The sequence below is a fragment of the Onychomys torridus genome, chromosome 8 (genome assembly GCF_903995425.1).
Source record: "Onychomys torridus chromosome 8, mOncTor1.1, whole genome shotgun sequence".
NCBI classification, from domain to species: domain Eukaryota; kingdom Metazoa; phylum Chordata; class Mammalia; order Rodentia; family Cricetidae; genus Onychomys; species Onychomys torridus.
Genome location: NC_050450.1, coordinates 62,824,441 through 62,954,220, shown reverse-complemented (window position 1 = coordinate 62,954,220; position 129,780 = coordinate 62,824,441). Strand labels below are relative to the sequence as shown.

Genomic DNA, 129,780 nt, shown 5'->3' with positions numbered 1-129,780 from the left:
ATCCAGGACAGGTACCAAAGCTACACAAAGAAACCCTGTCTTGAAAAATCAAACCAAACCAAACCAAACCAAAAAAACCACATACATACAAAATTATGTATATGAATGTTGCCTGAGTGTAGGCATGTATGTACAGCTGCCATTGGAGGGCAGAGGAGGGCTTCGGTTCTCCTGGACCTGGAGTTACAGTTTGTGGGTCACTGTGTGGGTGCTGGGAACCAGACCTCATGTAGAGGACCCATGTTCAACACATTATTGATCTTCAATAAATACTGAACAACCTTCTCAAAGATCCAAGGATCCAAGTTGTCTCTTTTCCTCCTCTTCCTTCTTTTCTTCTTAAGAAAGGGTCTCACTAGGTAGCCCTGGCTGGCCTCAGACATAGAGATCTGCCTGCCCTCTGCCTCCCCAGTGCTAGGATTAAAGGCATGTACCACTATGCCCAGGATAAAAATAAATCTTTTTTTTTTTTTTTTGGTTTTATGAGACAGGGTTTCTCTGTATCATTTTGGCACCTGTCTTGGATCTCACTCTGTAGACCAGGCTGGCCTCGAACTCACAGAGATCCACCAGACTCTTCCTCCAAAGTTCTGGGATTAAAGGCGTATGCCACCACTGTCCAGCAAATTTTTTTTTTTTTTTAATGTCAAGAAGAGTGGGAAAAACAATTGCCAATATCCAGTACATATTGTTGGTTTATTGTACTTTGAAAAGTGAAAAAACAAACAAACAAAGATTTGGGATCTAACAGCATGGATGTTTGGACCTCCCTCAGAAGTGGTCACCTCTTCCCACTTTGCTCCGTGAGCTAGTCATAGTTTATTCGATAAAAATATAATTTGAAACCTTTCCTTTAGTATATTTCCCAACTTCAATGAGAAAAAAATCATATTAAATATTCCAGATGTGTATCCCAGGCTGGCATTAAACTTGTGTTAGTCCTTCGGTCTCAGCTTCTTGAGTATTCGGATTACAGGTATATACCACGACATCCAAACCCTTTCCCGCACTTAGTGAGTGTATGTCTATTGGTGCACTACCTGCACACCTGGCTGTGCACTACACATCTTGTTTGTGCTCGGTACCTATGGAGGCCAGAAGAGGTTGTCTGGAACATGGTTGTAAGCCTCGATGTGGGTGCTGGGAATCAAACTTGGATCCTCTGCAAGAGCAGCCAGTGCTTTTAACCACTGAGCCCTTTCCAGACCTGCTTTTTTTTTTTTTTTTAAATACAATAAAACATAAGGAGTTGGTGAGATGGCTCAGCAGATAAAGGTTCTTGCCACCAAGTCTAATAAATGACCTGAATTCAGTCCCTCAGGACCCCACATGATAGAATGTTGATAACATTCACATTTCAGACTGTTTTACCTTCTAATGAAAAAAAAAAATCCCTATCTGCTGCCAAGTGCTATTTTATCAATTACACGTTGTCCATAAAATTAGCTTGCTGATAGGTTTCCAAGGACTTTTCTCAAGCTGTCCATGAGAAAGCCTGACCACGCTGCTGAAAGCAGAACCAGAGCTGTAGCTTGGTGCTCCTCCCTTTCCCCAGAGTCTCTGTGTCTCTGCCATGTTCCTGCCTCTGCCATTAGCTGGTGAGCAGAATAAATGATGTGCGGCACTGGGTGGGACAATGGGGCTGATTCATGGCTTGAGAAAACAGGGAATTGTCGCTAAGCAAACACTGGCCTTACTTTTTGCTGGGGACACTGCAACGTTTAGCTGAAAGCATCTTGTTTGGATTCTTCCAAACACTGGGTAAGCATCTCAATGAGAAAGGCAATATGGGCCTCCGGAGTCCCCTGGGGAGCTTAAAACAGTCCTGAGATACCCTGACAAAGCTTATGATCTTTGTAAGTAAGCAGAGAGAGGTTGTTCAAACAGCTGTTAATTTCATTAAGGAGCCTCATTTTAAGGTCCCAGAACAGGCATTTCGTTTTACACCGGGATTATCTCCAGCTCTGATGTTTGCATCCACTCTGGCTGGCTTAGTTTGTGAGTATGGGTTAAGCTTTGGTGCTTTGGTAGGCTTCCACAAGAATGCACCTTTCGAAAAGACCAGTCTCCCCACCCCCACATTTCACCTTCTGCCTATGGATAGCTAATTGTTCTCTCCCTGTTGGGTGAAGCCAACCTATACTTAACTTCCTTGCCGTGTTATGTTGTAGATGACATGTACAGAACGCTCCTGTGCATAAACAGAAAAGAGGAGGTATGATTTTTTCCCTGTGCATAAACAGAAAAGAGGAGGTATGATTTTTTTCCCTGTGCATAAACAGAAAAGAGGTATGATTTTTTTCCCTGTGCATAAACAGAAAAGAGGTATGATTTTTTCCTTGTGCATAAACAGAGAAGAGGTATGATTTTTCCCTGTGTATAAACAGAGAAGAGGTATGATTTTTCCCTGTGTATAAACAGAGAAGAGGTATGATGTTTCCCTGTGTGGGAGAGTGGTTTGAGGCCTGAACTCTTACACCCTCCGTAGCCCTCCAGGGGAAGGAAATGTGTTATTGTCTCTTCCATATTCCTGGTACCTGACAGTATTTACAGTCTACGGTAGTATACCTCTTCCCTCATCCTCCGTTTCCTCTCTTCTCTCCTTCCTCTCTTCCCCTGCCCCCTTTTTTTGTGGTACTGTGGATTGAATTCAGGCCCTCACACACACTAGGCAAGTTAAGTAGCTCCTAACATCGAGCTACATCCCAAGCCAGCCTATTCTATTCTAACTTAAGATATTTTTCTTTTCTTTATTAAATTTTTTATTCATTTTACATACCAATAACAGATCCCTATCTTCTCTCCTCCCACCCCTCCAGCCTCCTTCCCCAACTCCCCCCATTCCCTCCTACAAGAAGGTAAAGCCTGGTACATTGGGTAGAGGCAGGTCCAAGCCCCTCCCCCTGCCTCAAGGCTGTACCAGGTGTCCCATCATAAGTAGTGGGCTCCAAAAAGCCCACTCATGCACCAGGGATGAATCCTGATCCTACTGCCAGCAGGCCCCTTAAGCAGATCAAGCTACACAACTGTCTAGCTTATGCAGAGGGCCTAGCCCAGTCCCAAGGAGGCTCCACAGCTGTTGGTCTAAATTTCATGAGTTCCCACTAGTTTGGTTTGGTTTTCTCTGTAGGTTTTCCCATCATAATCTTTTTTTTTTTTTTTTTTTTTTTGGTTTTTCGAGACAGGGTTTCTCTGTAGCTTTGGGGCCTGTCCTGGGCTAGCTCTGTAGACCAGACTGGCCTCGAACTCACAGAGATCTGCCTGCCTCTGCCTCCTGAATGCTGGGATTACAGGTGGGCGCCACCACTGCCCGGCTTCCCATCATAGAATGATGACCCCAGCTCATAGAATCCCTCTTCTCTCTCTTTGACTGGACTCCTGGATCTCTGCCTGGTGTTTGGCTATGGATCTCTGCATCTGCTTCCATCACTAACTTAGGATATTTTTCTTTATTGAATTCTATTAAAGCCTTTTTTTTTTTGTTACTGAGGATAGCCATATAATAGTTTTGTTGTTTATTTTTAGTTCAGTTAATATGATGAAATTATATCAATACATTTTTACATGTTGAGCAATCCCAACATTCCTACTTCATTATAATCATTCTTCATTATAACATTATTGGACTATATTTATTAGATTTAGTATACTAATATGTTACTTAGCACATTTGTATTAATAAAAACATATAACTTCAGGTCAAGAGTGTAGCCCCTTCGTAGAGGGCTTGACTAGCATGTAGAATCAGCACCACCCCTCCCTCTCTCTCTATAAATATATATATATTTACTTTCCTTATCATTTTAAATTGTACAGCTCAATAATGTCTTCTTTTATTGTATCCCTGCAGGCCAGAAGAGGGCACCAGATCTCATTACAGATGGTTGTGAGTCACCATGTGGTTGCTGGGAATTGAACTCAGGACCTCTGGAAGAACAGCCAGTGCTCTTAACCTCTGAGCCATCTCTCCAGGCCCTTTTATTATGTTTTTATATTTATTTTATTTTTAGGTGTATGTGTGTGTGTGTGTGTGTGTGTGTGTGTGTGCATGCACATGAGTACAGGTACCTACAGAGGCCAGAAGAGAGCATCAGATCCTTTGGAACTGGGATTACAGGGGGCTATCAGCTGCTTGATATGGATGCTGGGAACTGAACTCTGGTCTTCCACAAAAGTAGTAAGTGCTCTTAACCTTTGAGCTATCTTTAAAAGTATTCTACATTTTTATTAGATTTATTTGTTTGCATGTGTACACAATTTTTATTACATTGTTATTGATTTATTTTGTGTACCTCTGTGTGTGTTGTGTGTGTGCCCCCATATGCCATGACTCCAGGGAGGCGGTCAGATGACAGCTCTCCAAAGTTGGTTCCCCTCTTCTGCTATATGGGTTTCAAGTCATCTATGTCCATTGTTAACAAGAGTCTTCACCACTGAGCCATGTCACCAGCCCCAGTTTGTTAGCTGTTTAACGTTCTCATTGCTGTGTGCTAGGTCTCCAGAACTTTTTCATCTTTCAAAACCTAAACTCCATACTCACTAAAACAGCCTCCCCTACCATCCCTCATATGATTATTTGACTTTCTGATTCTGTGAGTTAATTAAATTATTTAATTACTGCAAATATTATCTTTGATATGTTATCATTATCTCACTATCATATCTCATTATATTATCTGACCTGCAGCTCACTGTGTAGACCAGGCTGGCTTCAGACTCCCAGAGATCTATCTGCCTTTGCCTCCCGAGTGCTGGGTTCAAAGGTGTGTGCCACTACATCTGGCCTTACCCTACTTTCTCCCCCTCAATAAGGTCTCCTGTAGCCCAGGCTGGCCTCACATTCACAGGTAACTGAGGATGACTTTGAACCTCTGATCCTCCTGTCTCCACTTCCCAAGTGTTGGGATTACAAAAGTGCGTCACCACATTTGGCTTATTTAGTGCCAGAGAACAAACTCAGGGCTTCCTGCATGTTAAGCAAGGACTTCACTGACAGAATACATCTCCCCTACCTTTTGTTTATTTAAATGGTTTTATATTTTATTGTTGCTTGTATACATGTATGTGCTTCCTGGAACTGGTGTTAGAGGTGGTTGTGAGTCACTATGTGGATACTGGAATCAAATGTGGGTCTTCTTCAAGAGCAGCCATGCTCTTAACCACTGAGTCCTCTCTCTAGCCCCCACCATTTGTTTTTCTCCTTGGGGGCCAGGCCCAGTGGCACATACCTGTAATTCCAGCACTCAGGAGGCAGAGGCAGAAGATGATTGCAAGTTCAAGACCAGCCTGGTCAAGGCTACAAAGGAGGCTCTTTCTCAAAACAAAATCTTTTCCTTAAAAAATAAATATTGGGCCAGGCGGTGGTGGCATACACCTATAATCCCAGCACTCAGGAGACAGAGGTAGGCGGATCTCTGTGAGTTTAAGGCCAGCCTGGTCTACAAATCGAGTTCCAGGACAGGCTACAAAGCTACAGAGAAACCCTGTCTCGAAAAACAAGAACTAAAACTAAAACTAAAACTAAATAAATATTGGGCCGGGTGGTGGTGGTGCATATCTGGAATCTGTCCTGGAACTCACTCTGTTGACCAGGCTGACCTTGAACTCACTGAGATCCACCTGCCTCTGCCTACCGAGTAATGGGATTAAAGGCATGTGCCATGATCCCCCCACCTCACCCTCCCACCCCCCCACCCCCGCTCATATCCACATTTTATTTGTGCTTAAATATAACCACAAAGTCTTCCCCCAAAAGTTAGACACTGGTTGAGGAAGACACCTGGCATTGACCTCTGGCCTTCACACACACATGCACATACACATGAATACATGCTTATATATGCACATACACAAACATAAAAACAGAAACTAAACCAAAAAAAAAAAACAAACTCAATTGAAGAGGAAAAAAAAATGAGAGCCTGGAGCAGAGATGCCTGTAAACCCAGCACCCTGAACATGCAAACAAGAGGATCAGGAGCTCAGGCTCATTTTCAGCTACAAAGTGAGTTAGGGGCCTGCTTGTATGGCATAAGACTCTGCTTCCCATACCCCCAAAATAAGATCCTAGTGAGATAGTTCAGTTGGTTAAGTATTTACTGTGCACTTAACTCAGTTCACGGGGAACTGATTTTGATTCTTGATAGATAATTACATGTAATCTACGCGCATGCGTGGAGTACACACAGGAGTCCCTGTACGCATGCGCGGCCCAACCTTTAAAAAGCCGGCGCCACCTTGCATGACTCTCTCAGGCTCTCAGTCTCTCTCTCTCCTCCTCCCCCCCCTCCCCCTTCTTCTCTCCTCACCCACGTGTGTGTTTCACCCAGGCCTGTCACCTCTATCCTTTTTAATAAAACTCTCCCGTGGTCTTGTCGTGTTCGGGACATGTTCCTAGCGCCAAATAACTAACAATTCTATTAGTATCATGTTGGGGGCACAGACTTTTAATCCCAGGACTGGGAAGGTAGAGCCTGGCATAACCATGTAGTTCACCAGTCATCAATCTAGCCTAGTCCGTGAGCCACATACACAGACACACCTAACACACATAAATAAACAAGGAATGAATTAGAAGAAGAAGAAATTGAGCCAGAAGAAGAAGAGGAAGAGGAAGAGAAGAAGAAGAAGGAGAGGAGGGGGAGAAGGAGGAAGAGAAGATGAAGAAGAAGAAGAAGAAGAAGAAGAAGAAGAAGAAGAGAAGAAGAAGAGAAGAAGAAGAAGAAGAAGAAGAAGAAGAGGAGGAGGAGGAGGAGGAGGAGGAGGAGGAGGAGGAGAAGAAGAAGAAGAAGAAGAAGAAGAAGAAGAAGAAGAAAGAAGAAGAAGGAGAAAGTAAATCTCTGAGTCTGAGGCCAGTCTACTCTACATTTCAAAATAGTGAGACCCTACCACAAAAAACAACAAAACACAACCACAAAAACTAACAACCACCCAATTTAAAAAGAAAAGGAAGAGGAAGAAGCGGAAGTTGTCGAGAAAGTTTTCAAATAACTGTTTTCCAAAAGCACCTGTCATCTCCAGACAGCTTCTTGGAAAATATTGGCTCTAGGGGTGTTGGTCAGTGGTCTTGTATTTGCACAGTAACGACTTCCATTCCTGGTAGAGAGCAAAGAAGTGGGCTGGGGATGTAGTTCAATGGCCGAGCATTTGACCAGGAAGTGCAAGGCCCTAGGATTCAATTCCTGGAATCTCAAAGGAAGAGGAGGGGCTGGGGAAGGCAGGAGAAAGAAAGAAGTGAACCTAGTGTGAGTTGTAATTACTGTCGAATGTGGTGTAGTCAGGTGATGAACTTCCCTCTGCTGGTAAAATGTGGTGGAGTAGATGGCAGTCTGGGCTCCAAACCACTACTTCACACTCTAGAACTCCGCTCTCTCTACCCTTCTGTTTTAGACATATGAGCATTTTGTACAAATTTTGTGAAAAAAAAAAGTATTGGAGAAAAAGAAAGATATGGGGTATTTCTTTTTCCATAACAGGGTTTCTCTGTGTGGCCCTGACTGTCTTGGAACTCATTTTGTAGAGCAGGCTAGCCTTGAATTCACAAAGATCTGCCTACTTCTGCCTTCCAAGTGCTGGAATTAAAGGCGTGTGCCATCATGACTGACTTATAATTGGAGTATATCTTTAATATAACAGTATTTTTAATGTATTTTATTTTTTAGCTGGGCAGTGATGGTACACATCTTTAACTACATGCCTTTAATGCCAGTACTCAGGATACAAAGGCAGGCAGATCTTTATGAGTTTGAGGCCAGTCTGGACTACAGAGTGAGTTTCAGGACAAACTTCACCCTGTCTTGAAAAACTAAAAATAAATAGATAGATAGATAGATTAATTTTTGCAAGTATATATATGGAGAGTCCCTGAAGGCTTTACAGCAGGCAGGGAAACAATCTGGGAAGAGACGAGAACAAAATTCGGTTTAGCCTGATTTTTCGGTACTAGTGCTGAGCCAAGACTTCTACAGTCTGGTCTCAGCTTACTTACTTTTGCCCTATTTAAGCATAACACAGCTATGGAAAACAGTTTTCAGATAATAATGAACTCAGTCCTGTGAGTACAACAAAGCTGAAGCCATATTTACAAAGTACATGTCTGCACTCCAGGTTCTTGTTGACTTCGAAACAATGTTCAAGATAAAGTTGTAGGGCCATGGTTCTTAACCTTACAAATCTTGGTGTAAATATCTGCTATGCAGGATGTCTGATATTCCACCTTGAGACTCACAGGTTGACCCTAAGATAATGTAGAAGTCACTTAGGCTGTTGTGAAGTACAAATGACATCACTCACAAGGATGAGTATTATGGCCTAGAAGTAATGCTCAAGTTTTAGGGGAAAAGGGTCTGAGAGAAATAAAACACAAATTCTGGAAGATAAGGGCAGAGCCTGGCTCACCAGACAGCAAAGGATCACTAGGTTGTAGACCTCATCCATACCTAGTATTCCAGGAGGACAGGTTAAATAGCTGTTTCCTTTGAAAGATAGCTGCAAGTATAACTTTCCTGGCTTCTCTGGTGCTTATTTGTGTGCACATGTGCCTGGTGCAGGTGGAGGCCAGAAGAGGGTAGCATATCCTGTGGAACTGGAGTTACAGATGCTTGCTTGTGAGCTGTCATAGGGGTGCTAGGAATAGAACCCAGGTCCTCTGGAAGAGTAGCCTGTGTTCTTAACCGCTGAGCCATCTTTCTAGCTCCTGACTTGGTGGGTTTTGAGAGCATCCTTTTGGAGATCTGGAATCTAGGCCTTCCTTCCTCTGTATGGTCAGTGCAGGGAGGGCTACCAGAAGAGAGTGCCCGGAGTGGGAGAGAGCAGAGTAGTGAAGGGAGCCAGGTAGTGCTCTCCTAAAGATGAAGTCATTGGCTTATACCTCCATGCAAAGACCACTAACAGCAGCCTTGTAGTTTATGGGGCAGACTCAACTGTCAAGTTGTTCAAAACCTTATAGACTATCTTTTTAATTTTATGGCTCATGCATTTTCTTCCTGCTTCCCTCTATCAACCTTCAACTATCTTCTTCCTTTCTTCCTTTTAGCTACACTGGTAATATTCCTTCTTCCCCTGATTGGATTTCCACAGTTATAGTGTATACATATATGCTCTCTACCTGGATAGATTTCCTCTCTTCCAAACCTGTATTGTTTGCTAGAGTAGCAACTAGCCATATGTGGCTGTTAGGAGTTTAAAAGGTGCTTAGTGCAGACTGAGATGCACAATAAGGTAAAATACATGCCAGCTTTCCAAAAATGGATACCAAAGAAACATAAAAATTAACCTCAAGCCAAATGCAGTGGTTGGGAGGCTAAGTAAGCCAGGGGAAACTGGGATTTAAATTAGGGCCTTGAACATGGTAGGCAAGCACTGTATCATTGAGCTATATAGCCACAGCCATTGAGACTCAAAACAAAACAATACAGAAGACAACAGAGGAACTCTAGGGGTGTTTGTTTGTTTAGATGTAGACTAAACTGGCCCTGACTTTATGACCGTCCTAGCTCAGCCTCCCAAGGGCTGAGATTATAGGCGTACAACAACTATTCTTTGGTTTTGCTGGGATTGCAGGCTTGTCCAACCATTCCTGGTTTGATTTTTTTCCTTTTTTTCAATCTGGCTGTCACAGAATATACAAATAATATGGTCCATATTATTTTACTGTTGGGAAGTAATATGTATTTGGTAGAAAGTTTTGACTCTTGCTATTAAAAAGGGTACAGTGTGGGGTTGGGGATTTAGCTCAGTGGTAGAGCGCTTGCCTAGCAAGCACAAGGCCCTGGGTTCGGTCCTCAGCTCTGGCAAAAAAACAAAACCAAAACCAAACCAAAACAAAACAAAATCTGAACCAAACAAGCAAAAGGGTACAGTGTTTCTATATTTGTGCACATGTGTGTGTGCACACAAGCGGTGAGGATTGAATCCTTGGCCTCATAATCCTAGGCTAGTACTGAAGTACATTTCCAACTTTGCATTTAGATGTTTAAAATAATTTATTATTATTGTGTGTATGTATGTATGTATGGGGAGTTCCTGGGGCAACTTTATAGACTTGTTTCTCTTCTTCCATCTTTATATGTGTTCTGGGGCTTGAACTCAGCAAATGCCTTTACCCATTGCACAATCTTAAGCCCTAGTGCTGCATGTTAAGATACAAGCATTAGCTGGGTGGTGGTGGCACACGCCTTTAATCCCAGCACTTGGGAGACAGAGGCAGGTGGTTCTCTTCCTTTGGTACCAGCACTTGGGAGGCAGGGACGGGATGATCACTGAGTTCAAGGCCAGCCTGGTCTACAAAGTGAGTTCCAGGACAGCCAGGATTGTTATACAAAGAAACCCTGTTTGAGCTCCCCCTCCAAAAATTAATTAATTTAAGACAGGGATTGGGGATACAGTTGGGTCTATAGACACATGGCATTAATCATGTCCAACTATACTAATTTTTTGTTTTGGTTTGTTTCTTTCCCTTTTTTTTTGATTTTTTTGAAGCACAGTTTCTCTGTATAGCCCTGGCTGTTCCGGAACTCACTCTGTAGTCCAGGTTGGCCTTGAACTCACCTAGATCTACCTGCCTCTGCCTCCTGTGTGCTGGGATTGTAGGCATGTGCCACCATGCCCAGCTAAAACTGTATTAATTTTTAAAAATTTTTATTTATTTTTTATTTTATGTGCATTGGTGTATGCATGCATGTTTGTGTGAGGGTGTCAGATCTTGGAGTTACAGATAGTTGTGAGCTGCCATGTGGGTGCTGAGAATTGAACCCAGGTCTTCTGGAAGAGCAGCATGTACTTCTAACTGCTGAGCCATTTCTCCAGCCCCATTAATTTTTAAATATATCCATGAAAGAAGATAGTCAGCAGTTCTCGGATATTCCAGGGCAGTTCTATTATTCAGGACTGTTTAACTGTGCTGCTCGTCCCATTTCTCCAGGACTCCTAATCACTCCATGCCTTTAGAGGAGCAAAGAACAAAGTGCAATTCAGATTTTCCTTAAGGAATTACTGTTAACCTTTTAGGCACTATAATGGTATATAATGGTTTTCTTTTTACTTTTTTTTTTTCTTTAAGAGCTAACAGGTGTGATGACAAATATCTTTAATCCCAGCACTAAGGAGTCTAAGGTAGGAGGCTCATGTGTGTTCTGGGTCAGCTTTGGGTTACATAGTGAGATCTTACTTTAAAAATGTAAGTGTGCTGCTTTTGACGTAAAATAACATACTAAACCATTGGTATGTGAACTAATAGGATATATAACTGTGTAAAATAATGTGGAGAATAAATGTGTGGAAGTACAGATGACACAAAATCTGCTATGACTTTGTAATTGTCAAGCCTGGTATGTGAAGTTTCACAACTTAACTGTCTAGTATATATGTTAGGAATTTGTCACAAATAACAGGCGAAATAACGGTATTATAAACAGGATTTTGTTTATTTTATTTTTAATTTTGGATCGAACTCAGGGCCTTGTGCTTGCTAGGCAAGCGCTCTACCACTGAGCTAAATCTCCAAACCCCATAAACAGGATTTTTTAAAAAAGGTGTTTTTTTTTTTGTTTTGTTCTTTTTTTGTTTTTTTTTTGTTTTTGTTTTGTTTTTTGTTTTTGTTTTTTTTTTTGGCTTTTAGAGCAGGGTTTCTCTTTATAGCCTGGCTGCCCTGGAACTAGTTCTGTAAACCAGGCTGGCTTTGAATTCACAGAAACCTACCTGCCTCTGCCTCCCGAGTGCTGGGATTAAAGTCATGGGCCCCCACTGCCTGACTGGTTACTCTATTTTATATGTATGAGTTTTCTGCCTGCATCTATGTCTGTGCACCGTGTGGGTGTGCTTGTCGCTCAAGGAGGCCGGAAGAAGATGGCACCAGATCTTCCAGAACTGGAATTACGGAAGTTTGTGAGTTACCATGTGGGTGCTGGGAATTAAATCTGGGGCCTCTGCAAGAGCAAGTACTTTTGACTTCTGAGCCGACTCTCCAGTCCTCAACATGATTTTTTAAAAAAAATTCTTAAAATCAAAAGACAGAGTCAAAAGTGCATGTTCTTCGTTTTGTTTGTCTGGTGTTTTGGAGACAGGGTCTCAGGAAACCCAGGCTGCCCTTTAACTCACTAGCTAGCTGAGGCTTGCCTTCATTTTTCTGCCTCCACCTCTTGAGAGCTTTGATTAGAGGTAAGTGCTACCAGGTGCTGGGGATTGACCCTAGGGCTTCCCACATTCTAGATAAGCATTTTACTAATTGAAATATATCCCCAGCTCCTCCTTAGCCATTTTCAAATATCTATTTTAATATTTTAAAATTTATTTTTATTTTATTTGCATCGGTCATGTCTGTGTGAGGGTATCAGATCTTGGAGTTACAGACAGTTGTGAGCTGCCATGTGGGTGCTGAGAATTGAACCTGGGTCCTCTGGAAGAGAGTCAGTGCTCTTAACCTCTCTGAGCCATCTCTCCAGCCCCCTATTTTAAAATCTGGAATGTTTTATGAACTATGTCTCATGATTGCACAGGGGCCATGTTAATTTTCTCTATATTGTTTCAACTTTAGTATATATGCTGCCAAAATGAGTACTAAAATTCCTGTCACAAAGACTTTTTTTTAAAGTTTTCCAAGTAAGAGTTAATCCTTTATCCACCAGGTACATACTAACAGACATAAAGGGAAAGGAAAGATATGTTACACTTGCTTGGCCTATGCAGTGTCATCCTAATGAATGCCATACATCCTTTGGTATTGTTTATATTAGTACTTAAGTTTCATTTTTTAGTTATTATTGTGCATAGGTCATTGTGAGGATGAGCGTGCCACAGAGTATGTGTGTAGGTCATAGGACAACTTGTGGAGTTCAGTTTTCTCCTTTCACCAATAGATCTGGGGACGGAACTCAGGTTATCTCCTCAAATGCTTTTACCTACTGACCCATCTCCCCTGGCCCAAATGCATTTTGTTCTATGTATATTTTAAAGGTTTTTAGATTATGAATGTTTCTTCTCCATACTCTTCATACAACTAAGCTGTGAGTCTGACTCTGTTAACTCCCTTTAATTTGTTTTTATGTCCTCCCAACGTTCATGACACATGAGGATGTCATGACGCTGAGAAGAATGACTGGTCTAGTTGGATCCACCCACGGCGACGTGTCTCTGCCTTGTGGAAGTGTAAGTACACAAGTTAATGAGGGAGAATCTCCTAGCGTGGGTCCCTTGTCAGGTGGGTTACAGTGCTCTTCTAGATGGACTTTAACTTATGTAACCCGCACGCCCCAAACTTCTTTCCAGCTGCTGATTTCTTTCTCTACGATTTTCCCTACAACATTGGATACTTCTTATAAATTATGGAGGTCTCAAAATAAAGGATTTGTTTTTGTTATTGTTGTTGTTGTTTTACATGAGTGATTTTTCTTTTGTGTGTTCCATGTTTATGTTCGCATGTGGGAGTTTGCTTGCACATGTGTTTGGAGGATGACATGCACCTGATTATTTAGTAGAGTGCTGGGCATCCAACTTGGGTCCTCATGTTTGAGCAGCAAGCACCTTGCCTACTGAGCAATCTCTCCCTAGTTCCTCAGAACAAAATTTTAACACATTTACCTTTGTAAACAGATTTTTGCTCTGGCCATAATTTAGCAGACATTTTGTTCTCTCCCCAGGAGCAATATTTTTGGAGTGCTTCTTTCAGTAAGCTTATTTGCAGAATTGTTTAAAGTAACACTAATTTTCCTGCAGCAATTGAAACAAATGTTCCCATTTTGAAAATATCTGCTGGAAAAATAAAGATTTGTATCAGATGAATGGTGTTTGTTATTTTTTTCCCCAAGAAACCCTATTCAAAATACCCATTAGTAAATGTTTCCTGGGTAGACATAGGCTCTATATAAATCCTTATGAATTATGATTGATATCACAGATGTCCTAATTCTCCATTTTCAGTATACAAGTGTTTATTAAAATGGACATATAGTGTTAGCAACTAAGTGAAAAACGCACAGAACTGTAACACAATTGCTTTCACATCAAGTTAAGCACATAACAGTTTTCTTTTCAGAAAAATTATAAACCAGGGAGAAACATTTTATTTCTTCCCCAAAGGAGATCTATTGTTTCTTAAAGGATTGCTATAAAATAAAATTTTATTTTAATTTAGTACATAATTATACAAGTTTTATATCTTTCTAACTATAAAAACCTGTGCTCTCAAGGCCTATAGGAGTTAGGGCTACCTATTTGTATTAAATTGATGTTTATCAATGTGTTTCCAAGCAATTTTGTTAAATTTTAGAGTATTCATTTTAAAAGGCAAAGAACTGATTCATTCAGCTAATTAAATATTAAGCACAATATCAGGCAATATTAAATATTTTAAAAGATTAAAAATGAAGCTGGGTAGATTCTTAGAATAAGGGATGGTCTAATTTATTGAATGTTTATTGGCTCGGCTTTTTTTGGATGTAAGTAATAGCATCAATCCTTTGTGCATCCTCTCTGACTAGAGAATCCTAAAACTGAAACCTTGGACATGGCCTTCTAAAGATTAGTCGATTTAGTTTCTTGTGTTGATGAAGGAAAAAAAAACAATCTCTTCGGGCCATTGGCTTCATTGTTTTTTCAAGCACTTCCAGAGGTAAAGACAGCCCATCCCAATACAAAGAGTCTGGCTTTGGCACTAGACAACAATGGTTCCATGAGTTAGTACCTAGGAGACCTCACCATGGAATGACGCATTAACACGTGCAGCATCTAATTCTCCCAAACCTTACAGGTCCGTCTATGCCATCCTTCTTTCTTTCCTTTCTCTTCCAGCAAGTGCCCTGCTACTGAACTGTCTTCGCCCTTTTAAAAATGATAAATTAACTTTTGAGTTGCCCAAATGTTGTTCACTTGCTTATTTTTTGAGATAGGGTAGCTCTCTATATAGCTCTGTCCAGCTCAGAATTCACTTTATAGATCAGGCTGGTCTTGAACTCGAAGAGACCCACCTTTGTCTGCCTCCAGAGTGCTGAGGGTAAAGGTGGGTGTCACCATGTGGGGCTAATTATTTTAAGACAGGGTCTTACTATGTGCACCATACTGGCCTCGAACTTGTGGCAATCTGACTGCCTCTGTCTCCCCACTGTTAGGATTACAGATGTGAGCCACCATAGACCATTTATTACTATTATCATTATCTTAAAGAAGGATGCTTCTGAGGCTGGCTGAGAACTTTTGAGCCTCTACAATTCTCCTGCCTCCCAAGTAGCTTGGGCAATGTGCCACTTTGTTTGGCTACTAGGTTTATTTTATACTGATACTGAGGTCCAAAAGAGATAAGGTAATTTAGTCAAGGTCACACTCTTAGCCAGCGGTGACACCAGGATTCATATGGGCGATGTTAACTCTTCAGCTTCCCAATCACAATGTACAATTATTTATCTTCATAAAATCAGTTAAGCCTGAGTCTGTATTTCGGGAGAAAACACAAGTGACTAATGAAGTAATCTCATTCAATACTTCTTATAAAGATAATATTCTATATTGAATTATTTAGAGCCCCAAACCTACCCTTTCAAGTGTCTCTTTGTGGAATAAATTGACAACAAATTCCCCAGACTTATCATCAATATTTCAGTTCATAATTTAATAAAACGCAGACATGCCTTGTAGGGATAAAGTTCCAGGTCTTTCTGTGGACGTCAGTTTCCAGAATCTCTGATGTCTGCGTGTGACTAAGGAAAAGAATAGCTGAATCACATCTACAGGCGATTCCTTCCAGTTAAAAATCTGTAACAGAAAGGGAGACAAGGCAGTCCATCTGCCTCTTAACCTCAATAGCTCTTTGGCCCAAGCCCACCAACCTACTCCCATCTTTTCCGGGATGGGTGGAGGGGGGGAGGGATGGGGAAATAATCCCACAGGCTACAGGCAGAAAAAGGAGCAGCCTGGCCGGGCTCGAGGCAGCCAGGGACCCGCGGTCCGCAAGGACAGAGAAGTGAGGGCCAAAGCAGAGCCAGAGTTTGTGATGAGCCCCAACAGACGGGCAAGGGGCTCTTCCCAAGGGCACAGCGGGCCAGAACACCAGCGCCCGCGGCGCAAGCTCGGCCAAGCGGCCGGGGTACAGCATCCATCCCACCCCGCAGAAAGGAGCGCGGCCCAGGCTCGGCCCAGCCCGCGCATGCGCCTCGGCACCTCCGCCCCCCCCCCCCGCCCTCTTCCTGGCGGGTCTGGGGCGGCGGCAGCGCGGTGACGTCAGGGCGTTGGGGCAGCTCCTGTGACAGACGGAGCTGGAGCGGCGGGGCGGCGGCGGAGTCCGGCGGCCGAGATAGCGAGTGAGGGCGCGGACGAGCAGCGGCCCGAGGGTCCAGGGAACGAGGAGGAGCCGGAGGGGAGCGCTCGGGCGCGAGCGAGAGGACGCGCGAGCGCCGGGCTAGGGCTCGAGCCCCGGAACGGCTGAGGAGCCCGCCCGCGGCCCTCCCCTCCCCCTCCCCGGGACCGGGCCCAGCGCGCCATCCTCCCCCTCCCTCCCTCCCTCCCTCCTTCCTCCCTTCCCTCTCCCTCCCCCTCCCCCGCCGGTGGATGGGAGTGAAGGACGGAAGAGGCCCTGCGGAGGCGGCGGTGCAGCGCTCCGGTAAGGTGGCGACGCTCTGCGTCCTCCCCTCTCTCTCCTCCACCGCGCTCGGGCGGCCGCGGGCCGGGCTGGCGGCCTGACGATGTGGCTGCGCCGGTCCCCTCCCTCCCATTCTCCCCTCCCCCTGCCGCCGCTGCCTCCTCCTTCTTCTTCTCCTCTGCTCGCTCTCAAAATGGCGGCCGCGACGGCCGTTGAGTGAGAGGCACCGAGGAGGGGGGCCTGGCCGGGGAGGGCGCTGCCCTGGCTCTGGTCCTCGGGCCCGGGCTGCAGGCTCACCCGGGCCGCCGTGGCTTCATCCCAGGCCTCTCGGGCTGCATCGCCCTCCTGCCGCCGTGACTTAGCAAGAAAAGTATTCTTGGGTGGGAAGGGCGTGGGGAGCAGGTCGCTCTCTGATCTTCGGGGAAGGGCCCGGCCCTCCTGGGCCGCGGAAGCGAGCCCCGCAGTCCCCACCCCTCCCCGGTCGGCCTGCCGCCGGGGCTCCGGCAGCCACCAGGCCTTCCAGGCGTCTGGTTCCCCACCTGTCCTCAGGTTGGGGGTCGACCCGAGGAGGATGGCCCGCCGCCTAGGCCCTCGGCCCCCTGGTGCGGTGTTGGGTCAGCCTCTGCACTCAGTGACGATCTGCAGCATCCACCCTCCAGATCGGGCAGGGCTTTCCTTTTTGCCACTGGCTCCTTGCTCGGGAGCTGCCTTTTGACGTTGCTAACACTGAGCTCCGAGGCCCTCTGCTATTCCCTTCATCCCCTGTCTCCATTCCATTAGGAAACGCTGTGACTATTTACCCTCTCTAGCCGCCCGGGTGAGAAAATGTTTTTGAGATGGTGAGCTTATTTTTACTACCTCTACAAACACAGCCAAGAGGAGAGATTTTCGCTGTCTTGAAATGAGCGAAATCAAAGTGCTTGGCTTTGTTAGTCTGCTTTTTTTTTTTTTTTTTTTTTTTTTTCCCAGTGACTTAGCAAGAAACTCCTTGGGAGGAGGGCAGGAAATTTTCCATTGAGGTTGAGTTTGGATCTAATTCCTATCAGTCCTCTGGTTAAGAAATTGTGTTTGAAGAAGAGTACCGGATTTGTGGTCTCCTTCTCAATGGGCGATGTCATGCCAAGGATCCTCCCTCCCCCTTTCCTTAAGAGGCAATTGCGAGAAAATAAAGATATTACTGTTTTTCCGACCTTTAGTTTCAAGCACACACTCCTTAAGGTTCACAACCTTTAAAAGATCCAACAACAACAGAAAGGTCATTTTAGCAATTCTCTTTTTGTTGAGGGTGGGTTGTTTTGTGTGAATTTTTCTGGGGGTGGGATGGAGGAGAGACCTTGTTTGGGCCTTCCATACCGGTAATTTTGTCTTTCCTGTTCATTTCGCCACAGCAGTGTTTGCTTAGTACCCCCCCCCCCCTTGCAGTAGAGCTTGATTGCTGCAAGATTCAGTCCCTTAATCAGGAATATTTTTAGTTGAGTACGCCAGTAATAATATATTGAAAATACATTAAAAAGCTCTAACTTTAAAAATAGGTTTGGTTTTAAGGCTCCAACCAGCTTGTCTTTTAGGACATAGTTCTGCAAAATAATTGGCAGTTACAAATTCGGTTTTTATTAAAGCAGAATATGTATTTAGGGTAATTTATTCTTTCATGTCTATTTAAAAGATCATTGTTTGGTTTCAGAGGGAAGGATTTCCTACAATAAATTTAAAGCTGGTATATATAATTTAAAAGTCAGAGAAAGGAACCCAGCTTTTCACAGAATATTTCTGCATATGCTGGTTTTGCTGGAGCACACCCTGTTTTGGTACATCCTCCCACCTCCTTAAAAAATGGGTTAATATTTGTGGATGCTATGAACAGCCATTGAGCCGGGAGGATTGGGTGGAGTAAGGGAACGACAGCAGAGGCTGTGAAATGCTCCATTGCTCTTTCATCGCATTTTCTTCATCCTCTACTCTGTAAGGTTATTCCATACTAATTGTAGCTGCAACAAAGGGATTTCTCTGTTGTAAATCTTACAAATCTCAGGTTTTCCACCTTTCTTCCTTCAAGAAGGGCATTGAATAATGGAATAAAAGCAGCATCCATGCTTTAAAACAAGTACTTATTGTCCACCTGTGTGTATATGTGTGTGTGTATAGAACATCTACATATGTGCTCTAGTTAATGTTTTTTTAAATTATTCTAGCCAGAAGAGTATTAAATTAACTAATGCCACAAATATTTGGCAACAAAAAGCATGGTATACTGCAAAAAAAAAAGTCTAGTTTAAAATGCTTGTTTTTAGTTTTTTTTCTTGATGAACATCAAAGATGAGAAAATAAAGAGTAGTTGTTTTGTGTCAAGAGCTCTTTAAATAGACCTTTTTTCTTGTATTGCTTCTTGTATAGGACTTCGTGATAAAAGATCATAGCTTACTTTAGTGTCATGTTTCTTAAAGAATTTTAAAATTGACAAATACAACCTTATGAACCTTAATGAACCAAATGAACCTTAGGTTTGTAACTTTGGATATATTTTTACAATTTTTTTTTTTTTTATTTTTAATGTAGCTAGAAAGTCAAAAGGCTATTATGGTGATAGATGAGTACATTGGGATTAGTGTTTCACTGTATTGTGTCTGACATATCCCTGACCCTACTATTTCTAGTTAATGGTGAATCCTCACCCCACCCCTGCCTAGGAGCTTATTGATAATTTGTTTCAGAGTACAATGTATGTGTGTTTGTTTCTGGCATGTTCAGAATCTTGCTTAGTTCAAAGAAATTAGTTTTAGAAATTATTCACAATCCTATATTTATAAAAACTTTAATGAAGTTGGTATGAATTTCTTTTTTCACTCACTCATTCATGTATGTTTATGTGCACCAACTTAACATGGATCATGTCTTTTCTACCATCATGTAGGTCCTGTGGATTGAACTCAAGTTAGATTTGGTGGCAAACGTCTTTATCTACTCAGCCATCTTGCCATCTTTTAAGATGGGGTCTTACTGTAGCCCAGGCTGGCCGAATTTGTTGTGCAGCTGGTCCTGACCTTGAACTTCCAATAGTTATCTTCCACCTCTGCAAGTGCTGGGGTTACAGGACACTATGTAGCCTTAATTTGCTTAATACTCACTCCTTTTGTATCCTAATGGGACCTCTAACTGCCTCTTTCTGCCTTAGAAGCCTTCTGAGTGCTGTCAAACAGGTATGTGTGCCACCGTACTGCTTTCAGTAGTATTTGGTATTTTTTTTTCTGAGACAGGGTTTCTCTGTGTAGTTTTGGAGCCTGTCTTGGATCTTGCTCTGTACACTCACAGAGATCCTCCTGGCTCTGCCTCCCTAGTGCTGGGATCAAAGGTGTGCACCACCATCCCTTGGCTGGTGTCTAGTTTTAGTTATGTTATATACATAACTTTCTGGATAAAATATCTCTAGCATGAAAAGTATTTGTTTCTGGGAATGAAAAGTCAGTATCTCATAATTGTTGGTTTTCTGGTTCAGAAGGTCCATATTGTTGTATTTAAGAAAAGGAAAGTAGCCAGGTGATGGTGAGTCGACTGCCCGCCTTTAATTCCAGCACTTGGGAGGCAGAGGCAGGCTAATCTCTGTGAGTTTGAGGCCAGCCTAGTTTACAGAGCAAGTTTCAGGACAGCAAGGCTGCACAGAGAAACCCTGTCTTGGAAAAACTGGGGTTGGGGTGGTTAAGAGCTGGTGAGATGGTTTAGTACTTGCTGCTAAGTTTGACAACGTGAGTTTGCTTCCCAGTACCTACATGGTAGACAGAACCATCTCCCACAATTTGTCCTCTGATTGGCACATGTACATAATAATAAGAAAGGAAAATAAATGTTGCTGGCTTGGTTTATATACAAAGCTATCTAGATACCTGGATGTTCATGTGTGTAAATGACTTTATGCTTGTATTTTAAGGATCCAGAAGAAAGATCTTTTTGGTTACATCTGGTTCATATTATCTACAATTGACATTTCAATGAGCTATAGATATTATAGATCATGTCATTATTATGGTAGAACTGTCTTTTTTCAGTTTTATTTTTGTTTATGTGTATGTGTGTGTGTGTGACTAGTTATAAGTATGTGCAAGTGAGTACAAGTACTAGAGATGTTGGATCCCTGAAGCTGGAGTTAAAGGTGGTTGTGATCTGTCCTTGTCTTCTGTGTGAGTAGTTAGTGTGTAAGTGTGTGTGTGTGTGTGTGTCAGAGAGAGGGGGGGGGTCTGTGGAAGTCAGAGTACAGCTTTCAGGAGTTGGTTCTCCTTCCACTGTGAGTCCTAAGGATCAAACTCATGTTGACAGGCTTGGTGGCAAGCACCTTCACCTTCTGAGCCATATTGCCAGTCCTGTATGATAGAGCTATCTTAAGTTCGTTCCAGCACCCAGGAGGCAGAGAGGCAGGTGGCTCTGAGGTCAAGGCCAGCCTGGTCTTCATAGTGACCATCAGGATACATAGTGAGACCTCCTGACTCAAACAAATACCCCCCCCCCAAAATAAAAACAAACCCAAAGCAAAATATTATACTAAGTGAATGTTCATTTCTGAACTTGTGATACAGGTCTGTCCCTCTCTCAACCACGCCCCCCCCCCCCTTTAAGAATGAGGTTAGCTGGCTTTAAATGAAGCTGGTTATGGCTGTATCTGTTTTGTGCCTGAGGGTTAGGGTATTGGAATTGGAACGCAAGACTTTCCTGTTGGATGTTCTCCACCACAAAGAAGCTACACCTGGACAGAATTTTTACTTCAAATAGAAGTCTCTGTTGCTGGGTGTGGTGGTGCACGCCTTTAATCCCAGCTTTGTGGATCTCTTGAGTTCAAGGCCAGCCTGGTTTACACAGTGATTTGTAACACCTAGGGCTGTTACACAGAGAAACTCTGTCTTGAAAAACAAACAAACAAAAATAATAAAATAAAATTAAAAAGCACATGAAGTCTCTGTCATGAAAATATTTTATGACAGATAACCTGTTTTTTTTTTTTGTTTTTTTTGTTTGTTTGTTTGTTTTTTGAGACAGAGTTTCTTTGTGTAGTTTTGGTGCCTGTCCTGGATCTCGCTCTACAGACCAGGCTGTCCTCGAACTCACAGAGATCTGCCTGGCTCTGCCTTCTGAGTGATAGGATCAAAGGCATGCACCACCACTGCCTTTAAAAAAAGAATCATTTTACTAGATATAAAGCAAAGAACAATCAGACTGCAACCCACAGAACCAGGGAGGCTACATAGCAGGAGGGACCTTAGGATGATTGTGGTTTATAATAAGTTTTGGTTTTTACTCAATCATTGGGCAAGCCTCAGTGAAACATTTCACTATTAGTATAAGAATTTGTACTGTATCAAGCTGATAATAGAAAAAAAATAATTTAAAAAAAAGGAATCATTTGAAGTGGAAAATCTTTGCCACTGGTTTGTCTTGTGTAATACAGCTATTGCTTTTTTTATTTGACAGGTTTCTCTATTTAAAATAAACTAGATTTTCACAATGAGAAACTGAAGAGAAAAAACAAATTTCCTTACATTCTGAAGATGCTTAGCTGTAAGTTAAGTTGAGTCCTAGTTGTGAAAAGCCATCTTGGGAAATGTATATTTCTTTTCTTTGCTTGGAGGTGGGGTCTCCAATAGCCCAGACCTTAAACTCAAAATATAACTGAGCCTGGCCTTTAACTTCTCATCCTCTTGCAGTCTCCCAAGAGAAATGGGTATTTCATGAAGAAAGATGCTATAACACATTTTGTAAACATAACAAGTCACTTCACTGAAGTCTTTTTGGGTTCTAACAATGTTACTGGTTTGGTATGACAATTTACATAGTTAAATAGGACTTTAATTTCTATTAATTTTTGTCATTGGCACAGGAGTTACAAATTTTAGTTGGTATTTGTGCTTTATGGCACAGTCATAGTACTTATTTTGGTTGCTTTTTCTCTTTAAAAATGGGTGGCTTTTGGTTAAAACAGGATTTATCTGTCAGGGATCTTCTAAATAGTCTCTCAACTATTACCATTTAGCTGTATCAAACATTTGCCTAGTTTGTCACTATTGAATTTGATACCTGGTTCCACTTATTTTCTCATCTTTTAGGTAGATGGTATTTCCATATATGAGAGAACTAAAATTCCACAAATTTTCCCCCTGAAGTCACTTAGGTAGTAGCTAGAGTGCCGCTTGGGTGCTGGCTTACGTGTCACATGGTTCCTTTTCATAGTGATTGACTTCTTTTGAAAAAGTTTACAAGGTTGGGGATTTAGCTCAGTGGTAGAGGGCTCGCCTAGCAAGCACAAGACCCTGGATTCAATCCTCAGCTCAGAAAAAAAAAAGAAAAAGTTTACAAAATAATTAGTTTTTGAGCGTTTATACCATGAAGCACAAATATTAAGGGCACACAGTTAAGCAACTACACAGCAGATGTCACCCATTTAAGAAGTAAACATTTTTACATTCTAAAATTCTCACAGACTCTCATAATTTAAAAATATACATTTTATTTATTTAATTGTGGGTGTAGGAGCACGCTCCACATTATGAGTTGCAGAAGTCAGAGGACAACTTTTAAGATTCTATTTACTACTATTTCAGTCCCAGAGGTTAAACTCAGGCATTGTAAGTAAGCAGCTGCATATATACTCCGAGCTGTCCTGCCAGCCCTCAAAATCTCTTTTTATTTTATTTAAATACATTCACATTTCAGGGGTATAATTTAAAATGTTTTCATTTTGGCTGATGTAGTTCACTAGCTTTTTTCTTTTTCTTTCTTTTTTTTTTTTTTTTTTCCTTGAGACAGGGTTTATTTGTGTAGCTTTGTGCTTTCCTGGATCTCTCTCTGTAGACCAGGCTGGCCTCGAACTCATAGATATCTGCCTGGCTCTGCCTCCCGAGTGCTGGGATTAAAGGCGTGTGGTGTGCCACCACAGCCCAGCCCTCTTTTTTTTCTTTAACCCATCCTCTATCCTTTTTAATCTTAATTTTGAAAATGGTGACTGGGGCATTTGTTAACTTTGTTCCTGCATTTTGCATGAATAGGCTTGCAATGCCTAACATTGCTTTAAAAATATTATTTTAGCTAGGTGGTAGTGGCGGCACACGCCTTTAATCCCAGCACTTGGGAGGCAGAGGCAGGTGGATCTCATTTGAATTAGAGGCCAACCTAGTCCACAGAGTGAGTTCTAGGATAGGCAGGGCTTGACAGAGAAACTGTCTGGAAAAACCAAAAAACAAAAACCCAGGGCCTTGTGAAATATTGAGCATATGCTTTTATCGCTGAGGTGTACTCCCCAGGCCAAATAATTTTAACTTTTGAAAACATTATAGAAAGTTTTATGTTTTGGGGCAGCAAGGTGGTTCAGGCACTTACTATGCAAGCCTTATGACCTGAGTTGGATCCTCAGAACCTACATGCAATTATAGAGTCATTCCACACAGTTGTTTTCTGACCTTTGCAGCTGCATCAAGGCATTTGGGTCCACATGGATACATTGTTCTTGCAGACAGGCACACGGTAATAAAACAGTTTTATGATTTGTACATTGTGGATAGTTGAAATTTGTGACACAGATGGCTATGTGTTTTTCTTTCTTTTATTTTCTTTTTTGACACTGGGTATAGCCTTGGGCATAGCATTCTAGGCAAAGTATTCTATTACTGAGTAGTATATTTAGCTAGTTATTTTTCAAAAAAATTCTCTTTATTTTTTGGAAGTAGGGCCTTACTATGTGTTCTTAGCTGGTCTTGAACTCATGGAAATTGTCTGTCCTTTGTCTCCTGAGTATCAGGACTAAATGTTATGTCACCATGTACATAAGGTCAGTCTTTCTCAGCCCTTTTTCTCTTTTCTTTCTTTCCTTTTTTTTTTTTTTTTTTTTTCCGAGACAGGGTTTCCCTGTGTAGCTTTGCGCCTTTCCTGGAACTTGCTTGGTAGACCAGGCTGGCCTCGAACTCACAGAGATCCGCCTGGCTCTGCCTCCCAAGTGATGGGATTACAGGCGTGCGCCACCACTGCCCGGTTTCTTTCCTTTTTTTTTTTTTTTTTTTTTTTTTTTTTGGAGACAGGACTCAATGTGTAGTCCTGGCTGGAACTCACTATGTAGGACGGAGTGGGCCTTGAACTCATAGATATCAACTTGCCTTTGCCTTCTAAGCGCTGATACTCAAGGTGCATGTCACCATGCCTGGCCCACATCTAGTATTTGAAGCCCTGGTTGCTGGGGTTATGGGCTCAAGTACCACCCTGTCTGGTAGCAGTTGCTAATTTTTAAGTTAAATTAAAAAATTAAGGGTTGGAGAGATGGCTCAGAGGTTAAGAGCACTGACTGCCATTCCAGAAGTCCTGAGTTCAATTCCCAGCAACCACGTGGTGGCTCACAACCATCTGTAATGAGATCTGGTGCCCTCTTCTGGCCTGCAGGAATACATGCTGTATACATAATAAATAAATAAAATCTTTAAAAATAATTAAAATACAAGGTCTCATGTAGCCCAGACTGATGTGAAATTAATGAAGGATGACAACCTTGAACTTCTGACTCTTCTGCCTTGTCTCTTGAATGGAAAACACCACCACCACCCCCCACCACCACCCCCCCCCCCCCGCCTTCTTCTCAGTGTTGATCATTCAACTTAGTGCCTCTCACAGAGTAGGCAAGCTGCCTATTGGGCCACCCACCCATCTTCTGCCAAATCCTTAAATGACATCTTCTATTTATGCATTGTTTCATTATTTCTGGGCTACACGCTGCTTTGATAAAAGCATAGACCCACTGTTGATTGGGTTGAGTTGATGGCTTCCAGAGCTGGCAGCACCACCGCCATGTTTGGAAGCTGAGGTGGGTGGAGCCAGCAGCCACAGCACTGTTTCAGTCTTAGACTGCTGCAGTTTAAAGCAATAGGTTCACAATAAGACAGATTTAGATGGAATAGTTTACAATATGTGTAAAAATGTACGTAGGCTTGAGAGAGAAAAAAATATATACAGTTGTATAAACAAATATTTTTTAAAAATAAAGTCTTTAAAGAGACAGTAAAGGTAGTACAAAAAATAAACTATGTAAAGATGGATATTACACAGAGAATCTGGATTGTGTTGTCTTTGAGATTCTTAGCTGCAGAAAAACATTTGATTGTAAAAGAAAGCTGTTGAGTTAAGCAAATATGTATATTTTAAAGGTACCTTGACTTCAAAATTTGGATCTAAGGATATGTTGCTTTGGAAAGGAGGCTCTGCTTTTGTTTCCACAGAAAGCCAGAGGCTATGGATTTGTTCCAGATTAAGATACATCAGGTTTGACCAACCAAGACCCCTTGAAAGGTCTCTGATGACACCATGGCCCAGATGATTCAACATCCAGAACAGTTTGAAGGCAACTGGCTCAGATGATACATCCTTACGGACTACTCCATACACCTAAAATTTTCATTGTGTCCCCATAAGATACAGCATCCCCCTCCAGCAGGAAGTAGTAAGACAAGCTACGCCCAAATTCCCAAATACACCAAGCTAGCTTTGGAGATTGAATTGGCTCACTCCTTCTCTAAACCCAAACAAAAAAAAGGGTGAAAGATTCTTTTGTCTCATATCAGAAGAGCACTCTGGTGTGGGACAGAAAAAAAAAACCCAATATTTTTATTTAAAACATGTTGATTATAAATGTAATCTCTTTCTAAAGAAAAAAAGGGGATATATAGATATGATAGGATAAAAGGGTAGATTGTTGAACCTACTTTTAAAGAGCAATGACTTGTCTAAAAAAATTTTTTTTCCTTTTTCTGGAAGCTGAGGATTGAACCCAGGGCCTTGCACTTGCTAGGCAAGTGCTTTACCACTGAGCTAAATCCCCAACCCTTAAAATGTTTTACATTGCTATGGATTTTAGTTTATTGATACAAGTTTACACTTAATTTTGTTATACTGTATATATATTTCTATTCTTGTTTGAGGTATTATGTTCATGTAACTCATTTAGATTGTAATGGGTAATTAAGAAATTCAGACTTATAATTAGTTTTCTATGATAGTCAAAGTTATAGTCATGTCAGTTTAGTTTTCTAGGTATACATAGATATATTTTAGATAGATAATCTTCAAACACTTCAAAGACCTACAGAATATGGCATTTAAAATTTTTTTAAAAATTAGACTTTCTAGATAGTGAGACATGTCTGCTCCTGGCAGCACCGGATTTACTTCAGAGAGGTGGATGGTCATCGAAGACACTCTATATAGAGTTTACGTTCATCTTGGCAAAAATAGTCATTTGGGCAAGAAACTGTTCTTGCCTGGACTGCTTGATCAACTGGACATGCAGGACCCATAGGCAGACATTCTACAGGACACAGAGAAAAGTGACTGAGAGACTCTAGGCCTGTAGGCTAAAGACAGATGCCCCAACTTTACAAAAGAACTTTGGATGACTGTCCAGGCTGCCAGCTGTCTCTGTCTACTCTTGCAAGACTCTCGAAAGTTGCTTGCGTCTTTCTCCCACTTCTTAGGTAATATTATATCCTTCTGAGGTTTTTGATGTAGTTGAAGACTAGATAGTTATAATTTTCCTTAGTTTTTTTTTTTTTTGTCTTTTTTGTTATTTTGTCTTTAATTTTCATTAGTTATGATAAAAGATAAGTTAGATATGAAACCTTAGACTCACAAATATAGGATAGATAGGATATCTTCTTTAATTTTGCCAAATACTGTAATTCTTGCTTGATAATTGTTTTGTTACATGTAATTTTACTATGTGAAAGTTAAAACCTTCCTTTTGAAAAAAAAAGAAAAGGGGAAGTGCTCTGGATATTGCCCTGTATAAATAAAATGCTGATTGGCCAGTAGCCAGACAGGAAGTATAGGCGGGACAAGGAGAGAAGAGAATTCTGGGAACAGGAAGGCTGAGTCAGAGAGACGCTGCCAGCTGTTGCCATGACAAGCGAGATGTAAGGTACTGGTAAGCCATAAGCCACGAGGCAATTTATAGACTAAAAGAAATGGGTTAATTTATGATGTAAGAAAAGCTAGCAAGAAGCCTGAGCCATTTGGCCCAACAGTTTAAATAATATAAACGTCTGTGTGTGTATTTTGTAAGTGGGCTGTTGGACTGACAGGGCTTGGTGGGGGCTGGAGAGAAGCTTTTTTTCTTCTTTTCTCTTTTTTTTTTTTTTTTTTTTTTTTTTAGTTTTTGGAGACAGGGTTTTTCTGTATAGCCCTAGCTATTCTAGAACTTGCTCTGTAGCCCAGGCTTGCCTCACAAATGATTCATCCACCTGTTTCTGCCTCCTGAAGCTGGGATTAAAGGCATGTGCCACCACCATCCAGCCTTATCCATCCTTTCTTACTTTTACTTTATCAAGAATAAGCTAGTACCAGTCATAGGTATGCTAGCACTAAACTGGTAATACCCCACTCAAAAAACAAACCAAGGATGAAAATGAGACTGATATTATTTGGTATTTCTTGACTCCCCCACCCCCAATGCTAAGGGAATTGAACCTAAGATCTTACATATTAGGCATATGAGCCACTGATGAGCTACACATATCCCTAGTCCTCTTTTTACATTTATTCACCTACTTGTTTTTTATTTATTTTGTGTGTATGCATGAGTGTTGAGGTGTTCATGTGAAGATCAGGAAACTGCTTGTAGGATTCTGTTCTCTCTTAACCCTGTGGGTTATAGGGATCAGACTCAAGTTCTCAGGCTTGGTGGCAAGTGTGTTAGCAGAAAATTAAGCTGTTGAGTAAAGCATGTACTTGGTGCCAGGTATCAATCTGAGGGGTCTTCCCTGTTAGGCAACTGTTTTACCACAGGCCTGTGTGCATTAGGGTGGGTTTTTACCCCCTCCTCTACTCCTCTGATAAGATTGGTTAGATTCTTTTGTTTGTTTGTTTTCGAGACAGGTTTTCTCTATGTAGCCCTGTCTGTCTGTCGTAGAACTCATTCTGTAGACCAGGCGGGCCTTGAACTCAGAGATTACTTGCCTCTGGAGTGCTGGGATTAAAGGCATGGGCCATCACTTCTTGGCTCCCTGGTAGGATTTGTTATTTTTTTCCTTTTTTTTTTTTTTTTTTTTAGATTGATTTTAAGTGTATGAATGTTTTGCCTGCATGTGTATATGCCTGCCAGGTGCCCACAGAAGACAGAAGAGGGTGTTGGACCCCCTGGAATTGTAGTTATAGGTGGTTGTGAGCCACCATGGGGTGCTAGTAATCAAATTCAGGTCCTCTGTAAGAAGGAATGCTCTTTTTTAATTTTTTGATACAGGGTTCCTCTGTAACAGTCTTGGTTGTCCTAGAACTTTCTTTGTAGACCAGGCTGGCCTGGAACTCACTGAGTTCCACTTGCCTCTGCCTCCCAAGTGCTGAGATTAGAGGATTGTGCCACCACCGCCTGGCAGAAGGAGTGCTCTTAACTGTTAAACCATCCTCTTCATCTCAAGATTTTTTTTTTAAATAAAAGAATTACCTTACTATGCAGTTTAATCATATACAGTCATTTTTATAGGTTTTTTATAGGTTTGTTTGCTTTATTTTTTTAAATACAAGATAATTATTTGATGATTTCATTTAAATATATAGTATCATTGTCATTTCCACACCCTCTCAAGTTCCATCCTTTTTTTTTTTTTGTTTTTGTTTTTTTGAGACAGGGTTTCTCTGTGTAGTTTTGGTGCCTGTCCTCACTCTAGACCAGGCTGGCCTCAAATTCACAGAGATCCTCCTGGCAAGCTCTGTCCTTTTTATTATTGCTGGCCATGTCTCTATAGTTTAGCCTTAGTAAGCTATGGTATGTTCAATGCTACTTCCCAGACCTCTTCATGGTACTTTTACGCTGTATAGTCCTTCCTCATAACCTTTTCAGCCTAAATAACAGATTGTCCTTTTCTAGGCAACCTTTCCAATTTTTTTTTTAATCTGAAAGAAACTTTTTCTTTGAATTCATAATGTGGTGCCTTTTTTTTTTTTTTTAAATAGCTTGTAAAAAATGTTTCATCTCATGTATCAGATGAGTCAGTGCATTTAAATAGTATGGGGGTAACATCTAGCACATAGTAAGTTCTTGGTAACTTGATTGTTAGAGTGACAATAATGAAATCATTTTTAAGATGCAGTGATGAATAATTTATCTGTACTTTCTACCATCTTGTGATGTTAAAACTGATTTTTCTCTGTGCTCGGGCAGTGTCTCTTTCTTTGCTTTTATTCCTATTGTATCATTTCGCTATTTCTAAGCCATATGAGGGAAACCTGAGGTTAGGTACCCTTTACATTATTCTTTTCATTAAACCTTATTGTGAGGACGGCCGGTGGTGGTGCACTCCTGTAATCCCAGCACTTGGGAGACAGAGGCAGGTGGATCTCTGAGTTCAAGGCCAGCCTGGTCTATAGAGCCAGTCCAGGACAGGCTCCAAAGCTACAGAGAAACCTTGTCTCGGGGAAAAAAAAAAAACAAAAAAAACAAAAAAAAAACCAAACCCTTATTGTGAGTGTTTGAGTCATTTAGGTAGTACTAACCTTAAAGAAATGGGCAAAATAACCTTTAGGAAGTTTGACAATTGCTCAGGGTCAGTTTGTGAATGAACAGGATGATTTCTTTTTTCTTCTAGTGATGAGGAATTAGGGCCTCACATGAGGCACACATTCTACCACTGAACTATACCTCTAGGGCCCCAAAATGATATTTAAACCATGACTGCTTGACTCAAATTCTATGCAGCAAGACATCAGAACTGGTCAGAAATGGTGGTGCCTGCTGGGCAGAGGTGGCACCAATAGGACTAACTTAATCTGCCTGTAACAAGTCCTATACACAGCCAAAAATATTCTTAAAATTTTCACTTCTTTGGAATTTATTAATTAATTGATTGCTTTTTTTTCCCCTTGAGGCAGGGTTTCTACATAATCCTGGAACTCACTATGTAGCCCAGTAGACTAGTCTGGTGTCGAATTTAGACATCTGCCTGCCTCTGCCTCCTGAGTGCTGGGATTAAACTAAGTTTTATTTTTAAATTATGTGTCTGTGTTTGGGTTGGTGTATGTGAATGCAGGTGCCACAGAGGCCAATTCTCTGGAGCTGAAGACAGGTGGCTGTGAGCCATTCTATGTGTGTGCTGGGAACCAACTTTGGGTCCTCTAGAAGTGTCCTTAACCTCTGCACCATCTCTCTAGCACCTTTTATGTTTTATTATATGGTAAATATACAGGGAAAAGTATTTATAGTAATATAATGAAATTCCCATGTAACTACTCTCAAAGCTTTTTTAAAAAATAAAGCAGATTGGGGATGTGTGTGCACAGTTTAATCTCAGCACTCAGGAGGCAGAAGCAGGTGGATCTCAGTGAGGGGCATTCCTCTTTTGTTTGTATATATTCCTTTTTTGTTTGTTTGAGACAGGACCTCACTATGTAGCCCTGGCTGGCCTGGAACTCTGTATGTAGACCAGGCTGGCCTCTGCCTCCTGAGTGCTGGGATTAAAGGTATGTGCTACCACACCTGGCTGTATATGCCTTTAAAAAACCAAACAATCTGTGCTTTCATGCATTGGGAGTTGTTTCTTCCTTCCATCCTGTGGGTCCTAGGTTGTCAAAATTATTGATAAATGCCATTTTTTTTACGTGCTTGCTGAGCCATCTCACTGACTCTGGTTTTTTTTATACTTGGAGTATACACATGCATATCATTAAACAATGTAGATTTTTAGACTTTATGTGAATGTTATACCATCTATTTTCCAACTTAGTATTTTCATCTAGTAAAGTATGTTCTAGGTAGGTTTCTAACATTGCACTGTTTACAGTACTGCTGTGAGTATGGGTAAAATATTTTCAGATGAGAGTTTGTTTTACACATAATTCTTAAATTAATCAATGATTTTTCCTTCATAATTTTTATGATTTATATTTAATAAAGAGAATAATTAGCTGGAGAGATGGCTCAGCGGTTAAGAGCACTGACTATTCTTCCAGAGGTCCTGAGTTCAATTCCCAGCAACCACATGGTGGCTCACAACCATCTGTAATGAGATCTGATGCCCTCTACTGGCCTGAAGGCATACTTACAGACAGAACACTGTATACATAATAAATCTTTTTTTTAAAAAAAAGAGAATAATTAATATTGTTGGCATCAATTTTAGATCACAAATCCTTGAATTTCCTCCTCCCCCTCAATTTCCTTTACCATGGAAATAACCTGAGTTTATCCAGTTACTTAACGGGAGGTTTCATGCTTGTCACCTTCATGTCAGAATAAGTTTGTAAACATATTTCTCTTGGCCTTGTATAGCTAAAAAGTTTCTAAGCTATATTTAAAATTACATACTTTGCATTATCTCTTTTCAGATTATCCTGGAAAACTAGACAAAACTTAGGCAACTTTACATTATTACCACGTAAACAAACTGGGCTTGGAGGTGCATGTCTTTAATCTCAGTAGTAACAATAAGAAAGGATAGGCTATCTAGGTGCAGGGCCTGTACAATAAGACTGTCTCAATAATAATAATAAAATCAAAGAAAGTTTGCCACTTTACCTGCTTCATTTTACCATTTGTATTGTTTTCCATAGACACTTAATTTGTGATTCATGCCTTTTTTGTGTCCAGATTATTAAGGACTACCCTACAGTGTAGCTGAATGTTTAAAAGCACACAAAACTGTTTGTAAATTGTGGAGTTCTGTGCAGATGCCAGGTATTTATTGTTCTATACACTTAGGTTCTGAAAAGGTGTTTTGTTTTTGTTTATAGTTTTTTTGGTTTTTGGAGACAGGTTTTTTTTGTTTTGTTTTGTTTTTTTTTAAGACAGGGTTTCTCTGTGTAGCTTTGGAGCCTATCCTGCAAATCACTCTGTAGACCTTGATGGTCTCAAACTTACAGAGATCCACCCGGCTCTGCTTCCCGAGTGCTGGGATTAAAGGCGCCATCACTGCCTGGTTTGAGACAATTTTTAAAAAATATAGCTCTGGCTGTTCTGGACCTAGCTTTGTAGACCAGGCTGGCCTCAAGAGATCCAACTGCCTCTGCCTTCCAAGTACTGGGATCAAAGGCATTCAGCACCACTGCCTAACTCTAGAAAGGTTTTTAAGCAGAAGAACTTAAAGTTGATATAAATATCTTCACCTTGTAGCCCTGACTGGCCTGGAACTTGATGCTACAGTAGGCTGGCCTTGAACTTGCAGAGTGCAGAGATCTACCTGCTTCTGCCTCCCTAGTGCTAGGATTGATTAAATATGTGGGCCATCCTGCCTAATGCCAAACATATGCTTCCAGAGTATTCAGTATAGTTATTAGCAGAAAGACTCAGAACTGTATACTAGTGAAAAGAGATTGCTTCAACAGAATTATCTCAGCCTCCAAATGCTGGAGATTGAGGTGTGTTCCACTGTGCCTAGCTTAGTGCTAAGGGTTTTATTTGTAAGTACAGTATTGCCTCTTCCTAAAGCCCAATTCACCTTTGTTAGAAGGAAGTTTTGTTTTCTTTGACACTATGGAGAACTACATGTCTTTATTTTTTCACTGTCACTGCTGAACCTCTGGAATTTAGAGTACAGGTCACTCTTATTGGTGACTGCTTTTTGTAGCTGTTTTCTATCTTTAGCCATTCTAGTAATACTGTATTTCCTAACTACTCAAAAATTTGCACTTGAATTTTTCATATTATTTTCTTTTCTTTTCCAAAACCTGCCTCAAAGAATTGTCTACCAGTTCCATCTCCTTTTTATAGTGTGGGTGATAATAAATTAGCAACTTCTGAGCAGTTGCTCCCTAATAGAAATGGGATCTGCCTTTATGACTAAGATCATACCCTAGAGAAAACTATCTTTGGGGCAGGGGACATTGCTCAGTGGGTAAAATATGTAGTTTTCCTGCCTGGCCCAGTCAGGACAAATCTCTCTTACCCTCCAGTCCCACAGTCGCTCAGACCCAACCAAGAAAGCACACAGAAACTTACACTGTTTAGAAACTGTATGGCTGTGGCAGGCTGCTTGTTATCTACTTTTCTCTTAAATTAACCCATTTCTGTTAGTCTATACTTTGCCACATGGCTTGTGGCTTACCGGTGTCTTTACATGTTGCTTTTCATGGCGGCGGCTGGCGGTGTCTCTCTCCAACCTTCTACTTCCCAGAATTCTCTTCTCTCTTGTCCCGCCTATACTTCCTGCCTGGCCACTGGCCAATCAGAACTTTATTTACACAGAGCAATATCCACAGCAAAAATATTTGTGGCAGAAGCATAATAACCTGAGTTTGGATCCCTAGCACCCACATAAAAATGTGTGTGGTAGCATCAAAACCCAATTCTTGTGTTACAGCAGAGACATGACCATTCTGGAGCCCATTGGCTAGCCAGTGTAGCTAATTGGTAAGCCCTGGGGTCCATGAGAGACCTTTCGTAAAAATATGAAGTGGAAAGCTGAGGAAAGACACCAATGTCAGCCTCAGTCCCCCTCCTGTACAAAGTGCATGCATGCTTGTGAACACAACACACACACAAAGAGAATACCATCTTCAAGACCAGGAGCAAATAGTATACTGCTCAAAGAAAAAAAAGACCCGTCTTCGGGGTGGAGAGATGGCTCAGAGGTTAAGAGCAGTGGCTGTTCTTCCAGAGGTCCTGAGTTCTATTCCCAGCACCCACATGATGGCTCACAACCACCTATAATGAGATCTGGTGCCCTCTTCTGGCCTGCAGGGACACATGCAAACAGAACACTGTATACATAATAAATAAATAAATTAAAAACAAAAACAAAAATGGTCTTCCTCTAGTTGTATTTTGGCCTCAAGGCTCTTTCAAATCATTCCCACTGCTTCCATTCTAGTCCAAAGCCTGTCACCACTGACTACCAGGCCCTTCTCTCTCTCTCTCTCTCTCTCTCTCCCCCTCTCTTTTAAAAAGATTTATTTGTTTATTATGTATACAATATTCTGCCTGCACACCAGAAGAGGGCACCAGATTTCATTATAGATGGTTGTGAGCCATCATGTGGTTGCTGGGAATTGAACTCAGGACCTCTGGAAGAATAGTCAGTGCTCTTAACCTCTGAGCCATCTCTCCAGCCTCCAGACCCTTCTTTTGCTTTAATGTGGTTTATTACTTCCAAAACAATCAGCATAAGGCATCACTTTGAGAATATTCTTCTCTAGCTAGAGAATTGCTGTGATTTGTGTGTATATGTGTGTTTGTGTAAATATATGTTAGTTGTGTGTGGGTCCTCATCTGTGGAGGTCAAAAGAGGGCTTCAGATCCCTGAGCTAGAATTACAGGCTGTTGTAAGCTGTTGGCATGGGTGATAGGAACTAACTTGAGTCCCCTGGAAGAGCAGGATGCATTCCTTAACCTTTGAGCCATCTCTCCAGCCCCTTCCACGAATGTTTTTATTATTATTACTATTATTATTTTTATTTATTTATTTATTTCAAAACAGGAGATCTCTGTGTAGCCCTGGCTGTTCTGGAACTTGCTCTGTAGATGAGGCTGGCCTGAAACTCAAAGAGATCTATCTGCCCCTGCCTCCTGACTGCTGGGATTAAAGGTATACACTATCACTGCTCTGCACATGAATGTTTTATTAAGTATTACTAAGTTTTTTTTTCTCTTCTGTTTTAAAGCAGCGGAGTTTGTTACTTACTTTGACTTTTTTAAAAAAGATTTATTTATTTTTATTATATATACAGTGGTCTGCCTACATATATGCCTGCACACCAGAAGAGGGCACCAGAAGCCACCATGTGGTTGCTGGAAACTGAACTCAGGACCTCTGGAAGAGCAGCCAGTGCTCACTAACTGTTGAGCCATCTCTCCAACCCCTCTAATTAGGACTTTTTAGAAAGTAAAACCTAAATTGGGTATAGTTGTGAATGTCTGTACTCCCAGTACTCAGGAGGCCAGAGGACAGGATGTCAAATCAAGGTCATCCTTGGCTACAAAACAAGTTGAGGCCCTCCTGGTATATATGAGACCCTGCCTGTAAAAAAAATAATAATAATAATAATTAGAGCCCGGTAGTGGTAGCACACACCTTGAATCCCAGCACTTGGGAGGCAGAGGCAGGTGGATCTTTGTGAGTTCAAGGCCAGCTTGGTCTGCAAAGTGAGTTCCAGGATAGCCAGGGTTACACAGAGAAAACCTGCCTTCAAAAACCAACAAGAAGAAAAAAGGAAGTTTTAGTTTTGAGGCAGATTGTTTTTTTCTTTCTTTCTTTCTTTTTTTAACCTCTGTAGGATTTTTACAATCTTCTCTGATACATACTAATGGCAGTCTTTTAAAAGAAAAAAGGTTGCCAGGCGGTGGTGGCCTACGCCTGTAATCCCAGCACTCAGGAGGCAGAGGCAGGTGGATCTCTGTGAGTTCGAGGCCAGCCTGGTTTACAGAGCTAGTCCAGGACAGGCTCCAAAAAAAAAAAAAAAAGAAAAAAGGTTATATCTAACTTAGCCCAAAGTAGCTGAACTTTGGTGAATCTTACTTCCTGGGTTTATAGATTTGTTTGTTTGGATTTTTAAAAGAGAAGAGAGATAAAGTAATTTAGTGTATCTTTGCTTTCTGAGAGCACATTAAAATTTGGCCTTAAGATGGGTGGTGGTGGTGCAAGCCTATAATTCCAGCACTTGGGACTCAGAGGCAGATGGATCTCTTGAGTTTGAGGACAACCAGGGCTGCACAGAGGTCTGTCTCAAAACAGAACAAATTTGGTCTGAGTTTACTATGATATTGAAGATAATCATTTAGGGAGCACCTGTTGCATATTGTGTGCTAATTACTGTGAATTTATTTTAGAGATAACAATGAAAAACACATAGGTTGCTGCTTAAGGGTATTGTTGAGGAAACATTGATGCATATAATTGTAGTGCAGTGTGAAAAGTCTTAAATGTGTGTATGTATATACAAAGTATTAGGAAATCACAGGAGTTACTCTGCATAATTTTGTATAAAAAATGTAAAAGTGAATAAAATTCAGGGTCTGTTGTTTATGTTAACTGCTGAAAGTTTTGCTAACACTATTTAAATATTCCTAATTAGTAATTTGAACCTGGTTTGTCTTTATTTGCAGCTTTACAGGGCATGACCCTAATAGTATTCATTTAAAAAAAACTTTATCACATTTTTGTTTATTTATTATGTGTGTGGGGGATGTGTGTGTGTGTGTTTGCACACCACCGCACATATATGAAGGCCGTTTACTGAGTCTGCTTTCTTCCATCATGTAGGTCAAAACAAAGAACTAGAAGCTAGGAGAGTATTAACCAATTTGATCAAACTCAGGGCTTTGTATATATGAGACAAGCACTCCACCCCAGTCACACATAATATTTTCTGACATTGATATTTTTCAATTTCCTCTTTTTTATACTTTTGATTTTGATCTTTTAATACTAGCTCTCATTTATGCTGTTTTCTGTAGGGGTGGGGGTTTCTGTAGGGGTGTGGTTGGGTTTCACATTGTATAACTCACTATAGTCCAGGCTGGCCTCAAACCTGATTCTGCCTTGGCCTCCGGAATCCTAGGATTATAGGCATGAGCCACCCTCCTTGTTTACTTTGTGGTTCTTTATTGAGGTGTGCATCAAAGTCATATGGATTAAATTTTACCCTTTAAATTAAAATTTATATGCCTTCTGCTGAATTTTTGAGAATGAGGCTTAGCTGTTATTTTTAGAGCTCTTTGGGTGATTCTGATGAACAGTTCTAGTTTGAACTTAAATAGTTTAGCAAAATTAATTTGAGAAAACAGCATAAATGACATTTTGTTTCTCTGTAGTGATTTCTAACCTAAAGAATTATTACTTGAATTTTACATAAACTGGTAGAGGTGTTTGAGTGTTCTCCCTTGACAGCTTTCCGTTCATAGAGTAATAGACTCCCAAGTTGGAAGTTATGGTACAATGCAATAGTGTAATTGAGTATAGTAGTTCCCATTTTATATGGTAGTTTTTGCCATCATAGAATTCCACTAAGTTAAGAATAGTGAGTGGATTTAGAGTTGGAGAATTGGCTCAGCTGTTACAAGTGTTTGTTATTTCTGGACAGGACCCAGGTTTGATTCTCAGCACCCACATGGCAGCTCACAGCTGTCTAACTCAAATCCCAGAGGATCTGACACCTCTGACCTCCTCTGGCACCAGACACATACATGACATGTATAAAAACATGTAGGGAAAACATTCATATACATAAAATAATAAAGACTTTAAAAACTTGAATAACAGTGGATTTAATAGATTAGAGTATACTTACTAGAAAACTAGTAGAAAACTTACTAGAAAGTAGGACTTCTTCATATTCCAGAGTATTTAAAGCAATGTGTTGAGCAGGCGCTACACCTGTACATGAATTCTGCAATGCAGATCCTTTCTTTGTATTTGCAATTAAGTAAGCATAAATTAATGCTAAAGGAAGTTTAAAAAGAAAAAATGTGACTCACAATCTCAAAAATAATACTTAAAAACAAGTATTTGGGGCTGTTTTTCTAGAGGGCCTGGGTTCAATTCCTAGCACCCATGTGGCAGTTTACAAAAAAACTGCTTATAACTCTACCTCCAGGGGATCTGACACCCTCACACAGATATACATGCATGCAAAACACCAATGCACATGAAGTAAAAATAAATAAATCATTAAAAAAAACCCAAATATTTCCTTTTTTTTTCTTTTGTAGTTTTTTCCTAGACGGGGTTTCTCTGTTTTCCCTGGCTGTCCTGGAAGTCACTGTAGACCAGGCTGGCCTCAAACTCACAGAGATCTGCCTGCCTCTGCCTCCCAAGTGCTGGGATTAAAGGTGTGCCAGGCTAGTAGCCAGTGTTTTAACCATTGAGCCATACTTCAGCCCTACTTTTGGGGGGCAGGTATGTGGGATGGAGATAGGGTCTTACCATGTAGCCTTGGCTGCCTTGGAACTTGGTATGTAGACCAGGCTGGCTTTGAACTCACAGCTATCTACCTGCCTCTGCCTCCAAGTACTGGTATATACCATGATACTTGGTATTCAATGTTTTACTTTTGCTGTCCATCAAAAGGAGTACCAAGGGATAGAAATTCCCTCCAGTATAATTTTAGTAGCTTTTTAGAGAAATCCAGTATACTTCTTTTATTTAAGAATACAGTTCATAGCTGGCCATGGTAGTGCTCGCCTTTAATCCCAGCACTCAGAAGCAGAGGCAGGCAAATCTCTTGAGTTTGAGGCCAGCCAGGGCTATGCAGAGCAACCTTGTCTTGAAAAACCCAAACAACAACAACAACAACAACCAAAAAAACTTCTTCAAATCAGGCCTCTCTGATACTTAGGTTTTCTTTAAGCCCAAAGTTTTTGCTTCTGTATGTGTTCTATTTCAAATGTTAAACTTGCAATAATTCCTTTGAACAATCCAAGTATTCTTTGAATATTCCAGTATTCTTTGTTGTTGTTTTTGAGACAGGGTCTTGCTATAGCTCTTGCTGCCCTGAAAATCACTACATAACTCAGGCTGCCCTCCAACTCACAGGTATCATGCCTGCCTCTGCCTTCCTAAAGGCATGAACTACCATGCCCAGCTACTCCTGTACACTTTAGTGATAGTCTAAGCCCATATACATAAAGGATTATATTTTACTTAAACTACAACTGGCAGGATGTGTGTGTGAAGAGAGATTGACCTACTTGATTTTAAGAAATTGATGTATTTGAAAGTGAAGGCTGGCCTTGGGACTAAGGGAAGAAATTGCTGTTGTAGTTCTGGTGTGAAGGCTATGGGAAATCTTTTATCATAGGCAATTGATTGCTTAAAGCCCATCCATATTATACAGAGAAATTGGCTTACTCAGGGTATTTTGAATTAAATGATTATCCTAAAATACCTCCACGGTCACATCTACATTATTATTTGGCCAAATATTTGAGTACTGTGGCTTACTTAGCTAAATTGACAACATAAAATTAACTATCAGCTGGGTGGTGGTGTCACACGCCTTTAATCGCAGCACTCAGGAGACAGAGCCAGGCGGATCTCTGTGAGTTCGAGGCCAGCCTGGTCTCCAAAGCGAGTTCCAGGAAAGGCACAAAGCTACATAGAGAAACCCTGTCTCAAAACCAAAAAAAAAAAAAAAACAAAAAAAAAAAACAAACTATCACAGGAGTATAATAGAAAACATGTCTTTAGTGAAAGTCAAACAACAACATCAAGTGATTGATAGTACAAGAAAGCAGTGGATGTCTAGATTAGACTTACCTTTGTATATAAATCTGATTTCAAAGCCCAAAACCTACTTTCATAATCATACCTATAGCTTATCTATATTCAGCTCTTGCCTTTAATATGTGATTTACTACAATTGAGATTGGTAGGGATGATTCTTGGTTGAGAAAAACTTTGTTTTATGAGACAGGTCTTACTGTGTAACCTAGGCTGACCTCAAATTCCATATTCTCCTGCCTCAACCCAGAGTGCTAGAATTTTAGGTGTGATCTCTACCACACCAAGTCCTAATCTTTGGCCTAAGAGTTATTGAAAAATAATGTAAAACATTTTATTTGCAAATGTTATATGAATGGCCTTAAATGACACTAAATGAATCATGGTTAATTGTAACTAGAGGGAAACAAATCTCAGTAGAGAGCTCAGTGAGTGAAGTGCTTGCTGTGCAAGCGTGAGGGCCTGAGTTCAGTTCCCACATCACTGTCTCAGTTACTTTTCTACTGCTGGGCTAAGACACCATGACCAAAGCCGGGCAGTGGTGGCCATGCCTTTAATCCCAGCACTTGGGAGGCAGAGCCAGGCAGATCTCTGAGTTCAGGCCAGCCTGGGCTACAGTGTGAGTTCCAGGACAGGCTCCAAAGCTACATAGAGAAACCCTGTCTCAAAAACAAACACAACAACAAAACAAAACAAAAAAAAACAAAACAACAACAAAACCCCACCATGACCACGGCAACTTATAAAAGAGAGTTGAGTTGGATTTATGGCTTCAGAAGATTGGAGTCTATGATAGTAAAACAGGGCAGTAGGCACAGCTGAGAGCTCGAATGTTGATTTGAAAGCAGGAAGCTTTTGAAGCCCCGAACCCTGGCTCCATGACACACCACATTTCCTAATCCTTCCCTAACAGTTCCACTAAGGGGACCAAGAATTCAAACACATGAGCCTATGGGGGCCATTCTCATTCAAACTACCATACTCGTGTAAAAATCTGGGTTTGGTGGTCTGTGTTTTTACCCCAGTCTTCAGGAGTGGAGACAGGTAGATTCTGGAAGCTCATTTGCCAGCCAATCTAGCCTAAACCGTGAATCCTTGGGTCAGCTTTAGAGGCAAACATCCCCATTCAACAACAATTTCATTGGTCCCCTGATTCCTGAATTCTTTTATTTGTTTAGTTTTGGTTTTGTTGAGACTGAGTCTATTCTATACATAGAAGACTGTATAGACTGGAAAACTGTAGACAAGGCTAGCCACAAACTCAGAGACCTGCCTGCCTCTTGCTGCCAGGATTAAAGGCAGTACTACCATGTCTGGCTGGTTCACGGAATACTGCATTCTTTCTTTTCTGATATATCTTTGATCCCTATTTTCCTAATGCTATTTGGTAAATTTTACCTGATTTGTAGCATATTAAAGAAAAATTAAGCTGGTGGTGGCACATGCCTTTAATCCCAGCACTTGGGAGGCAGAGGTAGGGTGGATCTCTGAGTTCAAGGCCAGCCTGGTCTTCAAAGCGAGTTCCAGGACAGCCAGGACTGTTACACAGAGAAACCCTGTCTCGAAAAACCAAAACCAAACAAACCAACCAAAAAAAAGAAAAAGAAAAAGAAAGAAAAAGAAAATGAGCTGGGCATGATGGTTCAAGTCTTTAATTCTAGCATTTGGGAGGCTGAGAGAGGTCGGCAGATCTTTGAGTTTGAGGTCAGCTTGATCTACAATGAGTTTCAGGACAGTCAGAGCTACTTAGTGGGACCTTGTTTGAGGGAGTGAAGAGAAGGAGGGAGAAAAGAGGAAAAAAAAACCAGTTTCCTGTTTTGATTAAATATTTAAACTTGAAAAATTTTAAAAAATTTATTTACTTTTTTATGTACATTAATGTTTTGTCTGCATGTATATCTGTGTATAAGGTTATTGGATCCCTTGGAGCAGACAGTTGTGAGCTGCCATGTGGGTTCTGGGAATTGAACCTGGGTCCTCTGGAAGAACAACCAGTGCTCTTAACTTTTGAGCCATCTCTCCAGCTCCAATTTTTAAATTTTTTACATGAAGATCACCAAGCCATTCCTGAGTTGTACCTTGTTTTATATTCAAAACTTTATGTTACATTCATTTTAGAACAGAAATCTATAATTAAATTTATATCCAATTTAAGTTTTTACTTTATTATTATCTCCTTCAATATTACAATATTTTGGTTTGATTAAGAACTAATGTAATGTTGAAGCCTGATGTGATGGCACACGCCTTTAATCTCAGCACTCAGGAGGCAGAGACAATCAGATCTCTCTGATTAAGGTCAGTCTGGTCTACAGACCAAGTTCTGCCAGGGCTGCACAGAGAGAGAAACCCTGTCGTGAAAAACAAACAAAAGAAAAGAAATAATGTAAGGGCTGGAGAAGTGGTTTAAGAGTTAAGAGCAAAAAAATAAGCAACAACAACAACAACAACAACAAAAGCCAGGTGCACGCCTGTAATCCCAGCACTCGGGAGGCAGAGGCAGGCGGATCTTTGTGAGTTTGAGGCCAGCCTGGGCTACCAAGTGAGATCCAGGAACGTCGCAAAGCTACACAGAGAAACCATGTCTCGTCTTGAAAAACAAACAAACAAACAAACAAACAAACAAAAAAGAGCATCCCAGAAGACCTGAGTTTAATTCTTAGCACCCACATGGTGGCCCATAACTATATGTAACTCCAGTTCTAGGGGATCTAATATCCTCTTCTGGCTTCCATGGACCCAAAGCATGAACATGGTTCACAAACATACACGCAGGCATGAATACTCATACATAAAATAATAAAAAGAAAAAATGCTATCCTTTTTGATTATCGAAGAAATGATACAACCATTCTGACATAAATTAGTTTCTTATCTTTTTTCTGTTGAAACCTGGTTATCTGTAGTCTGGAAACTTCCGTGTAATTTTTTTTTTTTTCAACATCAGTATGCCTTAGTGTAACAGAGGAAGTAGTTTGTTGTTGTGTTTTTTTGTTTGTTCTGGTTTTGGTTTTTCAAAACACAGTTTCTTTGTGTATCTGGCTGTCCTAGAACTAACTTGGTAGAACAAATTTGGTTTTGAACTCAGAGATCTGCCTGCCTCTGACTCCTGAGTGCTGGGATTATAGGCATGTGCCACAAAGCTACTTTTTACTTTTTTAACTCAAATTGAAGTCTTGATTCATGACATAATAGGTTCATGACAATAGTTTTTTTTGTTTGTTTGTTTGTATTTTAAACAAAATTGAAATGTGTTCTTCAGATTTTTTAGTATTTTGTTTGGAAAAGGGATCTCTTATGTCTTAGATAGGCCTTGAACTGAACTGTTAGCTACAGATGACCTTGAACATCCTCTCGCTTCTACCCATCTAATGCTGGAATTACAGGTTTGCAATGTTGGGGATGGAACCCAGGGCTTTGTGCCCCGAGAAAGCTCTCCACCAACTGTCCTACATCTGTCCCAAGTGTGTATGAAGGTAATTGGATAAAATGTCAGATTTAGGAATACACCTGTACAGGTATTGGTTGCACATATTAATGTGTTCTGTGTTTTGGAATTATATTCTAAAGCTTGATCAAATTGTAAGGTAAACCCATTTTTATTGCACCCAAATCTCATTCCCTTTCTTTCCTCTTCCTTCTATCACTTTCCCATGTATTTGTCTGTGGTGGTCAGAACTTAAATTGTATCCATGCGTGTGCTTGCTAAGCAAGTCATCTACCACTGAGCTACATCCCCAGCCCCAACTTATACTTTTTAAAAACTACATGGAAAATAGTTAAACAAAACTAAGAGAATAATGAGTTTTGTAATTCTTTAATAACCAGCTGTCTAATCAGTATTCAGATTTCTCCAATTTCTTGTATCTTTATTTTATAGTTTCTTTGGATTTAGATCTCAACATGGTTCATAAATTGCAGCTGGTGAATGTCACTTCTTATTGATTTGTTTGTTTTTTCAAGACAGGATTTCTTTATGTAACAGTCCTGGCTGTCTTGGAACTCGATTTGTAGACCAGGTTGGCCTTGAACTCACAGTGATCTGCCTGTGTCTGTCTTCCTGGGTACTGGGATTAAAGGTGTGCCCCAACAGGGCCCAGGTTATTTAATTTATTTTTGAGACAACTCAACGCTCTGAGACCACCCAGACTGGCCTTGAGTTTAGCCAGGATTTGACCTGAGCCAGTTAATTCTTGTTTTAACCTCTTGAATACTGTGATTGGTGGTTGGAGCCACCATCCACAGCCACTTGTCTCCGAATCTACAGGTTCCTTTTCTATGTCTTTGTTTCATTGAAGAAACTAAGTCATTTGTTTTCTAAGGCTTCTCACAGCTTAGATTTTGCTGCTTATGTTCTCATGTGTCCTCTGCCCTCTTACTGCAAATTGATAACTGGAGTCAGAGAAACTTAATCAGACTGATTTTATGGTAACAATATTTCACTATTCTTTCACTACACTAATACAAAATATATTTACATAGGTATTATTGTACATTCTGTCCTTTTTTTTTTTTTCTATCAGCATTTAAGCATCTCATCTGGCAGCAGAAAACAAGTGCTTATATTTCTCTGTAAAAGTTTTGTTTTGGGTTGGGGATTTAGCTCAGTGGTAGAGCGCTTGCCTAGCAAGCACAAGGCCCTGGGTTCGATCCTCAGCTCAAAAAAAAAAAAGGTTTTGTTTTATGGTATCACCTCTATTCCATCTCCTAGCCAGGCATAGTGATTCATTCCTGAAATTTGGTAATTTTGTAATTTGGTAACTATAAATTACCTCTCCTCAAAAAAATACTTCTTTGACTTCTGTGCTATGCCTTAATTGCTTTAATTAAATGGATTGATTGGAGCTAAGAACTTGCAGGAATTGAGTCTCTCCTTCCACCATGTGGCTTCCAGGGATTTAGATTGTCAGGCTTGGCAGAAAGTGTCTTTACCACTGTGCTACCATCTCATTATTGGATATTTCCTTTAAGTCCATTCACTGTTCTGCAATTTTTCTGAAAAACATGTCTGTGATTCCTCTTGACCCTAGACTGAATTGTAAAGACCTGAGCTTGTTTTATGCTCCATCCTCTGTAGGAGGATTGCTGAGTTTGAGGCCAGTCAGAGCCACATAGTGAATCCCTGACTTAAAAATAACAACATGAGGGTTGGGGATTTAGCTCAGTGGGAGAGCGCTTGCCTCCAAGCCCAAGGCCCTGGGTTCGGTCCTCAGCTCCAGGAAAAACAACAACAACAACAATAATAATAATAATTTCACTTTTAGGCAGAATTGGAGTTTTCTAGAGTAGCTATATATTAATAATTAAAATTAAATAGGTAGGTGTGTGGTAGTGGTGCATGCCTTTAATCCCAGTACTTGGGAGGCAGAGCCAGGCAGATCTCTGTGAGTTTGAGGTCAGCCTGGTCTACAGAGACAGTTCCAGGACAGGAACCAAAACTACATAGAAAAACCCTGTCTCGAAAAACAAAAACAAAAAAACAAAAGAAATTGATAAGTAAGTTAAATTTGAAAACAGTTCTGTGTTGCTGGTATGGTGGTGCATGCCTTCAAACCTAGCACTACAAGCTGAGGCAGTAGGATTGCCAAGAGTCTTAGCCAGGCCTACCTAGTTAGACCCTATCTCAAAAACAGCAACAAAAAGTACTGTTTTGCCATACCCAGAGGATTTCTCTGTGTAGCCCTGGCTGTCCTGAAATTGTGCTGAAGCCCAGGCTGGCCTCGAACTCATAGAGTTATTCCTGCCTCTGCCTCCTCCCAACTGCTGGGATTAAAGGTGTGCGCCACCACAGACTGGATGCTTGTTTTTATTCATATTTTCATCTTCATAAAGTATTTTGAATAAGTATATTTTCTCCTTTGTTAAAAAAGGTAGTTTTGCATATACATAAAACGTGGCTGGGTTTGAGGTGTACATGCGTGGGCCTGAAATTATAACACTTGTGGGGTCAAAGGATGCTTGGTCTATATAGTATAGTTTATGATTTTTTTGAGATAGGAATTTATTTTGGCATTGACTGATTTTTTTCTTTAAACTGTAGGTTGACTCATCTAACATACATATTAACATAATTGTGTCATGTTCTATAATTAATAGTTTAGAAATAATACAAATCTTAAATGAGAGAAATAATTTTACTTTTTTCTTTCTCTCTTTTCTCTTTAGGTGGAATGAACCTTACTTGTTGACTATTTCCTGGTTGCTGATTGGATTCACTTGAGAAAGAATCATTTTCTCCTCTGTGGAAGCCACTTAGTGGCATATTTAATTCAAATCCAGGGATCACAAAATTTTCGATTTTTCTGGAGGGACATACCACTATATCAAATAAGCTTGACATTACAGCCAAAATGGTGCTGTCCCAGAGACAACGAGATGAACTGTAAGTTTCTCTGTTTTCTGCTATTTGGAAACCTCTTAGCTGGCGATGGTAGCTCATGCCTTTAATCCCATCACTTGGGAGGTAGAGTTGGGCTGATCTCTGTGAGTTTAAGTCCAGCCTAGTCTACAGAGCTAGTTCTAGGACAGCTAGCACTGTTATACAGAGAAATCTTGTCTCAAAAAAGAAAAAAGAGAAAGAAATTCTATTTTTAGAATAATAATCTAGTCATGAATGATGATACATGGAGTAGAAGCAAAGGTCATTCTCTGCTATTTTGGAAGTTCAAGGCCAGCCTTGGGCTAGCTGACACCTTGTCACAAAAGGGAGATAGTTGAGAGAGTGTTAAAATGCAGTCTTGGGAAGTCTATTTTAAGTGTTTTTACCAGTGAGGCTATATTAGTATTGACAGTTTGTCTTGGCTTCAAAATTGGGCCTTCTTTTAGCATGGAATTAATTCTTTGTCATGTTTGAGTTTAAAGCAAAATGAATAAGATTAGTTGGTAAGTTTTATCCTTTTTAAAAAAATATCTTAAACATAATATCCTCAGTAAGAAGATAAGTGTCACTTCAGGTAGCTCTTTTAATTAAAAAAAAAAGTTGGGGGCTGGAGAGATGGCTTAGTGGTTAAAAGCACTGGCTGCTCCTACCATGGGTTCAATTCCCAGAACCCACATGGCAGCTCACCACTGTAATGCCAGCTCCAAGGGATCTGAAACCTTCACCCAGAAATGAATGTAGGCAAAACACCAATGTACATAAAATAAAAATAAATAAATCATTTTTTAAAAAGTTAATTATGCCAGGCACAGTGGTGTAGGTGCATTTTAATTATTTTATGTGATTATATGGTGTTGCATGTGTACATATTTTTGTGTGCATGTTTTTGTGTTGTGCATATTTCTGTGCATGTGTATGTGGAAGCCACTGTTACTCTGTAGTTTTACTTTTTGAGGTAGTGTCTATGACTGAATGAGCTTGCTGATTGGCAAGGCTGTCTGACTGGAATCCCCCGCACTGGGGTTATAATAAACAGGTACCACCAAATCTAGCTCTTTACATAATTTTAGGGGATCTGAACTCAGGTCCTCATATTTGAATGGCACGCAATTTACCCACTGAGCTATCTCCCTAGCTTCTCTAATTTTTGTTTTATTTAGGATTCATGTTGTAAGAAAGGAACTCCTATTTATCATTTACTTTCTCATTATTAATTTAGTAATTAACTTCATTAGTTGGCTAGTGCATTTAAGCAGATGCATTAGTGAGGGTATAAAATTCCATATTTTGTAATATTTTACAGCATTCCATTTTGTAGTTGAATACCAAGGAGACAATTTAGTTTTAGTTTATTTTTAGGATCCCTATAACTTTTTTTTTTCCCTGAGAAGAGGACCGACATTGTAGCTCACCCTGGCTTGGAACTTTCTGGGTTGGACCATGCTGGCCTTGAAGTAATCTTCTTGCTTTAGCCTCCTGAGAGCTGAGCTTATAGGCATGGCACTGTGTCCAGACTTTTTGATTTTTAGAATGTTTCTTTAGAAGTAATTTTGAATCTACGAACAAGAATACGCCCTTACCGCTCTTTAAAAAAAAATTTTTTTTTTCTATATTTATTGGTGTTTCAAAGCAAGATTTCTCCATGTAACAGCTTTGGTTGTCTCCTGAAATTCACTCTGTAGACCAGGCTGGCCTCAAACTCACAGAGATTTGCCTGCCTGTGCCTTCTGAATACTAGGATTAAAGGGGTATACCATCATCATGTAGCCCCTGGCCTCTTCTTGATAAGCTATTGATTATTGGAGGAGGAAGTTTTTTTTTTTTTTTTTAATGATACAGCCATTGGGAGACTTGTAGTTGAACTTTCCTGCTCACCAGTTCCCAAATAACTGTTATGGAGACTTAATTATAAATTCTCAGCTGATAGCTCAGGCTTGTTACTAGCTCTTACATTTTAAGTTAACCCATATTTCTTATCTACCCTCTGCTATATGGTGGGACCTTCTTTTAACATGGCGCGTTCATCTTGCTTCTCTCTGCGTCTGCTCTCACTTCTGAGAGTGCTATTCTTCCCAGCGTTCTCCCTGTCCCCAAAATTCTGCCTAGCTATTGTGTAATCAGCTTTTTTTTTTTTTTTTTTAATATGGAATGCTTCAAGAATTTACGTGTCATCCTTGCGCAGGGACCATGCTAATTTTCTCTGTATGGTTCCAATTTTAGTATATGTGCTGCTAAAGCTAGCACTAATCAGCTTTTTATTAACAACGAGAGCAACACATTTTCACAGTGTACAAAAGGATTATTCCCCAGCATTTCCCCCTTTTTTCTCTAAATAAAAAGGAAGGTTTTAATTTAACATAGTAAAATTATATACAACAAAAACAGTTATCAAGTTAGAATTACAGTTACAATATCAGTTACAAATACAGTTACAAATGGAGTCATTTGTATTTGGCAAATTTAGAGAAAATATTTTATCATTTATCTTTGTAAGTCTAAAGTTTTATACCTAATTTACCTGTTTAGCATAACTAAGGCAAACTTTTAAGACTTACGAGAAGTAGGGAATTTTGAAGGACCATCTTACCTTGTCTTGGCAAAGTTTGGCAGTTGCCTTGTTTGAATCCTGTTGGTCCAGTCTGGACAGTATATTGTCAGCAGTTGAGGCAAGATCAATTTCTTTGCCCAAATAACTAGTTTTTGCCATAAAGAAAGCAAACTCCATTATGGAGGTTCTTCAGTGCCCATCATCTTCTTTTGAAGTAAATTGGTGTTGCCAGGAGCAGACGTGTGTCACTGTCATGAAAAGCTTTAGGTTATTAAGCATATTAAATGCCATATTCTGTAGGTCTTTGAAGTGTTTGAAGACCATCTATCTTTCTAAATACCTGTTTAACCTTGAAAATATACCTAATGTGACTACAAGTTTGATTATTATAGATGACTAACTACTAACCTGTTTTTTTGTTTTTTGTTTTTTTGGGGGTAAGAAGATATTTATTGAGTATTGGGACAGGAGAGGGGGTGGCATGGTTAGTGGTAAAAAAGACGTTTTCTGGCACTTCAGATCCAGGCCCCTGAGACTTCAGGGAGGATCGCAGTCTAAGAACACTCAACAGGTGACAGGATCTTCTCCACAGTGCTCCCTTCATGAGTGACCTCACTGTATCTGTTGTGAGGTGTCCACTGGTGAGATGTCAGTGTCAGGTAGCAGACACACTGCGCTGGAGATCCTTCAGGGAAGGCAGGAACAGAGTGACCAAGGGGTCAGACTTGGGCTGACCAGCCTTCCAAATAAGAAGAAATCCATAACCAAAACCTTATTATAGTTTTATCTCATTTTTTAAGTTCAAAAAGTTTTTTAAAAAGTAAATTCTGATATCAGACTTCCATTTCCAAATATGAAGAAATGATTTACAACCAAAAAATTTTTACAGTTAACAATTTTAGTTCAAACAAGCATCTCTGTGACTTTCATTCTCAAGCCCAGAGACATTTTTAGTTACAGTAACATTTTAAACTGCACTGTTTTAACCTGTATTTTTTTCCAATATGTAAAAGCATACAGCCTTTATTTTCAAGCTCTGAGCTTAGACTCTCTGTCCAAAGCAGCAGTGAGAGCAGAGTGCCTTAACCTGTATTTTTAATTTGTTACACAATACCTCAAAAGAAGAGTAGAAAGATACATGTTGTATAGCAAAAATAACGAAATATGTATCAATATACAAAAATCCATACCAATATAAAGGTTTTTGAGGTTAATAGTTTTTGATTAAAGTAGATTCAATAATCTATCCTTTTATGTAATCATTTCTGTATATTCTCCTTTTTCCCTTTAGAAAGAAATCTTTGAATTTAACTCTTTGTTTAGCTTTTTTTTCTGACTATGACCAACAACTTTTAACCAACCACCCTAAACAATGACAAACATCCATAATCCATTGAATACCCAAAACCCATCTATACCCCATCTTATTAAATAAGAAACACAGAGCCACATTCAGAGTTAAAAGCCCAAGTGGTCAGAGTAGTAGCTAAGAGCTGAGACTAAAACCACTTTCTTACCCTTCCTGCCGCTGCTGTCCTTTCCCTCAGCAAGAGACTTACTTCTTGTGTGTCTCTCTCTTTTTTTTTTTTGTAAAATGCACAATTTATTAAATTTAAAGGTATTTAATCTAAGAATTATTTATAGCATGATCATTTTAGTGTCTGTCTTTTTATTGACTTTCTGTTCTGCCTTCTCATTGATTGTAAACCCAACCACATGACCTCCGTGTCACTGCCTGTCTATACAGACCTCCAGGTCTCTATGGTTGGTGTTGAGATTAAAGGTGTGTGTCTCCAAGCTGGCTATGTCCTTTGGTGCCTGTGGTTTGGAGTTTTTTTGCTTTATTTTTAAAATTTAATGTGTATAGCTGTTTCACCTGCATGTGTATCTGTGTATCGTGTGTGTGTTATGCCCATGGAGTCAGAATGGGGTCTTAGATTCCTTCATAGGGATGCTGGTATAATTCCTAAAAACAGGGACAAAACTCAAATGAGGAACCTGGTGGCAGCACATGACTTTAATACCTGCACTTGGAAGGCAGAGGTAGGTGGATATCTGAATTCAAGGCCAGTCTGGTCTATAGAGCTAATTCCAGGACTGCAAAGAAACTGTTTTGAGTCCCCCTCCCCCTCCCAAAGAAAACCAAATAAGGCTGGTGGCTCAGCACCCCATATTTTGATTCTCAGTGTTAAATATCACCTGTCAGTAAACTAATTTCTTTTCTTTTCTTTTCTTCCTTTTTTTTTTTTTTTTTTTGCCAGAGCTGAGGATTGAACCCAGGGCCTTGCGCTTGCTAGGCAAGTGCTCTACCACTGAGCTAAATCCCCAACCCCAGTAAACTAATTTTTTTTAGCAATTTATTATTGTATGTATGTCTGTGCTTCTGGTATAGAGAGGAGGCCTGCTTGTGAGGTTGGTTCTTTCTACTGTGGGTCCTGGGGATTGAGCTCAAGTCATCAGTCCTTACCACACACATTTCCATCTGTTGTCCTGTCCATTAATAGACACTCAGGAGGCGGAGGCAGAAGGATTGTCACAAATAAAAGAGGCCAGACTGGCAACATACTATCAGTCCACCTAGGGCTATGTAGTCTTAAAACAAGACTTCAATTATATAGGCAGAACATCTAGAGCTATTTCAAATACATTTGCAAATTACTTGGATTAAATGCATTGTAAGTTATAATGCTTTTATTATATATACATATATATAATGTGAACTTGGATTTTTCTATTTTTTTTTTCACACTTTTTTTTTTTTTTTTTTTGGAGCTGAGGATCGAACCCAGGGCCTTGCTAGGCGAGCACTCTACCACTGAGCTAAATCCCCAACCCCTTTTCACACTTTTGTATTTACTAATTTTTATATATATATTTACTATATAATTTTTTGCCTTCATGTGTGTCTGTACACTACATTTATGCATGGTGTGTCCTTGGAGGCCAGAAGAGAGCTTTGGATCTGTTGGAACTGGAGTTGTAGATGGTTGTGATCCACCTTGTGGGTGCTGGGAATTGAACCCGTGGTCCTCTGGAAGAGCAGCCAGTGATCTTAACCACTGAGCCATCTCTCCAGCCCCATTTTTTAGTTTTTTGAGACCAGGTTTTACTATGTATTTAAGATTAGCCTTGAACTATCTGTATTCCTGCCTTAGCTACCTAACTTTGAGGCTTTTGCTTTTTTCATAAAGCAGAAAGACATACAGAAATCAGTTGATGCTTTTATAAACGTAATTCCATAGTTCTAAGAATGTTTTGTTTTAAATTTATCCTGAGTCAGAAATTTTGTTTGTGTTGACTTTTATCTTTCAGTTGTTTGCTCCTGATACAGTCTCTGTGGAGATGTTTACATTTTCCTGCAAACAGTTGTGCAATGAAAGCTATACTCTTTCCATAAGAGTCATTTTTTTAAGCTGGGCATTATAGAGCACACCTTTAATCCCAGAACCCAAGGCAAGTGGATCTTTGTGAGTTCAAGGCCAGCCTTGCCTACAAAGGAAGTTCCAGGACAGCCAGGACTGTTAAACAGAGAACCCCTGTCTGAAAAAAGAAAACAAAATAAAAAGTCATCCTTCAGATGTGCCTTACTGTTTTGATTACATAAATATTTCTAACTTCATAATGTACAATTATGTTATCACATTTCTATAATGTTGAAGCCATCTGGGGTTGCTTACCGTGGCTTGTATAGAGGAAAAGATGTTTTTCCCTGTGTTGTTATCCACATGTCCTGTCCAACTGTTACCAAGTAGTTCGTTCTTTCCTTATTTTATTTTTTTTTTGAGCTGAGGACCGAACCCAGGGCCTTGCGCTTGCTAGGCAAGCGCTCTACCACTGAGCTAAATCTCCAACCCCTTATTGTTATATAGCCCAGGCTGACCTAGAACTCCTACCTCAATAACAGGTAGACTCCACTACACCTGACTCTTCTCTTATTATTATTACTTTAAAATATTTCAAGGCCTTCTCTACAATTTGTGTTCTAAACAAGCGTTAAAACTAGTTTTTTTTTCAATATAAAAACATTTTAGTAATGAATGTGCTTTAACATTTTTGTTTTTTGGTTTTTGGTTTTTTTTTCTTTTGAGACAGGATTTCTCAGTAGTTACGGTGCCTGTCCTGGTTCTCGCTCTGTAGACCAGGCTACCCTCAATCTCACAGAGATTCGCCTGGCTCTGCCTCCTGAGTGCTGGGATTAAAGGCGTGTGCCACCACTACCCAGCATGCTTTAATTTTTTTTTTAAATTTGTTTTTATTTTATTATTTTTTTCAAGGCAGGGTTTCTCTATGTAGCTTTGTGCCTTTCCTGGAGCTCACTTGGTAGCCCAGGCTGGCCTCGAACTCACGGATCCACCTGCCTCTGCCTCCCGAGTGCTGAGATTAAAGGCGTGCGCCGCCGCCGCCGCCGCTGCCACCACCACCACCACCACCACCACCACCACCTGGCAGTATTTTAACAAACAGTTTTAAATGCCTTAAGTAGTAGTTTTTATTTTATAATGAAACAAAATATGAAGAAAAATCCCATATACCTTTCTCACACCATAACTCTTAACTTACTTCTACTTCTCCTCTAAAATTTACTTGTCACTATTTTTTGTTATGTAGCACTTTGTTGATTTTGAGTTAGGGTCTTGTTCTGTAGTTCAGCCTGGCTTGGAACTCACTCTATAAGCCAGACTGACCTTGAATTCACAGAGATCTATCTACCTCTACCTTCCAAGTACTGGAATGAAAGGCAAGCACCACTATACCTGACCTAGCACTCACATGATGATTAGCAATTATTAGTAACTCTAGTTCCAGGGTATGCAACACCTTTTACTGACACACATGCATAGACGTACATGCAGGCAAAACACCCACATAAATAAAACTAAATTAAAGTAAAAAACAAACAAAGCAAGCTAAAAACCTAGTGTTGGGGCTGGAGAGATGGCTTAGTAGTTAAGAACACTTGTTCCTGCAGAGGACAAGCACCCATATGGCAGCTCACAATTCTAACTCCAGTTCTAGGAGATCCAACATCCACTTCTGACCCTCCTAGGGCACCAGGCATGCACATAGTTATATTTGTTTATTTTGTGTATGGATGAGCTAAGTGTGTGTGTGTGTGTGTGTGTGTGTGAGAGAGAGAGAGAGAGAGAGAGAGACAGACAGACAGACAGACAGACAGACAGAGACAGACACACAAGCAGATGTGGATATAGGAGCATAACTTGTAGGGTCTCTTCTCTCCTCTGATGTGGGATCCAGGGATGAATGTCATCAGGTTTGGTAGAACATCTTTACCCACTGAGCCATCTTGCCAACCCATATTTAATCTTTTTAATTTTTGAGGGAATTTTAGTGTGTCTGTCTGCAGACAACTTAAAGAAAGCATGTGGGATATGGGGTCCCAGGGGTAAACTTGGGTTGTAGGGCTCAGTAGCAAGCACTTTTACCCACTGAGCCATCTCATCAGCCCTTGGATTCTATTTGTTTGTGTTTTTTTCATGACAGAGTTTCTCTATGTAACCTTAGCTGTCCTTGGCTGTCCTGGAACTTGCTCTGTAGATCACGTTGACATCTGCCTGCCTCTGCTTCCCGAGTGCTGGGATTAAAGGTGTGCATCGCCACCTTCCAGCCCCTGGAAATATTTTAATTGAGCTATTTCATTCAGTAAAAGTCACCATACTTTGATTATTTAAGACAACAAATCATTATAAACTGTTATGTAGTAGCAGTATTTTTTCCCTCTCTCTTTTATACTTGGTAAAGGTAAAACAATAAGCTGATCTGGGTATGGTGATGTACACCTCTGAGTTGGAGGTTTGAGGCCAGTATGGTCTACGGAGAACTTCCAGGATAGCCAAGGCTTGACCAGTAATGAGTCTTAAAATGTGTGTCAGTTTTAAACAGTGTTGTAGATGTTCGACTATCAAGTTCATTAAGGATAAAAACTGTTCTGTCAGCCAGGTGTGTTGGCACTTGCTAAGGAAACTTAACAGGCTCAAGAAGATTCAGAAGGTGGCCAGACTGGTGGCACACAAGCCTTTAATTCCAACACTCTAGAGGCAGAGGCAAGTGGATCTCTGTGAATCTGAGGACAGCTTGGTCTACAGCTTGAGTTTCCAGACAGCCAGAGCTATGTAGATAGACCCTGTCTAAGAAGTAAAACAAGCAACAACAACACCTAGCCCTCCTCCCTGCTCTCTCAAAACATAGAACCTGTATTTAAAAGGTGCTTGTTGGGGTTGGAGAGGGTGCTGAGAGTACTGGCTGCTCTTCCAGAAGTCCTGAGTTTAATTCCCAGCACCCACATTGTGGTGGCTCACAACCATTTATAGTGGAATCTGATGTCATAAAGTCATACACAGAGATAGAGGACTCATACATAAAATAAATCCACACACTGTATGGATGTTTTCTTGGGACTGGAGTTAGAGACAGTTGAGACCCACCATGTGAGTGCTGAGAATCTAACCTGGTCCTCTGCAAAAGCAGCCAGTGCTCTAAACTGTGGAGCTATCTCTCTAGCTGCCTCCTCCCATTTTACCCTTTTTTTTTTTGAGCTGAGGATCGAACCCAGGCCTTGTGCTTGCCAGGCAAGCGCTCTACCACTGAGCTAAATCCCCAACCCCCTATTTTTTTTTTTTTTTTTATTTACTTTTTTTTCCATTGTGTATGTAGAAGCCAGAGCATGATTTATTGGATGTCTTCCACTTTCCACCTTTTTTCTTCTTAATTTTAGTGTGTGTATGTATTTTGTATGCATGCAACTTCACAGAGAGTATCAGGTGTCTCCCTCTATAATAACTATCTACTCTACTACTTTAAGGATCTCTTCTGCAAATGAAGCTCACTCACCATTTTGAGTAGGCTGAGCCTTCTCCACTTCATTTTGTGAGTCAGGGTCTTTAACTGGATCTCGATATCTCTCTCTCTCTCCCTCTCACTCTCTCTCCCTCTCTCCCTCTCTCCCTCTCCCCTCTCTCCCTCTCCCTCTCTCTCCCTCTCCCTCTCTCTCCCTCTCCCTCTCTCCCTCTCTCCCTCTCCCCTCTCTCCCTCTCCCTCTCTCCCTCTCTCCCTCTCTCCCTCTCTCCCTCTCTCCCTCTCCCTCTCTCCCTCTCTCCCTCTCTCCCCCCCTGAATCTCGATCTCTGACTGGCTAGCAAGTCCCAGAGACTCACTTCAGGCATGCATGACCACACCTAGCTTTTTACATTGTTGCTGAACTCAGGTCCTTATACTTTGCATTATAAGCACTTTATTAACTGGACCATCCTCCAGCCTCCTTGTTTGTTTCTGTAATGTAAACTTTCATTGTGTAGCTCAGAAACACTCTTGTATCAACCCCCAGGCTGGCTTGGAACTTGAGAGTCTTTTGTCTTACCATCCTGAGTGCTAGGATTTATGGATGTCTGCCTTCCCTTAAAGTGATAGAGTTGAACCCAGGGCATTTGTGTATATTAAGCACATTTTACCACTGATCTACATTCCTATCTCTTCAGCATTTTCATTATTTGTGTGGTGGTTTTGAGGACAGTTTTAAATACTAGTGATTATAGGCATTCTTGTCTTTAATTGTTGTTTCTAGTGCTAGATTTACTGAAGCTAGTAAACAAACACCTCGTTGAAAAATGACCGTTTCAAACATGCAGGTTTTTAAAATTTAAATTTTAGTTTTTGTTTTGTTGGAATTAGGTATCTTGGAGGTCAGCTGGCCTAGAATACAATATATAGCTGATGCTTACCTTGAACAGGCACTGCTTCTCAAGAATGTTGGGATCATAGGCATGCACCACCATGCCAGGTTTTAGTAATTGTTGATAAAAGAAGGAAGTAAGTATATTAGTTACTCGCTTTGACAAAATTCCTGTCAAAAACAGCTTAAGGAAGGAAGGGTTTATTTTAATTCATAATTTGATGCATAATTGATCCTGGGAAGGTAAGATGGTGGGTCACATTGTGTCTGCAGTCAAGAATCAGAGAGGTGTGAATGACAGCTGCTGATTAGCCTTTTCTTTTCTTTTTTTCTGGAGCTGAGGACCGAACCCAGGGCCTTATGCTTGCTTGGCAAGTGCTCTACCTCTGAGCTAAATCCCCAACCCTAGCCTTTTCTTTTTATTCAGTCTTCAGACATTAGCACATGAGGTATGGACACCTACGTTTACAGTAGTTCTTTGCTGTTCATTTAAACCTTTCCAAAAACATACGAATACACCCAAAAGGTATGTTTCTGTGGTGATTCTAAATCCTGTTGAGTTGATGAAGATTGACCATCTTTAGGTATCTGTGATGATAATTAAGATATAAGAATGGATCATATTTTTCTTTTTGACTTTTTTTTTTTTTTTTTTTTTTTTTTTGGTGGGGGGAGCTGAGGGCCGAACTCAGGGCCTTGTGCTTGCTAGGCAAGTGCTTTTCCACTGAGCTAAATCCCCAACCCCCTGTTTGACTATTTAAAAGAATTTCAAGATGACATATACTTAATAATGTCACAGTAGTTATCAGGTGGAAGGTTCAGTATCAGAATCTTAAAGACTCGGTGTAGCTTAATGTTATTTATAATTGCTTGACCGATAGCTCAGGCTTATTATGAACTAGCTCTTACAACTTGAAATAACCTATTTCTATTAATCTATGTATTACCATGAGGCTCATGACTTTACCTGTCTCCCAACATGTCTTGCTCCCTCTGTGTCTCCTGGTGACTCTGACTCTGCCCTTCTTTATTCCAACATTCTTAATTTGGTTGCCCTGCCTATACTTCCTGCCTGGCTACCCGCCAGTCAGCTTTTTATTAAACCAATCACAGTGTAAAGAAGTATTCCACACACCCTTGTCTCTGATAATTATAACCTGCAGTTTGTTCCATAGTGAAGTTGAAGGTCCATTTGCCCTTTGTGTGACTGGTGTTCATCTTAAGACTAAATAGTGGTTGAATTGTGAATTGCCTTTTTGAATTTACTATTATATGTCGTGTTCGGGATATGTTCCTCGCGGGGTAAGAGCACCAAAATAAATAAATAGCAAACGTGAAGGGTGATCTTATAACCCTTTGTCACAGTTCTTAGGGCCTATCACGTTGGACTGGAATCTAATACCCAGGCCAGAAATTTGCCACACTTTGTGCCTCCCCCTTCCCTAAAACTCAGGGGAATGTTGTAGCATACTTAAGAAAATCTTCCTACCTTTCTCTGTTAATACATGTATGGAAATTGTCTTTGAGTGAAATAGTAAACCCAGCTCTTGGGAGCTGAGACAGTATCATGTTCTGGGCTACCTTAAGCTTCATAGTGAGATCCTACTTTAAAGGACAAAAACATACCAGCTCTTTTCTAGACTGCACCTTATTTTGACCTCATGTTGTTTCTCAAGGTTATGGAATTAGGATCAAAATTAAACGAAGCAAAAGAATTTACATCAAGTGGTTACAGGCCAGCTAGGACTATGTAATTTGACCTTGTCTCCTATCCCCATCCCCCCAAATAAGGCAGTAATCTAGAACACTATAGATTTTGGATAGATTATATCTGGGATAACATATAAAACACAATAGTGATTGGCTATGATGAAATATTGGAGGTCAGTGGCCCTGTTGAGGAGGGCTGGGGATATATATAGCATGCACAAATCCCTGGATTTGATTTCCAGTGCTTTAAAATGGCCAGGTATTGGGTCCAATTCAGAAGTTCAAGGTCACCCTACTTAGGTATTTTCTGGCCAACCTGGGATGCACAAATGCCTGTTTTATAAAAGCAGGAATCCAGTGCTCAGAGGCAGAGACAGGCAGATCTCTGTAAATTCAAGGCCACCAAGACAAAGGCCCAGCTTCAAAAGGATAAACAAAACAAGGCAAAGGATGTAATGATACTATCAGTATATATGTATATTTAAATTTAAGCGCATGGTAGTGACTTTATTTTTATTTTTTATTTTTTGTATTTTTTTGCCTTTTTAGGCTGGTTTCGAACTCACAGAGATCTACCTGCCTCTGCCCCCTGCATGCTGGGATTGAAGGCATACACCACCCAACTGCCATTAACTTTTTATTTAAGTTAGTTTAAAGTCTTACAGAGGAATCCAAAATTAACCTTTTCTATAATTTAGTGACTAAAGGCTCAGAATAATTGAGAAACATTGGCATAGGAGAGCAGGGATGCTTGCCTATATTCTGTCAGGACAGAATGGAAGAGAAGCATGAAAAGACATCATTTCAAGCCGTTTCAGCTTTTCTGCCTTTGAATTAGAATTTTAAATTAATGTCATTCTAAGACCATATACTGTTTGTATTTGTGTGTTTTCAGTCCATTGTAATGATTTAGATTTATTTCTAAGACTAAAGTACTTTGGGGAGGGGGTTACTGTTCTTGAAATGTATTTTTATGATGTTTGCATGTGTGTCTGCTGGAGACATAGACTTTGGTTGTCTTCCTGTCACTCTTTGTTCCTTTTGAACAGCAGGGTCTCTTCCTGAACCTGAAATATTTTGGCTAGTCAGGAAGACAGCAAACTCAAGAGAGCCTCCTGTCTCCACCCACCTTAGTGCTAGGTCTATAGACTTGCACAGAACACTCAACCTTATACATGAAGTGCTGGGACATGAGCTCCAGTCCTCATGCTTGCACAGCAAAGCACATGTTACCACTGAGCCTCTCCATATCCTTGCTCTAGTTTTATCAAAACATTTCTAAACCAGGCATGGTGGCGCACGCCTTTAATCCCAGCACTTGGGGGCGGGAGGGGCAGAGATAGGTGGATCTCTGTGAGTTTGAGGACAGCCAGGTTTACACAGAGAAACTCTATGCAAAACTCAGTTGTAATCTCCAATGCTTAAGCATGTATGTCAAATAGTAAGAGAAGGTCAATGTGAACACTAGCAAAACTGAAGATTACTTTCACCAATTGATATCTAGGTATAGAAATATATTTTTAGCTGTGTCATGCCCACAAGTGATAAGCTAAGCAGTAAGTTAGAAACTTATAAAATGTCAAAGGCTGGGAATGTAGTTCAGTGGTAGATTACTTGCCTAGTATGCACAGATATCCTGAGTTCAGTCCCTAGCATCTTGAAGGGTGGGTGAGGGGGTGTGCTAAAAAATAATACAGATACACTGTGACGGTGGCTAATGTTTCAGAACCCTTGAAAGTATGTCCATTTTTTTTTCCTTAGAAAGATTTGCATAATTTGGAAAGAATTAACTTTTTAATAGATTTTAAAAGCCAGATGGTGGTGGTACACGCCTTTAATCCCAGCACTTGAGAAGGGCGGAGATAGGTGGATCTCTGTGAGTTTGAGGTTGGCCTGGTCTACATAATGAGTTCCAGGACAGGGAGGGCTAAGAGAGAAACCCTGTCTCAAACAAAATGTTTGTATTTCCTTAAATAGAAATGAGATATTTTTAGAACTCATTTGAATTTGTTTGTTTTCTTTCAGAAATCGAGCTATAGCAGATTATCTTCGTTCAAATGGCTATGAAGAAGCATATTCCGTTTTTAAAAAGGAAGCTGAATTAGATATGGTATGCTTGGCTTTTTTTTAACAGTCCTCTAGTTAGTCATAGTATAGTTAGTTAATGGATGAATTTTACTTAAATTTGTAGTAGTTAGGTCAATTCAGCTATTCAAATCTTACCATTTTTTATGGTGATCTCTTAGCACTGAACTTAATTTTCCTACTTTTTTGTATAATCAAATAGTTGAGCCAGGTGGTGGTGGTGCACACCTTTAATCCCAGCACTCAGGAGGCAGAGCCAAGCGGGTCTCTATGAGTTCAAAGCCAGTGCCTGGTTTAGAGTGAGATACAGGACAGGCTACAAAACTACACAGAGAAACACTGTCTTGGGGGGAAAAAAAACGATGCTTAGGCTTAAAAATGTCATGGTTGAGCCATTTTTTTTAAGGATCTTGCTTTTTATCCTCTAGAATGAAGAATTAGATAAAAAGTATGCTGGTCTTTTGGAAAAAAAATGGACATCTGTTATTAGATTACAAAAAAAGGTAAGACTTTACTCTGTTGTGGTCAGTGTACTCTTATAAATTTTCTGAAGGCATTACCATAAATGATTAATCTGCTGATACCCGTATCTGAGCTTAGAAAATACATTCCTTTTCTTCATAACAACTCGAATTATAAGGTCATCACTGCTGCACAATAGCTCAGATGGCCTAGGGCAGTGCCTTGGTTGAGTGTGCCTTGCCTGACCGAGAAGCTGATGCTTAGGAGGACACTACTGCTTGGGCCTGGGAGAAGAGCACTGAGTGTAGTCTCACAAGAGCCATTCTTACCTCTTGAGGTTGTCTGTTTAATGTGAAAGATAGAAGTCACAAATGCTATTCCATTTCTAAAACACATATTCTCCACATGAAAAGGTGTTCTAATATAAGCCCAGCTATACTAAGGTCAGCACCTAGTAGTTGTTCAGCAGTATTAGCTTTTGTTGTGAATATTACTGCCTCCAACAATAATTATAAACTGTAGCTGGGCGGTGGTGGCGCACACCTTTAATCAGGAGGCAGAGGCAGGCGGATTTCTGTGAGTTCAAGGCCAACCTGGGGTGCAGAGTGAGTTCCAGGAAAGGCGCAAAGCTACACAGAGAAACCCTGTCTTGAAAAAACAAACAAACAAAAAAATGTAATCTATCAACTGTAGTATAGGGGAAAAAAACCCACTAAAAATACTAAAAATGGCAGGGAGCAAGGCTGATATGTTGATCTTCTCTATTAATGAATGTAAGTGAAAATTGTCTTTCAGTGAAATAGTTCAGGCTGGGCCTAGTAATCCCAGCACTTGGGAGCTGAGATAGGAAGATTATGAGTTCTGGGCTACCCTAGCTTCATAGTGAGAGCCTACCTAACAGCAAAAAAACATGCAAACAAAGGAAAAACCAAATATGTTATATTAACTTCATGTTCCCTCCCTCCCCAAGGTTATGGAATTAGAATCAAAACTAAATGAAGCAAAAGAAGAATTTACGTCAGGTGGTCCTCTTGGACAGAAACGAGACCCAAAAGAATGGATTCCCCGTCCACCAGAGAAATACGCATTGAGTGGTCATAGGAGTCCAGTCACTCGAGTTATTTTCCATCCTGTGTTCAGTGTTATGGTCTCTGCTTCAGAAGATGCTACAATTAAGGCAAGTTTTCTGTGTGTGTGTGTGTGTGTGTGTGTGTGTGTGTGTGTTGTGAGTGAGAGAGAGACTGAGACAGAGACAGTGTCTCTATGCAGTTTTGGCTGTCAGACTGGCCTTGGACTTACAGAACTCCTAAATGCTGTGATTAATTAAAGTTATGGGTCACCACACTCAGGTAAGAGGCAAGTTTTTCTTAGAGGTAGATTTGATGTAAATTAGGTAAAAGAGGGCTGGAGAGATGGCTCAGAGGTTAAGAGCACTGACTGCTCTTCCAGAGGTCCTGAGTTCAATTCCCAGCATCTACATGGTGGCTCACAACCATCAGTAATGAGGTCTGGTGCCCTCTTCTGTGTACATAATAAATAAATCTTTAAAAAAAAACCAGAGCTCTAGAGAAGCATTCTGCCCATAAGTAACTGATGTATTTGAGAAAATTTGGAGTGTTTTTAATTTAGTTTGTCAGTAGGTCATCTTTTCCTTGAATAGTGTCTGTTCTTGGAGAATAAGAATATTTTTAGGGTTGGGGATTTAGCTCAGTAGTAGAGCGCTTGCCTAGCAAGCGCAAGGCCCTGGGTTCGGTCCTCAGCTCCAGGAAAAAAAAAAAAAAAGACAAAAAGAATATTTTTAAGCAGGCAATAAGAAAATAGTAGTTTGTAAGGCCATTCTCCCAAAAATCATTAGTGTGAAGTAATGTACAGTTTTCTTTAATCTACCCATAATAAAATGACAGTTGTGCAAGCCATAAAAATAAAGAGCCGGCGGTGGTGGCGCACGCCTTTAATCCCAGCAGAGGCAGGTGGATCTCTGTGAGTTTGAGGCCAACCTGGTCTACAGAACTAGTCCAGGACAGGCTCCAAAGCTACAGAGAAACCCTGTCTCCAAAAACCAAAAAAAAAAAAAAACAAAAACAAAAAAAACAACAAACCAAAACAAAAAGATAGAAAGATAAAATATAATTGTGCTGGAGAGATGGCTCATAGATTAAGAGTACTGGGTTCTCTTTTAGAGTTCCTGAGTTCAATTCCCAGCAACCATGTGGTGGCTCACAACCATCTATACTGAGATCTGGTGCCCTTTTCTGGCATTCATGCAGGCAGGACACTATACGTAATTAATAAAGAACGAAAGAAAGATAAAATAATAGATGAGTTCCTTTGTTCTAAGGCTTATTTTATATAAAGAATGAACATTAAGTTCTACTTGTAGAGAGTTAAGAAAATGTCATTGTTTATACCTGTAATAACAGCAGTCTTACCTAAGCTGCAGGCGTGACTTAAGTATGACTATGTTTTACCAATTTTTCAAAGTGAATATGTTTAACATATTCTTTTTAAATTAATCAATTTATTTTGAGACAGGGTCTCTGTACATCTCCCTGGCTGTCCAGAAACTTACTGTGTAGACCAAGGTGGTCTCAAAGTTAAGGAGTCTGCCTGCCTCATGCTCCTGAGTACTGGAATTAAAGCTGTGTGCCACCGTGCCCAGTGTGCAGTGTGTTACATAGTCTTAATGTGATGATCCTGGAAGTTCATTGATTTACTCACTCCTATACACATACACATTTTTTTTTTTTTTTAAGCTAAGGACCGAACCCCAGGGCCTTGTGCTTGCTAGGCAAGCGCTCTACTGCTAAGCTAAATCCCCAACCCCCCACATTTTTAAAAAAAATCTTTATGTATATGTGTGTGCACCATGCACATGGATCTCAGTTGATGGTATTTCTTATGCTGGAACTGGGGTTGCAGAAAGTTGTGAGCCACCCTTCATGGAATGCTGCGAACTGAATTCAGGTTCTTGAAAGAACATCAGTTATTCTTAACCATTGAGCCATATCTCCAACTTCTCTTCCACTTTTTACCTTTAAAGCCTTTCAGTTATAATACCATCAACATTCATATATAATAATTGAGGAAAATGGATCAATGATAAGTATTCAGAACAGTTCATAGTAGTTTTGAAGGAGGAAGTTGGGCTGGGGATCAAATCCCGGGGCCTTGCTAGTGTGGTGCTGTGTATCTCTGTATTCTCAAAACTCGGAAGGTAGAACTGATGACTATGAGTAACCAAGGTTAAAAGTAATTTGAATAGTTTTGACCTCACTACTAAGTAAGAAAAAAATGTAAATTGAAATTACATGTGTTTTATCTAACAGTCAGGGATTTATTTATTGTATGTTTCTGTTTGAAGGTTGTGTGTACCACAGTGGTTTTATAATAGAGGACAATTTGGGTTAAGTAGTTCTCTTCATCCAATTTTTGGTTTTCTGAGACAGGGTTTCCCTGTAAAGCTTTGGCTGTTCTGGAACTGAATATATAGACCAGGCTGGCTTCAAACTCAAGAGATTCGCCTGCCTTTACCTCATAAGTGCTAGGGCTAAAGGTGTGCGCTACCAACACCTGGCTCTCTATTCACTTTATGTGGGTTCTGAGGATTGAACTCAGATGGCCAGGCTTGTTCATCAATTTTCATTACCCGCTGAGCCATCTCATCAGCCCCTGTTTTACATTTTAAAAAAGAATTTCCAGTAATGATGAAAGTAAACATTCTTACATTTCAGACAATAATTTAACAAACTACATGAAAGACTTCAAAATTTTATACTTCCTTTTCTTTCCTTAGGAAGGAGCAGTCTTGAGTTTAATAGTGTATGTGTTTATTATATTGATATGCATGTGTGCTATGACATGGATGTAGAGGTCAAAGGACAACTTGTAGAAGTTGGTTCTCTCCTTTGACCGTGTGGATTTCAGAATTGAACTCATCAGGCTTTGTGGCAAGTGCTTTTACCTTCTAACCATCTCATCAGCCCCTGGTTTCTTGGCTTCCCCCTCTCTGCCCCCCCTTCAGACAGTGAGTCACCTTGTAGCCGTGGCTCTCTCTAACTCATAGCAATCCACCTACCTCTGCCCCTGGTGGGAATAAACACATTTATCACCATGTTCAGACTGGTGAAAATTTTAGTGACATGGAAAATGTACTTTGGTAAGCAGAAGTATAATCTGCAGATAGGGAATAGGGAATAGGGATTTGGGGTGTTATACACCTTTAATCTTAGCACTAGGGAGGCAGAGGGAAGTAGATCTCTATGAATTCGAGACCATCCTGGTCTACAGAGTGAGTTCCAGGACAGACAAGGCTACACAGAGAAACCCTGTCTTGAAAAAAACCAAAAAAGAAAGAAAAAAGAAACAGAAAGTTACAGGTGATAAACTGCTTCAGTAAAATGGCAGGATACAAGATCAACTCAAAAAAATCAATAGCCCTCCTATACACAAATGATAAAAGGGCTGAGAAAGAAGTCAGAGAAACATTACCCTTTACAATAGCCACAAATAATATAAAATACCTGGGGATGCTGGACGGTCGTGGCACACACCTGTAATCCCAGCACTCAGGAGGCAGAGGCAGGTGGATCTCTGTGAGTTCGAGGCCAGCCTGGTCTACAAAGCTAGTTCAGGACACCCTCCAAAGCTACAGAGAAACCCTGTCTCAAAAAACAAAAAACAAAACAAAAAAATACCTTGGGATAATAATGCTAAACAAGTGAAGGACCTTTTTGATAAGAACTTTAAATCTCTAAAGAAAGGAATTGAATAAGGTATCAGAATATGGAAGGATCTCCCATGCTCATGGATAGAGGTAGGATTAACATAGTAAAAATGGCAACCTTACCAAAAGCAATCTACAGATTCAGTGCAATCCCCATCAAAATCCCAACACAATTCTTCACAGACTTGGAAAGAAAAATACTCAACTTCATATGGAAAAACATAAGACCCAGATAGCTAAAAGAATCCTATATAATAAAGCAACCTCTGGAGGCATCATCATCATCCCTGATCTCAAGCTTTACTGTAGAGCTTGGTACTGGTATAAAATCTGGACATATAGACCACCATGACATTAATCCACGCACATATGAACATCTGATTTTTGACAAAGAAGCCAAAACTACAATGGAAAAAAGAGAGCATCTTCAACAAATGGTGCTGGCATAACTGGATGTCAATATGTAAAAGATTGCAAATAGATTCATATCTGTCACCATGCACAAAACTCAAGTCCAAGTGGATCAAAGACCTCAACATAAATCCAGTTACACTAAACTTAATAGAAGAGAAAGTAGGAAGTACACTTGAACACATTGGCACAGAAGGTCACTTCCTAAATATAACACCAGCAGCACAAACACTGAGCACAACAATTAATAAATGGGACCTCTTGAAACAGAAGCTTTTGTAGGGGAAAAGACTTAGTAAGACAAAAAGACAGCCTAGAGAATGGAAAAAGACCTTTACCAACCCCACATCTGACAGAGGACTATCTCCAAAGTATATAAAGAACTCAAGAAACTAGACATCAAAATACTGAACAGTCCAATTAAGACATTTAAAGAAGTGTTCAACATCCTTAATCATCAGAGAAATGGAAATCAAATGACTCTGAGATACCACCTTACACCTGTCAGAATGGCCATGATCAGAAACACTAATGACAGTCAATGTTGGAGAGGATGCGGAGCAGAGTAAAGGGAATACTCCTCCACTGTTGGTGGGAATGCAAACTTGTAGAACCACTGAGGAAATCAGTATGGCGGTTTCACAGAAAATTGGGAATCGATCTACCTCAAGACCCAGCCATACCACTCTTGGGATGCTCAATCATACCACAAAGATACATGCTCAATTATGTTCACAGCAGCACTGTTTGTAATAGCCAGAACCTGGCAAAAACCTAGATGCCTATCAACTGAAGAATGGATTAAGAAAATGTGGTACATATACACAATGGAGTACTACTCAGCAGAGAAAAACAATGACAGCATGAATTTGCAGGCAAATGGATGGAACTAGAAAAAATTATCCTGAGTGAGATAACCCAAACCCAGAAGGACAAACATTGTATCTACTCACTCATAAGTGGATTCTAGATAAAAAGCAAAGAACAATCAGACTGCAACCCACAGAACCAGGGAAGCTACATAGCAGGGGGGACCCTAGGATGACCGTGGCTTATAATAAGTTTTGGTTTTACTCAACTACTGGGCAAGCCTCAATCAATCATTTCACTATTAGGATAAGAATTTATACTGTATCAAGCTGATAATAGAAAAAATAATTAATTAATTACAAAAAACAGGGGTTGGGGATTTAGCTCAGTGGTAGAGCACTTGCCTAGCAAGCGCAGGGCCCTGAGTTCGATCCCCAGTTCAACAACAACAACAAAAAAAAACCCCAGAAAATTCTAGTAATAAAATCATTAACTCCTCCTTTTGTTTGCTTTTTGTAATTTTTATTACCTAGGGTACTACAGTCTAAAATACCAGTATAAGCACAGTTACATGTTTCTTACACTGTATTGCTGTGATTAGTTTATACTAGTTATTATTAAAATGTTACTTGTCTAATTTGTAATATAAATTCATAAGTGTGTGTGTATAGGAACAATCTAATGTATATATTTTGATACTACCTGTACTTTTTAGGCTTCACCTGTAGTCTTGGAAATGTGTCACCCATGAATAAGGGGAGACTGCTGTAATAGGCATAGTCTATGTGATTTAGAAAACATAGGGGCAAAAGGAAAAGCCACAATCATTGGTGGGTTTTTTTTATATTTATATATAATATACATTGAGACGGGGTTTCTCTGTAGCCCTGGCTGTCCTGGGACTCACTCCGTAGACCAGGCTGGCCTCAAGCTCATATAGAGATCCACCTACCTCTGCCTCCTGAGTGCCGGGATTAAAGGCATGTGCCAGCACTTCCCGGCTGGTTATGTGTATTTTTTTTTCTCTTCATAGCAGTACATTATATTATTGTCTTATTTGTAGTTATGAAGAGACAAGATTATTTGTTTTTTACTTTTATTTTATGTATAGCTATTTTGTCTGTGTGTGGGGGAGGGAGGTCTATGCCCACTTGTGTGCCTGGTACCTATGGAGACCTGGAGAGGACCTTGGATCCTTTGGAGCTGAAGTTATAGATGGTTATGAACTGCCATGTGGATGCTGGGAATTGATCCCATGTCCTCTGACAGAGCAGCCAGTACTCTGAATCTCTGAACCGTCTTTCTAGCCCCCAAAAGTTCTTATTTCAGAGTATATTTAAAGAATTGTTCTAAGCCAGTGGTTCTCAACCTATGGATCACAACCCCTTTGGGTGTCGAATATATCAGGTATTTACATTTCGATTTATAGCAGTAGCAAAATTACAGTTACAAAGTATCAATGAAAGTAATTTTATGGTTGGGGTTCATCACAGTATGAGGAAGTGTGTAAAGGGTTGCAGCATTAGGAAAGTTGAGAACCACTGCTCTAACCATACTGTGTGGTGGGGTGGCTTGAAATTCCAGCTGCTTGGGAAGCTGAGGCAAAAGAATTTTAAGGCCAGTGTGGGTTACAGATTAAGTTCAGGGCAAGCCTGGGCAATTTAATGGGGCAGTCTTTAAATAAAAAATAAAAAGAGGCCAGATGTAGTGGTACACACTTTTAATCCCAGCACTTGGGCAGCAGAGGCCAGTATGGTCTACAAAGAGAGTAGTACAGCCAGAGCTTTTGATCTCCACATATACAGACACAAAAACAGAGAGATTTTTAAAATCTTTAAAAATTAAAAAATGAATAGTTTTGGGGGTGATAGGTAGCACATGTTTGTAATTCTAGCACTTGGGAACCTGAGACAGGAAGATGGTCAGGGCTAGGCCACCTGAAACCCTGTCTCAAAAGATAAAAATAAACAACCCCCCCCCCTGATATACTTAGGGATGAATCCAGCTAGGCAAGCACAGAATTAAACACACAGTGACCTCTTTCATATGGAAGTGATAGAATGTTTGAATGGTGTAAAGTTTCATTCATTTAGAGCTGGGCATGATGATTTGTTCCTAGCACTCCAGAGAGTGGGGCAGATGGATGGTTCATGAAATCACAATAGCTTAAGCAACCTAGGAAGACTGCTTTTAAAACAAAACAAAACAAAACCTGGCTGGTCATACAGTGCATACCTTTAGTTTCATCACCTATGAGGCAGAGGCAAGTAGGTCTGTGAGTTTAAAGCCAGCTTGGTCTACACATTGATAACCTATCTCAAAACAAACAATAGCAACAAAATTAGGAAAAATACTTTTTATAGTTTTGGTGCGATATAAATTTGTATTTTTTACATAACATGTTTATACTAGAAATTCCTTATAAATGTAGGTTTTTTTTATTTGTTTATCAGTCCTCTTGTGTTGACTGTTTTAAGTTTTTAAAATGGACTGGAGAGAAGGCTCAGCAGTTAAGAGCACTTGCTGCTCTCGCAGAGGTTCAAGGTTTGGTTTTCAGCTTTCACATGGTGGCTCTCAACCATCTGTACTCCAGTTCCAGGGGACCCAGGGTCCTCCTCTAGCCTCACAGGGTACCAGGTATGAATGGGGTACACATGCATGATATGTGGACAAAATACTCAAAATAGAATAAATTATTTTTTAATGTATTGCCTAGAAAAGTTTTTTGCTTTTTTAAAAATATTAGCTATTTTCCCCAAATTTACACACACACACACACACACACACACACACACACACACACACACCTTATTACATTTACATTTAAATTAGTACTTAATGTGGGTAGAGTGGATGCAACTGTTTCATTTTAGAGCATGGAATCAGTGTTTGATTTTTTTTCTTTTATTTCCATTTTTGATTGGATTTTTAATGTTTTTGGGTTTTTTTTTTTTTTTTTTTTTGAGTGGCTGGAGATTAAATTGAACCTAGGACTTGTTGCATGCAAAGCAAGTGCTGTAATCCATATTTTTGTTTTTTTAAGATTTATTTATTTTATTATGTATACAGTGTTCTGTCTGCACATATCCCTGCAGGCCAGAAGAGGGCACCAGATCTCATTACAGATGGTCGTGAGCCACAATGTGGTTGCTGGGAATTGAACTCAGGACTTTTGGAAGACGAAGCAGTGCTCTTAACCTCTGAGCCATCTTTCCAGCCCTATAATCAGTTTTTTGGTTTTCGAAACAGGGTTTCTCTGTAGCTTTGGAGCCTGTCCTGGACTAGCTAGCTCTGTAGACCAGGCTGGCCTCAAATTCACAGAGATCCACCTGCCTCTGCCTCCCGAGTGCTGGGATTACAGGCATGCGCCACCACTGCCCGGCTCAGTATTTTTAAAAATGATTTCAATCAGGCTACAATTTGGCCACCAGAACAAAGATTTAGTATGTTCTTGAGTAATAAATATCTCTTTGTAAATTGATTCTTGGTAACTCATAATTTTAGGGGAAAAAATGTCGTTTCAAATTGAGACTTTTCCAAATGAGATGTTTTTGTTAATCATGAGCTATGATTCAGGAATAGTTTGTATTTTGTAAAATCTTTCCTTGGTCCTTTCAATATCTGTGCTCTAATGCTGTTAAATCAGTTCACTGTTGTACTGCCTGGTGCTAGCTTCGGCAGCACATATACTAAAATGGGAATGATACATACAAATGCCTGTCATTGCCCCAACACATCCTTTTTGTGCTTGAATTTCCTTATTTATGTCTAGCACTTACTATGAGACTAGTGTGTTTTGACTTTTTGTACCTTCTCATTAGCATATTTAAGTGGTAGATACTTAACAGATATGACACTGGAGGTCTGTTTGGGATAATTTGAGCTCAATTTTTCTCTATTGAGAAAGGCCAGTTTGTACTTGAAGATTGGATATTTCTTACTATTATTACTACTGTTGTTATTTGTTAATTAGTAAGGTGCCAGACTAAGCTGCTGAGTGTTAATGAGAAATGAGGAAGTGATGAATTGGTGTTGACCATTTTTCTATTCACTTGACAGGTGTGGGACTATGAGACAGGAGACTTTGAACGAACACTCAAGGGGCACACAGACTCTGTACAGGACATTTCCTTTGACCACAGTGGCAAGCTTCTGGCTTCCTGTTCTGCAGACATGACGATCAAACTGTGGGATTTTCAGGGCTTTGAGTGCATCAGAACCATGCATGGTAAGGGGTAGAGGATGGTACTTTAATTTCTGGTAGGACACTTGAGAGAAGAAAGAATTTGCTAACCACATATCGGTACCCTACATTTAACTCTTAGTTGTCTGCATTAATGGGCAAATTTGAGGAACAAACTTTGGTGATAGAGATGTTCTTGTTAGGCGAGTTTTTTTAAGTGTCTGTAGGTTATTTCATCTGGAAAATTAAGGGGGTAATACCTATGTCATAGAATTAAAAAGATAAAAGTGAGTCATAATTTATCTGGTATATAGGAGATACTAACCTTTGTCATTTTTAGGTTTTTGGGACAAGGTCTCAGTGTATCCTTGGCTGGCCTGAACTGGAGATCTGCCTGCTTCTACCTGTCTCAAGTACTAAGATCAAAGGTGTGCACCACCACACCTGGCACTGTCTCATCTCTCCCCTGTCCTCCCCCAGAGAGGGTTTCTCTGTGTAGCCCTAGCAATCCTAGACTGGCCTTGAATTCACAGAACCGCCTGCTTCTCTCTCCCAAGAGCTGACATTAAAGGCATGTGCCACCACCACTTGGCTTGGCTCTGTTTTCTTTAAAGATGCAGAATATGGTTGTTTAGATATAGGTAAGAACAAATACTGTATTAGTGATTTAACAACAAGCCAGGTGTGGTGGTGCCTGTATATAATTCCAGCAGGCATGAGGCCAAGCTGGGAGGATCACTAGTTCAAGGCTGGCCTTTACTACAAAGCAAGTTGTAGCCCAATTGAGCTGCACAGTACACTGGTCTTAAGAAAGCAAAACAAAACAAAAAGATTAGCTGGTGCTATTTAGTACACAGGTTTATTACATGGAGTGTATGGTTGAAGTTTGTGAGTTTTTTTCAACTGTTTAAATACATTACATCAAATTAGTTCTATTAAAGGAGTTTTGGTAGATTCTTTTGTAAATATGTTATCTAAAAATCTGTAAGTTGGGCTGGAGAGATGGCTCAGAGGTTAAGAGCACTGGCTGTTCTTCCAGAGGTCTTGAGTTCAATTCCTAGCACCCACATGGTGGCTCACAACCATCTGTAATGAGATCTGGCGCCCTCTTCTGGCACGCAGGCAGACAGAATACTGTATACACAATAAATAAATAAATAAATGTTTAAAAAACATCCGTAAGTTGTGGGTCACTTTACTGCTGTCACTTAAAGAATTTGTACTTGCACAAAGCCCTCAGTGATTGATCCTGATTGGAAGTAACCCTGTAATTTTGTTACTCAAGAAGTTGAAGCCGGGTGGTGGTGGTGGGCACCTTTAATCCCAGCACTCAGGTGACAGAAGCAGGCAGATCTGTGAGTTCGAGACCAGCCTGGTGTACAGAGTGAGTTCCAGGAAAGGTGCAAAGCTACACAGAGAAACCCTGTCACAAAAAAGAAATAGAAGCAGAAGGATCAAAAAGCTCAAAGTTTCCTTGGCTACATAGCAAGTTTGAGGTCCACATGGCATATATACATGAGATACTGTCTCAAAAAAAAAAAGTTTTTGCAAGGCATGGTGGCACGTACCGATAATTCCAGGTTTTTGTTGTTATTTTGGCTTTGTAGACCAGGCCTGCCTCTGTCTCCTGAGTGCTGAGATGAAAGACATGTCCCCCCACTGCCCAGCTTGCAGGTTTTTAGGATTCTAGCAGAATTGTGCTTTGTATCGAGATCTTATCTTTAAAAAAAGACAGGAAAGTTTCTTGAAAAATATATACCTTGAGCTTTTTCCAGAAAGCATAGCTAGTTTGGAAAGTGAACGGTGTTTATGACCTATCAGAGTATTTGCTCCTATTGAACATCAGTATTAAATAAAGATAAATTTCAACCACTATTTAAATACAGGACCAAATTCTGCCCTTTCTGTTCTCTTTCACTTAGTACTTTTTTATAATGTTGTCAAATTTACAGTGTAAAATTGTAGCACTTTTTGTAGTTTTTTAAGTAACATAGTAAAAACCCACAGTAAACTGTTAAATATTTCCCTGTATTATGTGTTTTAGGCCATGACCACAATGTCTCTTCAGTAGCCATCATGCCTAATGGAGATCATATAGTGTCTGCCTCAAGGGATAAAACTATAAAAATGTGGGAAGTGCAAACTGGGTAAGTACATTTAGTTGGAAAACATCAGCCAAAAAGATTTTAAAAACAAAACAGAATTGTTTTCTAAGTGCTTAGTAATTTTATCTTTACCCTGGAATGATCAGCATGACACACATACATATATTTGAAGGCTGGAAATGTAGCATAGTTGCTTAACATGCACAAGGCCCTAGTTTTCATCCCCAGCACCAAATTGACAATTTAGACATATTTATACATATAGGTCTCAAAAAATAACTTCCTCTTTAAAAGAAACATATGTGCATTGTAAGAAAGATTCTTGAAAGCCAGGTGTGTGTGATGTCAATTCCTTATTGTTTCCTGTTTTTTATTTTGTTTTGTTTTTTCTTTCAAGATGATCTGAGTTTAAATTAGAATTTAAATAACATTTATGCTGATATACCTTTGTATATACACCTTAGACTGTAGACATTAGACTTGGGGTTTTTTGGGGGGTGTTTTGGGTTTTTTTGAGATAGGGTTTCTCTGTGTAGCTTTGTGCCTGTCCTGGATCTCGCTCTGTAGACTAGGCTGGCTTCGAACTCATAGAGATCCGCCTGGCTCTGCCACCCGGCTAGACTTGAAGTTTTGTATGTGTTTAGTTTTGGAAAATTTTATGCCTTCTATATATCTTACCTAAATTCCATATTTTGTTAATTTGTGTATTTTCTGTCAGCCTATTTTAGATAATGCTTTTTGACTTCTGGCTGGTGCCCATCTTTTATAAACCAAAATTTTACATTTATATTGTTGACTGCTATAATTTCTCTAACTAATGCTATTCTCTTTATCCTGATTCATAATTTTGTATCACTTCTGGAAAGTTTCCTAATGGTTGCCATTTATTCACAGTGTACATTATTACTTATATTAACAGCTACTGTGTGAAGACATTCACAGGACACAGAGAATGGGTACGTATGGTGCGGCCAAATCAGGATGGCACTCTGATAGCCAGCTGTTCCAATGACCAGACTGTGCGTGTATGGGTTGTAGCAACAAAGGAATGCAAGGCTGAGCTCCGAGAACATGAACATGTGGTAGAATGCATTTCCTGGGCTCCGGAAAGTTCATATTCTTCCATCTCTGAAGCAACAGGATCTGAGGTACTGTGTGATTTTATATGTCATTGTTTGATTTTCTTATTGTACCATAGGACAGAGCCTTAAGTAAATTTTCTGATTCTCAGTCTGAGGTCTGTTAATGTACCTAAGACTTTAGCCTAAAATTCTGAATTTTGAGTCTTTTTGCTTTGTCCAGTTGTCAGTGCTGTTTATATTTTTAAATCAATTATTATTGTGCCAGTAAGATGGCTCAGTAGGTAAAGGCACTGACCACCAAGCTTGGTGGCCTGAGTTTTATCCCTGGAACCCACATTGTAGGAGTTGGGAATCAACTCCCTCAAGTTGTCCTCTGACCTTACCTGGATCCCTGGCATGAATTGTGTACATATACAAATAGATAAATAAAGCAGTAGCTCCCCATTGATTTGATACATGTTGGAGATCATCTACTAAAGAGAGAATTGATCATTTAAAGCCAGGTATGGTGGCCCTTGCCTATAACCTCAGTGCTTGAGGACAAAAGGCTTACAGCAAGTCCCTGTCTCAAAAACAAAAACGGCAAATGGAAAAAAATACAACCTTCTCCCCAACCCGCACAAAAAAAAAGAAAAATTTAAAAGTAACCAAACAAATACCGTATTTTTGTTTGTTTGTTTGTTTTGTTTTGTTTTTTTCAAGACAGGGTTTCTCTGTGCAATTTTGGTGTCTGTCCTGGATCTCGATCTTTAGACCAGGCTGGCCTCGAACTTACGGAGATCTGCCTGCCTCCACCTCCCAAGTGCTGGGATCAAAGGCATGCGCCACCACCGCCCGGCTCTGTATATCTTAACAAAGTCCTGAAGTCCTGAATGAATCTTTTTTTTTTTTTTTTTTTCTTTCAAAAAATTGCTTTTTAAAAATTTTTCCAGAAAGGGCCCTGGCTATCCTGGAACTCTTTGTAGACCAGGCTTGCCTTGTATATACAGAAATCCAGTTACCTCTACCTCTTTGAGTACTGGGATTAAAGGAGTGCACCACCACATCTGGCTCTAAATTAATATTGTTTGTTATCTCTTCATTTGAACTATTATAAATTCTAAATAAGATTTATACTGCCCTCTGGTGGTTGTTACATACAGTGTGTAATTAAATTTGATTGTGTGTGTATGTCTGGCTGGCTGGCTGTGTGTGTGTCTGTGTCTGATTAGTCTAAAACTCCTTTTTTGGGCAGTGGTGGCGCACGCCTTTAATCCCAGCACTCGGGAGGCAGAGGCAGGTGGATCTCTGTGAGTTCTTGGCCAGTCTGGACTACAGAGTGAGTTCCAGGAAAGGCATGAAGCTACACAGAGAAACCCTGTCTCAAAAACCCCCCCCCCCAAAAAAAACAAAACAAAAACCTCTCTTTTGAGCATAGACTTGATACCAAGTCTGAAACTCTTCATGCTAGGTGAATACTTTGTCACTTAGCTAGATATCTCTAACTCTTGATTGCAGAAGTCTTGGGCAGTACCTTTATCATTGTTGGTGTTATCTAGGTAGGGCCTATTTTTCTTGGTAGGTTAAGTATAGTGTCAGAACAGTTGTGTATTAAATAGATGCAAACAGCCTTTTTGCAAGATTTGGAATAAATGTCATTACATAATAGAAGTTATTTAAGTACTTATTTCTTGCATGGGAAAAATAACTTTTATATTTTCTGTAGACTAAAAAAAGTGGCAAGCCTGGACCCTTCTTGCTATCTGGTTCCAGAGACAAAACTATTAAGATGTGGGACGTCAGTACTGGCATGTGCCTTATGACTCTTGTAAGTTTGCATGATCTCCATACATGTTTGACACCTTCATTGTGCTTTTAACTCTTTGGAATAGATACTCTGTGCTTTCTTACTAAATTTCCATCCTGGGACTTTAATGTTAAATAAAAGAAATCGATAAAACTAGTCAGTACTGGGAGGGGGAGGGGCTTAGCTCACTGTGTAATACCTACTCTGAAAGAGAAAGCTCTTACAGACTTGTTTACTCTGTTTTAATTTGTTAGCTGTCATCTCTTTGTTGACATCTACTTCTTATTTGGTTTATTTTTTTATTGTGAAATTAATTATAGCTTAATGAGTTAAAGGTCATTGTAGCAGCATTGGCGATTCCATGTAAGAAATAGGGCTTTTGGGGACACTGGTTTGCCTAAGAAATTATAAGTGGTTCTGTGGATGTTGCTACACTAGTATATAATACATCATTCATGGTTTTAGGAACTAGGTACTAACCAGATCTGTCTGTAGAATATGACTGACACATGTTAAAGTATACTAAAGAATTGATGAGAAGGGAATACTGGAAGCAGAGTGATGCAATGAAGAAAGGGGACCAGAAAGATGGGGAAAGGAGCAGGACAGGGTCAACCAGTAAGTGTAAATGCTAAACAAGGAAAACTCAGTACTGTAAGTGAATTGCGAATGCCTTTGATCCCAGCAGAGGCAGGTGGATCTCTGAGTTTGAGGCCAGTGTGGTCTCCAGAGTGAGTTCCAGGACAACAGGGCTACATAGAGACCTGTCTTAAAAAACAAAAACAAAGATAAAAGAAATACCCAGCACTTTAAATTTGAGGCCAGCCTGTTCTATGTAGAATTGCAGCTCAGCCAGGATTACTGCATAGTCCAGACTCATCTTTTAAAAAAAAAAAAAAAGTCACTGTATTGTGTTCCAGGTTTTAATTATGTACATATATATGTCTTTATGTGTGTATGCACATGTATGTGCCAGTTCCTGGGTGGGCTAGAAACATTGGATCCTCTTGAAGCAGGAATTGCAGCCAATTGTGAGCTGCCTGTCATGGATACTGGGAACCAAATTCGCATCTTCTAACAGAGTAGCAGTACATGTGTTTAATTGCCTAGTCAACTCCTCTGCATGTTGGTGTTTTGTTTTGTTTTGTTTTGTTTTGTTTGAGACAAGGTTTTCCTGTGAAGCCCTGCCCACCTCTGCCTCTTGAGTGCTGGGATTAAAGCATGATGGGCCACTACCACCTGGCTCCTTGACTTGCTCTTAATTCCTCAGTCATCTCTTTGGCTCCTCAGTTTTTAACAATTTTTTTTATTTTTATTTTTTTAATGCAGAGTTTAGTTTTTTTGTTTTGTTTTTTTGGGACAGAGTTTCTCTGTGTAACAGCTCTGACTGTCCTGGAATTTGCTTTGTAGACCAGGCTGGCTTCAAACTTGATAGTGTCTAGTTTTAATCCCAGCACTGAGGAGGCAGAGATAGCCAGGTCTCTGAGTGCCAGGACAGCTAGGGCTACACAGAGAAACCCTGTCTTGAACAACCAAAATAAAATAAAATGTATTATTTCTCAAATGTTACTTTCAATAAGTCAAATACTTTTGTCTTTAAGGTGGGTCATGATAATTGGGTACGTGGAGTTCTGTTCCATTCTGGGGGGAAGTTTATTTTGAGTTGTGCTGATGACAAGACTCTCCGTGTATGGGATTACAAGAACAAGCGATGCATGAAGACCCTCAATGCGCATGAACACTTTGTTACCTCCTTGGGTATGTACACATTGTGAGGTCTCGCACATTTGAATTCTGGAGTGCCAGATGTAACAGTTTTATGTGACCTTGTGAACTTTTCCAGGTGAGAAATGACTGAGTTCTTTAAGTGTGAAATAGAAGAGGCATGTTTTACCCTTGTGGGTTCTATCCAGTGCCTTTAGATTTCTCTTCCTAGAATTAAGTTTATAATAAAAATGCTGCTTTCAGTTGGGTGATGGTGGCACATGCCTTTAGTTCCATCACTCAGGAAACAGAGGCAGGCAGATCTCTGTCAGTTTAAGACCAGCCTGGTCTACAGAGTCTATTCTAGGACAGCCAGAGCTACACAGAGAAATCCTGTCTCGAAACACCCCCCCCCCCCAATACTTCTTTCTCTGTTGTACATTGGTTTTAGAATCTAGACTTATGAAAGTGATATTTACTGATCTCACTCTTGAGTGTTAGCTTTTTCTTGCCTGTTAGTTTATAAATTTATCAAAAGAAGTCATAATGCTGTGGGTGTTACTCCATGGTATAACAGCCTATCTTGACTGAGACACTAGTTTCAAAAACACCAGTACTGCAGAAGAACAACAACAAAAAATTTAAATAATAGTCTGGGATACATAGCAAGACCCTGTTTCAAGAAACAACAAATGGAGCTGACAAGATGGTTCAGAAGTCAGAGGTGCTTTGGGGCAGGCCCCAAAACCTATGTTTGATCCCCATATCCCAAACAGTAACAGGATAGGAGTGGCTCCTGAGAGCCTCACCTCTGTACTTGAGCCTACATGTGTATACACACACACACACACACACACACACACACACACGAATAAATGTTTTAACAGAGGATATATGGCAAGACCCTGTTGTTTAAAAAGAAAAATAGAACAAAACTATCCAATGGTGAGTAAACACTGCCATGTACTAGAAACTTGGGGAGTTGTATGTAAGTGTCATGTCCTCAGTATCATATGGAATGCATAAGAGTGAATTTATTAAGTTATAATATACTAGGGTATTTTGGAGGGCCTCGTGGTGACCACAATAAAGCCCTTGGTAAATTAGGCAGGAGTGTTGTGAGGATTAGCTGTCCACATAAAGCATTAGTACTAAGCGTGGAGCAGTGTTCAGTAAATGGATATGCTGAGTATGCCTTCATTCATATTTTTGAGCATCATTTGAGATGGTACTTGTAACGAGTGGGCTTTAACCATTGAGTTTCAACTCCCCTAACCCAGTTGGTGAGCTCAGTAGTTTCTAGGGAGTATATGGGTCTGTATATAAGGAAAACCAGGTATATTGTATCCACATGTGGAGGCACATGCTTATAGAATCTCAGTGCTTGGGAAGCCTACTAGGGTTATATACAAAACCCCGTCTCAAAAACAAACAAAAAGTTCTGTTTGGCTTAGAGTGGTTTGAAAACAAGCCTTTCCTTTTCTCTTTCAGATTTCCACAAGACGGCACCCTATGTGGTTACTGGCAGTGTAGATCAAACAGTAAAGGTGTGGGAGTGCCGTTGATTGAGTCTCCTTTGGTTCTTCCTCCCTTTTCCCTCTGGATGCACTCTGATGATACCATGGTTACCCCATTTGAGCTCTGTTTAAATAAATATTGTCCTTTCATGTAAATTATTCTGGATGTAGATTGAGCTTATTAAATGTTACACACAAAGTATTCATGCATGGTGAATCCAAATTGTATACTGTAAATTTACATATGTTGTCTAGAAGTACCATAGGGTTTAAAAACCTGGGCTGGCATTGGTCACACCAGGCCTACAAGGGCAGAAGTTGAATAAATTGAACTAGGGCACTAAACTGAATAGTTGACAGTGTCATTTTATGTTGGATTATTAATTATTGTTTTTCTTCCTGCTATCTGTTGGTGCCTGACTTGATGGCCTCATTTTGGGGGAAGTGGTGGTTATTAGGGCTTTTTCTGAAATGTGTATCTATGTAACATCACTTAAGTGTGCTTAATAAATCTTTAAGGGTGTTAGATAAATAAGACTACAATTCAGAATCTTTTGCTCCATCTGTGTAATTAATGGGGATTACACATTGAAGTTTTTGTCATGACCCCTTTGCCAAATCAATAGGATATGTTTGTTTTGGCAGCCTATCAAGCAAAGGCTAGTGGTATATTTATGTAAGAAAATGATCGTAAATCTCAAGAAAAATCTCAGCAGCTAATAGTGAATCCTTTTTTCCTTTGGGTCTTCCTGCTTTGTGAACAGGTCAGGAAAACACTGTCCTACTCTAAGCTTCTCTCCACACTAGACATACTTCGAGTTGTATCTCCATACTGTTGGACTGTGTAGTGATGTGACTCCCCAGTAGAATTTGAGTGTCATGGTACAAATCACTATGTGTTGATGATGTTTTTAGGGATGTGCAATGTGCATTTCAGAATGACAAATGCTGACAAAGTTGCGTGCCCATTTTAAAGGAGCAGGAGAAACAGCAGTTTCTAACATGAATCTGATAACAATTTGAACTGCTTCACATAAAGTTAATAAAAAATGACAGGGTTTAATGAAGCGTGCATAGAAATATACTGTTGTTTTTTTTTCCATTTTTGTTTATATGTAAATGTTTATAAGTATATGGACCTATCCTTAAGTGGGTATGTCTGTATATGTATATCACACACATACAACCTCCATGTTGTTGGGTCTTGAATGTTTGAAGAAGTGCTAAATCATATGAGTAGAGTAAATGTTGCTGTGGAGCACCAACCACACCGCGCTTCTGACACTTCTGGCTCTAAGGGCCTTTGCTAAGCTAAAAGAAAGCCACCTCCTTCATTCTCCACTCTAATGTGGCCATTCAACATTTTACACATCCCTGATATGTTGTATATTTTCATCCAAAGTTACTACAGTAGGATTAAGAGAGTTTCGCCCATGACTTTTGGAACGCTATTCCATTATCAGTTATTAATAAAGAATTCCATTGTCTAGCTAACCAACTTTTTTTTTTTTTTTTTTTTTAAGAAAATCAATTTGAAAAGTTAACAAAAACAATGAAATAACAATAACAGTTTAACAATGAAATTTTTTTCTGGACTGCATTTTATTCATTTGTGTAATATATAATTTTTTTTAATGTCCCTTTAAGTATTTAAAGGAAATTTGATTCCCGAAAGGACAAAAGGTGAGAGTTAATGTCCTGTAGATATACACAGAGATTAGGCCACTAGGAGCAGCGTGATGTCTAGCGTGTGTCCTTTTGTTCACTTGTTTGTTCTTAATACTACTCAGATATTTCTCTAGAAAGGAAAAGTGTTCTGAGAAATAAATGGCTATTTTTGAGGACAAAAACTCCGTCTTGATTCCACAAACACTGTAGGTTAGTTTTCAGGACAACATTGCCTCACACCCCTGCTTACATTGAAAAGTCTTTTTCCTTTAGCTGTTCTGACTGGATTTTTCTCCAAAAGCTATGGAAAATACCTTTGTTCTCATTGCTGCTATTTCCTGTCCTATTTCAAGAATATAAATACATAGAAATGGTGCATCTTAACATTTGTTTGTGTTTAAATGTCTTGTCTTTTAATTCAGTTTTAGCATGTAGCAACATGAATTGTTTTAAGGGTAAGCCACAACATCTATACATCATTTATAGAAACAATAAAGAATGAATGGTACCAATGTAGAGGAGCAAAGCTGCTGTTCTGGGTTTCCTCCCCTGCAGCAGTGACTCACTGACAATGGAGGAGGGGGTGCTCTGTAACAAAGCTGTCCTTACTTGGGAGATCGCCGCAGCCTGCTGCTTAGCTGAATTACCAGACATCCTTCACTTAAGCAGCAGCAAACATTGAATCTCAGGGATGGTCCACAGCTGGATCCAAACGTAATGAGCCCTGTTTTAGTAATGAGGGGGAGGGGGGGCAACATCCACATCTGGCGTCAGATTTGCAAAGGTTTCTTGCACTGTTGTTTGACACTGCCCTGTTGATGCCCTTACTCTTATGTTACTGTTTTCTCTGTCTGCTGTCTAACCCTGTGCCTTGCCTGGGATAAGGACAATGATAAAGTTACTGGTTTGGGTTGTGTGTAAGTAGAGGACTTTATGAATTGGTTAGCGGTTCACTGCTGCTTTGTGACTTTCTTGAGTCGGATTGGCCACTTATTAAGAAATAAAAAGCTGGTAGAATTGTGTCCTAGGTTGATATTGACTGTGTGTGTGAACAGACATTCCAGTGCCACCTATATAGCACAGCGTGCCCAACAAGTCCTAACCGCATGGAGAGTGCAAGCTGCAGAGGTTTGTGTAGACATGGCCTGGAGAATAGTTGCTTTTGACTTGGCATCTTGCACTTTAGGAGACTAAGACCGTCCTGTCTGCATGTGGTGTGACCAATGGTGTGCCTAGAGCACTACCCACAATTGCTAGTGTTAGCAAGCCGTCCTGGACCATGGCGTACTGTAGTCCTTTGAAAGCTTTGGCTCTAGGCTCACCAAGCCCAGTCTCCTGTTTGCCTCTTTCTGTTTCCATGTGAACTTTCAGATACCACTCACTAAAAAGTTTTATTTTTTTGTTTTTTTAATTTAAAGAAAAACTATTTAAAAATAAGGACATTTGTTTGTTGACAGTGGTGGCTTGATAATCCTTAAGCAACTGAAGTTGAAATAGAAGGAAAAGGCACTTAAAATGGTTACTCCTCCTGTCCAGCTGTATATAAACCCAGTGTGTTGGTTAATCTAGATGGTGCAAAGAAGAATGTCTTGGTAGACAAGCAACATGGGCAAAATTGGAAGAGAAGTGTTGGTTTTTCCAGTGGGCTGGGCGGGCTGGGGAAGCTGGACTCACAGTCACGACTGGAACTGGCCTTTTATCCTTCCACTGTATCATGTAAGTAGCTGCTTTCTCGCCTGCCTATCCTTCAGGCTCCCCAAAGCTCACTCTGAAGATGTTAGAAAAATAAACACAAACTACAAGTTAGAAGTCGTCCTGACACTGACATGAAGGCAAGCATTGATTTCCTATGAACGTTGCGGAGGTGGTCATTGGAGAGAACAGTTCCCCAGATTGTAAGAGTTCACTGAAGATAACGACACAATTTTAAAAATCAGTCAAGGAATGTATATAATATTGCTCTTGTGTTTTACAGTAAGATTTGTTGCTCTCAGACTGTGTAAAACAAAATTTATTCATGTTTTCTGCATATTAAAAATCTTATTGTACCAATTGGTAAACTATTAAATGCCTATAAAATTAGATGTGCTGGGGTTTTTTCGGTGGGTATTGGGGTGGGGTTGTGTTGTGCACAGATCTTGGTAGGAAGTGAAGCTTTTTTTCTTTTTTGGCACCAGGCACAGAAAGAACAAGACTTCAGTTGTCCATAGGCATCGGAGCCTTGGGGAGTTCTGCTGGCACTATTTTGTTGTCTGCTCCCTATATGGAGGAAGCAGCACACAGTAGGGGTCTTTTAGTAGTAGGCTTGCAGGGAACTAGAACCACTGACTTGGGTAGCTAAGCCCCACCATTCCCCTCCAGAGATGGGGTTTCTGTCCATTTTGTTTCTAAGTGAGGCTTTTAGCTACCTAGCTAGCTAGCTACCTAGCTAGCATCTCTTGCCTTGGAGCTGTAAATGCCCTTAGTGTTGTTTTCAAGTTTATGAAATGTGCCAAAATACACCTTCACACTCATCACTGTTCTAGTGCCCTGTCTCATCCTGATAGCATATCTCCTTAGTTGTCTCCAGCCTTTTATGCACAACAATACAGGTTGGGAAGGAACCTTCCCCGCCAAAGAGAAGCTGGGCAGGATTGTCTGTACCTGCCAGCTTTCCCACTTAAGTGCCCTGCCCCCTTTTTTTCACTTCTGCTAAGAACCTAACATTGGACTTAATCACTTTCCTTGTGATGGACTTTGAAGGCACACATTGCCTCCCTCCTGAAGATGGAAGATTGCTCTACATCTATGATGCCACATCCTTCCTTTGTTAGTCTGGTGAGAACTGACGTGTGCAGATGTGAATTAACTGTTGGCAGTTCTGTTCCCTGAGCCATCCCCAGGGAAATCATTAGACATGCAAGTTCTAGGGGCCTACCCAAGACCTGCTCAGAGCTAGTACAGACCAGCCTCCTAAACATGTCCTCCAGAGTAGCCTAATGAAGCTTAAGTTTAGAAACTACTGAGTTTCTTGCCAAAGCTTAGAACAAATGTCTCTCCATCCAGGGTCCCACAGCAGGGTTTTGAGTTCAGAACACACACTCCCTTCTTGCTCCCCTCCCTTGTATCTAGGAGCCACACCCCCAGTTTCTGCCTCTACATGGGTGATTTGTGCCTTTCTGTTATTTCTATGTGGTCACTTAAGGCCTCTCAATGAACATTAGCCATGGAATGAAAATAGCTGGTATTTAAATTTCTTTTGTGGTTTTTCTTTGGCCTTGGCTGTCCTGGAACTAGCTCTTGTTATCAGGCTGGCCTCAGATTCAGAGATCTACCTGCCTGTCTTCCAGAGTGCTGGGATTAAAAAAGGAAAGTGCTACCACCCTTAATTCCTAAAATTAAACTTGCTTACGTGTTTGTGAACACTTGTGCTATATAGTATGTGAAGATCAGAAGTAATTTGGGAATGGGTTCTTCCATCCCTGTGGAGTCAAGTTTTGACAAGAGCCTTTTTCTGCTGGACTGTCTTTACAGGCTTGATAGCTGCTTGTTTTTTTTTTTTGTTTGTTTTTTAAATAAACTATAAACCTGAAACTCAAGACATCCACCTCTACCTCCCTTGTGCTGGGACTAAAGGCATGCACCACCATACCCACCTTACCTTGTCAGTTCTGTGCCTCCGAATGACGAGACCAGGAAAATACCCTTTATTGGGGTGGGGGGGGAGTTAGGATGTAGGATGGGTTGAAATGGTCTGTGCCTACCTCAGGCTATCCTGGAATTCTAGTGATAGCTCTGCCTCAGCATGCACCACCGCATCCAGCTTCCTGGTGGCTGTCAGTGGGTACCTCACTGCTTTGATTTAGATTTAGATCCAGGTGTGGAGCTGCACTGGCTCACTTCAAGATACTTTATTCTCAGCTATAGGACATCTAGAAATTCCTCATGTCTTGTTGGCTTCAACAATAGCTCCTTGTTACTTGAGCTGTCAAAAGATTTGGTTGGCTAGTGAGATGGCTAAGCAGGTAAAAGTGCTTGCTGTACAAGCCTGACCTGAATTCCGTCCCAGAACCTGCTGGCAGAAGAGAACCAACTCCCCCAAATCATCCTGAGTTCACATGTATCGTCTGTACTCACATATCTACACGTAATTTTAAGATTTTCAAAGCCGGGTGGTTGGTGGTGCATAACTTTAATCCCAGGACTATGGAGGCAGAGGCAGGCAGATCTCTGAGTTCGAGGACAGCCAGAGCTGTCACACAGAAAAACCATCAAAGCCATCTCTCCCACCCCCACAATACTTTACAAAAGGTGTTTGGTTTGTTTGTTTGTTTTTTGTTTTGAGCTGAGGATTGAACCCAGGGCCTTGCATTTGCTAGGCAAATGTTCTACCACTGAGCTAAATCCCCAACCCTACAAAAGGTGTTTAACAACACTAATGTGCTTAAGGGAACAACCAAGAAAAATGAGTCTCCATGGTGACTAGTAGGCACCTGATTCAATTACAAAGGTAAGCTCATCCACAGCAGTCTCAACTGTGTGGTGTCCCTTTCCAGAAGTGGTGTGTGTCCAACACAATCCAGAGTAAACATGTTTAGAACATAATGAGCCAGGCATTATGGTCTCCCTGAAAGCCCAGCACTTGGGAGGTAGAGGCAGGAAGATCAGATTGGAGGTCACAGTCACCCTCAAAAGGATTTTAAAGCCGGCCTAGAGATCTTACCTCAAGTGATCAAATACAAGGACACCGGGGAAACACTAGACTCAATTGATCAAATCACTGGTGGGTACTTATGGATGTTACTTAGTATCAAGATCAGGGACATCCTTCTCCCATTGGCTTAAAAAAGGACCACAAATTAAAAGTAGCATTTTTCAGAAAGTCCAATATGGCTCTGACTAATGGCAAAAGCAGCACTCTGCTTTCCAAATCGAGTGTTGCCCAACCTACTGGCTGCAAGGGGAGGCAATGAGACAAAAGCCTAGCCTGTTAGATGGTCAGAGGATTACCAAGTCCTAGGAACCCAAAGCCTGCCCCAATGCCTCTCCCACACCCTTCACTGCAGCCTTTTTTCTTGTGTAGGGCCCAGCTGAACAACAGGAGTTCCATGCCTTCACTTGATAACATAACCTTGAATTTGACCCAATGTACACATAATTATCTCCCAGTAGCATTTCTGACAGCCTCACTCAAGACCTAGGCGCCTGGCTCATAGAGCACACAGGTGAGGCTGGGGCAGCAGGTTTCAAAAACTCACTTTATTCCAATGTGAAATGAAGATGTGATGGCTTAAAAACAAGAAAACGTTCTTGATAACTGTGGGGATGCCTTGCTGGCTCACGCCCATTCCCTTTGAAACAAGGTCCCTGGACAGATACTATCCATCAGCAGCTCCAGCAAAACCCCAAGCAGGGGCTCTGTCTAGAACAGCTCCCTCAGGCTCAAAGGGTGGCCATCTCCTTCAGGGACAGCAGACAAAGAGAAGCAACACAGGCAGACTGGGAGAGACAGCGGCCAGGTAGGAGGAGCCCTGTCACCCCAGAGCCTCTTTGTAGAAGTGCTTATATGGCAAAGACCAAGTAAGGAGCCTGGCTCCACAGAGGTGACAGTCACTCCTGTGCATGGCACTTTCCCTGGGATCCATGATTCAGCCTGGCCCCTCACCCAGCTACCTCCCACTGTGCATTAGGCAGCTCAGGTTAAAATGGGGAAGATACATTCAGACTGTTGGCCCCCGAGGTTATGCCCACCTGGGGTACAGGGAGGGAGGCAAGTCAAAGCCCGTGGCCGTGCCTCCTGCTTGGCAAGGCCAGGCACATGGATGTGTGGGGTCCACCACTGCAGGCCCCCTCCCCTCACCGAGGCTACAGGCAGGCTAGGCCCAATCACAGTGAAGCCACTGCAGGTCTGTCTTTGCACCCTACCAGGGATCTGGCTCCCTCCCTCCCAGGACACAGGAAAGCCCCCATCTTTTTTGGCTTAAACCTGGACTTTAAGTCAGGCTGGGCCCAGAAATAGTGGCAACAAAAGCAGCAGCCATAACGTCAAACATACAAATGACCTGAGAAGTTGCATCTGCACGTCATCCACTCAGAACTGACTGGGCTATGTCTATCAGGAAGGACGGAGCAAGACACCCACAGGCATGAACACACACACACCTGCTTGAGGCAGGAGGCTGGGGGGCACTTGCCCCCTGCTGAAGCTGATGCCTACGAACCTCATCCTTATGTCTTCAATTAGGTCTCTGCATCGAATATTCATTGAACCAGTGCAAAACATCTTTTAGGGGCAGGCAGGCAGGCCCAGTCGGGCCCAGGCAGATCCTGGGGGTGGGGTAGGGGTGGAAAGTGGAGGACTAGCTTCCTCTCCCAATCTGCAGGGCGTGCCTCCTGCTCCTGGAATCTGTCTGCATCACTGAGTAATGGGGGCTGCTGACTGTCCAAGTTTCTCTCCTTTTTTTATCCTTGTAAGCTCAGAGAAGGATCCTCCTTGGTAGTCTGAGGGGAGCCCACCATGTCCTCCAGGGCTCTCGCTGGTTCAGGATCTGTAGCTATGTCGTCGGCCTTATCCCTGTTCCTGCTGGCCTCCTGCAGCTGGTGTCGCCGGGCCACCTCTGCCTTCAGGTTCTCCAAGTCTTTTTGGCTGAGCATTAGGAGGCAAAGGTGGAGTCAGAGCAGTCTGGGCCCTCTGCCACCCTGCAGCTCCCGTCACAGCGACACTTGGGACTTCACTGAGCTCCTTGCTTCTGCTAGTGGACGATGGGTGGATGACCTCCCCAAGGTGGAGTGCTCCCTACACTTCACAAAGCATTTGGTGAGGGTATGCCATCCCTCCCGTAAGTTCAATTTGCCCTTAACTCTGGCTTCTACAGCAGATCCCGTGCAGAAAACAGGATGGGGTGCTCCTACTGCTGGCTACCCCACCAACCCCATCTCCCACATCTAGGAGGAGGTACTCTACAAAGGCTAGCTGACAGGGCACAGCCCTGTCTGCACTGGAAAAACAGGTAGCAGCTTGGCAGTGGTGGCACATGCCTTTAACCCCAGCACTCAGGAGGCAGAGCCAGGCGGATCTCTGTGAGTTCGAGTACAACCTGGTATACAGAGCGAGATCCAGGAAAGGAGCAAAGCTACACAGAGAAACCCTGTCTCGGAAAACAAAAAACAACAAAAGAAAAACAGATGGCTAGAATGGAGTCACTGTGTATGGACTGGAGGCAAAAGATCACCAAGATAATGGAAAACAGGGTGCCAGGTACAGTGACAGCCTGGGATCTGTCCTTGGGAAACAGGAACAGGAGCTCAAGGTCATTCTCAGCTACATAGCAAGTTTGAGATAAACCTGGGCTACCTGAGACCCTGTCTAAAACAAAACAAAACAAATTTGAGCAAGGTATGCTAAAAAATTAAAAGAAACCAGGTGGTGGTACGTAATTCAACTGTGATCCTAACATCTGAAAAGCTTATGTGTGTCTGAAGCCAGCTCACTCTAAACCCAGCACTCAGAAGACTGAGGCAGGAGGATTGCCACAAGGATGAGGCTGGCCTGGGCTACATAATGAGTTCATGGCTAGCCTGGGCTGGCATTAAAAGGGCTATCCAGAGTTAGCTGTCTCACAACAGGAAAATAAAACAAAATAGAACACTATAGCTTTGCATTTCCTGGATTACAAAGAGCCTGGGAGGAATCACTGCTGATCATATACTTTTAAAGTCTGAGCTCTGCCAATTTAACTCAAGAGAACCTAAGCCGGGCAGTGGTGGAGCAGGCCTTTAATCCTAGCACTCAAGTCAGGAGGCAGAGGCAGTTCAAAGCCAGCCTGGTCTAGAAAGCTAGTCCACGACAGTCAGAGAACTCCTGTCTTGAGGGGAAAAAAACCAACAACAAATCCACAGAACCTCAGGCTAAATGTCGGACGGTGGGGGACGGCGGGGAACGGCGGAGGGCCGGCTCACCTGAGAGGAATGAAGAGAATGCCATTGATGACATTGAGCTGCTCCAGGACACTGGCCATGCTGGGAGCGGTGAACTGAGAGTGGTGGGGAATGCCAGAGGTTAGGGCAGTCTGACAGGAGGCCAGGGGACTGGACCCCTACTCAGCCCCGGTCCATACCTTGAGGGGTGGGATGTTGGCACTGGGGCCATTGCGGTAGATCTCATTCATGGTGCGCTGCAAAGCTACAGCCTGCTGGGTCAGGCACTTGAGGTATTCAGAGCTCTCCCTGGTCTTCTCGTGGTCCTCACCTAGCTACAGAGGAAGAGAGCCAAAGCAAAGGGGGTCAGGAGTGCACGGCCACAGGCTCGACCTTCCCAGCCCTGCTGACACCCACCTGTGTCTTGTAGATGGTGTAACCTTCCTTCTCATGCTGCAGGGCCGACCGGAACTCAGCTTTGCTCTCGTAGACCCGGGCAACAAGGTGGTGGCTGGAAGAAGCAGAATATATGGGACAAAGGAGGGACAAGAGGTGGCGACCACCTAGGGACTCCTCCCTGGAGCTCATGAGGAACCACTCAAGGTCAGGGCACAGGTAGAGCTTCAGAGAACATTTCTCAAAGGCAGAAGACAAAACTAGGTCCCTTCCCCATGCCACTACGAGTTTGCTGGGGATCTCAGCTAGTACTGCCTCCCTCACCTGAGAGCCACCTTAAGGGCCTTGGGCCCATGGTACTTGGTAGTGACAGACAGTGCATTCTCTAGGAAGCGCAGGGATAGGTCATACTCCATTACACCATGCAGCACCAGCCCGATGTTGTTCTGGGGGACAGGGAAGGAGCCAAGTCAGTTCCTCTCCCCATCCCTGCACAAAGGCTAGTACCCACCGAGGGACACCTGTTTGTTCACTCATCCCTCTCCAACACTCACGTCCAACAACGCCATCTCAGGGTGGTCCTCCCCGAATACAAGCAGCATGAGGTAGCGTGCACGGTACAGCAGGCTCAGGGCTGTCGACAGCTGGCTGCTGGCAAAGCAGTACAGGGCCAGGTGCATCTGCAGGTGGGGTCATGGCAGGTCAGAGTAGCCCCGAGCGCCCCTGCCCCAACACACACACACACACACACACATTCCAAAGTGACTACTCACATATTCCTGGATGGTGTTGGGGTGCTCAATCCCCATCACCCGCTCACTCATCAACACTGCCTTCTGTTGGTTGCTGAGTGCCTGGAGAGTGAAGGCATCAATCTTGGGTGAGCACTGCCCCTCATCTGAGCCACCCCACACAGCATGGTCTACCCTGCAATCTATAATTTGCAGCAGTAGTGTGCAACCAGCTGCTGTGACTGGAGGTCTCTGAAACTCTGAGACCACCTGAAACTCTATGGTTCTTTGTCTTCTTCCCTAACAAAATCTATGCAAATGCAAACAGATCCAAAGTGCACTGCAAATACATGAATTTCTGAAAAGTTTTCTTAGGACAGCCTCTGCTTGAGAGAAGAGGAGGCCCAGTGTATACTGACTCCCAGAACAGCCTCTCAAAGCCTAGGGGTCAATGAAACAGCTGGGGCAAACCAGAGAACACTGAAGAAAACAAAAGAAGCCATCTGCTGCTTTTCTCACTCACTCAAAGGCCAGGTATTGTGCCACAGCTCTTACTCACCACAGGCTCTCAGAATCTACCCTTGCCACTGCCCCTGAGTGGACTACCCTGAGTCATGTCCACCTTAGTGGAGCAAAGAGGCAACTAGTGAGTTCTCCCAAGGATAGCAAGTGAAAGCTGGATTCGCTCACAAAATGAAATCTTTAGGGCTCTCTGGACGCCGCTTACTCCCCATCTGAAAGTCTGAGGAAGAGCAGTCTCCCTGTCTCAACAGGGTGATGATGGAGCCCCCAACCAATACTACAGCACAGCCAGAGATGCCACAGCCTACACACCTCAGCATAGTCACCCATGATGTAGTGGAGGCGGGCCAAGAGACGCAAGCAGGCGCAGATCTCCACATGCATGGCTCCGTACACATTATTGAACAGGTTCAGGGCCTCGCTGATGAGCTCACAGCCTTCCTTCAGGAAGCCTACGAGACAGCCCGGGTGGCAAGGTCAGGGCTGGGCAAGAGACACTCCCATTTCCCCCAGCCCACAGTGCCACGCACCCTGCTGTACTTTGGCCTGCCCACTCTGGAAGAAGTGGAAGGCATCTGAGGCCTTGGGGTTGACATGCTTGACCACAGGAAAGATGTTGAGCACGTCTTCCTCAGTGAAGGCAGGCTTGTGGCGGCTGTCAAAGCTGTATTCCTTCAGCAGAATCTGAGGACAGGGTCCACCACCCAAAGCCTCAGCCTTGGACACAGAAGGACAGCACCCCACAGCCTACCAGCACGTGTCCAGAGACTATCATCCCAAGAAAGCTCCCTTCCCCTGCCCTGTGGCCCAGGCTAGAAACGAGGTCCCACCTGGATCCCGGTTTTCAGGGAGATCTCTCGAAGCAATGTTATCTTCTGCAGCCCGTAGGTCTCGACAGCCTGGTCCACAGAATCACTGGGGGTAGGAGCGGGGGCTGAGCAGCCCTGCACCCACCCGCCACTCTGGACAGCTGCTGACCTCCAGAACCCCTCAGCACTAACCCTAACAGCCCTGCTTCCCCATGCTGGTCCCCACAACTCTGCCTGGTCCCCTGCAGTCCTCATACCACTGCCCTGGGACCACAGGCCCCGAATGCTGCCTACACCCCAACCCCCAGCCCTACACCTGTGGTGCCCTTGCCCCGTGCCCGCACCACTCCAGGGTGAAGCCGAAGTAGTCCCTGGCCTCCTGGCAGATGCTTCTCCAGAGCTCCTGGGGGGTCATCACAGCCCAGGCTGTGCTGTCTGCAGCTCCTGGAGGCCGGTTCTTCCTCTTCTTGTTTCTCTTCTTGGAGAGCAGCTCATCAGCGGGCAGGTGGGCCACGGGGTTGGGGTAGGAGCTCAGGAAACAGTTCAGGAAGTGGCTGATGGCAGCTGAGAGGCCTGAGAGCTCCACTCCCTGAGCCAAGTTTTGACTGAAGTCAGGATGGCCCTGAGCCCCCACCCAGGGCTCTTCTCCAGGGCCCATGCCACCCAGGGAGGGCCCACCAACTTGGGAAGAGTGGCAGCACCTGTAGGTATGTCTTGAAGATGTGCTTGGCGGAGCGTGTGATGAGTTCTCCAATACCGATTTTCTGAGGGGTCAAAGAACCAAGTCTTGGGCAAGTCCAGACCTCTAGTCGCAGCAACTGCCTCCTGCCCAAGCCCCACTCACATAAATGTGGTCTAGCTGGTGACGGGCCGGGCTCCGCAGCACCAGATCCAGCACCTTGCCCAGGTAGCGCATGTTGATACCACGCTGGCGCATCACTTCAGCCAATGTGGCCCCATCCATGGGCAACACAGCGTGCTCTGTGCAATCCTTTACCTGCAGGGCTGCATCAGGTCAAGACCAGCCCCAGCCCTCTGCCCCTCCCCCTCTGGGTTTCCCCACTGCTCTGAAGGAAGGAAAGAACCAAGGCCCTAACTTCCATGCAGGAAGAAGGGAGAAGACAGGTGTGGAAAGGGCACAGGAACCCATCTCTGCCTTCTACACAAAGGGAACAGAAAGAGGGACCCTGCCATCAGGAAGCAACCTGGCCCCTTGGGTGAAGACCTTGGACCCACAGTGGCACAGGGTCATCTGGAAAGGAGCCACAGCTTTAGTCCAGTCATCCTGAGAGGCTTACAATCTGAGACAAGCATGCCACCTGATCAAGGGCTCCATAGCCAGGAAGAATCGAGCTTTCATTCAGGGGCCTAGGCAGGAAGCTAGTGGGATCAACTGGGCAGGAAATGCTAGGCCTCTGCTATCTGGGCTCAAAGGACCAGAATCCCAGCCTCAGCAGTGCAGAGCTGAGGCCTGATGCTTCCTTTGACTTCTCAAGCCCTGCCAGCCAGCCTACCAGGGGGCTAGGAAGTGCTAAAGCAAAGGCTCTATGAAGGGTCTACGTGAGAGACCAGGAGCGAGCACGAGGGAGGCACCAAGGTCTGCAACAGCTTCTGCACCCTACCCTTCAGCCCTTCCCTCACCAAACCAGGGATCTGGCAGGAGAGCAGGAAAGCAGCTGCATCTTTCAACAGCTGCTTCTGGTCCCGAACTTCATCCTGGCAGGACTCAGGAAAGCGAACCCCTGGGGAGGGAGGACAGGAAAGCTTGAGCCAAGCAAGTAACATCAGGACCAAGACAGAAGCCATCTGGAGGCAGCTTTCTGCTGCTGGGGCCCCATGATGTTCTGCCCTGGCCTGCAGGGTTCATTCACTGACTCCCCCACTCCCCCTCCACACACACACACTCTTGCCTGGGGAGAACACACACACACACACACACACACACACACACACACACACACACACACACACACTTGCCTGGGGAGAAGATGTCAGGGTTGAAACGAATGTCGAAAGCTGTGCTGCTGATGGAGCCAACAGCCTTGCAGGCATTTCGGATCACCTCTCGACTTCGGGGGTCTACTGTGGAGATGTGTGAGGACAGGAGGTAGAGCTGTGCTACCATGAGCCTCTTGCCCCACAGCCCTCTCAGAGGTCATGAGCCACCTATGGCTCAGCTGCCAGGACCAGCTTGGGCTGTCCCAAACAAGCACAGCAACCCTACCTGTGCCATCGTCTGAGGCGATGGTCTCTGCCAGCTCCTTCACCTTGGCGAGGCCACTCACACTGCTGCCCTCCTCCTCACTTCCTGCCTCAGGTCCTACTGAGTCTCCAGGCTCAGCCTCCGCTGAGGAGGGAAGACCACCATTCTCTAGGGAGGTGGGGGTCTCCACCTTGCTGGCCTTTTGCTGCATCAACTGTAAGGCAGCCAGCTTCATGAAGAGAAGGTACCTAGAGCAAAGCACAGCAGAAATGATGGCATGGGGAGACTGTATAGACAGGTCAGTCAGTGGTTAAGATCACTTGCTGCTCTTACAGAGGACCCAGGTTCAATTCCCAGTACTAACATGTTGGTTCACAACCATCCATAACTCCAGTTCCAGAGAATCCAATGCCCTCGTGACCACTCTTGTGACCTCTATAGGAAATAGGCACACATGTGGTACACATACATACATGTAGGCAAAATATTCATACACACAGCTAGAGCAAATAACTCGAAAATAATTTAAAAAAAAAAAAAAAAAAAGGTCAGGCCCAGGCTCCAGACCCTTGGGGCTAAGAACTGTTGGCACTAGGATAAACCCTGTAAATTTAAGGACATCTGTCCAGTGTGCATGTGAGAGTGCACGTATGCCTGTGCCAGGCTAGCAACGCTGCCAGACAGCAGGTCAGAGCAAAATCAAAGTGTGATGGACACCTGTAATCCCAGCCAGCACTAGGGAGGCTGAGACAGGAGGACTGTGAGTTCCAGACCAGCTTCTGCTACACAGCAAGACCCTGCCTCAAACACAAAGTAAGAAACCCCCAGTGAACTCTCCTCAGTAAGAGGACAGCTGGGGCCTGGGGGGAGAAAGAGGCTGCAGAGCAGGGTTCCCAGCAGTGCTCAGCACAGGAATGCAGTGGCACTGGGAAGAGCTCACCAAGGTGTGAGGCACAGCAGACGGTGCATTCATTACCAGGGTGCATTCATTACCGCTGCAGCAACACTTCTAAGCCTCACTTCCCAAGCCTGTACTTGAGATTCTTCCTCTGTGAGCCCTTGTTTTTTGTTTGTTTGTTTTGTTTTTGTTTTTCAAGACAGGATTTCTCTGTGTAACAGCTCTGGCTGTCCCAGAACTCACTTTGTAGACCAGGCTGGCCTCTTAACACAGCATTCTGCCAGCCTGTGCCCCACCACAAGTGCTGGGATTAAAGGGGTACACCACCACACCCAGCTTTGTATGTGTGCATGAAAGCCACTGGAGGACATCGAGTCCTGCTCTATCACTCTCCATCCTATTCCCTTGAGACAGGACCTCTCACTGAACTTGTGATTACATATTAGCTAACAAGCTCCTGTGACTATCCTGTTTGCACCCTCTCTGCACTGCTGGGGTTACAAACACATGCTACTATACAACCTTGTATGTTGATGGCTTGGGGGTATGAATGTAGGTCCCCATGTTTACACAGCAAGCCCCAGCCCTGCACTGGCATTCAAAACCAGCCCAAGAGATTTCCAGATGATCCAGGACCACTGTGCTGAACATCAGTTTAGCTACCTGCTAGTCTGCACCTGACAGAGGCCCTGTACTTCTGCACCTGGAAATGAGGCAGGCACAGGCTGGGTGCCTCAAGGGATGTATGGCCCAGCTCAAGGGAGAGGCCAGAGTCTCTCTTCCAGGTGCTTCCTCAGAACAGATCATGAGCCTGAAGCAGCCATGGGGTCCTCACCTGTGCTCCACAAAGGCATCCACTAGTTCCTGGCGCAGACAGCACAGCTTGTGTCGATGGGCTCGGGGGAAGCCAGCACGGGTGCACTCCTCAGGCAGCTCCTCGCCAGGCACAGGAAGGAAGTTGAGGTCGGGCGGGAAAGTGCGCAGCAGGTCAAGGATGTAGTGGCGCCCGTCATTGCCAATGATGCCCTTACACTCCACTGAGGAGCAGAGCTCCACCTCCTCATCTCGGTCATTAAGCACTCGGTGTCGCAGGATCTTGAGGGGCCGGCTGGTACGCTCCAGCAGCTCCAGATAGCGTGTGTGTGATACCACTGTTTTGCCAAAGTCAATGGAGCCATAGATGACACTCTGCTCCTGGTCCCTCTCCAGGATGCCGGGAATGATGGACTGAGCTGTGACACGGTACCCCCGATAATCCACCACCACTGTACCCAGTGTGTACAACCCTTCCACATCCACAGCATTGTAAGTACGCACACCATTCAGGTCATTGGCGGGTGCCACATAGGCTGCCATGTCCCCACCAAAGTCTTTGTAGTGGTCTCGGACATCAAAGCCCAGGCTAAAGAAGATGTTGTTCCAGATGAACATCTGCATCTTGGTCTCCTCACCGGGGTTGATGGCCATCACATTGCCATCAATAACTGCCATAGCACCCCTTGTGGCTGCTGCCGTGAAATCACTGTGCACCTGTGGAGGCCAAGATTGGGAAGGTGAGACAGGTCCCAGTTATAAGAACACCAAGGTACACCCTAGCCTGGCCCAGGTCACCTAGATGGTGAAGGCAGCCAGGGCCTGGGAGTCAAGGAACTCTAGGCTCAGTTTCTTCACATTTAGAAAAGGGCAACAATGTCATTTCTTTTCCCCCCCGGAGCTGAGGACCAAACCCAGGGCCTTCGCTTGCTAGGCAAGTGTTCTATCACTGAGCTAACCCCAACAATATCCTTTCTTAAAACCCTTTTGAAACCTCAACACTTCTACTGGAAAAACAGTTCAGGACCAAAAGGGAGTATGCAGGGCTAGTGAGATGGCTCAGCAGGTAAAGGAGCCTACTACTAAGCCTGACTACCTCACTTCAATCCCTAGACCTACAGTGGAAGGAGAGAACTGACTCTCACACACTCACACACATACCCTACCACTAGTAAAAAGGTCTAGCAAGTGTTACACTAACGGGCTGCTGCCCCAGAAGGGCCAGCAGTACAGCAGGAGCACAGCACTAAGAGCACATGTCTCACAGGAGGGCATGAAGATGGCCGGAACTTCCCATACCCAAACAAAGATAGGTCCCTCCCTTTTCATGGTTCCCAAACTTTGCCATAGAAAAGATCTGAGGTGGCTCCAGGAGGAACCCTGCAGGCTCACCTCCACTGTTGCCAACAAAGCTGGACCAGTGCCAGCTTCCAGTTTCCCTTCACCTACAAGCCCAGTTAAAGGCAGGTTACGGCTGTGCTTTAGTCGGGGGTGCAGTCACCTTGAAGATGGCTCTTTCTCGAAGCAACCGCTCAGGCAGGTTCTTGCGGGGTAGCTCCCGTGTTGTCTGCAGCTCTTCGTTCCAGTCTCGGGTCTGTGGAGGGGCCAGGGAGGCAGATGCGGGCTCAGCATGTGTCTCCTGACTGCTTTGAGCCATTCCCTTCTTCCACCTCCCTGTGGACAGGCCCAGAGAGATTGGAGGGAGCCTCCTGGAGATGCACAGAAGGAGCCTGGCACCAGGAAGGCTGGCTGGGAGGGCGGGGCCGGGTAGCACCTGTCCAGGAATGTGCTCTTCATAGCCCAGCCTCGAGGTGTAGGCGTCCTCAGCACGCACACAGTCCATGGCATGTTCTGCCTGGGGGGCTGTCCAGCTGTACACCTGGAACGGGGTGGCGATCCTCTCGAATGGGTGGCGTTGGACCCTGTAGCAGGTGAGGGAATGGGGAAATGGGACACCCCTCCAAGCTTAATGCCCAGTTGTAAGCTCCTCTTCTCTGAGGCTCCCACTGTTCTGGCATCTCTTGCCTAGAGATGCCACCCTGAAGTTAGACAGAAGCAAATGGGTACCTCTCCCAGAGCTGCTGCCCCCCTGAACCAGGGACTCTTGGGTACTGGGGCACCACTCCTTCAGGCAGAGGTGCTGGTGTGTGGGCCAGCCTGAGACTGGAGGCAGGGCATGATGGTGAAAAGGTGCTACCTTTTCTTCTGCAGCACAGCGAAGTTCTTTTTGAAGGCTGGGCTGATCTGGTTGAGCAGTTCTACTAGGGAATGGCTGAGGAAACGGGGGCTGGCAGGCTTGGGGTTGAAGTGGTAGGCTGTGGACCTGCAAGGAGGAGAGTCACTGAGCAGCTGCCCCGAGCATTTGTCCTTAGACCCAGACCAGGAGGACGTGCCATGGCACACGGGGGACCAGCAGACTTACTGATTCAGGTAGAAGCCCCTCGTGGACGCAGTGATACTGACTTGCCGGTCCTCAGCGGTGATCACAAACAGGTACATGAGGTCCCCATGCATCTTGCGGTTCCCAGGAGGTGGGTTCCAGCCACTCATGGTGAGTACTTTCAGACACTGCAGAGGCTGCAGAAATGGCCCTCATGAGGAGACAAGCTTTTCAGGATCCCCACCAGAGCCTTTCTTCCTTGATCCTTCAGGAGTCCTACCTTCCAGTCTCGGTTCTGGGGCTGCAGGGGACACAGCAGCCGCTCCCGGCTCCCTGGCAGGATATACTCAGGTGGCGTGCAGTCAATGGGGTCCATCTCCAAGCCCTTCTTCCGCTTCCCACTGTCTGAGGGACCCAAGGCTGGTGGTCAGCCAGGAACTGACTATTTCTGGGACTCAATGCGGCCCTGGCTTGCCTTGACTCCAGCCACCCCCAAACTCCCACGTAGAGATGACTTGCAGGCCTTTGTCCCAATTTTCCCCGCACCTCCTAAGTCACCATCAGTGAAGACACTCAGGAAGGACAAGGAGTTGCAGTCAACTCCATTGAAGGCATCAGATGGGTCCAAGCTCTTGAGGAGGTCTCGGATGTGACGCACGTGGATTCGGGCCTCACGAACTGTGTAAGGCTCTGCCAGAAAAAAAGAGACCAGAGCATTACTAACTAAAGCCTCCCAGAGTCACCTGCCTTGCAAGGAGGACATCTGCAGAGTGCTATCATTGTGTGGGGGGATGGGGGTGGGGGGGCTGGAGAAGGACTGGCTAGTCACAATCTTGAGACAAGATCTCTCTCTAGTTCATGCTACCCTGCAGCTATGTAACCCACACTACCCTGCAGCTATGTAGGTGCTACTACCGCCTCAGCCTCCCGAGGACAGATCATGACAGAAAGACAACACTCCCAGCTTTCTTTTCTTTTTTTTGGGTTTTTCGAGACAGGGTTTCTCTGTGTAGCTTTGCGCCTTTCCTGGAACTCACTTGGTAGCCCAGGCTGGCCTCAAACTCACAGAGATCCGCCTGCCTCTGCCTCCCGAGCGCTGGGACTAAAGGCACGCACCACCACCGCCTGGCCTCCCAGCTTTCTTTTCTTTCTTTCTTTTTTTTTTTAAAAGATTTATTTATTTATTATGTGCACAGAAGAGGGCGCCAGATCTCATTACAGATGGTTGTGAGCCACCATGTGGGCGCTGGGAATTGAATTCAAGACCTCCGGAAGAGCAGTCGGTGCTCTTAACCTCTGAGCCATCTCTCCAGCCCCCTCAGCTTTCTTTTTAAGGATGGTCTATCACTAAGCTGAATCTGCAGCCCCTGGGGGCAGAGTGACCGAGCTGGAGACGGGGGTCTTAGGTTGCTCTGGCCAGCCTGGATCAACAGGGACACTTGTCTCAGCCTCTAAGTGCCACTACCAGACAAAGACTACCATGCCTGCTCAAGTTTTTTGTTTTGTTTTTGTTTTTTTTAAAAGATGTATTTTTAGAGCCAGATGGTGGTGGTGAATGCCTTTAATCCCAGCACATAGGTGGATCTCTGTGAGTTTGAGGCCAGCCTGGTCTACAGAGTGAGTCCCAGAACAGTCAGAACGGTTACACCAAGAAACCCTATATTGTAAAACTTAAAAAAATAAAAAAGAGGGGTTGGGGATTTAGCTCAGTGGTAGAGCGCTTGCCAAGCAAGTGCAAGGCCCTGTGTTCGATCCTCAGCCCCACAAAATTAATTAAATTAATTAATTAATTTTTAAAAAGAGAGGTGTGTTTTTAGTTACAGGTGCTTATGTATGTTTATGTGTTACTGTATGCCACACCCATGGGAGTGCCTGCGGACGCCAGAAGAGGGCATTAGAACCCCTAGAACTGAAATTTTGGCTGTTGTGAACCACCTGACACAGGTGCTGGGAACTGAACCCAGGTCCTTTGGAAGAGTAGGAATCATATACTGAACCATCCAGCTGTGAATTTTCTAATTAGGCTTCCCATTTTTTAATTTTACTGTCAGCCAGCTGTGATACCACCTAACAATACTGCCAACAATTGTGGGGGCAGGCGGATCAGGAGTTCATGTATCAGGTAGAAAGCCAGTCTGGGATACATGACCCTGTCTCTGTCTCTCTCTCTCTCACACACACACAATCCCAAAATTCTACTATGATGAACATATAAAGTATGTTTCTCATTTACAAACACACACTGTCTGCCTGTTAGTGGGGTCCTTGTTGGCAAAGAACATTCTACCACCCGCCTTTTGAAGCCCACACAGGCCCTGAAGAACCCATTAGAACCATGGGCTTTTTGTTCAGATACCTCCAGTCCTGTGGAACAGCCCAAGACCCCCAGAGTCAACACTGTCCTATCGTGTATGTTTTATGGAACTTGTAATGGTTTTTCTGCAAAGATGAAAAGAATTCTATGATCAACTGTGGAGTCAGCTGAGGTACAGACTTTCCCCACATTATTTACTTATCTTCCCTTTTGGGTTTTTTGTTTTGTTTTGTTTTGTTTTGGTTTGGTTTTTCGAGACAGGGTTTCTCTGTGTAGTTTTGGTGCCTGTCCTGGATCTTGCTCTGTAGACCAGGCTGGCCGCTCATAGAGATCCACCTGGCTCTGCCTCCCAAGTGCTAGGATTAAAGGTGTGCGACCGCTGCCTTGGCTTTTTAAAAGAGAGTCTTATTCTGTAGCCCACGCATACTTCCAGTTTACAGCAATCCTCCTGCCTCAGCTGCCCAAATACTGGGATCACAGGCATGAGCACTGTGCCCTGCTCTTTGTAAGCCGACAGCCTTCCTGGGAATTCCTTCTGAGTTGCTACAGGAACTTTTATTGTACTACCAAACCAGCTTCACCACACCAGAGCAGATGGCTCTGCAAGGGGCTGATGTCCTCCCTCAAGAACTATGAAAAGTCCCAGCACTGGGAGGCAAAGGCAAGCAGGTATCTGTAAGTTCAAGGCCATTCTTGATCTACATAGCAAGTTCCAGGACAGCCATGGTAACAGAGAGAAACCTTGTCTCAAAACAAAAAACAAACAAGCAAAACAAAAAAAGAGAGATACAAAACTTTTTAGGTTCCTAAAGATGCAACATTTATCTTTTTGATTTTGATAGGCTGATTTCAGTCCTATTTTGGGACTGGCCAGATTTTTAAAAATGGAGACTCTTGATCTTTAAACTGTGCATCATGCAGTAGAAAAGAAAGGACGTGATGGCCTGAGCAGCACACTCAGACACCAGTCCCACCTCCATGTGCTCAGATGGAACAGAGAGACACCAGGACTGAGGTCTGCTGGGCTGTTTGACCTAACTCTGGGCCCTCCTCTGGCGGCCACCAGCTTAATCTTGACCGACCTTCTACAACCCGAAGCACTGAGCCCTCCTGCAGCCCCTCCACGCTGCGCAGCTCTGAGAAGTGGTCCAACATGTTGCCATCCAGGTGCAGCGAGAAACAGGTACGGTGACAAGTGTCCTCACGGTCCATGAGCACCTGGTGAATCTCCTGCACCATCTCCTGGGGGGAAACCTGCAAGGGAGAAGGCCACTCCGGTAAGAAGTTATATGGCAGGGTGTGTGAGCATACCTCATTGCTACCAGGCCAAAGCACCTGTTACCCTAGAATAAAAACCCCAAATACCCACTTTGTTACTTTTGGGGTTCTAAATCTTAAATTCCAAGCCCTATGTAGGAATACCATGTTCATCTGCATCTGTGTCTGTATACATACTTACACAGACTCGAGCTTACTAGACAGACCTTGGCCCCGGTGTCCCAGGCCTAAACTAAGAGCAATCTCTCAAGCGGAGAATGGAAGGACAGGGGAGCAACATGAAGGCCTTGCCAATTGCTGCTGCTGCTGCTGCTGCTGCTGCTGCTGCTGCTGCTGGTGGTGCCCCCAGCAATGCAGCAGTGACTTGAACCTAGCCTCGTCCACTGTGCTAGCCTAGACCCTGGGCAAAAGCCAGGATCTTCCTGCCCTTAAGCCCAGCACACGCAAAGACAAAAGTTTGGCTTTCAAACATGCTCCTCTCCAGCAGCATATTAGAAGCTGGTTCCCAGCACATCTTCCTCCATCTTACCTGTAAGGAAAAGGGCTCAATGCCAGGGGCCAGTATCTTCACAGAAAAACCTGTGTCCTGAATGACAATGACTTCCTGTCCAGTGGTCTCATCTCCAGGCTCACCCTCATCCAGCCCATTTTCCCTGGGTGGCTCAGCTGTCCCTTCTTCTTTCTTCAAGCTCTCTGAACAGTCACCATTCAACAGCATGACTGAGGGGGGCTCTGGGAAAGGTGAGAGCTGAGTCAGAGGGGCTTTCTGCCTCACACACCCAGTAGGGTGAACACCCCATAGACCCATTAGAAGTCACCACCACCCACTGCACACGTGCAGACCACTGTCTGTGCCCTCCTTCTCCATCCACTGTCCCTCAGCCCCACCAGTCAGGACTCCTCCCCAGGGCACAATGCCACACGTCAACCTTCTCTAGCAGCAAGGCCACTGCTCTTCTATCTAAGGAAACACTCTTATCTCCATTCTCTAGCAATCCTGAGCTATGGGCTCTCCTCAGCCCCTCCTAACCTCATTTCTCGTATTGATTCAAATACTCTGCATCTGTAAGCTCACGTGGTTAGTGCTGACCTGGCTCAAGTTTCTCAACAGAGACAACTGACATTAACATGTGACTTCCCCTTAGATACCAAAGGCTCATTTTGTTAGAATGAAATCCATCACCCCCAGCCCAGGCCCTGCTCTCCCGAGTAGCTAGTCATAGGTAGTGACTCTGCAGTCATGGCCTTGGTGCAGTTTTCCAACATCAAGAGCACAGTTTGAAACCCTTCTGATAAAGCACAATGACTCAAGGGCACCAGCCTAAAACCAGCCTCAGCCCTGCCAGCTCCTTCCCTCCCTCACCTCTGTGCTCTTGATTACATACATCTCCCTCCCACACACAAAAACACACTCTCGCACTCATGATATACTGGTTCATTGGGCAAACTCACTCATTCTTTTTTAATAATTTATTTGTATTTTACGTACATTGGTGTTTTGCCTGCATGTATGACTTTGTAAGGGTGTTAGGTCCCCTGAAACAGAAGTTACAGACAGTTGTGAACTGCCATGTGGGTGCTGGGAATTGAACCTGGGTCCTCTGGAAGAACAGTTACTGCTCTTAACCACTGAGCCATCTCTCCAGCCCCTTCCACTCATTCTTATGTCCCAAGTGAATAAACTCTCTTCTCCAGAGCCTGCCAAGTGACCCCTGCTGGTAGAGGTCCCAGCCCCACCATTGCTGGAGTCCATGCACTGCCTTCAGGAGCAGCCACTATGCTACTGTGTGGATAGCTGTGTACAGCAGCAGCTCTCTGTTCCACCTCCTGTCTCCCCCTGGCTCAATGCAAAGATACTGGATTAATTAATGCTAGCCTATATTCAAGTCCCATAGAGCCCAATATTTGTGAACAGCACCCAACTTAACATGCTGCAGGAAGAGAGAAGCAAGTGACAGAACGTCCCATCCCCCACCAGGCACTAAGAGAACAAAGAAAAGCCCTGCCACCCTAGAAAGCCAAGGGCTTCCTGAGAAACCCCAGTTAAATGTAGGCCTGCCTGGATGTCCACTTAGAAAGCCAAGGGCTTCCTGAGAACCCCCCAGTTAAACGTAGGCCTACCTGGATGTCCACTTGGAAAGCCAAGGGCTTCCTGAGAACCCCTAGTTAAACGTAGGCCTGCCTGGATGTCCACTTGGAAAGCCAAGGGCTTCCTGAGAACCCCCCAGTTAAACGTAGGCCTGCCTGGATGTCCACTTGGAAAGCCAAGGGCTTCCTGAGAACCCCCCAGTTAAACGTAGGCCTGCCTGGATGTCCACTTGGCAAACAGAGACCTTGGCCCCAATATCTGTCTGTCAGCCAGAGTGGCCCCCTTGGCTTGCAGCCCCACTGTCCCAGCTCTGAGCAGGATTGTTCCAGACAGAACAGTTCACATTCTAGATGTAAGCCCAGGCCATCCAGACCCCAGGGTCTCTTTCCTACCCTGCCATCAGGAGTAGTAACAGGGTACACCACCCCAAAGCTGTGTAGTATCTGTCTATAAATCAAGGGCCTCACCGGGCAGTGGTGGTGGTGCAGGCCTTTAATTCCAGCACTTGGGAGGCAGAGGGAGGTGGATCTCTGTGAGTTCGAGGCTAGCCTGGTCTCTAGAGTCCCAGGACAGGCTCCAAAGCCACACGGAGAAACCCTGTCTAAAAAAAAAAAAAAAAAAAAAAAAAAAAATCAAGGGCCTCAAGGAGGCAGGTTGACTCAAAATAGAGAGGCATACCATGGGCCACAGAGAGAAGCTCACCCCTTTCCTTGTCCCCTTAATACTTGGTAAATAGGACCTTTAGGATTTCAGATATAGTACCTACTCCTTTATCCCAAAAAGGGTGAGTGAAGCCTACAAAGATTCCCCAGCTCATCCCACTGGCCACTATGGGCCTCCAATAATGCTATCTGCACCACACCATTCCCCCTCCAAAACAGGAGTGCCATCTAAGAACCACAAGACACACAGGATGCCCCTTTCAGTGACCCAGCAACCCCTGGCAGGGAGGCTTCAGCCCTTAGAAATGAATAACCTACCTAAAGTGAACCCCTGTCTGGCTCTAAGGACAGAACAGACAAAGACAGTGGTGGCTAGGTTGCTAAGAGCAAGAAGGGATTGTGGATAGGAGAAGCGTCCCCTGGCCGGGTCCCTGGAGATGTCCTTCCAGGCTGGCAATCCCCTAGAATGGAGACAGACTCAGCAAAGGCCCTCATGCAATACAGAGACCGTTTTTAGCTCTGAAGATACAAAAGTAGGCAGTTACTAGACCCCAATTGACAGCCTGTGCTCCTCCAAATGTCTGCAACAGAGAGGACAAGGGAAAAGGACAGAAAAGGTGACCCCAGCCCTATTTCCTAAGCCAGAGGCCTGTACGCTGGGATAGTCAGATGGAAGAGTTCCCCAGGGGCTTCCTCTCCTCCAGGACAACCAGTCCTGGTCCTTTTCTGTCCTCCAAGGGGCCCTGAAGGCCTCTCCACCACAGAATTAGTGTCAAGTGATCTGGTCAGTCATTGGGTCCACACAGCCCCACAGCCCACCTGATACAGTCGGCAGCTGCCTTCTTCTTGGCTCTGGAGTCCCAGGACTGCCACGGCAGTAGGGCAGCCAACTCCCCTGACCAGGCCCAGGCCCAGGCCCAGTGCTCACTTTTTCTCTTGTTCCACACTCTGCTTCTACCCTTGTGGTGATACAGCTGGTCGGCTCAGGCCTGGAGCTCCGGCTGGCTTCAGGTTTCAGTGGGGCCAGGCCTGCTGGGGCAGCCCTGGGAAGGGCACATTCCCCCTGCCTCGCATTCTGCTCAAGGTCGGCCAGAAGGACGGCTGTGGGCCAGGAGGCCCCACTGGCTCCAGGACCCTCGGAAGAACTGCTGTCAGCACTCAGGCCCACCTCTCTACACACCTCAGGAAAGGAATCACTGCTAGTGAAGCCATTGGGAGAGCAAAGGAACATGGCATTTGGGGTACCTGGGCCCCTTAGAATAGAAGGCGTAGGGGACTGGCTGGCGGGAGCCGGGGTCAGCAAGGGGGTCCTCTCCTCTGCTCCACCCACAGTGGCAGTGGGCAAGACTGCTTCAGCCAGCTGCTGACAACAGCTAACACAGACCCGGGCCCAGGCCATGAGATAGCCACCCCTTGTCCACCAGCTGCCGACACAGAGCACCCTGCCTTCTTCCTCCTAAGTCAAGGGACGGGCTGAGGCTTCTGACTCCTGCTGCCCCCTGCAGGTGACCTGGCAGCTGGCCCCTTCCTGAGAGTCACTGGTTCTAGTGAGGGGGGGATGGGCTCCCAACCTCCCAGAGGACAACTGCACCTATGCCTCAGGACTCCATGCTGCACCACGAAGCTGGCAGACTACCTCTTCTCTTCCCAGCAGCCTGTGCGCTGCCAGGAGAAAACCAATGTCTCCCCTGGGGAAAAGAGAGCTGCCAGCAAGAGGCTGAAGGCCATCACACTGTAGAGAAGCAGCATGCCCAGCCTCGCCAGGGAGCCTTCGCAGGGCCTCTGACTTGTTGCCAGGGCCCAGTTAGGACTGCTCTGGCATCCATACTAACCAGCGTGGGTTTGGGAAGGGGAGCCAAGCTCCCACTCCAGGTCCCTGTAGTCCCTGGAATGGCTAAGCAGACCCTTGGCTTCTCTCCAACCCTAGCAGTTTCTGAGCCTCACACTATGACCTAAGGCAAGAAGGGCCAGGTCCAGACAGCTCCATTCCTTCTAACCCCTTCCCAAACACAGCCTGACCCTGGGAGAGAAGCACGCAGACTGGTAATGTCAAAGGATGCTAACCCTGTCTCTAATCCAGTTCCCACTGGGCCAGTGTTCACTCCAGGTCTTCTCCCCTGAAGGAGCATGTGCAGATCACCCTACAAACTCATTCCAGAAAACTGAAGCTCCACAAGGCTAGTAAGTGAGCTGTCCAGTGTCACAGAAGCAAAGGCAGTGCAGCTAAGTCTAAAAAAGGTAGGTGTCTCAGACGCCCAAACCCAGACCTCTGGGTACCACTTTTAGAGCATAATCTATTGCCGTGCTCCCCAAGGGTCCAGGCTGAAGCATGGCATCTGGGTGGTGCATCTGAGAGCCTAGGATTTAGGGAAAGTGAAGAAAAAGAAGGCAGTCCTCTGCAGAATTGGCTCAGTTGCCTGAATAGCACTTGGTGCACATGCTAACTTACTGCTGCTTCAAGTCTCCAGAAGCACAAATCAGGGTGGAGAAACAGTGCATGCCCTCCCTGGGCCAGAGATGGTCACAGACAAGACTGACAAAGGACTTAAGTACACACAAGTAGCCTGAGTGTGCCTTCCCAGTCTGACAGTCTTCAGAGACCATGCCAGAGCCAGGCCACACCCTAGCTAAGGAATCAGCAGGTGAGGCTAGAGCAGGAAGTAGACCCCCAAAAGATACATCATCCATCCTAGGAACCAAGGGCTTTAAGGCAAAGGGGCAGAGGCGGACAGGCAGCCTATAGGAGACCCTGTTTGTTTCCTTCCTGTTTCCACAGGCCAGAAGCAAATCTCCAAGGTCCAAGTGTTCCCTGTTTTCCCAGACACCACCCAAAGAAGAGCTTTAAGATCCTGTTGGAGATCTTAAACCCCTCAGTTCTCCCCTAGTCTGCCAATCCCCTTCAGTTCCCACGCCCAATTCAGGGAGCCCTCCTCTGTGCAGAGAAGGAACTTGACACACCACTGTGAACTTGAAAAACCTGCCTGTTCTCTTAACCCCTAAAAGTTACTTTCTTCCTAAGAAGGTAACTGATCCCCTCCTCAAAGGCACTGGAGAGCTTCCAAAAATAGGGGCTGAGGGTCTGGGGCCTGCACTCTGACATCCACACAAAAGCCTGACCAGGGGGAACAGAATGGGAGGGGCTCTATTAATGTTCCTTCTCTTGAATAGATCCAAGATGGCCGTAAAATGAGCCTCAGTTATCTATACCAGCTTTTCTGGGAAGCCAAGACCCTACACACTACAAAGTCCTGTACCCCAAGTTAAAGAGCTATGCCCTGACCCCAACCCGGCTCCCCTTGCCCCGAGAAAAAGCCCCTCAGCACAAAACTAAGAAGGGAACTTCATTCTGGGTACTCATCAGAAATCCTCCACCATTCCAGCTCCTAAGTTCACTGAATCACACACATGATAAACCAGCATGCCTGTCTCCATTCCCTCTAGGCCAGGCTGGGGTAGGTTTGGCATTCTGACCATAAGCTGGAAATCCAAATGCTTCCCTAGACAATGAAATCACTATGACCTTGGACAAGCTGCTTCATATCTCTTCAGATCTCTTTGATGGTGAGGAAGCCAGCCAGCCCCAACCTCCTCTTTCTTATCCAGCTTCCCCCTGGATTCAGAACCACATCAGCCTGGTATGCTGAGATTTTCATGATTTCATGTTCTGCCCAAACCCTGGCCTTGTCTAGGCAAAGTAAATCCACTGTGATGGAAAAACAATATATAGCAAGTATTAGGCCCATCCGCACTCCCAAGTCAGCCCTAGTCTGCTCACTGAGGCCAGGAAGAATGATGGAGATGAGCTGAGACAAGTGCCCATGGTGGAGAGCTCTGAGAACCTGCACCGACATCCTGGGCAGAAAGGTCCAGTGTGGCCCCGAGGGGAAGTGAGGAGGTCTAGGAAGGGGCTTCCAGCTCCAAGGCTGGTATTTTAGACTTGGTTAAAGTAACAGAAAGGGCAGAGGCGAAGTACAAGAGAAGTAGGCCCCACCCCTTGACAAGCCCTGGCCACTCCCAAAGCCTCTACCACACAGCCCCCACGGGGGAAGAGCTAGGAGCTCCACTCCACACTAATGACCTTTGCCTTAAAAACAGCGGCTCTGGTTGACCCACTTTTCGCAATAAGGCAGGTTAATGATCAAGTTCAGGCACAAACACCTCCCCTGCCAAAGGGCTAGGCTTTGCCCCCACAGACAGGCAGGACCCCGGCCCCCAAATCAAGTGGAGGGCAGTTACTAAAAGAAGAGAGTCCATAGCGCGACGACCTGGGGTTAAGCCCTTGTCTCTAGGAGTGTAGCAGAGACACCCCCACATAACACACCCCAACTTGCGTTCTTCCCACAGTCCAAGTTTGGGCAGGCAGCTCCAAACTGAGCCTCACTCATCGGGCTGCAGCTCTGCCGCACAGGAACGTCTAGGACAAGAGTGACCAGAAGGAGGCTGGACCGCAAGTGTCAGCGTCCCCAGCCCCGAGGGCTCCCCAAGCAGGGGCGCGGAGGGGGTGGGGCCGCCGATCCCAGCGTCCTGCGGCGGCGCTCCCTGGAACCAAACCGCGTGTGCGCGCACGTGTCCCCACGGTCTGGCGCGCGTGTGTCCGCTGTGGGTGCCCTTCCACGGACCCCACGTGCGAAGTCCCGACCGTAGTTAGGGGTGCCAGTGAAGGTGACCTTCAGCGCGGGGGCGGCCCAGTGTACCGCCCACACGGACGCGGAGGGAAGGCGGCTGTCCACGCCGAGTCGCGAGTCCTCCGGCCCGACTCAGCCGGAGTCCCAAGCCCAGCTGCCCCTGGCCCCGGTCCACTCACCAGCCGCGCTCGGTCGCCCCTTGCCGCCGGCCTGCGAGCCGTGCTCCCGGGCGCTGTCGGCCGGGGCGGCCGCCGGCAACTCGTCCGTCTTGATGACCATGGCGGGAGCGGGCGTCCGGCTCGCCTGTGTGCGCCGCACGCCGCGCCACTAACCTAAGTGCCCTGCGCGCCGCGGCCGCTGCGGGAAGGACGGAGTCACCGGCCCACGTGGTGCGCGCTGTGGCCTTTGACCCCGCCGCCGCTCCCCTGCCCCGCCCTCGCGCCCGGCCGGCCCACGGCGGCCGACGAGGGACAAAACACGGGGCACTCCGTTGCCCATCCACCGATATAGCGACTCTTCCAAAGCCTTAAAGGCAACGCGTCCGGGCTCAAAGGAGAGACGCCTCGGCCCCCTGGTGAGGCGGGGCTTCCGGGAGACGTCTCCGAGGTTGGCTGCCTGTTGGGCGGGCGCCGTGACCTTGGGTGGAGACTCGTCCAGGACTGCCTTCGCTCGCTGTTCCCCTCCCCCAATGACCCTCTGCTTGCTATTGCGAGTCTGCCAAAAGTCCGCGCCGTGTGTGTCCTCCTTGTTATTGCCATCCTCAGCGCTCTCCTCGCCGAGTGGGCTCTTTCCTACTGAAGGGAAGGGACTAGAGTGTATTTGGATTACTGAGAAAGGTATACAGGGTCTTCGCCAGCGGCAGGGCGAGGGTTGCAAATGAGCATAAAGTGTCAGGAACAGACTATCAAAAGTTGTACTGGGCACCGCGGGCTCTTCCCCTCATAACACACCACACACACACACACACACACACACACACACGGGCTCTCACTTCCAGCTTCCCCCTCCACACACACGCACAGTAGATGGGTTCTCACTTCCAGACCAATATCTTGGTTTACAGTGAAGGACGCTGAGCGCCAAGGTCATATAAGAGAACAGCTTTAGATCTGAATCTACAGATCTGTCTTTACTATAGTTCCTATTTTTCTCTTCCTTTGGTTGGGTGGTGAATAAGGAGTGAGTTCAGAGGTTGCTGAAGGGGTGACTCGTGTGTGTGCCCTGCTGAGTACTGAATTCAGGACCCCTGGCATGGTGAGGTGTCTCTACCACCAAGAGACACCCCTAGTCCCAGAGGTGAAATTTGAGCCAGGTCTCGCCAGACCGCTAAAGTTCTCCAGGTAGAGAGGGGGGCGGGGTAAACCTTCCGTGCGCAGGTGGAGGAAGCCTTTTGTGAGTTTGGTGGGCACAGTCTTTACACTTGCTAGGAGCTAATGGAATCTGGGAATCTGAAGATGAGATGGAGGGGTCTACCTACATACACCCTTTTATAAATTGCAAAGGAAAGTAGATTTAGAGATCCAATGTGATGGCACAGGCCTGTAATACCAGCTCTTGATTGGTTGAGGCAGGAGGATCTGGAGTTTAAGACCATCTTGGGCTACTTAGAAACACACTGTCAAAATAAAGTAAATAGGAAGTCCACTTTGCCCTAGGGTGTTAGTGATGAAAACTGTAGCCAGCTGAAGAAGGAAACCCCCAATACGAGGAAGGAGGGGGAATGGTAAGAGGCGTTTGTCAGAAAGATCCTTTTGGCTGCTATGTGAGGGTAAAGGGGAGTTAGCCAGGATTGGGAAGACGTGATTTCAGGTTATTGCACAAGAAAGTTGGGAAAATGAGCAAGACTTTATTGCTACATGCACATAGAAGGCAGGCAGGCAGGGAGCCGGCACAGCGGCTCACATCTGTACTATCAGCAAGAGGGAAGTAGAAAAAGTTTGAGCTTAGCCTAGGCTACATGTTAGGAAAACATGTCTCAGAAACACACAGGCAAAAACAAAGGAAGCCAAGCAAGGTGGTGTGTGAAGCTAACCCCGCGCTGGACTGGAAGTCAGTCCCTGGTAACCTTTACCTGTCTCTTTTGGTGAACTTGAGCAAATCATTTTCATTATCATCCTGCTGGATCTCAGGTGTTGTGCTGTGTGTGTCTGTGTGTTCTTGTCCGAGTGGAGGAGATCAGGTGTCTGCCTTGTTTCTCCAACTTATCTTTTTAAAAACTTCTATTACATTTTTACTGAGTGTGTGTGGCCCTCACCCTACCTTATTTTTTGAGATAAGGTCTCTTACTGATCTTGGAGCTCAGCACTTGGCTAAATTGGCCGGTTGGCTAACAAGTCCCAGGGATTCTCCAGGTTTCCATCTCCCCAGTGCTGGGATCCTAGAGGATCTCCCCCTATGCTGGCTTTTTACTTTCCTGGCTGAGCCCCTCCCTAGCCCCATTTCTTTTGTTTTTAAATATTTATTTTTATTTTTAATTATATGTATGTGTATATGCCCTGTGTGTGTATGTACCACATGTGTATATGTGTGTGTATGTGTGTCAAGTGTGTATCTGTGTTTGTATATGTGTGTGTGTGTGTGTGTGTGTGTGTGTGTGTGTGTACTTGCGCCCACAGAGGTAGATGACAGTGTCACATCTCCTGAAGCTGGAGTTACAGTTGTTTGTGAGCCACGCTTGGGTCCTCTGGAAGAGCAACAAGCCATCTTTCTAGCTTACTCCCTATCCTGTCTTTTGTTTGTCTGGCTCTGGGGGTCAAGATTGGGCTAATGCATTCTAGGTAAACACTCTACCTTTGAGCTACACTCCCAGCCCAAAGGTGGTTTCTTTATCAGATAAAAACACCTAGCCACTAACCTCGCCTAGCAGTTGGGAACTGACAGTGGCTATCAACACACTTTGAAAAGTGCCTAATACTAACACTCAGGATTTACTCCTTTCTTTCTTTCTTTTTTTGTTTTTGTTTTGTTTTGTTTTTTTTATTTTTCGAGACAGGGTCTCTCTGTAGCTTTGGAGTCTGTCCTGGACTAGCTCTGTAGCCCAGGCTGGCCTTGAACTCACAGAGATCCACCTGCCTCTGCCTCCCGAGTGCTGGGATTACCGGCATGCGCCACCACCGCCATCACTCCTTCTTTCAAATACAGATTGCAAGAGTTTAGGGATGCATATTGCTGATCCAGAAAGTTCCAAGCAATGTCATGTGCAAGGCTGCAGAATGAAGGCCTTCAGAGGCTTTTTGGGTTGTTTGGGAAGGGGTCTTAGTCTGTATCTTAGGCTGGCTTGGAATTCACTACATAAACAAGGTTGCCCTTGAACTTGCCGCAATCCTCCTGCAGCCTTCTGAGAGCTAGAATTACAGGGACACATCACCACATCTATCTTGTTGGCTTCCATACAAACAGCCTAAGTTACTAATTTTTATACTTTCCTAGAGATATATAAAGTGTGTGTATATACATTGTATATATATATTTTCCTATAATCTATTCCCTTTTTTAATTTTAAGGGGATTGTTTCCATTTTATTATTTATTTACTTATTTATTTTATGTGTGTGGGTGTTTTGCCTGGGCTGGACTTATAGAGGACTGTGAACCACCATGTGGGTCCTGGGACAAGAAACACAGTCCTCTGCAAGGCAGCCAGTGCAATCAGACATAGAGGCACCTGCCTTTGCTCCCAGGACTAAGGAGACAGAGGCAGGTGGACCTCTGAGAGTTCCAAGCTAGCCTCATCTACAGACAGAGACCCTGTCTCAAAACAGGAACTTAGCTGCTGAGCCATCTTTCCAGAACCCCAGCTTTCCTTTTTGTTAGAAAAACATATGACATCCAGTCTCTACCCTGATTTCAAAGAAGAAATGTCGCACTCATTTATTTATTGTTGGGGGACACTAGTAGATGTCAGAGAACAAACTGTAGGAGTGTATTCCCTGCTTTCACCTTGTGGGTCTGGGGGATGAAAGGCAGGGCACCAGGCTTAGCGGCAAACACTTTACCCGCTGAATCAGCTTGCCAGCTGCACCCTGATTTTTTTTTTCATACTAGCAATACTCTGCAGATTGCTCCATATCATTATGCAAAGACATTTCTTGATCCAGTTTATGCTGAGGAATAGCCCAGTGTGTAGTTTTCCCTTTTAACTAACCTCTGATGAGTACTTGCCTTGTTGCCAGGAAACTCTAAGATTTTTGAAGAACTGTACCCATCCTGTGCAACTGTGGTTAGAAGCCCACATGCAGCCTCCAGAGTCACATCTCACCATATAGAAAGTTTGAGGCCAGCCTGGGCTTTATAAGACCCTGTCTCAAACTAGTAACAATAATAATATAAACTGAAACTGGCATGGCCAGACTGGCATGTCTAATTCTTGAGTAAAGAAACAGGGTTTGTTTGTTTGTTTAATTTATTTATTTTATGTGTATGGGAATTTTACCTGCATGTATGTCTTGTCTGTGTACCACATACATGCAGGAGCCAGAGGAGCCATATGGTGGTGAGAGACCTTGTTGGTGCTGGGAATCAAACTGGGGTTCCCTGCAAAAGCAACAAAGGCTCTTGAGCCTTCTCTCCAGTCCCAAAACAGGGCATGCCCCCTCTTGGAGACAAGATCTTGTGATAGCATCCGGGTGTCCCCAGCATACTCCCTGAGTCTGATGCAGGTGAGGTGCCTGACGTGTTTGGTGGCCACGTATGTGGATGACCCAGGTATAGGGAATGTCCAGCAGGCCTTCTGAGGGCTCCACAAGGCTCAGGAGGGGAAATTTTGCTGTTCTCGAGTGCTACCTTTGATCTCCACCACTGTTTATAATACCTGGCCTTCCTTGTAGATATTTCCTCTGTGTGCTGAGCACTGAGCGTTGTTGACCTTTGTCCAGGGCTTTGGATCATTTTCATAATGCTGGATTGAGGCCCACCAGCCTGAGTCCACACAGGCTCCTAACAGAAACTCCCTTCCTACCTCAGGTGCCCAGGTGTAGTGGTGTACAACCTCAGATCTCAGCACTTGGGAGGTGATGGCAAGAGGATCAGGACTTCAAGGCCAGCTATAGCTACTTGAGACCCTGTCTCAGAGAAGGAGGAGAAGCCCTCTGCTTAGCCTTCTCATGCCTAGTGTCTGCAGGGCCAGGGCGTACTGGTCTGCAGAGCCTAGGATCCACCTCTTGTCTTTGGTGGCTCCCTTCCCCTGTCCTCTCAATCCTCATGCAGAACTCCTTCTTTGGGTTGCCTTAGGGATGCCTGGCTCCCCAGTTTCCCTATTTTGGGAGCCCCACACAAACATGCTGTAGAAGTACAGAGGGAGGTTTATTTAGGCTAAAGCCTGGCCCACATAATTAGTCTTCTCAAAGCCTCCCACCTTCCTAATTATTGTTATGATAGATACACCTACTCAGCTGGTTCCGCCCACTTCTCCCCTTCTTTCCCAGTGGAGTTCCCTAGGTGGCTGGAGAGGTGAGGTTGGACCCCAAAGTCCTTGGACTGCAGGATGAGCCCCCTAACTTTCAGGTCTGAACTTTGAGATCGAGAAGAAAAGATGAAGAACTTCCAGAAAAGAAGGATGACAGCAGGGAGAAGCCCCAGGCCTCAGTTTCCCCATCTGTAAAATGAGAGGGTTACATTTTATTTGATGATCTCTGAGAGTTATCCCATGCTGACTTTTCCACATCTCCACCTCCAACTGTGGCTCTGAGCAGGGCATAACCAAGTAGCCCCTGGCACCTCATGGCGGCAGATGTCAGCCCTAAAACCAGACGTCCCTTTTCTCCCTTCCTTTTCTTTGTTCACCTTTTTTTTTTTTTTTCCCAAACTCTAGTTGACACCAAGAGTCTTGGGCAGATGTTTATCCAAGGTTGAGCCTTCTCTTCCTTAGACCATACCCTTCTAAGAGACTAGGCACCAGGAACAGAGGCCTGGGCTAAATACCCTGGACTTGCTACAGATAATGTGCTGGTCCACCTGAGTCCTAGAGACTGAAGCAGAGAACTGAGTTCAAAATAACAAGGAGAAGCTGAGTGGTGTGGTGTGTAACCCTTAGTCCCAGGTGGTTAGGAGGCAGAAGTCGGCGAATCACTTGAGCCTTAGCTTTTGGAACCAGCCCAGGCAGCATATTAAGTCCCATCTCTCAAAGAATAGCCATAGGCAGGCACTTGGGAGACAGAGGCAGGAGGATCGGGAGTTCGGGTCATTTTGGGTCACATAACAAGTTTGGGGCCAGCCAGCCTGGGGTTGCATGAGACCCTGTTTCAAACAGCAGCTACCACTAATGAGGGCGGTGGAGAGATGGCTCAGCAATTAAAAGCACTAGATGCCCTTTCAGAGAACCAGGATTTGGTTCCAGAACCCCCAGGATATCTTACAAACAACCATAACTCCAGTTCCAGGGGAGCCAGTACCCTCTCCTGACCTCTGTGGGCACCAGGCATGAAAGTTATTACAAATATATACATGCAGGAAAAATACTCATATTTAAAAAATAATTAAAAATCAAAAGCTAACTAACTAAAGCACAGGGTGGTGGTGCACATCTGTAATCCAGCATTTGTGAGCAGAAACAGAGGACTTGAGTGTTCCAGGACAAGCCTGTGCTTCACAATGAGACCCAGACTCAAGGCAAAAACCAAACCAAACAAACCATAAACACTGATTAAAAATGAACAGTAATAGTTGTGTGGCTTGATCTGTTTGTGGGGTCCCTGGCAGCAGGGCCAAGACTTATCCCAGGTGCATGAACTGACTTTTTGGAACCCATTCCCTGTGGTGTGATACCTTGTTCAGCCTTGATACAATGGGGGAGGGGCTAGGCTCTCCTTCAACTTGGTATGCCAGACTTTGTTGACTACCATGGGAGGCCTTACCCACTCTGAGGAGTGGATGGGGGTAGAGTGGGAGGGAGGTGAGGAGGTGGGAGAAGGGGAGGGAGGGGGAACTATGGTTGATATGTAAAATGAAAAAAATATATATTTAATAAAAAAAAAATGAACAGTAATAAAATTGAAATGGTGTGGGGCCATAGCTCAATAGTAGAGTACCTATGTCAGATTCAATTCCAAGTACCACAAAAGATGAAGAAGAGGAAGAGGAGGAGGAAATCAGTCTTGTTGACTTAAAAGCAAATGTGACCTGTGTGTCATGGAGCACACCTTTAATCCCAGCAGCACTTGGGAGGCAGAGGCAAGCCGATCTGTGTGAGTTCCAGGCCAGCCTGTTCTACAAAGGGAGTTCCAGGACAGCCAGGACTGTTACACAGAGAAACTATGTCTCAAAAACCAACCAAACAAACAAAAAACCAAAAACCCAAAACCAAAAAAGGTGTTAGATCCCCTGGAGCTGGAATTAACAGGCGGCTGTGAGCTGGAACTCATACGGGTGCTGGAACTCAAACTCGGGTCCTCTGTAAGAGCAGTACTTGACCTTAACCACTGAGCCATCTCTCCAGCTCCCATCTCTCCAGCTCCCCAGACTCCCCCCCCCCCCCCGCTTTTTTTTTTTTTTAAAGATTTATTATGTTCACAGAAGAGGCGCCGGATCTCATTACAGATGGTTGTGAGCCACCATGTGGATGCTGGGAACTGAACTCAGGACCTCTGGAAGAGCAACCAGTGTTCTTAACCTCTGAGCCATCTCTCTAGCCTCAACTCCCCTTTTTAAAACAAGTCCTTGTTGTAGCAGAGGGGTGTTAAACTCACTATGTAGTAGAATATGAGCTTGAACTTGTGATCACCTTAGTACCTTCTGGGTACTAAGACTATAGGCATGTACCACCATGCCCAGTTTACATAGTGCCTCGGCTCTACCTCCAGGCTTTGTGCATGCTAGGCAAGCAATCTACAGGCTGAGCCCTATCCCTAACCACCTCCTCATTTTTCTGAACACCTTCCCTCTTGTGGCGGCAAATGATCCACCAGGCCTCCAAGTTCACAGACTACCATAGCTGCCCAGAAGTTTGTCTTTGCCGACAGTCCCATGCGCTTCACTGCTGCAACCTAGCACCTAAGATGGAATGTTGAACGTGTGGTTTCAACGAAAATCCTATAGTTCACTAATTGGCTTGGATCAACTCCTAGGTCCATCTTCAACCCAGTGAATGTGACTTACCTTGCTTGGGCCGCACGATGGGATCAGACCCCTCTGCCCCCAAGATGGACTGAAGTGGCTTCAGTTCTGAGGAGGGGAGGGTTGTACACAGAACAACGCCTTTTTCGTGTTCAGGATGCAGAGCTTCTCCTAGCTGTCCACAACATAGACATGCATTGCAGGCGTGGTGGTACCAGATCTGCTGAACTCTTGAAACTGTGCTCATAGGATGACTCCCATTACTAGAGGATGAGAAAGGGCTTGTCTCTACAATGCTGGGCTTCCTGCACTTCTATCAGATGGAGAACAACATGGGCGGCCAAACAGGCCAAGACCTTGGGATTTTTTTCTAGACCAGAACAATGAACAATTCTAGGCATGGGATCCTTCCAACCTATCCCTCTTGAGGCTGCTCAGAAATCTCTCGTCCAAGACCTCATCACTCCATCTTTATTCAGGTTGGGGGTGCATGGAGAGGCTAGCAGGCCTTGGCAAAGGGACAGGTCACCTCAGCAAGCACCTTATGCCCTGAAGAACATTTTTGTTTGTTTTGTTTTTTGAGACAGGGTTCTCTGTGTAGTTTTGGAGCCTGTCCTGGGAATCACTCTGTACACCAGGATGCCCTGGAACTCACAGAGATCCGCCTGCCTCTGCCTCCCAAGTCCTGGGATTAAAGGAGTGCACCACCATCGCCCGGCTAAAGAGCATATTTGTGTGTGTCTGTGGTGGTATCAGGCATCTGGTTCACTCTACCCACTTATTTCCAAGCTATTGTCTCCCTCACATCTGCATCTCCCTACTCTGCCTTTGCTGGAACAGAGGTAGGTAAGCAACAACATTTTCAGCAAGAGAACATGTTTTTCCAAACATTTTATTAAGAATAAGGCATATGATAGTCACCCCTAAAGCACAGGGCTCTATTTCTGTAGGTGAGTGAATACACTCTGAAAAGCATTGGATTAAAAAGCGCAGCCAACAGAGAATTTGGAGCAGGATCTGTCTGCCCTGCATGTCTCCCATTCGAGGCTGGCACATCACTATGAAAGGATGCTTAGGAGACCCCTGGCCCCCTAAATGAGAAGATGCTCCATACCATCTTTCCATCTTCATCCAGGACAACTCTACCCTGCTGCTCTATAGGAGTGAGCTGCCCCATCTTGGCTGGTTCCCCCAAAGAACAGGTTGCCTTGGCAAAGACACAGGGACAAGGGGTAGAGCCTCATACTGCATTGCTCACTCATGCCTGGATGGCTTCTAGAACATAGAACTCCCATGTAGCTCTTCCTTCTGGGTCTGTATTTACAATGTGCAGGAACCCTCTCCCCATGAGTGCTCACATGAACCATCTCGGTCTCCCAATGGGGATGTGTACAGCAAAGCAGAGAGATGGACTGGTCTTTCCCTTCTTGGCTACTGGGTCATGGCTGGCACTTTTCCTTTGACCAGGTGGATTCCTTGAGTCAGGTCCAGGAAGAGAAGGCGTGGAAGCTAAGGGGAGGGCCTGTCCCAGACCTGGAGGCTGAGGGAGTCCTTGCCTAGAGAGCACTGAAGGGAGCCTTCCATTATTTCCAGAAGAGGAAGGGGGAAGGGCTATTCTGTTAACACTGGAATCCTATATCTGCCTAGGCCCCCTTATCACTCCCTCGCTGCTGGAAGAGTTGCATTATTTCCTTCCCCCACCCCAAGGTCATGACAGGGAGCCAGAGGCTCTCAGACCCTTTCATCTGGGAGATCTTCAAGCACCCCATGAACAAGTATCATTATCTCTGGCTGTTGGAAGAGGAACAGGATTTGGAAGGCGTTGGTTGACAGGGTCACTTGAGGAAAGACAGGCAGGTTACTGTCGGATCCCTGGGGATGGGGTGTGATGGAACCAGCTGCACATCCCGGGTGCCCAGAGGGAACAGGAAGAAGGCTATTGCTATAGTTTAAGGGGAAGCTAGTGGGGTAGCTATGGCTTTTAGTGGATGGGTGGATGAGGAAGGGCTCTCCTAGAAAAATCAGCAAAGTCACCCTGTTCACCCCAAAAGTATGGTTGTAGGAGATGCAGGTCTGTGTAGGCACCCAGAGAAAGAGGCCTTTCCCCTCCCACTGCCCTTTGGGCACCTCCAAGGGAACAGAGTGAGTCCCTCACACAGGCAGGTTCCAGGTGGAGAGGGCGGCAGGAGAGGGCAAAGTCACACAAAACTGAGAAGGGACAAGTGGTACAGGTATTGCCACTGGAGTGAAGGTAGCAGTTGGGGTCCTAGGAGGGACCCCAGGATTCTACTTCCATCATCCAACGCCCAGGAGCTAGACAGCTCAGCTCAGTGGCCTCTGCTGCCCTTCAGGGAGGGGAGAGTGGGGAGGGGTCTGTGTGCAGGATCAGGTTGGAATGTGCTCACTGCCTTCTGCTCTGGGTCAAATTCCTGCTTCCTCTTACCGAGCGGAGGACATGGGCCAAGAGTTCTTTTTCTTCCTGGTGGCCGTGACTGTCGAAGTTTGTCAACTACTGAGGCTGACTCTGCTCACCACCTCAAGACCTTGGGCGACACACACAATGTGGTGCCTTCGCCAGGGCCTGCTAGGGGCCCAGTGTCTGAGTGAAGAGAAGCATTCCTGCTCAGCAGCCCCAGGGAAGATCTCACAGGCACTTAGGACTCCATGCAGGTCAGACCAAGAGAGATGAGTAGGGCTCTGGGGCGGGGCCTATGAGCTGAACTGGCAAGGGGAAGGTGCCAACATCCTGCTCTCCACTTGCCACTCCCAACTAAGAGGGAGAGAGAGCATAGGACCACCCCACCACCAGCAGGTTTTGCAGGTTTAGGGGGGCCTTTCCAGGAGTAGGCACCACCGAGGACTAACCAGTCTCCACTTTCTTCCCCAGCAAAATCGAATTTCTATGACTAGCTGCCACTTCCAAAAAGCCAGGCCCTCCTTCCTGCCTCTGGATACAGCCAGCTGCTTGGGAAGCTGGGCAAGATTAGCACCTAGAACAGGACTGGGAAGTCTCTGAGGCGGCTGCAGGAACGCGAAGGGCGAAAGACCCTTCCGTCTTCGCCAAAATTTGAGCCCCAGCTTGCCTATCTGCTGCACCCCTGCATGGGAAAAACGATCAGTTCCTCTTCCATGACCAGCTCCAAAGGGTCTATGCTTACTGTTTGCTGCAAGTCAATTGCCACCAGGAACCTAGCGGCTCTGAGAGGACTTCTAAAATAGATTAAAGTGTTCCGTGCTCACCTTCAAGGACTTATCAGTGGGGTGGGTGGGGCGGGGAGTAGCTACTTCCGAGTACAAGAGTTAGCTCCTAAACTTGCCTCTCCCAAGCAAAAGGCTGGGCAGGGCTGGGAGTGGAGGAGAGAAAGCAGGAAAAGGGAGCTTGCAGGCCTAGCGGTGCCAAGTGCCACCGAGTTCCTTCCTGTAGGCAGACCCAGCCTTCTCCTGCCCTTCAAGGGATTGTCAGCTCTCCAGGGACAGACAAGACCCAGCCTCTCCCCCTCCCAGGGGGCTGGGTGGAACCCAGATTAGGGTTATTACTGCCAGTCCACCACAAAAATGGTGCGATCCTTTGGCGCTCCTTCTCCGAAGAGGGCAGCTCATCTGGGGTGGGGGAAACACACACAGGCGGGGGCAGCTCTAGTGGGTGGCAGAGCTGGGGCGGATCTGCGGGCTGGACTCCGCCCCATCCCTGATCCCGCCCAGCAGGGCCTGCCTTCCGGGTCTCCACTGCCTGCCCTGCGCCTACTCAGGATCCCCTAGGGCGCTGGGCGTGGCGTCAGGGCTCTCCAAGGGCCCCGGGTGAGGGCCGCATTGGTCAGGGGGCTCCTGATGTGACACGGGGTGCGGGGCGTCTTGGTCCCGTAGCTCCGGGCGTAGCAAAGGGCGCGGGCCGCGGGCACTGGGCCGCGGCGGCCTCCGCGGGTATAGGAAGAGCGCGGGGTCCGGCATGGGATCGGCGTCGTCCCAGGTCGCCCAGTCCCGGCCCGACCCCTTGGCAGCCGCCTCGGGAGGTCGGCGGGCCCGTTGTGCGCGTCGGCGGGGCCGGGGCTCGGCCGCAGCGGCGCCGGAGCGCGGAGCCTGCAGTCTCTGGCGCGCGGCGTGCAGCTGGCAGGAGAGGTAGGCGGCCGCCTCGGTGTGCTTCTGCAGCTCGGTGCCCAGCACTGTGGCGCGGTGGCTGCGGCGCCGCAGCTCCTCCAGAAAGCGGCGCTCCTCCGAGCGCAGGCTGCAGCGCAGCGCTGACACCAGCGCCTCCCGCTGCGCCACCTCCCGCCGCAGCTCCGCGTTGGCCGCCGCCCGCGCCTCCAGCTGCGACTCTAGCGCGCGGCACTTCTTCTCCAGCTCCCGGGACGCCTCTTCTGTAAAGAAGGGAGAATAAGAGGGCGATGATGCCCCCAAGGGCGTGACACATAACTCAGCTGGCCCAGTGGCCACCAACCCCCACAACACCCCTGCTCTTCCGCTTCAAATTCCAGCCACAAGGGACCGTAGCCCTGAACTACCCTCGGCGTCTAATTCTTCGGCTTAAACTCAAAACTCTTCCTAACGGATCGTTCATTTGTAAGCAATCTGTTGGGCCTGGAGGCTCAGGGCCGGGTTCCCATGAAACATACAAACGCAGTATATAGTAAATAACCATAAACAAACGTCAGTGTGACATGTGTCAGAAAGTCAAATTAATGCTCTGATTCGAAGGGGGATGTGATGCCATGGGGGGGGGGTGAGGGGGAGAGGCTCCAGGCTCCAGAGGGTGAGGCAGGAGAGGCTCAAGAGCTAGAGAGAACAGCTCCTCCCACGGAGAAGGGTACTCCTGGACGGGGAACACAGCTCGTGCGTTTGCCAAAGCCCCGTGACCGGAAGCCATGTTAAGAGCAGGGGCTGAGAAGCTATGGGTGTGCACAGGAGGTGGGGTTGGGTGTTCTTTCCTTCATGGAGCACATATCCCATTTGTGAGTTCTTTTTGCTGACTGGTCTAGTTTTTGCCATTGCCTTTACAGCAGGAGTTAACCATAGATACACATCAATGCAAAGAGCTTTAACATATGCTGCAAAAGGGGACATGTTCCTTACAGAGCAGTGCCCTGAGCTCGGGTGACCCCCAAATGCCCTTTCAGAGTGACGAAGGTGTCTGTAGTCATGAAACTCCTTGTCTAGTATCAGGGATGAGGGAGTGTCCCCTCTCTCCAAGCACAGAAGTGTCCACAAGTGCCATATGAACAGATGGACACAGCTGGCTCAAGCCCAAGAGTTCCCTTGTGTGCTAGCTGATCTTCAGCTGCACGAAGGAATCTATAGGACTTCAGCAGTTCAGCTTAGAAGTGTCCAGACTTCTTTGCTCTCCTGAGTTTTTGATGTGTAAGAACTGTAATATCAGTATGGCAGAGAGTCCGTTTTTTCTGTTTTTCCTTTCCTTTCTTCTCCCCCACCCCCAACCCCACCCGGACAATGGTCTCACCACGTAGCACTGGATGGCCTGGAGCTCACAGAAATCCTCCTGCCTCTGCCTGCCAAGTGCTAGGACTGAAGGTGTGCACCACCATGTCCAGTTTCTGTCAATTCTTTTTCTTCTTTTCCTCCTCCTCCTCCACTTCCTCCTCCTCCTCCTCCCCTCTCCTTCTTTTTTCTGTCCCAAGACAGGGTTTCTCTGTGTAGCCCTGACTGTCCTGGAACTCACTCTGTAGACCGGGCTGGCCTCAAACTTACATAGATCCATCTGCCTCCCAAATGCTGGGATTAAAAGTGCATGCCACCACCACCACCCATTTTTGTTTGTTTGTTTGCTATGTTTTTCTTCTGTTAACTTTTGTTTTTGTTTTTGTTTTTTTGAGACAGGGTTTCTCTGTAGCTTTGGAGCCTGTCCTGGACTAGCTCTGTAGACCAGGCTGGCCTTGAACTCACAGAGATCCACCTGCCTCTGCCTCTTGAGTGCTGGGATTACAGGCGTGCGCCACCACCGCCCCTCTTCTGTTAACTTTTAAAAAAATTAATGTATTTATTTTTATCTTATGTGCATTGGTGTTTTGCCTGCATGTATGTCTGTATGAGGGTGTCGAGTCCCCTAGAACTAAAGTTACAGACAGTTGTAAACCACCATGTGGTTTCTGGGAATTGAACCCAGTTCCTCTGGAAGAGCAAGCAGTCAGTGCTCTTAACCACTGAGCCATCTCTCTAGTCCCTTCTGTCAATTCTTAAGAATTCTTCTGGCAGGGGCTGGAGAGATGGCTCAGAGGTTAAGAGCATTGACTGTTCTTCCAGAGGTCCTGAGTTCAATTCCTAGCACCACATGGTAGCTCACAACCATCTATGAAGAGACCTGATACCCTCTTCTAGCCTGCAAGCATACAAGCAGACAGAACACTGTATATGTAATAAATAAAATAAATCTTAAAAAAAAAAAAAAAGAAGAATTCTTCTGGTACTGGCCTGGTGTAGCTGGAGTTTTTTTGGTCTTTCCTGGCCCATGGTCAGGATAAATATTTCTTACCCGCCAGTCCTGCAGCTGCTCAGACCCAACCAAGTAAACATACAGAGACTTATATTGTTTACAAACTGTATGGCTGCAGCAGGCTTTTTGTTATCTAGTTCTTCTATCTTAAATTAACCCGTTTTTATTAGTCTAAACTTTGTCACGTGGCTTGTGGCTTACTGGTACCTTACAGCTCGTTTGTCATGGCAGCGGCGGCCGTGTCTCTGTCTCAGCCTTTCACTTCCCCAAATTCTCCTCTCTCCTTGTCCTGCCTGGCTACTGGCCAATCAGTGCTTTATTTATTAACCAATCAGAGCAACACATTTAACATACAAAACATCCGCCTGGTGGTTCATGATTGTAATATCAGCACTTGGGAGGTTATGGCTAGAGGATGACCACAAACTTGAAGCTAACCTGGTCTACAATAGTGAGTTCTAGGTCATTTGGGATTACAGAATGAGGTAGTATCTCAACACAGAACAGTCTCCAGGGGTCACTGTGTACTCTAGGCCGGCCTTGAATCTGATATATCATAGCAAAGAAACTGGCTGAAGACCAAGGCAGCCCTGCCTCTCGATGGTACCACCAGAATCCTCCTCTGACCCTGCCAGACACAGGGAGGTAACCGGACTAGCCGGCTCCAGGCCACCCAGCTTGTCTCTCTTTCCTACACCAGGTCTTCCTTGTTTTTGGTTTTTCAAGACAGAGTTTCTCTGTGTAGCAGAGATCCACTTGCCTGTGCCTCTCAAGTGCTGGGATTAAAGGTGTTCACCACCACCGCCCGGCCCTACATTAGGTCTTGACACTCAGTCCTGGGGCTTCTGGTACAGCACCCCTTGTTTTTTGTTTGTTTATTTTGGGACAGGACCTCCTATGTAGCCCTAAAAGTATTAGAATGTGTTATGTAGACCAGGCTAGCCTAGAACTTACAGATCTTCCTGCCTCTGCTTCCCGAGTGCTGGGGTTAAAGGTGTGCACCACCATGCTCTGCCCAAATGAGACTAAAAAAACAATTTACTTTTAAATTTTCACTGTGGCATTCATTTCATGTGTGTGTGCACACGTGTGCAGTGTGTGCGTGTGTTTGTGTTTGTATATACCACTTCGTGGCGGGGGGGGGGGGGGGGGGGGGGGGGAGGGAGCAGAGGTCTGTGTTGGGCATCTTCCTTTTTTGCTCTGGTAGGTAGAAGCAGGAGGTGGAGTTCAAGGCCAGCCTTGACTACATAGTGGATTAGAGGCCAGCTTCTGCTACATGAGAGCTTGTCTCAAAAAAGCAAAATCTGGTCTAACAAGATGGCTCAGCAGGTATAGGTGCTTGCTGTCAAACCTGATGACCTGAGTTTGACCCCTGGAACCTTTGTGGTAGAGGTAGAGGCCTGACTGACTTCTCATGCTTCCACATGTGTATGTCCCATCCCCATAATAATATATAAAACATTTAAAAAACAATTGGTGAAACTCAATCTTCTGGGCTTCATGCACTTCCCACCAGAGCTCGGAGCTATTTCTCTTACCTTGCTGGTGAGACTGGACCTCTCTCATCTCCAGGTCATGGGTCAGTTCTGGGGAAGAGAAGAGAATAGAGTGGTTTGTGTGTGCACAAGTAGGTGTGCATGTCAGGAAATCACAACTCAGTTAATGGAAGGACAGATCCATAGGCGCCGTCTACACCACCCGCTACAGCTACTTTACATCCCAGCAAGCGGAAGTCATGCTGAAGGCATAGCCTGGGCCTGGGGATTCCAAGCCCAGAGCGCTTTCTAGCAAAAGCTTTGTACCTAGGCTTGGGGACAGAGACTACCCGTGTGGGCAGAAGAGCCTAGCTCGTTTAGGGGATGAGGGGGTATTTGCCTTTTCCTAAGAGGTGACATGCTACCAGGTTAGATGGTTGTGTTCGACTCTCGTTACACAGGGTCTTGACCCATACAAGCTTAGTTGATTGATGAATGCTGTAGTGCCCAGAGACGCTTGGGGAGTAACAGAAATGGGAAGAAACTATTTACCAGCTGAACACATCTGACACTAATTTCATAGCCTGTATCGTACCTGTGCTGTCTGGAGATCCCTGCTGCTTTCCTAAACCCGGTTTGACCACTATGCAAGAGGGGCCTAAGGAGGACGGCGCCACCTAGTGGTGGAAGATGCACCAGGCTTTGGTTTGGCGTTGAAAGGGGAAGGACTCCTCCTCAGCGGCACCCAAGCTGGGGAATGCCATCACCAAGGTCACTGGTATAGGAACAAGTTCTTCCTGGGTGCTGGTGGCCCAGCCATACCTCATCTCTGATGATTTTTCCTTTGGGTTTTTTGAGACAGGGTTTCTCTATGTAACAGTCCTGCCTGTCCTGGAACTCACTCTGTAGACCAGGCTGGCCTCGGACTCACAGATCCGACTGCCTCTGCCTCCGAGTGCTGGGATTAAAGGTGTGTGTCTGGCTCTGCTTATTTTTCTCATACTCATTTGTGTGTGTGTGTGTGTGTGTGCGTGTGCGTGTGTGTGTGTGTGTGTCCCCAACGCCCCATCTCTCAGGGCAACTGTTTGATCACTATTTTCAGCCCCACTTCCTGTCCCTCAACTCCTAGAGCTCAGAATAGGGAGGGATCAGGGATGTACAACTCAGTGATACAGAAACAGTATTCCTGGTCCTGGGTTCTAATTCTGACAGGACTGGAGGTAGTTTGCTGGGAAAAGGGCAGAAGGGAGCCAGGAGCCGTAGGGTCTACTTGGGAGCACCTGCCTATACCTTTACCTTCAGGGATCAAGTTTAGAGCCCATCAACAGTGGCACATCTCTGGGACTACTGCCCTGCAGTACCTACATAGGCCGGCCTGTGTGACCTTTGTATGCTGTCTTCTCCCCTCAAAATGCTTTGAGGGCCCAGGGGCTTTGCTAGAAGTACCTTCTCTCTGGGGAAGCCATCTGTTGCCAGGACACAGAGAGCTCTGAGGACCTTAGCTATGACCGGAGCCTGAACCTCTTCCCTGGGGCCACTAGGAGGCCTGGGATGCCTGCATCCCTAGGTCTCTTTGGGACCAAACTTCTTCCCTCCTCCAAGGCCTATGAAATGGCCTAAGGGACCTTGGCTCTGCCACTAACTTCTCAAGGGCTGATTTCTTTTAACCATTAACTACAGGACTGAGAGATGAGACAGAATCCCAGCTGGGCCTCACACCCCTGTCTTCCTCTTTTGTTTGTTTATTTTTGTTTTTTTTTTTAAGATAGGATCTCACTATGTAGCCTTGGCTGTTCTGGAACTCACACTCTGTAGACCTATCTAGCCTTGAATGCACAGAGATCCTTCTGCCTTTGCCTTCCGAGTGCTGAGGTTAAAAGTGTGTGCCACTGGGGTTGAGGATTTAGCTCAGTGATAGAGCGCTTGCCTAGAAGCGCAAGGCCCTGGGTTTGGTCCTCAGCTCCAGAAAAAGAAAAAAAAAAAAGAAAAAAAAAAAAAAAAAAAAAAAGAAGTGTGTGTGCCACCAACCAGGCAGTGGTGACGCACGCCTTTAATCGCAGCACTCGGGAGGCAGAGCCAGGTGGATCTCTGTGAGTTTGAGGCCAGCCTGGGCTACCAAGTGAGTTCCAGGAAAGGCACAAAGCTACACAGAGAAACCCCGTCTCAAAAAACCAAAAAAAGAGTATGTGCCACCACACCTCCCCATCTTTGTCTATCCATCTTCTGATGAGAATTCTTGTAGGTTATGTAAGCATTCTATGAAATCAGCACATGGTAGGACCCTGGACCAGTAAGGATACTTCTCTGAGCCCTGGTTTTTTCATTGGAAAATGGGAACTAAACAGCACCTCTCTTACAAGGGGCTGGTGCCAGGATGCGATGGGAAAAAACAGGATTTAGCCTAGGGCTCAGTCAGCACTTAGGGCTCAAGGGCACTTGTCATTATCCAGGCTATTCCATCAGCCCAGAACTTACTTCTACTTCCAAGCCCCATATTCTTCATCTCCACCTGGCTTTCCAGGCAGCCTGCCCTTCTGGGTCCCCTCAGTCTCCTTCCTCTATTCCTTCTGCTTTCTCTGCGCCCCCACTGGAAGGAGGGCCTGATCCAGGCCTCTCCTCCCACAATAGTAGTTCCAGACAAGTCCAGAGTTATTTTTATCTCCTTAATCAATAACCAGGAGGCTCCAAGCCCAGGCTCACCTGAGAGCCAGAGGTGGATAGAGGGCCCTCTAATCCTGCCTGTCATGTTGTTGTGGGATCTATCCTGTGTCCAGAGCGGAAGGACCTCAGAATTAGGGAAAAACAAGAAGAAATAAGACGATTTGCAGTAAGATTTTTGATTGTTTTGCCTCTGATACTGTCCTTGTGATGAAAAAGTGGCCTCTGGGGCCATCCATTAACTGGGGAGAGAGATGGCCAGGAGCCTAGCTTGGATCTGTGTGTGCCAAGAGGTTGAGTCAAGACTCCTCACATTCTGTTAATGTGAGGAGCTGAGTGGTTCACTTGAGCCTTCTGGCCTCAGTTTCCCCTCTGGGCAACAAAGGGGTAGAGAACCTTCAGAAAACTGCACAGCTGCTGGTTTTAATCCTGGCTGTGACACTAACATATACTGTATGATTTTCTCTCTTTCTGGGTCTTGGTTTATTACTTTCACAATAGAGAAATTAGAGCCCGGTGGTGGCACACACCTTTAATCCCAGCACTAGTGACGCAGAGGCAGGAGGATCGCTGTGGATTTGAAGCCAGCCTGATCTACATATTGAGCTCTAAGACAGCCATGGCTACACAGTGAGGAGGAAGTGGAGGAGGAGGAGAAGGAGGAGGAGTAGGAGGAGGAAGAGGAGGAAATAATAAATAGATAAATAGGAAACTGGGATCTCCTAACTGAGACATCCTTTGAGCTATTGGCACAATAGCTACATTGGAAGAGCTGAGTGTGGTTGCTTATACTTATAATCCCAGCATTTTTGAGGCAGAAAGATTAGAAGTTCAAGATCATCCTAGGCTACTTAAAGAGTTCAAGGACAGCCTGGGCTATATGAAACCTTGTATCAACAAACACACATAAAACCTACACTTGGGAGATACATGAGTACTTGGGTGCTGTGGAACAATCTTTTTGTATACTATGAATATGTACTACTCTCATTGGCTAATAATAAGCTGATTGCCTGATAGCTGGGCAGGAAAAGATTGATCTCTAGAGCCAGACTAGGAGAATTCTGAGAAGAGGAAGAGAGGAGTCGTCAGGAGCCGTGGAGGGATAGGACATGCTGGAGGACAGGTGAAGCCACAAGCCACATGGCAGAATGTAAACTAACAGAAATGGGTTAATTTAAGTTGTAAGAACTAGTTAGTAATAAGCCTGAGCTATTGGCCAAGCATTTATAGTAATATAAGCCTCAGTGTGGTCATTTGGAAGTCTCACCTGAGCAGCGTTTCTGCAGCCTCAGGATCTCCAGGTGCAGGTCTCGAAGCAGGGCCATCTGCTCCTTTTTCAGGAAGCTGATGTGGCGTTGCACGCTCTGGATCTGATGCTCCAGGGACATGGTATCCATGGCAACCCAGGCCTGGGCCCCACCTGGATAGAAGACAAGGGGATCTTCTTCAGAGGCCATTTGACTTGCCCCACCTCAGATCCCATGTGATGCCCTTCATACTAGGTCCTCTTGTCTCCAGGGAAAGGATTCCCCCACTCTCAGTGCCCTCTACTAGCTTTCTCCAAGGCTGAGTGAGCATGTCTTCAGGGAGACTATTATTCCCATTTAACAGTCCAAGAAGCCGAGGCACAGGCGAGCCCTGGCTTCATTTTCCTGCCTCTTCTGCTTCTTAGACAGGCAAACAAGTGGAGGAGAAGTTGGCAGAGACAGGCAGATGACCTGGGGTCTAGCCTTTACTGGACGTGTCACTTGTGGCCAGCTCTCTCCCTCTCTGAGGTCTCAGCTTTCTATATGTAAAATAAGGGAGCTCACAACTACGTTCACAGCAGCACTATTCATAATAGCCGGAATCTGGAAACATCCTAGATGCCCCTCAACTGAAGAATGGATTGAGAAAATGTGGTACATTTACACAAAGGAGTATTACTCAGAAGTAAAAAACAAGGACACTAGGAACTTTGCAGGCAAATGGATGGAACTAGAGAAAAATCATCCTGGGCTGGAGAGATGGCTCAGAGGTTAAAAGCATTGACTGCTCTTAAAGAGGTCCTAAGTTCAATTCCCAGCAACCACATGGTGGCTCACAACCATCTACAATGAGATCTGGTGCCCTCTTCTGGCCTGCAGTCGGAACACTGTATACATAATAAAAAGGTAAATCGTAAAAAAAGACAAACATGGTATGTACTCACTCCTAAGGGGATATTAGCTGTAAAGTAAAGGATAATCAGGCTACAATCCACAGCCCCAGAGAGGCTAGGTAACAAGGAGGCCCAAAGACGGATCCATGGATTTTCCCAGGAAGGGGAAATAGATGAGATCTCCTGGGTGGACTGGGGGTGGGTGGCCATGGGAACTTGTAAGATCAGGTTGGGTGGGTTGGGAAAGAGACAGAGAAGGAGAGCAATAAAAGATGTCTTGATAAGGGGGCCATGTCAGGGTTAGGGAGAAACCTGGTGCCAGGGAAACTCCCAGGAATCCACAAGGATGACCCCAGCTAAGACTTTTAACAATAGTGGAGAGGGTACCTGAACTGGCCATCTCCTGTAATCAGACTGGTGACTACCCTAATTGTCATCAGAGAGCTTTTATCCAGTAACTGATGTAAACAAATGCAGAGATCCACAGCCAAGCACTGGGCAGAGCTCCGGGAATCCTGTTGAAGAGAGTGAGGAAGGATTGTCAAGCAGGAGGCATGGGTGGTGGTGGGGGAGTCAAGGAACCCACAGAAACACCTGACCTGGGCACACAGGAGCTCACACTCTGGACCGACAGCTAGGGAGCCTGAATGGGACTGACCTAGGCCCTCTACATATGTGTGACAGTTGTGTAGTTTGGATTATTTGTGGGATTCCTAGCAGTGGGAGCAGAGCCTGTCCCTAACACTTGAGCTGGCTTTTGGGGACCTAGTCCCCATGCTGGGTTGCCTCGATCGGCCTTGATGCACAGGGAGGAGCTTAGTC

At 44.2% G+C, this 129,780-nt stretch overlaps 3 protein-coding genes and 2 non-coding genes across 7 annotated transcripts in view; 1 reads left to right on the top strand and 4 right to left on the bottom strand.

Moving 5' to 3' along the window:
• Positions 1 to 12,450: 12,450 nt before the first annotated feature.
• Positions 12,451 to 12,556, bottom strand: LOC118590472. Its single transcript, XR_004945773.1, has one exon. It is a non-coding gene; the product is annotated as a U6 spliceosomal RNA (small nuclear RNA).
• Positions 12,557 to 16,196: 3,640 nt separating this feature from the next.
• Positions 16,197 to 82,658, top strand: Pafah1b1 (platelet activating factor acetylhydrolase 1b regulatory subunit 1). The gene is made up of 11 exons (XM_036195689.1): positions 16,197 to 16,585; positions 45,883 to 46,099; positions 60,066 to 60,150; positions 60,554 to 60,628; positions 61,558 to 61,764; positions 70,591 to 70,759; positions 72,759 to 72,861; positions 73,739 to 73,967; positions 75,607 to 75,708; positions 77,289 to 77,445; positions 78,883 to 82,658. Exons 2-11 carry the CDS (start codon positions 46,068 to 46,070, stop codon positions 78,954 to 78,956), a joined length of 1,233 nt encoding a protein of 410 aa, XP_036051582.1. The 5' UTR covers positions 16,197 to 16,585; positions 45,883 to 46,067; the 3' UTR covers positions 78,957 to 82,658.
• On the bottom strand, positions 48,234 to 48,340 carry LOC118590442. The gene has a single exon (XR_004945745.1). It is a non-coding gene; the product is annotated as a U6 spliceosomal RNA (small nuclear RNA).
• A 3,136-nt stretch (positions 82,659 to 85,794) lies between the features above and the next one.
• On the bottom strand, positions 85,795 to 108,598 carry Cluh (clustered mitochondria homolog). Of its 2 annotated transcripts, none has more exons than XM_036196152.1 (26): positions 108,372 to 108,598; positions 101,346 to 101,548; positions 100,621 to 100,792; positions 97,771 to 97,914; positions 97,505 to 97,629; positions 97,267 to 97,421; positions 97,042 to 97,167; positions 96,619 to 96,766; positions 96,346 to 96,438; positions 94,867 to 95,561; positions 93,155 to 93,381; positions 92,908 to 93,012; positions 92,572 to 92,672; positions 91,775 to 91,927; positions 91,632 to 91,694; positions 91,275 to 91,519; positions 90,952 to 91,036; positions 90,652 to 90,805; positions 90,434 to 90,573; positions 89,642 to 89,722; positions 89,423 to 89,548; positions 89,193 to 89,314; positions 88,890 to 88,983; positions 88,673 to 88,807; positions 88,515 to 88,588; positions 85,795 to 87,201 (listed from the first exon to the last, which is right to left on the bottom strand). In XM_036196152.1, the coding sequence occupies exons 1-26, from the start codon at positions 108,469 to 108,471 to the stop codon at positions 87,018 to 87,020; spliced, it is 4,050 nt and encodes a 1,349-aa protein (XP_036052045.1). In that variant the 5' UTR covers positions 108,472 to 108,598; the 3' UTR covers positions 85,795 to 87,017. The 2 variants fall into 2 exon arrangements, with proteins under 2 accessions (XP_036052045.1, XP_036052046.1); XM_036196153.1 differs by having other exon boundaries at positions 92,908 to 93,009.
• Positions 108,599 to 117,116: 8,518 nt separating this feature from the next.
• Positions 117,117 to 129,780, bottom strand: part of Ccdc92b (coiled-coil domain containing 92B) — a 26,918-nt gene continuing 14,254 nt past the window's right edge. Inside the window, exons 1-4 of one of the 2 annotated variants that reach the window (XM_036197048.1) lie at positions 129,346 to 129,378; positions 128,086 to 128,238; positions 124,221 to 124,268; positions 117,117 to 120,595 (exon numbers count right to left, since the gene is read on the bottom strand). In XM_036197048.1, coding sequence (XP_036052941.1) covers positions 119,982 to 120,595; positions 124,221 to 124,268; positions 128,086 to 128,238; positions 129,346 to 129,358 — 828 coding nt within the window. In that variant the 5' untranslated portion in view covers positions 129,359 to 129,378 and the 3' untranslated portion in view covers positions 117,117 to 119,981. Of the gene's footprint in view, positions 120,596 to 124,220; positions 124,269 to 128,085; positions 128,239 to 129,345; positions 129,379 to 129,780 lie in introns of those variants that run through there. The other variant, XM_036197049.1, reaches the window with a different exon arrangement.

Bases quoted from the DNA above. Each gene is read 5' to 3' on its own strand.
- Pafah1b1 (XM_036195689.1), top strand. From the start codon at position 46,068: ATGGTGCTGTCCCAGAGACAACGAGATGAACT. The intron at 60,629-61,557 runs GTAAGACTTTAC...TCCCTCCCCAAG, and splicing joins TTATTAGATTACAAAAAAAG to GTTATGGAATTAGAATCAAA. The intron at 73,968-75,606 runs GTACTGTGTGAT...TATTTTCTGTAG, and splicing joins CTGAAGCAACAGGATCTGAG to ACTAAAAAAAGTGGCAAGCC.
- Cluh (XM_036196152.1), bottom strand. From the start codon at position 108,471: ATGGTCATCAAGACGGACGAGTTGCCGGCGGCCGCCCCGGCCGACAGC. The intron at 97,422-97,504 runs GTAGGACTCCTG...CCATTTCTGCAG, and splicing joins CCCAGAACCGAGACTGGAAG to CCTCTGCAGTGTCTGAAAGT. The intron at 90,806-90,951 runs GTGGGACCTCGT...CCCTGTCCTCAG, and splicing joins CCCTGAAAACCGGGATCCAG to ATTCTGCTGAAGGAATACAG.